At 56.8% G+C, this 111068-nt stretch overlaps 6 protein-coding genes and 1 pseudogene across 7 annotated transcripts; 2 read left to right on the forward strand and 5 right to left on the reverse strand.

Annotated features, from left to right (window-relative positions):
- Positions 1-14414: 14414 nt before the first annotated feature.
- On the forward strand, positions 14415-18706 carry LOC148127472 (uncharacterized). The gene is made up of 4 exons (XM_087923233.1): positions 14415-14423; positions 15249-16136; positions 16514-16721; positions 18437-18706. Exons 1-4 carry the CDS (start codon positions 14415-14417, stop codon positions 18607-18609), a joined length of 1278 nt encoding a protein of 425 aa, XP_087779359.1. The 3' UTR covers positions 18610-18706.
- Positions 18707-22330: 3624 nt separating this feature from the next.
- Positions 22331-49696, reverse strand: VCP (valosin containing protein). 2 transcript variants are annotated; one of them, XM_026720792.2, is made up of 17 exons: positions 49571-49696; positions 42298-42409; positions 41171-41343; positions 38859-39001; positions 36170-36300; positions 32711-32842; positions 32342-32444; positions 31064-31197; positions 29212-29347; positions 28325-28437; positions 26952-27116; positions 26737-26859; positions 25636-25848; positions 24524-24832; positions 23772-23927; positions 23515-23669; positions 22331-22795 (listed from the first exon to the last, which is right to left on the reverse strand). In XM_026720792.2, the coding sequence occupies exons 1-17, from the start codon at positions 49585-49587 to the stop codon at positions 22690-22692; spliced, it is 2421 nt and encodes an 806-aa protein (XP_026576577.1). In that variant the 5' UTR covers positions 49588-49696; the 3' UTR covers positions 22331-22689. The 2 variants fall into 2 exon arrangements, with proteins under 2 accessions (XP_026576577.1, XP_087783739.1); XM_087927613.1 differs by lacking the exon at positions 49571-49696 and adding an exon at positions 44717-45108.
- A 6411-nt stretch (positions 49697-56107) lies between these two features.
- Positions 56108-72228, reverse strand: FANCG (FA complementation group G). The gene is made up of 14 exons (XM_026720821.2): positions 72080-72228; positions 71916-71970; positions 71665-71796; positions 71380-71573; positions 70651-70804; positions 69334-69464; positions 64389-64535; positions 63799-63962; positions 63518-63584; positions 62048-62406; positions 61519-61559; positions 59092-59259; positions 58604-58727; positions 56108-57346 (listed from the first exon to the last, which is right to left on the reverse strand). Exons 1-14 carry the CDS (start codon positions 72146-72148, stop codon positions 57235-57237), a joined length of 1917 nt encoding a protein of 638 aa, XP_026576606.2. The 5' UTR covers positions 72149-72228; the 3' UTR covers positions 56108-57234.
- Positions 65609-66031, forward strand: LOC113449686 (small ribosomal subunit protein uS12 pseudogene; annotated as a pseudogene).
- A 1866-nt stretch (positions 72229-74094) lies between the features above and the next one.
- Positions 74095-83816, reverse strand: PIGO (phosphatidylinositol glycan anchor biosynthesis class O). Its single transcript, XM_026720820.2, has 10 exons — positions 83252-83816; positions 81489-81632; positions 80543-80666; positions 80143-80302; positions 79695-79868; positions 77839-79348; positions 77251-77454; positions 76724-76917; positions 75842-75912; positions 74095-74809 (listed from the first exon to the last, which is right to left on the reverse strand). The coding sequence occupies exons 1-10, from the start codon at positions 83769-83771 to the stop codon at positions 74680-74682; spliced, it is 3231 nt and encodes a 1076-aa protein (XP_026576605.2). The 5' UTR covers positions 83772-83816; the 3' UTR covers positions 74095-74679.
- Positions 83817-84037: 221 nt separating this feature from the next.
- On the reverse strand, positions 84038-91418 carry STOML2 (stomatin like 2). Its single transcript, XM_087927614.1, is given in 12 exon segments — positions 84038-84213; positions 84216-84311; positions 85061-85159; positions 85161-85190; positions 85945-86024; positions 86385-86529; positions 86801-86935; positions 87779-87880; positions 88121-88179; positions 89612-89711; positions 91063-91200; positions 91307-91418. Coding segments are annotated over 12 exon segments (1089 nt in total). The 5' UTR covers positions 91370-91418; the 3' UTR covers positions 84038-84171.
- A 1656-nt stretch (positions 91419-93074) lies between these two features.
- On the reverse strand, positions 93075-98093 carry ATOSB (atos homolog B). Its single transcript, XM_026720800.2, is given in 9 exon segments — positions 93075-94396; positions 94782-94972; positions 95152-95220; positions 95503-95661; positions 95876-95969; positions 96155-96213; positions 96509-97116; positions 97119-97614; positions 97955-98093. Coding segments are annotated over 8 exon segments (2175 nt in total). The 5' UTR covers positions 97525-97614; positions 97955-98093; the 3' UTR covers positions 93075-93807.
- Between the last annotated feature and the right edge of the window lie 12975 nt (positions 98094-111068).

A 111068-nucleotide genomic window follows, 5' to 3' on the forward strand; every position in this document is an offset into this window, starting at 1 on the left:
GAAGTAGATGCTGAGATAGATTTATCTTCCTGAGCCTTCTCAGGAAGTGCGGCCTCTTCTGTGCCTTCTTCACAAGCATGTTAGCATTCATAGTCCTCCGAGATAGAAGTGCCCAGAAATTTAAAACTACCAACCGTCTCCACCTCCTCGCTATTTATGTACAATGGTAAATGTACATCTCTCTTCCTCCTGAAGTCAGTTATAAGTTCTTTATTTTGGGGGGGTGTTAAGTGTAAGATTATTTCCTTTACACCACAGTGTCAGCCCTTGTACTTCCTTTCTATAAGCAAACTCAATGTTCTTATTAACGAGCCCCACAACTGTCGTGTCATCCACAAATTCAATAATTGCATTGGTGTTATACAGTGGGGTGCAGTTGGGTATACACAGAATATTTTACCAACAAAGTAGTAAAGGGAGACTAGAATATCCGTTTCAAGCTGTTTAGCTCCCATCCGCTAGCCACACCGTTTCTGGGATTCAGATCCAGGCTACTTGCTGTTAAGTTAGTTTTCTAATTCAGGCTGTTGTGTGAACGCAGTCGAAGCCACGTTTACACTGATTCTACTTTCTGTGCATTTGGGATGAGGCTGTTGTGTTATAATAAAACTCTTTTTGGTGTGTCTGACTTTAAATAAATGTTTGACCTCCTCAAAAAACAAAACCTGCCCCGTTTCACAGCTGCCTCCCCCATACCCCACACCCCAAAAGTGTGATGGCACTGATCACTCTTGACATGACAAGGTGTCCCCACCTCTCTTTCTCACGGGGCCAGCCGTGATCCACAGGGATCCGGGGTGAAAGTCACTTCCCCTCCTCCCTTTGTGGGCAGGTAGATTCTCTCAGGCTGGAGTGCACAGAAGGAGCCGAGAGCGCGTAGAGAGGGTGGCCTTATTGCTCTCCATCCGAGCGAGCTCGGCCCAAACTCCTTATCTGTGCCAAGGCCTCCCAAATCAACAGGAAGTCGGGGAGAGATAATTGCAGCTCCCAGCTGAGCACATGATTCAGAGGACCGGCTGGATGTGACGGCTCTCGCCACCCATTCCTGTCTCCCTAGGTGCCAATTTGGTGCCCGAAGCCACTGCTATTTCTGGAGGAAACGGACGCCTCCCCCACCCCCACGATCTTAAACCCCGCATGATGTAGAGCAGGGGGAGGGGGGGTTCAACCTTGGCAGCTTTTACCTCGTGGACTTCAACTCCCAGAATTCTTAGAGTCGAAGTCCAGACAAACGGCCCGGTTGAGAAACGCAGCTCTGGATGTTGCAACCCATTGCTGGAAATTGTCATCCACGAAGTTTCTTCCGTTCTGACTGGCCGGTGGGGAACGGAAGGATTTGGAAACCTTTCCTTTTCCTCCAGCCCGTCCCACCTGGAGAAGGGAAAAGCCGAGAAAGCATCTTGGGGACAACCGGGGCCTGGATCTCTAGGCCAGAAGGAACGTGGGGCCAGAATCGCCTCCATTCGATACAGGCCGTCTTCGAAGTATGACCATAACTGAGCTCAAAATTTCTGTTGTTAAGTGGGACATTTGTTTTGCCCCATTTTACGACCTTTCTTGACACGGTTGTTAAACGAATCAGCACGCTTAATAAGTAACCTGGTCGTTAAATGAACCTGGGTTCCCCATTGACTTTGCTTGTCAGAAGGATTCCAAAAGAGAAATTCATTGCATGGGAAGAAGAAAAAAAAAGGGTTGTAAAGAGGAAAACAGAGATTTAAAGTACATGACAGCCATCGTGCCATGAGGAAGAGCAGAAACCAGGACTACAAGCAGGATGGTGGGAAGGATGGTCATAATTTTTTGAGAGAATGCTAAAAAAAAAGTAAGGCTGCAGGTGTTGATGGTGTACAGTGCAAAAAATGTTAATGTATGGGTGTGGTTTGCCCGAGGAACAGCTGCGCAACTCGTTTAACATGGGTGAAGCCACATTTGGGCACGACAGCTGGAAAAACGCCAGTGTCGCTCCCCTAATCGGAGGGAAAAGCGACAACAACCGAGGCTGTGTTGGATGAAACAGGGTGGAGGGGCTGCTTGTCAGGCCTGAGGATGGCACAGAACGGGGCCACCTGGACAACGCCCAGCAGGCTGGGAAATCGAGGCCAAAAGAGAAAGGCCGTTTCCTAAGAAAAAGGGGTGGCATTTGGGGGTGGAAAGACAGACGCCTGTACGAGATGGGAGGGATCTGAAAATTAAAGAAAATTTTAAAAAAGCTAGGTATAATATTTACTAAACAGGTTTGCGCACTGCCCAGTTTTCAAAACTTCCATCCACCAGAGAAACAGAATGGAATGAGATTTATTTGTAGGAAACAGATTGATTTGCCTACTTTGGTATTAAAAAAGAAAGAAATAGAATTTTAATATGCCAATAGAAGAGACTATTTGTAGCCCAGGGTTGACGTGAGGGGTCCTTGGTGCTCTCCGAGCTTGGCTTATTTTCTTGCAGACGTTTCATGACCCAACTAGGTAACATCATCAGTGCTGGAAGGGAGTGGGGCTCGCTCTCTGTATGCAAGTGCTGGTCGGAGCATTCTTGGTTGTCAAACAATCCAACAGTCAATAGACTAATCGAGAAGAAGACCCACCACCATCACCCTGGCAGGGCAGGCTGGTCTATATAAACAAGGCGCCACCCCCACTTCCCTTCTAGCACTGATGATGTTACCAATTTGGGTCATGAAACGTCTCCAAAAAAAACCAACCAAGTTCAGGAAACACCAAGGACTTCACCATTTTAAAATGGGCAAATGCAAGTAGAAAGATAATTAGAATAGAACAGAACAGAATAGGAATAGAGCTGGCGGGCACCTTGGAGGTCTTCTAGTCCAGCCCACTGCTCAAGCAGGAGAACCTATACCATTTCAGACAAATCTCTGTCCAATCTCTTCTTAAAAACCTCCAGTGATTTCTGAAGGCAAGCTCTTCCACTGGTTAATATGTGCTCAGTTGCAAAGAATGGGGGGAGAAGTTTGTGAGAATGTGCACGTGTGTGTGTGTGTGTGTGTGGCGTGATGAAACAAGAAGAGTGAGGGACGGATGAATGTGGATCGAACAGGAAAGAGAGCGCCGAAATGGGGGATAAAAAATACACCGTGTGTCCGATGGTGCTCCGTTCAAAATCCAGGAAAGACACCCTTAGACTCCATTGTTATAGAGAGAAAAAACCTTTACTGGAAATCAAGTGGTAGCATCAAAAGGATTCTAGATCTGAGGATTTACGCGCAAAAAACACATATAAAGTGATGGCAACGTTCCCACCCACCAGAGTTCAAATGGTCCATCCAATCGAAGATGTGTATAAGGTCCTGTGGGGCATCTTCAGGTGGGGGATGCAGACATTTGGCCGCTGACTTTGGGCTGGTTTGATAAAGACTCGCAGTTGCGCAGTAAGCAAGCAGCAATAAAGTTTTCCCCAAGTTATACAGTTCATTCTCTAAAGCAGGGGTGTCCAAGCTTGGCCACTTTAAGACTTGTGGACTTCAACTCCCAGAATTCCTCAGCCAGCAAAGCTCTGAAATGGTCTAGGGCAGGTGTCCAACCCTGACCACTTTAAGATTTAGGATTTCAACTCCCAGAATTCAGCCAGCAAAGCTGGCTGAGGAATTCTGGGAGTTGAAGTCCACAAGTCTTAAAGTAGCCAAGGTTGGACACCCTGCTCTAAAGCCTCCAGCACACTTCCCACCCCACAAAGCCCAATTATTTCACCCTCCCCCCGTTACTATGGCAGCCAAAAGGATAGCGAAAGAAAGGAGTCTTGAAGGCTGACACGGTGGGTACCTTGGCCCTGTCAAGATAATGGCCACCCATTTCATTTTATGCTTTTTATATTGTTCTTCCACCAAAAAGAAAAGGCTGAGAGGAAGCACCGAGGGGGAAGGACGAAGGGCCCAAGGAGAAGGCCGCCGTGGCCGGCTGGAGGCAATGCAGTCCAGGAGAGGGAAAGGGCTGAGATCCTCTTGGGAGGGAGGGGAAGGCAGCGCCCCAACCTCCCCGGGGACCTTGAGGAAACAAGCAGGTTTTGCAAAGGCCCAGGGAAGGATTCCCAGGGCTAAACTAGTGTAAATTAGCTTTAGTTGTGTTTCTCGTGATTGTATCTTAATTAAAATGTAATTAGGGTAATAGATATAATTAATATAACTGATGGGGCTAATCTGCATTTTCAAAAGAATTCCCTTCCACCAGATTAAAAGTTTGCGGTTTGATGGCAGGTTTTGGAAGCCTCCTGGGCACGTCAGGGCCTCTGCCTGCAACCAAAGTGTGGGGCAGGTGGAGCCTGTTCCCCCCCCACCCCACCCCAACCGGGCTAAGCAGGGCCCTGGCAGAGTCTCTTCTCGGGGTGCCCAGAGCCTCCTCCCGGAGGGGCCCTGGCAGCCAAGTTCACACCAGGCCTTTCCCACGTCTGAGCAATTCTGGGTCTAGATGATCTCTGGGAAGCCCCTCCCTCCCACACGCAACAGCAGCCTCCTCCAACTACAGGTGGGCCTTGACTTACAGCAGTCCATTCAGCGACCGTTCAAAGTTACAGCATCACTGAAAAAAGGGACTTACGACCATGCGTCACATTTACGACCATTACAGTATCCCGGGGGTCATGTGATCCGAATTCAGACATTTGGCAAATGGGCTCAGACTTACGACGGTGGCAGCGTCCTTGAGAAGGGGGATCTCGTGATCCCCTTTTGAGACTTTCTGACTAAAGTCAACGGGGAAGCCGGATTCACTTAACAACCAGGTTATGAACTTATCAACTGCAGTGATTCACTTAACAACGGTGACAAGAAAGGTCATAGTACGGGGCAAAACTCACTTAACCAATGTTTCGCTTAGCAACAGAAACTTGGGGCTCCGTTGAGGTCGTAGGTTGAGGATTACCTGTGCAGTGGATCCTCCCAGGGCCCCCTGGATTCCCTGCCTCTGCAGCCATGGGAGTTGTAGTCCATCCCGGATGGAGAGCGGGGAGGGTCCTTCGGGGAAGAGATCCAGCCCTCCAGGCAGCCGCTCCCCTCTCGGGCAACCCCCACCACCTGGGATGGAGGAGGAGGAGGAGGAAGGGGAGGGGAGAGGGGAGAACCGATGGAGACGGAGCCTCTAACCAGCCCCCCCATCTGTCCCCCCAGGCCCCCGACCCAAGAGCAGCCCACCCCCACCAGCCCCTCATTGCACCTCAGTAGGAAAGTCTGTAGGGTGGGAACGGCCAAAGTTCCTTTCTAGCGCAAAGGTCACCTGTGAAAGGTTCGTCCACCAAGCAGAGGCCAAATACGGAGCGGTTGCAGGAACTGGCCTGGCTGGTCCAGCGAAGAGAAGGACCAGGGTGACAGGACAGCAGCCCTCCAATATTCGAGGGGCTGCCCCAAAGAAGAGGGGGGGGGTCAAGCTCTTCTCCAAAGCCCCAGAGAAGGCAGGTCAACCAGCAACGGATGGAAACTCACCAAGGAGAGAGGCAACCTGGAACTGAGGGGGAATTTCCTGACAGGGAGGACAATTAACCAGGGGAACGGCTGGCCTCCAGAAGATGTGGCTGCTCCAACGCTGGAGGTTTTTAAGAAGAGACTGGACAGCCACTTGTCTGAAATGGTACAGGGTCTCCTACTTGGACAGGGGGTTGGACTAGAAGACCTCCAAGGCCCCTTCCTACCCCGTGATTCTGTCCCAATTACAGATCACCAGAGGATCTCCAGTGGAAACAGAGTTAGAAGCCTGGGAATCGAACTGTTTACCTACAGCAATCACCAAATTTACACTCGGAAAATAAGGATAAAAGGGCACATCAACGTCGTACTTAGTAGAGAGGCATCAAAATCAAAGTGTGATATCAGGTTCCTTGTTAAATATTTCTCTATGTCTGAATGGGGTTTTTTTGTGTTTTTTGGACAACCTTAAAATTCAATTCCCCGGAACTTCCCAGCCAGGATGGTCTATTACAGGTAGTCCTCAGCTTATGACCACGATGGGGACCAGGGTTTCTGTCCCTAAGTAAGGTGGTTGCTATTGTTCAGCGAGCTGCCTGGTTTTGCCCTGGATATGCAAATCCGGCTCCCCCCAACGCCTGTCGGAAGCCAGCTGGGAAGGTCACAGATGAGGATCAGATGACCGTGGAATGCTGCAACCGTCATTAATGCAGGCCGGAGAGAGAGAGGAAGGGAGGGAGGATGAGAGAGAATAAGAGGGGGGGAGACTATCAGACACCCCCCCCAGATCTCTTACGGGATGCCTCTCTTTGGGGGAAAGGAAAGAGAGTGAAGAAGCTGCCAATTCTCTCTCTCTTGAAGACAGCCAGGATAACGGCCCCCCCACCCCAGTGGCCACCCTGCCTGCCGAAAGCAGCGGGGAGCCATTTTGACCCAGGAGGCTTCTCCGCCTGGCATTGCAAGGTCTGCCGTCCAAATCTCCCTCTCTCTCTCTCTTGCTCTCTCTCTCTCTCTCTCTCACATAAACACACAAACACACACACACCCTCCGCAGCCTTTTCTTTGCTGTATCTGTTCCCTTCAGGGCACAAAAGCCCTCTGGAAGCCTGGCAACCGGGCAAGTTTCTCTGAAAAGCCCCCTTGCCCTCCCCTCACTGAAAGGCACCCCCACAGAGTGTCCTTGGGTCCCCTCCCCCCCCCCTTTCCCCGGGGAAGCCTTTCATTTGCCCACAAAGAGGCCTGGCCAAAAGTGTGAGGACTAAAGGCCCCACTCCACACCCCCAGGAACAGCCCCCTGTCCCCCCCCAGCTCCCTCCCTCCCCGCATCCAGGAAGGGGCTGGAACAGAGCTGCTCAAAGCCCTTTCCAGGCCCCCCCAGCCCCCCAGGCCTATGATGGCATGTTTAGGGCTGCAAGATTAGACAGATAGGATGAGCACCAGGGGCCAAAGGAGAGTTTTCTGGGGGAAGACAAGGATGCAGATACGGATCACCACGATAAGCAGAAAATAGAAAGACTGGGGGTGACATGACAGCAGCTTTCAAATATTTGAGGGGCTGCCCCAAAGAAGAGGCAGTCCAGCTCTTCTCCAAAGAGCCCCCGAAGGCAGGACAAGCAGCAACGGGTGGAAACTCAATCGAGGAGAGAAGCAACCTGGAATTGAGGAGAAAATTTCTTGACCGGGAGGACAATTAACCCGTGGAACAGCTGGACTCCAGAAGTTGGGGGTGCTCTATCACTGGGGCAGGGGGGCTGGGGGGTTAAGAAGATATTGTCTAGAATGGTATAGGGTCTCTTGTTCAAGCAAGGGGGTGGGCTGGAAGACCTCAAGCTCCCTTCTAACTCTGTTACTGTGTTAGCCTGCGTGAAATACTAGGGGACACCCCATGGACCAAACTCTGCAGGAGAAAGGGAGCGCAGGAGGGCTGAAAATGACCCCCCTCCCCAGTGAGAAACCAAATGGGGGAGGGGCACTTGGGAAGCCCCTGCGGAACCTTTGACTGGTCCAAAGGAAGAAGCGGGGGAGGGGAGGCGGAGAAACTCTCACGGAGACCCTCCCTACGAGTAGTCCAGGGCTGCCCAAGGGAAGCTAGGCTGAAACCCGCAGGAGAAACCAGAACCAGCCAAGGGGTCCTTGGGGAGAGAAGGAAGGAAGAGAAGGAAGGGGAAGGAAGGAAGGAAGGAAGGAAGGAAGGAAGGAAGGAAGGAAGGAAGGAAGGAAGGAAGGAAGGAAGGGGTGAGGGTCCCGCTTGGAGACGAGGGTGAGGCGGCAAGGGAAGCCAAGCCATTCAAACAGCTGCAAGCAGAGCAACCGAGAGAAGGGAAGGCGGGCAGTGGGCCCCGGGGGGGGGGGCTGCCTTGGAAAGCCTCCCCTGCCCGCTTTCTCTGCTGAGAAATCCGGGAAGACGGGCATGGTGCCCGGGGGGGAGAGGGGGGGCTGGCCCTCATCCTGTCAGCGGGCAAGGGAGAGCCAGGGTAACCTCAGGCTGAGCAGCCTGACATCAACGTTGGTCCAGACTCTGCGGGAGAACAATCAGCGGTTGGCTCCTGCCCAGTTTGAAAAGAAAGACCGCCTGGCAGAAATGCCCCGGAATGCATCCGCCAGGCCAGCCCGCTCTTCCTTTCCTGGCAGAGGGACCGCTTTAACCGATCGATCGGGAGAGCGAGTGAACAAAGGCAGCCTCGTCTCCGGCAGAGAAGGTGGCAGGAGCCAGGCTGGCCTGCCCCACCAGCCGACGGAGCCGGAGCCGGCGAACAATTGCACGCCGTGGCTGCCCATCCCTGGCTCTGCATGTGGAGGGAAGAGAAGGAAGCCTGGCGGGGCTGTGCCCGAGGCCCTGTGCCACACAGCCTCTGTGTGTGTGTCTGTGTGTGCGTGCAAATGGACTCCAAGAGAAAATGCCGCTGTCCAGATCTGCCCGAGGCCGGGGCATAGCAAAGGGTGGGGTATCAGCATCCAAGAGGAAGCTGGCAGGCCGGATGATCCCTGGGCAGAAATGGGAAAGATGAATGGAATGGAATGAAGGGGGAGATGAGGGAGGGGGAAGAAGAGGAGAAGGAGAGAAGAGAACGGAAGGAATAGGAGGAGAGGAGAGGAGAGCGGAGCTGGGGGATTCTGGGAGTTGCTGTGTTTGACGAGCCCGGCCTGGTGCCCCAGACCCTCCCAGGCGGGGCCCACCTAGGCGCATCCCATGCTCGGGCCGGAGGAGGCCGGGCGGGTGGCAAGCGCTGCTCCGGGGCAAGCCTGGGGCCCCGGCCCAAGTGCCTGGAGGGCGAGGACGAGGGCGGCCTCCGGGGGCTTCTAAAGGCCGCCCAAGGCCGGCAGGGCTGCCTCGTCCGGGGTCCCTTCGGAGGGAGGGAGGGAGGGAGGGAGAGGCCCAGGGGGCGCCCAGGGGGACGAGGAGCGGCTGCCCCCGTCCCGAGACGCCGGCGGGGCCACCGGAGCAGCGCATCCTCGGCGCGGAGCCAGGGCGGGGCGGCGGCTGCCGGAAGCCGCTCCGCGCGTGGCGGGATTCTCGGCTGGGCGTCGTGACGGGGCGCCGCCCGGCGTTGTGTAACTTCCAGCGCCCCCGGAGAGGCTCTGCGGGGGGGGGGGGGGAGGGGGAGGCCGGGGCCCGGTTGCCAAGCGCCGCCGGTTACTACGGTTACGGTATCTAGGGCGGCAGATTGCCCCCCCGCGAACCTGCCGGCTCTCCACTCGGCGGGAGGAGCCGGCGGGCCTTGCAGCGGTGGCGCTCCGGGAGGGTCCCGGGAAGGGGGCTCTTTCCGCCCAGCCCGGAAGGCGGGGGCGGGATGCTCTCCAGGGGCGCGGAGGGGGAGCAAGGCGAGCTTCCCCTTCAGGCCTTCCAAGGGCGTCGCTTCCGCCGCTCAAGGGCTCTGCTGGATCCCATCCCATGAGGCGGGGGGGTGTTGGAGGGGGGGGGAGCACCTGGGCAGGTGGTCCCCCCTTCTTCAGCCTGGGACTGGCAGGCAACGGGCTCTCTGCAGGAACCCCACAGTTGGCCTGGTTTTGGCAGGCAGCGTCACTCCCGCTGGCCGGCTCTCCCACCTGAGCGGCAGCTGCCAGGTGAGTGGGAGGTGCTGTGATGCCACTCAGCATCTGCCCCACTCTGCAGCCACGTCTGACTTCGCACCTTCGTCCCACGTTTGCTTGATTCAGATGAAAGGCCTGTCAGCCCCCACACCGCCCTCTCCCCCAAGAGTCTCCATCCAGCTGGCCTCGCCCTGCAGGTATGGGCAGCGGTTCCCCCCCCCCCCACCAGAGCCCTTTGGGGGCTGTCCACCTGAAAAGAAGCCCTGGGGATGCCCCCCCTCCTCCTGGGACACCCAGGGCCCTTTCAAGGCAGGGACCCGAGGCAGCTCTTTCCTGCAGGCTCACCCAGGACGTCTCCTGCCCCTCCCTGGACAGGCCAGGTGCCGGAAGACCTAGTGATGGTCAAGCAGAGCCCATTTGGTCTAGGGGTGAAGGCACCAGGCTGGGGAACGGGAGAGCCTGTGTCCCTCTCCCACCTCAGGCACGAAAACCAGCCAGGTGTCTTTGGACCAGTCCCCCGCCCCCACTCAGCCCAACCCATCCCACAGGAGGGTGGTGGTGTTGTTGTTGTGGGGGAAACAGGCGGAGGGAGGCATGGGGGTTGACACGGTAATGTCTGTATGGAGATTCTCAGTCACTCGGGTCACGGCTGCCTTTCCCAGGAGGCGACTGGACTTCCTGGTTTTTCTCTGAAGATCTTTTGCTCCTCGTCCAAGAAGCTTCTTCAGCTCTGAAGTCCGGTTGGATGTCTTCATTGCGCTGAGTTATTTGTAGAAATAATAAAGGGACACAAATAATTAAATACATCGGGGAGGGAACTGGAGGCAGGACCAACAGCTGGCTTAAGGGTAAACCTGAGGGCATCATCAGTAGGAAAGAGAACCGGTGCGGACTTCAGATGCCCCCCCTGCCCCCCCCCCAGAAGTCCCTCCTGCAAGGAAGCATTGGAAGAAACATCCATCTGGGTTCAGTTCCAAGGGGGGAAGAAAGACCCTGGAAACATGGTGGCTGCTTGGAAAGGTGGTTTAATGGTGGACAGGATCGCGTGCCTTGGGGGGAGGAAGAAGGAAGGAGGTGCAGAGGGTCCCTGGGTTTTATAGCCTCTGTTGGGATTTGAATTTGAGCCTGCGTCCTGATTGGTTGTCAGACTCCCATGGGGCCATGCAGGGGCAACTCGGTGGGCTGTCCTGAGTCCCAGGCTTGGTTGAGCCTGGCTGGGTGATGATGTAATGAAAGGGCTTTGGGCAATTCCTATCATACCTCTACCTGGAGTAGGTCTTTGTTATGTAAAATAGGCTGACCCAGGCCAGAGTAATGGCCCATTAGCAAAGTGGCGGGGGGGCGCTGAGTTTCTGCCTCTTTGGTGAGTTTCTGCTTATGAGTTTCTTTTTAGGGAAATATTCTGCCTTTTTCATATTTCCTAGGCTATTTCATTTTTCTGGGAGAGGGGTGGGTGCGAACTTCCTACAGAAGCTTTGATGTTGGTGACAGCAAATTCGTGACAGCCAGAGGGTTCAGAGAAGCTCCCCATCAGCCGGTAGGACTGAGGACTCCCTGGGATCCCCGTTGGGATACTGCAACAGGGTGCATTTTGAAAAGAGGCCCAGAGGAGCTAAGCACCCCACGGCAAGACGTGGAGAGTGCGGCTGGAGGAAACTTCACCAGTAAGAAAGGGGCTTGAATCAGGCGATTTCAGCAATCCCTGAATTTGATTGGATGATCACCAAATTTCAAGTCACCAAATTTGATTTTCTAACAAGGTTAGAAAACTGCTAGAAGTGTATATAAATGGTTGGCAGATAAACGCCTGATAGGGGATGTGAAAACCTGTGGATTTCAACTCCCAGAATCGTCCTGCCAGCCAAGGTTGGAGATCCCCTGTGCTGGACGAAGGATTCAAGATCTGGATGGTCAGTCTGGCTTCCAGGCCTGAAGAAGAAGAGCTTAAGGCTGGTGGAAGAGGCATTTTACCACGTCGTCTGTGGGATTGAATTTATTCATTTATTTAAGAACATTTATATGGGTGCTGAACTCACTCTTGGTGACTTAAGCTCAAAACCTAATACAGAACAAGAAGCAATAAGCCCCATGGGTGCCCATATAAATATATTAAACAAACAATATTGGTCTATAGAACAAGCCAGAGCTTACAAGGCAGCGAAGTGATGGTTGAATGCATCGGTGCAACACGCCAAGATAACGGCTCCTCCAACCCACCTGAGCCCAGCCGCACATGGGGTGCAAACCCCGCAATTTCTTCATAATCTTGTGGCTTGAATGTTTGGGGGGCCTTTCAGCTGAGTCCATCCAAGGTGGGTGGCTTTCAATTGTCCTGCCTGGGCCGCTTTTCCTCCTCCCTCCCCCCCACAAGCCGGGTGCCCAAATGGGGCTTGGGGTCGAAACCAGGAGGAGGCGGAGGAAGCTGGGAACCTGGGATGGCAAAGGGGGCTTGAGGAGTGGTGAGTCTCTCTCCCTTCTGATCATCTTCGGCCTCAATGAGAGTGAAACTGTGAGGGGAGACCGTCCGGTTTGGGGTCTAGAGGGAGAAGCTTTGCCCTGAACTGAACTGGGCACCTTGGATTACAGATTAACAGAGTTGGAAGGGACCTTCCTGGCAGGTCATCCAGTCCACCCCCCACCCACCCACCCACCCACCCAGCAGGCCCTACACCGTTTCTGACAGATGGCAGGCAGTTCTTGAGAGGTTCCAGGGATGAAGCTCCTGTGGGCCCCCGGAGTTCCTTCAGCAAACAGCCGGTGGGAGAGGGGTTGAGAGGGGAGGGGGGGGCAGCCACCTCAGCTCCCCTCCTGCCCAGATCCCGAGGAGGGAGGGCAGGAAGCGGCTTCAGCTGGGGTGGGGGACGCTGGCTTTGGTCCCCAGCCTGCCTCCCTCCCTCCCTCCCCGGGCAGAGCCACCAGCTTGCGTCTCTCCCCCCGCGCCCCCCCGCCTTGGTTCCCTGCCACGCACGGCTTTCGTCAGCCGTGGGCAGAGCCGCGCGGGGGCAGCGCCTGCCGCGCTCTTGCTGCGCACAGAAGAGGCGTCTGGCGGGCTCGCTTTCCTTGCAAAGCCGGGGCTGAGCGACGGCAGCGGCGGGGGAAGGCAGGCAGCTCCCCGCCTGTCTGGGACCCAGATGGCCGAGCAGCTGGCTGCGAGCTGGTGTGACGTCCCGGAAGGCTTTCATCACTCCGCGGGGTCCCTAGGAAGGCCCCTCCCTCCCCCCCCCGAAAAAAGGAGAATGGGTTACGCGCTAGAGAAGGGCACTCTGCCCATGCTCAGAGGTCCTCTTGCCCGGAGGGATGCTGGGCAGGCATCCCGGGGAGAGATGCTGAGTGAAGGAAGCCCCGGAGCCAGCGCAGGAGCGGGACGGGGGCTTGTCCCCTCCCCACAAAGCAGCTTCCAATTGGGGAGGGGAAGCCCCTTTCCTGCAGGTGGGGGGGGTGTGCTCACTTGTGCCAGGGAGGAAATAGCAGGGGGGCACAGGGGAGCCCCAGAGTCAGGGGCGGGAGGGGGTCTCCGCTGTGACTCAGCCTCTCCTGGCTGACCTGGTTGGAGGCCGTGGGAGGTGCAAAGGAGGCGGTGCAATCCACACAATCGCAACTCCACACCGGCCCTGGCGGGGGAGGGAGGTGCCGAGGAAGGGGCTGGTGGTGCTGGAAGGAAAGGAGGGGGGGGTGTCAGAGGGGGCTCCGAGTGTCGGGGCAGCAATAGAACCCCATGGACCCAGACTGGGGGGGAGTCTGTGCCAATCCAAAATGAGGGGCGCCAAGGCGATGGGGTCGAAAATTAAAACCCACCCCTCTCCTAGAGAAATGGGATATAAGGCAGAATATTTCCCCTAAAAAGAAAAGTAGAAGCTCAGAGAGGCAGAAACTCAGGCCCTCCCCCTTTCCTAATGGACCATTACTCTGGCCTAGGCCAGTCTATTTTACATAACAAAGACCTACTGCAGGTAAAGCTATGATAGGAATTGCCCAAAGCCCTTTCATTACATCATCACCCAGCAAGGCTCAACCAAGCCTGGGACGACTCAGGACAGCCCACCGAGATGCCCCTGCAGGGTCCTATGGGAATCTGACAACCAATCAGAATACAAGCTCAAATTCAAATTCCAACAGGCTATAAAACCCAGGGACCCTCTGCACCTCCTTCCTTCCCCCAAGGCACGCGATCCTGTCCACCATTAAACCACCTTTCCAAATGGCCTCTATGTTTCCAGGGTCCTTTCCCCAGCTTGGAACTGAACCCAGGTGGACGTTTCTTCCAACATGGGAACAAGGCACAGCCCCCTCCTTGCAGGCCAGGAAGGGGGATTTGGTCCTGGGTGAGGGGCTCTCTTGGCCCCTGGGGTTGGAGCAAGGGAGGCTTCCCTGTGGGCACCAGAGCTGGGCAGCCTGCCAGTCGGGGATTTGCCCCTTCAGTCAGGGCCCCTCTGAGACTGACCGGATTCGGGGTCACCAAGGGGTCACTGTGCTGAGAGGCCCCATCAGACCGAAGAAGCCACCAGAACCACCTGGGGAGAGTCCCAGCAGGATGCATGCTGATCACCAGTCCACTCCCTTGCAAGAACCCCTGGGAATTCCGGGGGACATCAGGCCTCCCCACTTTCTGCACTGCAGAGATGCTAAGCTCGGCCCCCTCTTCACCCCTCCCTCCTGCGGGGCTTAAACTGGAGATTCCATTCCAAGAAGGGAGGGAGGGAGGGAGGAGGAATCTCCACTGGCCACTTTCTACAGTGCAAGGACTCTAAGCTGCAGCCCCACTTAACCCCTCCCTCCAGTCTAGCTGGAGATTCCATTACCACAGATCTCCCCTGCACAAAAAGGGGAGGGGGCATCATACCCAGCAGGCCTTCTCCCCCAGATGAGTGCGATTTCCCCCACCCTCCAACATGAGGGGGGACTGGGGGATTTGGGCTGGGGAAGAAATAGACGCATCACAACTGGAAACAGAAGGGGGCACCCTGGGCCGGCCATGGGGCAGGTGGGGCTCCCCCCCCCACGAGAGGGCCAGCCTGGGGTGCAGGATTGTGGCTCCAAACGTCTCTCAGCTAGAGCAATCACAGGGCTGCTTGTGCCAGGGTGATCTGGAGAGGGTGCTGTTTTTTGGGGTGGGGGGTGATGTTACATTGTTTTGGGGAAAGTTGGGGGTACAGCAGTATTTGGGGAGAATGTTTCTTGACGAACTCCACGGCTTTTAAAGGCCTCAAATGCACCGCTTCCCGTGGGCTGTTAATCATTTCATTTTAAAATGCTGAATTAATTAATTTTAATCAATGGTTCAGTGGCTCCCTCATTCAACATACTTAACAGGGTTCACACAACCTCTGCTGAACCCCAACACTATTTAATGGGTTAATTCGTTAAACAGTGCATCTCCATAAAGCATGCCCAATCTAATGCCAGGAAGAGGAATGGGTGCTGCCCAGTTGGCATCTGCTCTTAGCAAACACCCAAAGGTGCTTTTTCTTCCAAAAGGCAACTGGACTTCCTTGGCTTTTTTCTTTGAAAACATTTCCCTTCTCATCCCAGAAGCTTCTTCCGTTCTCTTCTTGGGTGTGAAGCGAAACATTTTCAGAGGAAAAGAAACAAGACAAGAAAGTCTTGTTGCCTTTTGGAAAATCACTTCTGGGACAACGCTGACCTGGATGGTTGAGAATCTCCAGAGCCTCTTAGCAAACACGTCATCCTGGCTAGAGACAACGTGTGAAGGCCTACCAGCCCGGCCCTTCCTGTGCCTTGGAATCATTCCCACCCCGCTTGCACCCAGCGCTGGACAAAGGCGCCTCGCTCTTCCCTCCCCCGCAAGCAAAGAAGTCCACAGGACCCCTCCTGCAAGGGGGAGAGGGGCTGCCCCTCCTGCCCCTCCTCGAGCGGCGAGGGGGCGTCGGGGGCGTCGGACCCCCATTGCTGCGAGGGCTTTGCTCCACCGCGGTGTCTTTTGCAGGGCAGCCGGCGAGGGGGTCCCTCTCCGGGGCTTCCGTCAGCTGCAAGGGAGCCGCTGGCGCCAAGGGGCTGGCGAGGCCGGAGAGTTTCGGGCGAAGCCAGCCTGCCCCCTCCCCAGCTGGGGGTCCGCGGGTGCCGCCCCCAGGCAGGGCCGGTCAAGCTCTCCCGGGAGCGAAGCGCTTCGCCTTTAAGCCCCGCGAGCGGCTCCCCGGCACCTGAATCCCATCTCCGGCCGTCGCAGCTGGGGTTCCTTAAGATCCGCCGGCCGGGCCGGCCCCGCTTCCGCCTCGGCCGCGATGGAGCCCCTGCGGGGTCTGGCGGGCCAGGTGTGGGCCCTGCGCCGCTCCCTCCGCCTGCTCCTGGGGCTGCTGGTGCCCTGCCTGCTCCTGCTGCTCCTGCTCAGCGCGCTGCTCCTCCTGCGCTGGCGCCTCTGCCGGAGGGTGGGGGCCGCCCCGGGTCCCTCCACGCCCCCCCGCGGCCTCCCGGGGACCCCCACGGCTGCCGGGCTCAGGGACGGTCCGGGCGGCGGGATGGCCCGGCGGCAGCTCGCGCAGACCAGGGGTGCAGCCCCGACGGGCCCCCGGGCGCCCTGTTGCGGGAGGAGGGCGGCCGCGACCTGCCCGCATCCAGTCCCCGTTTGCTCGGGCCGGAGAGGGGGGCGCCGTCCGCAGCCGGTTCCTCCTCCTCCGACTTGGAAAAGCACCCCGTCTTGGTGCCCCCCAACACTCTTGTCACCTCCTCCGGCACTGGGGTGAGTAGGGGGCGAATCCCGGGGACCCCCTTGCCTGCCTCTCCCTGCCAGCCGCAGCTTCCCAGCCAGTCTCAGGTCTGCTTTGCTGGGGGGGGGGGGCTCAAAGCTCCCACTTAAACGAGGGCTTTGCTTCCCCCCCAACATCGGGGTCGGAGCTCCCCGATGGGGCAATAAGCTAATTCAGCTGGAAGCATCAAGCCGGCCCCAAATGCTGCCCCCTCCCCCCTCCTTCAGGGCGGGGCAGCTCAGGATGGAAAAGGCTGGAAGGGGTGGAATTGGGTGCGTTTGCCCGGTCGGCCTGGCCAAAAGGATCCTGGTGAGAGTTGGGAACAGACCCCCGGAGACCCCCGGCAACCCCCTCCCTCCCCTCTCTGCAGCGAGTCCTCTCCAGCTGCCAGACCAGCACCCAGAGGAAGCCCCGTGGCGGCAGCCGCAGCAGGGGGGCACTGGGCGCCCATTCCAGCACGGGGCCCTTTGAGTTTGGCAGCAGCATCCGGCCCGGGGACAGGAGGACCCACCTCAACTCTGCCAACTTCACGGCCTCGCAAGGGCCTGGCCTCGACTCGGACTTTGGCGCCAGTGCTGGTGAGTGGGGGCCAAGAGGGGCCGAAATGATGAGTGGCTCCTGGTGGGTTGGAGCTCTTGCCCCCCCCCCGCATCAAAGGCAGCAGACGAGTTGGGAAGGAATCGGGGGGGGGGACACGGAGGGCTGCAAGGCCACAGGTCATGCCCAGAGGAGGCCCTCCCTGGAGGAGATGGCTGTGTTGCGCCAGAGGTGACCCGAGTGCCCCGTTTCCCAGGGATTTCAGGGAGCCTGGAGGGACAGGCGGAGGGAAAGGAGCCCCAGAGCAACGCAGCCCTGGGACAGGGAAAGGGGGGGCCACAAGGCAGAAGCCCCCCCAGCCTTGGTCTTCTCCTGTGCCCAGTGTATATGCTGGTAGGGCTTCAACAGCTAGTGGCTGAGCAACCTGGGGACCTGCCCCGTCCACCTTCCACCCTGCAGGTCATTCCCCTGTCGGGTGGGGAAAGGATCAGGTGGCCCCAATGAACAAGGCCACACATTCCACTTTGCAGCTACTAAGATTGTTGGATGAGCAGGCACAAAAATGGCCAGAGAAGGGATCGAAGCCTGGGAAACGGCCCCTCTTTGGTCAACAGGAACGTTGATTTACACACACACACACACACACACACACACACACACACACACACACACACACATCAAGTCCTCCTCCTCACCAAGCCCTTGTGCCAACTTATCCTCTGGGAAAAAGACCCACAAGGCACCTCGGCTTCATTGGCCTCTGCCAGGCCAGAGAGGCAGCAAGAGGCATGGCAGAGGTTGATCGTGCAACCGGTGTCCAGAAAGAGGTCCTGAGTGGCCGGGGTTGGCCGTGGCTGGTCGATTTGGTTCCTTTAAAGGCAAAATAGACCCATGGCTTACATACGCAACCCTTTTTGAACTAAGTTGAGCACATTGTGAAGACCAAGTCAATGTCTCAACCTCGTCGACTTTAAGATGGGTGGACATCAACCCCCAGAATTCTGTTCACCCAACTGAAAGTCAACGAGGTTGAGAAATACTAGCTTAGAAGGTTGGCTGGTGGTTTGATGGGGCTATCAGGCTGGAAGGATCTCCCTGACTTTCTTCCCCAAGACGGTTCCAAGGCCTTTGAGCTGCAATGACCGCAACCTCCTCTTCTGAGCCAGTAATTCTTCTGACATTTCGAAGGCAGCCGCCTTCCTCGGCTTCAGCTGAAGGACGTGATTGCTACTGACACCGAACCTCCTTAAGCTCCTGGCACATCTACCAACACTCAACCAGATCGTCTTCCGCTAAGTGGTGGTGGGGGGTGATTAATGAAGAGCGATGAGACATACGGAGGGTGGGATTTTTTAATAGCACTTCTGTAGTACTCAACTCTGCCAACAAATACGTAATCTGGGTATGAGACACCGAGTACAGAAAAGGCTCCTGGAGCAGCCTTGGATTCTTCTTCCAGCCCGCCAGCTGAGCGGGAAAGTGAGAGCTAAAACAAGAGAGACTCGGAGGGGCAACTAGTTTCCCCCCTTCTTTCCTCCTCGCACGTAATGCCCGGCCCTCGCCAAGGTCTCCCTTGGGCTCCTTTCTGTATCTCTCTCCACGTTGTAGTTCTGTACACCTCCCCCGCACATCGCTAGCATGGTTTGCCACATAAAGGTTTCCTATTTAGGGGATAACGTGGAATCACCCAGGTTGATCTATAACGAGAGTCCTGGCAGGATCTCTTGATAATGTGGCGGCTTTTCTCTCTCTCCAGGCGTTTCTGTCCGGATCCTGTCAACTGACAGCGAAGGGAGCCCCAACACACCCTTTGTGCATCACCAGCAAGCCGATCCCTTTGAGTGGGACTACTACGACCCCAGTTACAAGAGGAAAGCCCGGCTCCATTGTTCCCTGCCTCCCATCTGCAGCAAGCAGTACTGGCTGTAGCCCAGTTCTCTCGGCCGTGCTTCGCGTGCGGAAGAGAGGCGGCTTGTTGGGATTTTAACGTGAAGAATGATTTTAGTTCTGTCTTTCTCTCTCTCTCTCTGGCTTGCACTCGGCTTATTGGGAGAGAATTCCTGTCTCTCCCATGGAACATTTTGACGCCACCAAAAAGCTTCACTTACGCTTATCTGCACTTCGTACACCAGGGCTGTCCAACTTTGGCGACTTTAAGACTTGTAGTCTTATGCTGGCTGGGGAATTCTGGGAGTTGAAGTCCACAAGTCTTAAAGTCGCCAAGATTGGGCACCCCTGCTTTATACAGTACTTCTGTGCCCCAATGCAAACATTTTCAGCATCCCCACTTCACTCCTCAGTCCTTTCAAGCACCAGGCCCACACTGACACTCAGCTAGGTAGCAGTGGACAAAAAAAACTTCCACTAGAATGCCAGCCATCTAATCTCAATAAATGAAGTGACTAATACCCTCACCAGCGACGGACACACGCGGAACAGGACGGGTCAACCTCACGGGGGCTCATGCTGCACATCAGCACAAACCAGCTAAGCATCGGGTGTGGAGAGAGAGACCTGGTGGGATACAAACTCAGAGGGCAGCACGTGATGCCTGATTTTATACTGTGTTCATTAAAGAAACTGAACTTTTTCTCTCCGGTTTCTTTTTAAATGTGCGTGAAAGCAGAGCTACGTGTGCCTAAGGGTTCCTGGGCGTGCCTAAGACACCTGGCCACAAAATAGCCATGTTATGTTAATACAAAGGCGGATGCATTAAGGGGGAATGCAATAAGGATGCAAGAATGAAACTGGCAATGCGAGCATCCAACGATTGCTCAGAAAACAGGAGAGTGACCTGAACCTCCTAATTTCTTATACTGTCAAATTTATATGTTTTAGTGTGGGCTTCTCCCAATAGATTGGCTAAATTGATACCACCATTTTCAAAACTGGTGTCAATTTTAGGTTCAAAGGGAAGGAGCGTGATCTTTAAAAGCGGGCCATCAAATAATAAACGCTGAGCACATACGTCGCAGGTGGTTCAGATACTCGAAAGGTGAACGGCCGCTGAACACTTGAATGTTTGCAGAGAGCAACTTTGATGTCCCTCTGCGCTATAAATGTTTTCCAAGTGAACTGAATTAAAAGCCCAGGAAAGACTGACAGCATTTCGGCAAAATCTCTGCACTTCATTTGAATTTTGGCAAGCTTCCTTATTTCAAAAAAAAGGGATCCTATTCCTGGAAGCAGAGACACAGATCCTGTGAGCAGAAACACCGCACAACAAAAGAAAACAAATACAGCTTTGACAACGTGAGGCGAGACGGTGCACTAAATGGAGCTGCTCCCCCAAATGCCAAGATGCTCACATCAGCCTCTAAATTGCACCAATCATGTCATTCAACGACCTTCCACTCCTGAAGGACCACCCCCCCCCTCCCCCCATCCTGAGTTTTCTGGGAGGTTTCCAGAGGGAAGAGCTGGCTTTTTTTCGCTCACCAGGTCAAGCTATTGTTTGTTTATCCATGGCCTTTACAGCAAAAAATAGGACTTTACAGTGGGCCGAGCCCAGAACGAGCCATACGGCATCCGAGCAGGTGGTGTGAACTGAGCTGTAACTCATCTGCCCAGATCTCGTATGTACGACCCGTGGTGAGAGCCATCCCTCCTTCCTTCAGCTCCTTAGCCACCCCTGAACCTTTCGGGCAGGGGCCGCGCCCCCTTGATTACCGTTATTTTGGCCATCTGACATCGCTGTGTTTGGTTTGGAAAGATGTAAGAGCTCGGCCAGTATAGATCACGGGTGGCTTCGTTTCAGTGTGAAGTCAGCCTGCCTGGCACTGGGCCACACCCAGGACTCCCTTGGACCTCAGACGCATTTTCTACACAAGTTTTCCTCCAGGGGGTTTTCTAAGTGAAAGAGCAACGGGCTCAGGGGGGTGACCCTTCTTCGGTCAAGAGGTCTGCCAAAGGTCCCCTTTCCCGGAGACCCAGGCAGCCCCTCAGCACTGGAAGGCAAGGGGGGAGGGGAGGGAGGGAGGGGAACTGGGGTCCTTATTCCTGAACTTATTTCAATCTACACACAGTGCTGATTGCAACAAACGTCAAATCGGATTCAGCATCTGACTTGGATTGATGGTTTAGCCAACTGATAGCCAGAGAGGCGGTTGATTCAGAACATCCAGGGTTTTGCTGAAGAGGCCATGGCTGAATAGTGGTTTGGACAGGCCTCCCGGCTTAAGCCACGATACGGATGCCACCCAAGGCAACCTGACAGGAGCCCTGCTTTTGGGGGGTGGGGGGTGGCAGAAAGGTTGGCGATGAACCAAAGGCATGAAAAAATGAACCCAAACCCCACAACGGGCCTGCAAACTGGTGTTTAGTGCTTCTCCTTCCCAATTAATTTATGGTTCAAGCCATGGTTAAGCCAGGGAGAAGCCTGGTGCAGGCAAGCCGCCTTGGGGAGGGGATTAGAAGGCGACGCTCCCGGTGGGCTAGAGCTGAACCCCATTTTTCACGCGTTGCCTGTGTTGGTTAGAAAAGGGGGGGAAGAGGCAGGCCAGCTTCAGCCTTTCTTCAGGGTTAGAAAGCCGGAGTGCCAAACTTTCTGCCCTGCAGCCGTCGTCCTCCGTAGGGTACAAGGCTCCAAAGGAAAAGGGATATAAGAGCTCACGTCAACTTTAGATTGCTTCAAAAAAAATGATTATAAATACAAATAAAAACATGGAGCGCCATTAAGAGAGTTGCTGGAATTAGGATAATTGGCCTGTGGGTGGAAAGCATCCACTGACTGACAAAGGCTGAACCTAGAAAGAAGAATGGAAATCAGGAGATAATGAGAGGGGCAGCCCCTCCGCAGCGGCCCTAATTGCACCCGGCCTCCTGCTCCAGGGCTGTTCCGGGCAGCTCCAGCCTCTTCCAAGAACTCCAGCATCAAAAGGGGTTTTGTGTGAAGACTATTAAGCTCACTTAGTCACGTCTGCACGGAGTGTTTTGTGATTCTGGGCTTTGGAGGGAACACACCACTGGGAGCGTCTTCTATTCAAGCTCTCCCAGAACAACACATTTAATTTCTCCACAAGCGGCCCTGTGAATCACGCTTCGGGCCGGCCCCTGGCCGGCCCTGGGATGAAGGCTAGCGGACCTGAGTTCCGTTCCCGCTGGCCTCAATGGGTGGGGCTGCTGGGTCCACAGCGAAAGGAGGAGACCCGAGGGGGCCCCCGAGCTTCACAGAAATCCCCAAGCAGCAGGGACCCCTAAGGGGGGCAGCTGGATTGTGTCTGGTTGTCTTCCTCGAAGGCGTTTCACTCCCCATCCAAGGAGAGGAAAGTTCTTGCCTGAGGAGCGAAATGTCTTCAAAAGAAATAACAGAAGTTTCTGCAACTCTGGCTGGGAAGCCAAATGTTCTCCAGGGGGAAAAACCCCCCAAGAAAGTCCAGCTGCCTTTTGGGAAGGCGCCTTTGGGGCAACCTTGACCTGGAGGGCTGAGACGCTCCGGCAGGAGGAAGAGGCGGCTGGCCCAGCAGAGGAAGGCTTCTCCTCGGGGAGGGGGCTTGGAGCAAAAGCCCCCCCCGCCCCCATTTCCTCTGTGGAAGGCGCCACTAGGAGGCCATGGGAGGCCCCTGAGCCCCCTCCCCACTTTCCATCTTCCCCAGGGAGGCGAGAAACGCGGAACGAGCTGAACTGGGAACAAAGGCAAACTCAGGCCAGCTTGAAGTTATGGGACATTTTTTTATTATTTTTGTGGGGTTTTATTAATTTTTTTACAGGCTATTGTTGTACCCGTTGCTAAAGCTGCTGATTCTGCCATAAAACTAGAACAGAAAGTTCCCCAGAAGTCAATTCCCTCCTCCTCCTCCTCCTCCTCCTCCTCCACCACTGCTTGCCTACCTCCCAACCAAACCAGGCAACCCACCACCGCCTTACATGGACAGCAGGCTCAGCGGAGGGAGCCTGAGACGCAGCTACATGAGTCTGACCGAGGAATGGAGAAGCCAGGAGTCCACTGGCCGTTAGGACTGCCCTGTACAACGTGGCCTGTTCTGGAGTTTGGTCCACTCTGGCCGCAGCTTAACCATAGAGATCGTCATCGTTGTCTTCACTGTAAACGTTGCCTCCGCCGCTGCCTCCGGTGCCCTGGCTGGGTCCAGCGCCCCCCTGGTTACCTGATGGGAATCTGCCAGGAGAAGCACAGCAGGGGGGGGGGGAGCAGGTGAGGGGCCAGAAGAGCAATGGGGCCGCAGGAGGGGGCTGGGGAGCCACAACTCCTGCGCCGGGGCTTGGAGTTAACGGAAGCCGGGTGCCAACCCGGCTGGAAAGCCACAAGGGGACCCCACCCCACCCCACTAGGGGGCAGAATCTCCTCCCTCAGGGGAGGCAGCCGATGCGGGAACGGCCTTTCGGGCGTCTCTTTCCGTTCCTCCCTTCCAGCTTAGCTGTTCTCGCTTTGCTACAACCCCCCCCCCTCCTCCTGCCCAGACCACAAGGAGCCTCAGGGGCGTCTCCAGGTGCAGTCGGAGGTATGGAAAGACGCTGGGAGGTGGCAAGAGGCCAAGAGACCCAGGCGGGACTGGGACGAGCAAGGCTCAGCCCCCCACCCCCCCACCCCCAGGAGGGTTTGGTCAGGAAACCAGCTACCGCCACTCAACCCTTGTAGTAAAAACCGGGGGAGGGAGCCGCAGGGAGAATGCGCCAGGGAAACGTGGCTCTGCAGGCCCCTTGCCAGAAGGGAGCCTCACCTGACTGGCTCGGGGAGTCACGGGCGCCCAGGTGAGGAAGGAAGCAGAGGCTCCCGGCTCCGCCATCCACCAAGAGCAGCCCTCCCCGTTATTACCTGCCAAGTGAGGGTGCTGAAAGGAGGGGCCGGGGGGGGCAAAGGGCACACGGGCAGCGTACCTGAAGCTGCCAAAGCCACGGCTCTGCTGCAGAGTCTGTGCAAACATCTCGTATTTGCGGATGTCATTGTCGCTGACTGACCGGCGGGCAAAGCGCATGGCTTCCTCGAAGTGATCCCGGCGGATCTCGGGGACCGGGTCGTCCTCTTCCACCTCCTGAAGCAGAGCAAGGGTGGGTCTGTCAGCACAGCTGGAGGTCAGGCCTCCCCCACCCGCCCGCCCGCCCGCCCACCCCTCGCCCGCCCGCCCACTGCTCACCATGGCCGAGGGGTTGGTCTGCCTCTCCCGCTCCCGCCTGATCTCGCTCTCGATCGACTCGCGGATGGCCAGCTTGCACGCCCGCTGGCAAATCTCCGTGAGGTCAGCTCCCGAGAAGCCATTGGTCATTTTGGCCAGGAACTCCAGATCCACGTCCTGAGGAGCAAGGAAAACGCCCCGTCTCGCGTTTGCCCCTCCAGTCCCCTGCTGGCAGCTGCCTTTCGCCCACCCGCCTCACAAACAAGCCACCCAACTCGGGGGAAGCAGAAGGGGAGACAGAAGCAGGAATAGCTGCCCCTGTGGGAGACCCGGAACACGCTTGAACTGCCTCTTCTCCAAAGCGGGGAGCCCTGCGGGGGGGCGAAAGCCTCCCAGCACTGCTGGGCCTGGCTCGACTCTCCGGCTCTTCCCAGGGAGTTGCCAGGGCCTCGGGCACCCCCTCCTTCCCCTGAGCCCCCTCTGGCCAGCTGGCTGCCCCCCAGGAGTCCCTCCAGAGAGTTTGCCTTGAAAGGGGCTCCTGGGTTCCTCTTTGCCGACGGCCCCTAACCCCCAGCTGCCCCCGGGGTCCACGCTGGGCTTAAGCTCAGGGAAGGAAAACCCAGAAAGCACCTTCTGGATTCTCAAAGGATTGTCCTGTTCCCCTGAACAGGGACGGAAACCAACCCGGCTCTGAAATTAGGCCAGACAGACAGGAGTGGCAGCCTTCCCTCCCTCCCTCCCTCTCACACACACGCCCTCTGATGCCAACTTGCCTTGGCGACGGGCGACTTCCGCAGGTTGGCCTTGAGGATGGCCACGCGGGACTTCTCATCCGGCAGAGGAATGTAGATGAGCTGGTCCAGGCGCCCAGGGCGCAGGATGGCCGGATCAATGATGTCTGGCCGGTTGGTCGCGCCAATGATGAAGACGTTCTTCTTGGTCGACATGCCATCCATCTCCGTGAGGATCTGGTTGATCACCCGGTCGGCGGCACCACCACCATCGCCAATGTTCCCGCCTCGGGCCTTCGCAATGGAATCCAGCTCATCGAAGAACAGCACGCAGGGAGCGGCTTGGCGGGCCTGGCGAGGGGCAGGCAGCGCGTCAGTTGCCCAGGCGCCAGAGGCTGCCTCAGCCCTCAAGGGCTCCTGGCCCACTGCAGTCCCTCACGGGGAGCGTTCAGGGCCCGCAACCTCAAAAGGGTCCCGGAACTGGGCTCTGCCTATTGTGCCAGTCCTTGCACTCGTACCCCTAAAGCCTGCAGGGCTTGGAAACTGCTGCCCAGTTTCAGGATTTCCAGATTCCCTCCGACACAGCCCCCCATTCTTCAGATCGGCTGTGATGCCCGGAGAGGCAGCACTGCAGCCACACAGACGGGACCCTGGGCTCTTCAGTGTCCCAAAACAAAGCTAGAGCTCTTTACAATGAGGTCAACGGTTCCCAGAACTCCCGAGGATTTGGGAGGGGCGGCAGAGGCCTAATTCCTGGGCTGACTTAAGGAGAAAGTCCTTTGCCAGGAACAGCCCCCCTCTCCCCCACCCCAGCTTAACCAAAGACGCAGCCCTGGACTCTTGTTTCTGCCTGCGCCCTGTGGGCCCCGTGGGCCCTGCCCCTTCTCTCGGGACTCCCTCCCTGCCTTTGCAAGTTGGGCGTGGCTGTTCACTGGCTCGTGCTTGTGGGACAGAGGGTGGGCTGCCTTTGCAGGGAAGCGTGGGGCAGAGTCGTGCTGGCTGTTGCAGGGCCACCTGTTGGGGCAGCTAACAGGGCAATAAAGGACTCTTATCGAAGCTCCCCTCTGCCTGGGCAACCTGGGTCGTAACGCCAAGCCTCCCACCTAGGCCTCCAGGTGAGCGGAGGGGGTGGAGGAGAGAAAGCGGAGACTCACCTTATCGAAGATCTCGCGCACGTTGGCCTCCGACTCTCCAAACCACATGGTGAGCAGCTCTGGGCCCTTGATGGAGATGAAATTGGCCTGGCATTCATTGGCAATGGCTTTGGCTAGCAGGGTCTTTCCGCAGCCAGGGGGCCCATAAAAGAGGACCCCTTTAGATGGGGTCATGCCAAACTTGAGGAATTTATCCGGATGCTCCACGGGGTACTGGAAAAGGAAGGCACTCAACGTCAGCTCCAAAGAGAAAACCAGGAGAAAGAGAACGACCTGGGCACAAAACCTGCCCCCATCGGCTGCCACTTCAGAGAGGACGAACCAGGTCAGACCAGGGGCAGGAAGAAGGCTGCAACTAGTTCCCAGCTATCGTTCATTTCACCGTCAAATGGACACGGCCATCCCTCTCATGGGAGGGGACCCTGGAGGCTAAGCAACCTTTCTCCTCCCTCCCACCAGTGGGGAGATCTCACTTCTGCTAAGGTTGCAGCCATGCTTAGCCGAATCCGCTTGCAATTGTCCCCAACTCATGTTTACAACAAACGCACTGGAGGCAGGTAATTTAAAGGTGAAGCAGAAGGTAAACCGTATTATGATGAAGGTGCAAGCATCAAAGCAATTCTGCAGCTAAACGCATTAATTTACTCTTCTGGAATTTGGTTACTGCTGCCCCCAAATGCTGTTAAAACAAGCTTGATGGCTGCTTTTTGGCCCACCTAAAAGCTCCCCTCACAGGGCCTGGCTGTGTTCCAAAGGGCTCTGAACCCTGGCTCCCCACCCACCCACCCCCGGGCTTTGGGTCAGAGTGAGTGAGTGGGTCCTGTGTGTGTATAATTGACTTTTATTTTTTGCTCTTCTTCAAAACATTTGGGTTCTTAACTGCTTTTTCGGGTATATCACCAAGTGATGCAGTTGGGGGGGCCTTATAAGGTCAGCATAAATCACCAAACAGGGGAACCTTACATGTATACAAAGATTGCACAGGCCCTGGAAACAGGACCATTCGACACACAGACTTAGCCTCCGTTTTTAAACAGAGAACAGCCGGGAGAGGGAAGCCGGCCATGCCCCCTGCAGCCCCCGGGCCCCCCGCAGCCTCACCTGAACCAGCTCCTGGAGTTCCCGCTTGACGTCTTCCAGGCCCCCGATGTCTTGCCAGGTCACCTGGGGCACTTCCACCACGGTCTCGCGCAGGGCGGAGGGGTTGCTCTGGCTCAGGGCCCACTGGGGGAGAGAGAGGGGGGGGGGTGCTAAGTTCGACCGAGGCCGTTCCCCCGGAGGGAGGCAGGGGAGAGACGCGCCCTCGGCCGCCTTACCCGGAAGTCGTCCATGGTCACAGCCAGGGAGTTCATCACTTCAGCATCGATGGTCTCGTCTTCCAGGTCGATCAGGTCCATCTTCTTCCGGATGGCCTGCAGGGCCGCCTCGGAGCACAGCGCAGCCAGGTCAGCCCCCACGTGGCCGTGGGTCTCGTTGGCCACCTTGAAGCAGAGGGGGGGGGGGCACGAGTAAGGATCTGCCCCTGCTCCGAGAAAGGGCAGTCCGGCCTCTGCCCCCACCACCACCAGGAGGGGGAGGAGGTGGAGACCACAGGGATGCCCAGGCCCGCTGGGTCCTCCCTGAGCCCGGGCTACCCAGGCAGGCGGCTGGAGTCAGTCTCTGGTTTTGGGCCAGGGAACCCCCTGGATTTAGCCCTGTTTGGAGAAGGGGCTTTGAGAGAGAGAGAGAAATCCCCCGTGTAAAATGCCAGCCGTGACCCAGTTCTGAGGGTGCTCCGACTCCACGGGCCTGGGGATCCCCCTTCTGGCCGCTTCCTTCAGGTTGCCTAGGCCAGTTCCCGCCCTTAGCGCAGCTTTCCCACCCAAGTGGGGGCAGGTCTGTGGGTCTTGGGGCAGGAGAGAGAAAGGGGGGCTCATCGGGCCGGCCCTTCTCCTTCTGGTGGAGACGGCCCCTCCCTCCTCCCTGAAGAGCCTCCAGGCGCAGCCCAAACTATTCCCAGGCTAAAATAAAAGGCGCCCTCCGTCCTTGTGACCCCGAGGAAGTCCTCCACCAACACAGAGCAAGGGTGCCAGCACGGGATCTAAAGCTCCCAAGGGGGGCTGGGGGGAGAAGGGGATTTAAATAAGCAACCATCGCTTTTGGCATCAGTAGCAACCGCCGTGCATGTGGCAGTCTCCTCCTTTCACGTCGCTCTGAGAGAAGCGGAGCCCGAGCAGCGCCTGAAGCTGCCTGGGTGACTTGGCCAGTCGCTCTCATCAGCACAGCCCACCTCACAGGGTTGTTGTGGTGGGGAAAATATAAGGAGGAAGGAGTATCAGAGAAGTGGCAGGCGTGATTCCTGCCATGAGAGAGAGAGAGAGAGAGAGAGAGAGAGAGAGAGAGAGAGAGAGAGAGAGAGAGAAAGAAAGAAAGAAAGAAAGAAAGAAAGAAAGAAAGAAAGAAAGAAAGAAAGAAAGAAAGAAAGAAAGAAAGAAAGAAAAGAAGAAAAGAAAGAAAGAAAGAAAGAAAGAAAGAAAGAAAGAAAGAAAGAAAGAAAGAAAGAAAGAAAGAAAGAAAGAAAGGAAGGAAGGAAGGAAGGAAGGAAGGAAGATACCCACCTCACATTTGTTTTATCTCTGTCATCATAACTTGACTACTAAGTTTATATTACATCTCATAATTATGATTTTAGAGAACCAACCAAACCCACCTGCTCCAGATCAACATCATCGGCCAACTTCATGTTCTTGGTGTGGATCTGCAAGATCTCCAGGCGGCCAGTAGCGTCAGGGATGCCGATGTCCACCTCCCGGTCAAAGCGGCCTGCAGTGGACCAAGAGCAGCCCTCACCGTTCCGTCTCCTGAGGCAGACCCTAACCCTCCGCAGCACCCAAGAGCCGGCGGGGCTCAGGCTGGGGGGGGTTGGGGGGGCAGCTTCACACCCATCTTTTCCCAAGGAACCCACGGAAAGGGGTCCATCAGGGAGACCCTCCAACTGCCCTCCTTCCAGCTCAGAAGAGCCACCAAGTATGAACCATGGCTTGCTCCCAAATGCGGGGCGGTGGTGGTGGTGGTGGGGGGCGCGTAGCGAGCCCAGGCATTTTCTCAAGCACCACTGGCAACAACCAAGAAGCATATTCTGGAGTGGGGGAGTCCTGTCCCCCCACCCACCCCGCAATCCCCAGTTTGCAGTTGAAACAAGGAACAAGCGAGTGTTCAAAGCCACAATTTCTCTTCTGGCCCATCTGCATTTAGCAGAAGATTCTACACCGTATAATGACTGCAATGTGCTTATTCATGCAAGCAGATTTGCCCTTATAAACGTGAAAAAGTACACGGGACAAACAGAACCGCAACTGGTATCAGCCGAGTATTATTTCATTTTAAGGGAATGAACCCAACCGCAGAGTCCACCGGTCTGTAAGCACCGGAAGCCTGAAAGTTCCCCGGGGCTTTTGACTGCTGGCACAGCGGTGCTCCGCGGCCCGGCTGTGGCAAGAGGACACTTGGCAGGCCGTCAGCCGCACCCGTGTCGCTCGCCCGCATCTCCCAACGGGCAGCCCGCCCCCCCCTCCTGAAGGGAGCAAGCTCAGTTACCGAACCGCCGGAGGGCTGGATCGATGCTGTTCGGTCTGTTGGTGGCAGCCATGACAATGACGTGGGCTCGCTGCTTGAGGCCATCCATGAGGGTCAGCAACTGGGACACGATGCGCCGTTCAACTTCCCCGTGGGTCTGCGGAGAAACCAGTCAAGAGAGAGTCAGGCAGGGAAGGGAAGGGAAGAGCTCGGCCTCAAGGAAGGGACCCCCAAAGAGAACACCGGAAGGAAGGCTTAAAAGCAGATTAAAGTACTTTATTTTAAAATAAAGAGCCTGCTGACGCAGTGGTTAGAATGCGGTACTACAGGCTCCTTCTGCTGCCTGCTGGCTGCCTGCGATTTGGCAATTCGAGTCTCACCGGGCTGAGGGTTGACCCGGCCTTCCCTCCTTCCGAGGTGGGTCAAACGAGGACCCAGATTGTTGGGGGCAAAGAGGCTGACTCTGTAAGCCGCTTAGAGAGGGCCGGAAAGCACTGCCAAGCTGTATAGAAGTCTAAGGGCTATTGCTATTGCTAAAGTAAATATGGGGAAATAATAAATAAAAACCAAGAAACCAGCCCCTAAGGTTACGGCGAGAGAGAGAGAGACGGGATCAAAGGCAATTTTAGTTCACAAAATTAGAGACTTCCTCCTTTGGCAGTTTAGACTGGAAATGGGTTAATCCAAAGAACAAACATCTAAACATCCTGAATGCCGAGTTACAAGGCAACAATTCCAGGAAAATCCCACTTTCAAAGGCCCCGCCCTCCGAGGCACAAGGAGCCCCCACCCGCCCGCTCCAAGCCCACCTGTTCCAGGACGCTAACTCCCCGGCCTTTCCCATTTTCTCAGTGTTGTCCTTTCCTTATACCTGGCTTGCTTGCTATGCTGTCAATGGAGGCAGATCAGAAGAGGAAACACTTAAGTGGATAAACAAACACCCTGGGCGCGCTGGGGTAAATCAAGCCATAGGTGTGGCTCACTGGCAAATACAGGTACAGGTTAATTCCCCACTTAGTGACAGTAATTGAAGATCCCTTGCTAAGCGATCAAGCTGTCAAGCACAAGGGCAGGTGACCGTTATCGCTTGGCAAGGGCAGTTCCCCATGGCTGTGGCTAAAGAAGGCAGGGAAGTGGCTGTTGCTAGGCAGAGGGTGGTGGGTGGGAGGCCAGCGAGGCACGATGGATGCGGGCAGGGCAGGGCAGGGCTGGGGGCAGCTGCCCAGGGGCAGGGGAAAGGGCAAGCCACCTCCCAGAGAACTTGTCTTGGCCAGCCTCCCCAACGCCTTCGCTTCCAGGAGCCAGACGACCAGGTTACTGGCCACTGAGCGGTGGGGCCACAAGGCTTAGGACGCAGCATTGGAGGCCAACTCTGCCCACTGCCAGGAGGCTGATCCTGATGGGGCTCGAGGTTGACTCAGCCTTCCATCCTTCTGAGCTAAAACGAGGACCCGGGTTGTTTTGGGGAGGGGGGAGGGGGAGGCTGACACTGCAAGGTGCTCAGAGGGGCCCGTAAAGCGGTCTATAAGTCTAAGGGCTTTTGCTATCACAAACGTCGATCCTGTGACAGCTGCAACCGCCATGTGGGCTGGCTGTCAAGGGCCCAGGTGGTGATCACGTGACCCTCAGGGACAGCTGGACGTTTGAGGGATCCCATTACAACAGGCAGAAGATGAGCGGGGGGGGGGTGGGGTTTGGGGGGGGGTTGGAGAGGTTTTCCGGACTGACCTCAGGCAAACTCAGGAAAGAGAAACCACCTGTTTGGGAAACGGTTCTTCAGCCGGCCTTACGGCCGAGTCCCTTCCCTGCCTTCCCCTGGGGGGGGCTTGGGGCTCTTCCCCCCAGCAGTGCTGCCCCCTTCCCCCCTTCCCACCTTCTCCCTCTTTGGAGCAATGGCATCCAGCTCGTCAATGAAGATGATGGCCGGCGCGTTCTTCTCGGCTTCCTCGAAGGCCTTGCGCAGGTTGCTCTCCGACTCTCCTGCCAACTTGCTCATGATCTCGGGACCTGTGGAGACGCAGGGAGAGGGGCACAGCCTGAGGTCCCGGGGCCCCCAATGCCCGTGGCCAAAATCGGACCCTGCGGAAGGCTGGACGGCCATCCTGTCCTGTGGCATATTTCATGCAAATTCAACAGAAGTGGACGCCAAATGAAATCTAGCTTTGTTTTGGTTTAAATCCTCTCCCCTGCTTCGGAGAGCTTAACACTAGAGATAGTCCTCAACTTATGACAATAGAGCCCAAAATGTCTGTGGCTAGGCCAGACAGTTGTTCAGTGAGTTTTCCCCCCTTTTATGCCATTTCTCATCACCTGTTTAGTGAATCACCGCACTTGTTGGGTTAGTAACACGGTTGTTGCAATGGCTCTCCCCAACTTCGCCTATCAGAAGGTTGCAAAAGGTGATCGTGTGACCCTGAGACACTGTGACCGTCATAAGTATGAACCAGCTGCCAAGTGCCTGAATTCTGATCACGTGACCGGGGGGGAAGGGAGGCTGCAGCATTTGTAAGTGTGCAGAAACGGTCCTAAGCCACTTTTTCTAAAACACTGAACGTTGACTCAACGAACGGCTGTGAGTCAGGGGCTCCCTGTCCCAGCCAAGGGGCCGTGCCTTCCAGCCACAAAGCCCTTCCAGTTCAGCCCGGATAGAGATGTACCTTAACATCCCCACCCCCCCCAAAAAAAATAATAATAATGGGGAAGGGGGAGGAGCCTGCTTCTTTCTGGCTGCACTGTGAGGCCTAGGCCCTTCCCTCCGCTTCCCTGAGGCACCTGGAGGTTTCCAAGGACCCCGGCTTCAAAGGCGACTGCACGAGAGCGTCTCTTTCAAACTCCGGGATGAAACGCCCAGGAGGACAGAGAGGACAATTCGGATCTCGTCACTTAAAAAGGCCATTGTGTTCTACACTGAGTTTCCTGCTGTGTTTCTAAACTCTTCCTTTCCATCTCTCACCGCCTTGCTTAGTTTTTAATCGCACGATTAGCTTTAATTTTGCTTGGGGTTACTAACGAGCCAACCTTTGTAATGGCAACCAGAGGAATCAAGGGACTGCGTGTTGAAGGCCCCATACCTGCCAGGGGTGGCAACACGGCCTTTTCTTTCAGCCACCCAAGGCCTGCAGGCCGAGAAGGCCCAGGCAAGGCTACTCACCATTGATCAGGAAGAAAAATGCTCCGGTCTCGTTAGCCACAGCTCTGGCGATCAAGGTCTTCCCGGTGCCAGGCGGCCCGTACAGGAGGATCCCACGGGGAGGCTGGAGGGACAGAGACACGTGACGACCAAGGGCCGAAAGGCTCCTGGGAGTCCACGGGGTCTTTAAGTGGCTGAGGCTGGACACGCCTGACTTCAAGCTTAAGCTTGAAGAAGGTATTGCACGGGGTGGGGGTGGGGCCTCACACAGTTCCCCCCACCCACCCCCGATCCTGAATGTCTTCAAGCGAAGGAGCGGCTGGCCGTAGGGGAGGGGGAGAGCGCCTGCCTCAGGGCAGCTCAGCCTTCGGGGCCAGAGCAGAGCCTCACCTTCACCCCAATTGCCTTGAAGAGAGCCGGGTGTCGAAGAGGGAGCTCCACCATTTCCTTGATCTGAGCCAGCTGCTTTCGGCAGCCTCCGATGTCGTCATAACCCACTTCGTTCAGGGATTCCTCTTCATCCTGGAGGCAATAAACACAGAGGGGAAGGACTGTCAGGGAAAAGCAACGGGATCGTCTCCTTTGCATCTCACCAGCCAGGAGGAATTTAGTCGCGCCTGCTTTAGACCCAGGCGGCCCTCCTCAGGCGGGGGCGGGGACACGATGGGCCCTTGGCGACCTCTGGACTTCAACTCCCAGAATCCCTCAGGCAGGGGCCTTGCCAAAGCCCACAGGTCATAGAGGGACCATCGAGAGGCCAGTGATCGGTAGGAAGGGCGAGCCTGGGATCTCTCTGGAACAGGGGTGTCTATCTCACAGCCTATGGGCTGGAGGTCTCATGCGCTGGCCACACCCACGCCCCGTTTAGCAAAAGGAGGGAAAAGTCGTGATACGTCACGTGATGCTGCCGTAAGTTTGACACCCCTGATCCAGAACAATGGCATGTCGAGGTAGCCCAGGGTCAGGTTATCACATCCCACATTTCTGTCGTTTAAGACTGTTCTAATTTTCACTGATTTGAATGAATCCGATTCTTGTAACCCTTGTAACCCTGAGCATTTCCTGTGTTTCTTGGATGAGGAATCCACTGATCCCTGTGCAGTTAGTTCTCGACTTATGACCATTTGTTTAATGGGTCAAAGTTAAGTCAGCCTTGGAGAAACCAACTCACGACCTGCATTCACACTCACGACAGTTGCACGAGCCCTGCAGTCATGGAATCACAATTCAAGGGCTTGGGCAACCGACTCGCCACTGGTTTCAGCCTCTTGCGGTCAGGTGATCTTTTAGGGCAAAAAGTGCCCATCAGGGAAGCTGGATTTGCTTAATGTGTTATACGATTTGCTTAATGACTGTCATAAAAATGTCGTAAAATCAGCTTACAAGCACCATGACTTATGACAGAAATCCATCTACAAAACCGTTGTCATAAGTCGAAGACCACTTGTGGTTGTTTATCCAATAAAAAATCCTTTGTTGTGTTATTGCCAATTGTCTGGTTCCTAATTTAAGGGCACATTTTCCTACAACAGCTCTGGCAAAGTTCCCCATCAAACGTTGTTGGGAAAGCTTAACAATCTTGGGATCAGTGTAACTATGTTGGGTGGGCTGGTTGCTTAAACTATGTTGGGTGGGCTGGTTGCTTAAAAACGCAGAAGGTTCAGAAACGGCCATTTACTGACCTTTTCAGGGGGTCAAAACTGAGCATGATTGTGAAGGGAATCGGAAAGACCTCTCTAAAGTGGCTCAAGAGTCCAGTGGAAAATGCAATAGGATTCCAGGCGCTGCCATGTACTGAATGCTTCCCACACGGTGTGACGGACTCTTCACCCAGGAAAATAAAGACCGTGAGGTGAGACTGGTCATTCAGTCTAACAGCTTTAAAAAAGGGTTGGTTGCTTTCATGGAAGACACGTCTACGGATGGCTATTAGCCTAGGAAGCCCCATGTTACTTCCAGCTTCGGGGCAGCCAGAGGGCAAATCCTGGTTCCAAGGGAAGTGGGGCAAGAGAGAGAGAGAGAGAGACTGCTAAGCAGCCCCCAGCGTTAGCTCTTCCAAGGGTAGCTGGGTGCTACCACTGGCTGTTTGCCACGTCATTGCTTGGAAAAAGGAGACCGGCAAGACATGATGGCGATACTGGATAGAACGTTATGGATGGTATGGAGGAGATGAACGGGGACAGCCCCATGGGGGTGGGTCAGCCAATGGAGCTGGCTGAAAGGCCAAAAGAGAGCCACTCCTTCAGACGGTGCACCCTTATTAACCTGTGAAATCTGTTGTAACCACCTTGTAGCATGCGGCAGTGGCTTTAAAAGGGGATCATAGCACCAGCGCAGCACGTAGACTTGTACACCGCTTCAACATGCTTTACAGCCCTCCCGGAGTGGTTTTGCAGAGTCAGCATCCTGCCCCCAACAATTTGGGTCTCCTCATTTGATCAACCTGGGAAGGCTGGAAGGCGGAGTCAACCTTGAGCCCCCACAGGATCAAACACCAGGCTGTGGCAGAGTTAACCTGCAATACTGCATTCTAGCCAGCAGGGCTCGTCATAAAACTGAGGGCTCCAAACGGGGCTTTCAATTCTGAAGACTCGGCACCATCTCCAGATTGGGGGACCTTTCTCCAAACCCCAGGCACAGGGGAGCAACCACAGAAGGGGGGGGGATGTGTGTCTCGGGGTCCTGCCTGTGGGCACCTCTGAGGCCTCCAATGTTCCAACACGGGGGAAAAAGAAACAAAACCCAAAAGCTAAATTATCCTTGCTTGAGCTAGCAGTGTGGCTCTTACACTCTTATATTCAAAAAGCACAGTTTACAAACTCACAACGGCCGGATCGGCACGAAGCCAAATCTAAATCATCTTTATGAGGCTTAGTACCAAAGTTCGTGCAGGTCTATTTGCAACTATACTTCTGACTCCCAACTTACTTCCGGGTGAGCTGTTGTTTGGACAGTACCCACCAAAGCAGCCTTCTCGATATGCACTGGTATTAAGAGAATGCCAGAGATGGAAGGGGACCTTGGAGGTCTTCTAGTCCAGCCCCCTGCTCAAGCAGGAAACCCTCTACCCTTTCAGACAAATGGTTCAAAGCCTCCCGGGATGGAGGCCAGTCGTTCCACTGGTTAATGGTTCTCACTGTCAGGAAATTCCTCCTTAGTTCCGGGTTGGTTCCCTCATTCTTCAGAGGAACAATTGACCAAAGCCCCCTCCAGAAAGGCTGGGGGTGGGGGGTGTTAGGAATATGAGTCACCTAACAGCTATTTGGGTTAGAAATATATAAACCAGGATAGACATTTTAAAACTCTACCTTTAAGAAAATGCAAAACTGTAATTAGGTGTGGTTTCTCAAATGGCCATAAGATGGAGCCAGAAACCTGGGTTGTCTTAGTCTGAGTCTCAGAAGAGATTGTATCTCTGTTTCCTTCTGTTGGAAAGTATTGCTGTTCCTCCATTTTTCCTAACTGACTGATATTTTCTGGATTTGATGTAAGTCTGATACTGAACTGTTTTTGACACTGGACTTTGTTACTGAATTATCCCTGGATTGTAAAAACTGACTGATTTACCTGTGAATGACTTTGGACTGCTTGTTTGGACTTTGCTTAACGTTTCTGGAAGTAAAAACCTACATTTACTGTACAGTGTATCTTGTGTGCTATATGTGTGTTATTCAAACACTACTCTCACATACGTCTCCCTGTATGCGCTCATTCTCCTAACGGGGAATTACCTCAACAGGGGGGATATATCTACAAAGATCCCTCCACAGAAGCTCCCCCCTCTCTCGGTACCGAAGGGGGCTATCGGTCCCCTCTGGCAGTCCTGCCGGGTCTCTCTGCTGAACTCACCTCTCGCTTGATAGGTTCTCCCTCACAGTGAATCACCGTATCTGGAGCGACTATGCAGTAGGGGCTGGGGTCCGTCTCCACCACCTTGAATTCCACTGCGCGCATGCCTCCACGCACCAGGAAAATGTCCCCTGAAAGCATTAGCACATTCATGAGAGCCCACACACTACAGCCGCCCCTGAAACAAGTAAACTTGTCACCAATCCATTAATTAGTACTGATATGTTTAGAGTTTTGCAAGATCTGGCAATACAATTTACCTGTGAAACATATAATAATATCATCTACTATATTGTTTAGTCTGGTTACCATAGCAGCCTCTGAAATTTTGACAACTCAGAATGCACTGGGAAAGGTTTTTATAGAAGCAAAACAAACCAGCATTAATAATGGTACGATATCATAAGTGTGGAAAACAAGCAAGGCTAAGAATGAAGAGTATCATATATTAGAAAAGATTTAGGCAGCACCAGCTATATTTGTTTTTCAGGTTTACTGGATTGCCCGACGGAAGTTGAAAAAATGCTTCCCTGTTAGATAGTCAAGAAAGTGGAAGGCTGATCTATGGTTTGTTTGGATTCGTAGGCACCTTTTTTTAAGTTTACTATACTTTATTGTCATTGCACCTCGTACAACAACATTAAATGCCATCTTCAATGTACATTATCGCTATAAAAACGAAACACAAACACACATCCTTCACGTTCTATACAACTGAATTGAAAACCCCTGATATTTTTAGGAGGTTCTTGAAGGAAGCATGTTAACATATTATGAAATTATTTCCTCAGACCTGGAGTCTGAGGGAACGGGAAAGATCCAATTCATCTCTGTGAACTGGACCTTTATCAACAGAGGGAGCATATCAGACAGCATGAACCCATCGGATCTAGATTGAATTTGGAGATGTAATAATTGGAGACGTCGTAATGTCACGTAAAGGTATACAGTAACTGTGATTCCTGTATCATGGAAAAGTAAACTAATTCTATTTTTGTTTCCCTTTTCTTTCCAGTTCATTTTTCACATTTATTTTAATCATTAGCCTGCTTTATTTAATCTTTTTACATATAATCTTGCATGAAGTGTTTAAATTGTATTCACAAATTTTGTATTTTTTATCTTAATTTGTAGCTAATGGAAAAATCAATAAGAACGTTTTAAAAAGAAGCGTTCTCAGAGGCTGTCACAGTCATCCAGTTGTCCCTGAGGAAGCTCAGGTATCCCAATCCAAGGGGCACATTAGACTGGCACCACTGAAGAAGCCAGTACCTTGGTCTTTACTGGCACTTACATAGTGCCTGGTGAGTAATCAAAGCCTTTCAAATACAACCATTGAGCAAGAAAACCCCGGTATGGAGGAAGAGCCATTAACCAAGACCGCAAATGGGAAGGAAGGAAGATTTTGCTGGCCTGCGTTTAGTCTGGAGCTTCCTTCAGGGATAAAAGTAAACAGAACTCCGTGCTCATAAGCACAATCCATTCAATTGCTTTCTTTTTTTTTTAACAATGGATTTTTCCAAATTGGGGATAATGCACCTAAAGTCCCCTCATTTTGCAATCCTTCAAATGGTTGAGCTTTTCAGAATAATATGGAGAGAACGTCCCTCTGGGGCAGAATGACCAGCTCTCAAGCAAGGCAGACGGACACGCGTGGCCTGCCAGCTGAGGAGCGTGCTCTGCTAGGCCACTGGCTCTTCCGGCACTTCAACCTGCGAGACCCGGAAGGCGGCTCGCCTCCTCCTGCTGCCAGGAGCCCCCCGCTCAGAACTGCAGGCTTGTCGCTGTGTCAGAGGGGAAGGTTTCCCATCTCCAGGCGTGTCCAACTCTTAGGGGAACGGTACTCGCCTCTCTTTTCTAGCCGAGGGAGCCAGTATTATCCGAAGAGGCTTCCGTGGTCACGTGGCCAGCATGGCTGCAGGGCAAGGCACACAGAACGCTGTTGCCTTCCCACCTGAGCGGCCCCTATTGATTACCTACTTGCAATTGCAGGCTTTTGAACTGCTAGGTTGGCAGGTTACGGGGTTAGGATGCTGCGTAGAGGGGGGTCTTCTTCTATACTTGAGATGCTGTTGACTTGGAGGTGTAACAGAAACTATGCATGCATCTTTTAGCTCTCCTCGACTGTTGGAAAGAGACCAGTGACTACTACTGGTAGTAGAAGGAATCACAGAGGTGGTACTCAGGCACTGTAACCTTAAAGAAACTCACCAGCAACAGGGGAAAGAAATCTTACCGACACTCCCAAAACACAATGGTGAGAGTCGGATCCAAACCCAGCCAGAGAGGAACCCTTGCAAATAAAACCCTTTCCTGACCTGATCGAGCTTTCAATAGCACACACCCTTTGGACCACAAACCCCATAATCCCTGATTTTAAGAGGACCCAAGGGAGGTGTGGTTAACGCTTCCCCTCTGGATATTGCAGAGCAGGGGCAGGAAAGCCACGGCTGAAAAAAAAGGCAACGGGAGGCGGCCAGGGGTGAGGGATGCTGGACTTGGGGGCTCAGCCACCCCCAGGGGGGTCAAAGGCTCACCCAGCCCCCCTGCAGCCCCCCCACCCTGCAGGACAGGCAGCAGGAGCCTGCCAGAGCCTCCCTTCAGGGTAGAAGCGACGTCCCGAACGAACGAAGACCCACGGCTGGGCGCCAGGGTCCTTTCCTCCGCAGCCGGCGGCTCAGGCAGTTACCTTTTCTGATGGGCCTGTAGGCCTCCAGGAAGTATGGCTTGAGGTAGACCTCAAAGAGGTTCCCAGTGATCCCTTCCACGGTGTCATCGATGGGCAGCACGTGGATGCGCTTGCCGTACTTCACATCCGGACAAGGCTGGATGCTGGAAAGGGAGAAGGGCCCCCCGTTTATTCCCGGCTGTGGGCTAGTTCCTACCAGCCTCAATGAAAAACCCTCCCCCTTCCCAGCACTCGGTGGCCCCTCTGCTGAGCCTCCCAGGAGGGAGCCATCTCTCTCTCTCTTCCTTCCTTCCTCCCTCCCTCCCTCCCTTCCTTCCTTCCTTTCCTTCCTCCCTCCCCCTCCCTCCCTCTCCTGAAGCAGCAGCCTCCTTTCACTTCTTCAATACATAAATAAATATGTGGCTGACCCGCCTCCCTGGATGGGACTCCAGGCAGCCTACAACTAGCACTTAAAAACAATGTCACAGGTATGTTTTTTAAAAAAATCTTTAAAAATTCAGGTAGTCCTCGACCTACAACAGTTCATTTAGTGACCGTTCAAAGTTACAATGGCACAGAAAAAAGGGACTCCTGACCAGTTTTCACGCTTACGACCATTGCAGCATCCCCCGTGGTCACTTGATGCTTGGCCACTGACTCCTATTTATGACGGCTGCTGCATCCCTGGTCAGGTGGTTCCCTTTTGCGACCTTCCCACAAACCCAGTCAATGGGGAGGCCAGATTCCACTTAAGGACCATGTCAATAACTTAACAACTGCAGTGATTCGCTTAACTGCGGAATGAAAAAAAAACGCGAAATGGGGCAAAATTCACTTAACCGTTTCACTCCGCAGCAAAAATTGGGGGCTCAATTGTGGTTGTAAGTCGAGGACTGCCTGTCAAAGCAAGGCTGCAGGAGGAGAACGTCCACCTCAGCAGAGGGCAACCCCCCGTGCAGGCTCCCCAGGGCAGCCGGAAAACCCTTCCCAAAGGCTAAGAGGGGCCAGCCTCATCCCGGGGAGGGGGAGGATGTGCCCGAGAGCCTGTGGGGGGGGGGGCACAGCAGGAAAGGCTGGGCCCCACCAGACAGAACCCCTTAGCAGCAGCAGCAGCAGCAGCAGTTCTCTCCTACTCAGCCTGATGGGGTGGGGGGGCTGTGATTGGGGAGAGACTCGGATAGACTGCGCTGTGTATTTGCGTTGGGGGCCTTAAAGGTTAAAACCGGCATCTTGACTTGCATCCTGGAACAATCCGGCAGCCAGTGCCGCTCCTGGAGCAGAGGGGAGCGTGTCATTCTAGGGACCCAACCGCTCTCTCTCTCGGTGCAGGTCATAATCCGCTAAGCCAGGGCTTCTTGGCCACTTTAAACGGTGTGGACTTCCAACTCCCAGAATTCCCCAGGCAGCTGTGATGTGGGGGTCCACAGTGGCCAAGGCTGAGACGCCCTGCGCTAAGTTCTTCCACCGCAGATGTGGAGGCTATCCGTGAGAGAGAGGGGGGTGGGGGCTGGGAGGGAAATTCGGCCGTTGGAAAGAACGCGAGTGAGCAAAATATTAGCTTTCAGCTGCTCATCGGTTCAATAACTTTGCAGGGTAAAAATATAATCTATCGATTCCTGGCGACCTCGCGGTGCATCTTTGCGATCTTTTCCCTAAAAGCAGGAACTTCTCTGAACATCCCATTAGAGCAGAGCCACGAGGAACAGACGGATTTGCAAGCAAGGGGCACGTTTTGCAAAGTCCGGCTGCTACTGAAGGAGACTAAAGCCCCAGCAGACGCCTTTGTGTCCGTCGGCTTCAGAAACCCCGTTAAGCCAGGGGTGTCAAACTCCCTTTCATGGAGGGCTGCATCAGGGCTGTCTTTGACAATCTGGGGGCGGGGGAGCCCTGGCCACCTCCACACCACTCGTGTCGGGGGCACCTGTGGTGGCCAAGTGCTAAGGCAGGACTTCCCTCAGACCCTCACTCTCCCCCATTATAACCTCCTTCCTTCCCCTCTTTCTTCTTCCTTCCCCTCTTTCCTTATTTTTCCTTCCTTGCTCTCTCTCCCCCCATCTTTTTCTTTCCCTTCCTCAAATGCCAAGGGGGAAAGATTTCTCCTTTTTTATTCTGTTTTTATTCTGTTTGGCTAGCCCACTGCCAGCCAAAACGGAGCCCAGGGGAGCCACGTGCAACCCCACCTCCACCCCCCGGAGGCTCCGCTTTCGCTGGCAGAGGCACCGCAGCCCTTTGCTGTCCGCAGGGCAGCCCCCGTGGGCCGGATCCAGCCCTTGGGTCTTGACTCTGAGTCCCCTACTTGAAACCCTCCCAATATCCGGGTCTGGGCCCCTCACCTGATGACGTCTCCAAGCCGCACCCGCAGGTTGTTGCGAACCACCCGGTTCATGCGGATTTTCTCATCTGAGCAGGAGTCGTCGGAGAGCACGATGCAGACGGCCTCTCGCCTTTTCTTGCCTTTGAGCAGCACTGTGTCTCCCCGGAACAGCTGCAGTTCATCCATCTTGGCCTGCCAGGGAAAGACAAGCCCTCTTAAAACCGGGGAACCCGGGACTGAACGTCGCTCCCTTGAAACTGGCTGTTCCTTCAACTTAACTAGGGCCACCAGACAGGCAGGGCCTGCTCTCAAGCCGGGGCCTCCACCCTGGGCCACGTTAAGACTTGTGGACTTCAACTCCCAGAATTCCTCAGCCAGCTTTGACCTCTGGGAGTTGAAGTCCACAAGTCTTAACGTGGCCAAGGCTGGAGGCCCCTGCTTGAGAGGAGTGGGAGTTACGCCCGTCTTTGAGTATTCTGGGTGACAATTAGGGAATCTGTGATCCCAAGGACTCCTGAACAGGTTAATAAAGGTAGTCCTCAACTTACAACCACTATTGAACCTAAAATTTATAAGTGAGTCACTAAATGAACCGTTGTAAGTCAAGGACTACCGATACAGTTGAATAGTTGTATTAACTGAATAGAAGCGCCCAAAGAAAGATGAGCACTTTCATAGGATGGGGATTCATTCTGTTCCTGCCAGACTTTCGAAACAGGGATCCATGTTGTATTCTGGGTAAAACAGGACTTTGGCCATGGGAAACACCAGGAGCCCAGCCAGAGAGGCTGGTGGGAATCTTAAATTTTCCACGCTGGGGAGAAAAAACTAGCAGTTGGTCAAGGATCATTCCGTATTTTTTAGTCCTTTTTAACAATCGCATAGAGACACATCTGCCCTCCTCTGCAACAGGGAAGAACTGTAACCCTATGAAATGGGGGAGGTACTATTGGGTGGATCAATTGTGAGGAGCCCAATTTTTGTTGAGAAAGAAAAGGGTCAGACGAGAGCAGAGCAGCTTATAAATAAGTTCCTCCCCCATGAATAGCCTGAAGAAGCCGCTCCGCTTCCTTCTGGGAAAATTTCCATTCGTCTGCCAAACAGCTCCCTACTATTTATGTAGCGCGCACACACACACACACACACCTGCGACAGTGACACCACACTGTTGTCCTCATTGATTGCTTCATCAACGATTAACCGATTGGGCCGGTTCTTCTGCTTCAGAATCGCAGTTGATAAGTCATCAGCTTTGGAACTGTAACCGGAGAAAGGAGTTGCTGGTGGCTTTGGAAACAGAACCACACCCCGTTCTGGCTCCATTTCATCCACAGGCCGCTGCTTTTGCTCTTACCCAACCTGAAAACTCTGAAAACTCTGAAAAACCAGCCTGTCGTGTACCACATAATACAACGCAAGGGCTAAAAGTATTTTAAAAGGCTCAATTGGGTTTCTGCTAAGCGGTTATTGATCAAAAGTGTTCACAAACCACTTAATCGCTTACTACACCACTTAATATCCACTGCAAAAATGACTAGCAATTTTGCTCCAAGGGAAAAAAAAATGTTTGTAGCAGCAGCCCTTTGCGGCAAACTTTTATCTGACTCTCAATATGGGGGATTTCTGGCCAATTTCAAACAAGGATAGCACTTTTCTTTAAGCCTCTTGGTTCGCGGAAGCGTTAAGAAAGAAGTGACACCACTGGAAGAAACCGTTCCTAGAATTCCCAACGGGCCCCTCAGGTGCGCTTAAGCCGCCCCGTCTCTGTGGAGGAGCCCTTCCTGCCTCCCCTTGCTTGCCTTTCGCTCAGGGGTCACCAGACCAAGGAGAGAGAGGCTTTTATCTGCCTACGTGGGCACTTTTCAAACTCCTTAAAGGATGTGACTAATAGCAGGCTGACCTTTGCTCCGGAAGTGAAAGTGCCACTACCTCCTCTGGTGTGCAGGGCTCCCTAGCAAGTCGACTCCTGAGCGTGAGTCTGCACACAGCTACAATCTTTTTTCTCTCACAAAAAGAAATGACCCAGGGACACTTCCTCCAACTGTAGACACACAAAAAAGACCCAGAAACCATTTAAGGCTGGCAGCTTGAGGAGGGCATGTCCTTACGACCTCCTGGTCAGGTACGTGCCCCATCAAGCATTACTCAGCCTGCATTTCCCAAAGGTGCTTTTTCCAAAAGGGAAGTTTTTCTGGGTTTTTCCCTCCTTTGAAAATGTTTCACTTCTCGTCCTAAAAGCTCCTTGGATGAGAAGCAAAATGTCTTCAAAGGAAAACCAGAACGCCCAGTTGCCTCTTGAGGGAAAAAAAGGCACCTTTGGGGACACCCAGGACCTGGGTGATTCAGGCCGAGGATCTCCACGGACCTTGACTCCACCGGCGGATTCCGCGATGCTGAGTTTCAAACGGCTTCTGTGAGGTCCCCTTTAACTACCCCCCTAAGATCACAGGCTACAGACCCAGACAAGCTGGAGCCCAGAGGGAAGGTCCCAAGAGGAGGAAGGGCAGCCCCTCAGTCACTAGCTGCTCCAATGAGATTAGGTGGGGCGGGTGTGTGTGGGGGGTATGTGTGTGTGAGGGGGGGGAGTAAGGGTTTACTGAAAAGGGTCTCTTGCAACTCTTTCATTGCTACAAACAGAATATTATGAAAACCCACTAAATTCTTTACGCCACTTGTTACTTTATCTTTAAGCAGAAGTTGACAGACTTCAGTACAGCCCGTTACTCTTAACCTATTATTTCTTCTGAAATATCCGATCTGAGCTGATTTCTAGTAACACCAGTGATAAGGATAAACAGGAGGCAAAACTGTATTTCAGTCCACTAAGGTGACGGGCGAAAAGCTCCTGACACTGAGCACATCCAAACTGACTGGGCATCATGGTTTTAGACTCCCCGTCTCCAGGGCCAGGAGGGGTCAGAAGGTAGAAATGCTGAGGACAGAATTCCCGCCCCCCCATCCGGCCAGCTGAGCCAAGCGAGGCTGCTTGGGAGTCTAAGGGAAGAGATGTTGACAGCATCAAAACCTCAGCCAAATGGAGGTAATAAAACGAAGAGAGCAGACGCAGGAAGGACTCCCTGAGAATCCATACAGCCCCTTTCCGACTTAGCCAGAGGCCACTTCGATTTCCCCATCGTTTCAGGGCCTGATTCAAGCCCTGATGACACAGCACTAACCAGCTCAGGTTTGGGGGGGATGTTGTTGACTTGAAGCTGCTCAGAAAACTGTCCCTGGAGCCCCCAGGGCAGCTGCGACCTGAGGAGAGGAGGAGGAGGAGGCAGGAGCCCAGGGGGGGGGCAGAAAGCGCCCAACTGAAGGGGCCGCCTGCCCTTTCTCGGCTAACGTGGCAAGAAAGCTGCCCCCCCCACCCCGGAGTTGGGCTTTTCTCCAAGGCAGGGGAAGCTGACACAGGCGGAGCCTCTGGGTTGCCTGCTCACTATTAAATCACAGGCAGAAAACTCTTTGGGGCATTTATGGCGGGGCTCTGAGAACACAAACACCGTGAGCGAAGAGCTACCTTTTGTCAAGGATGAGCCATCCACCCACCCATAATAACGCTAAGTACCTGCTGACAGCTCCCTTCCTCCTCCGGGATCCTGGGTGCTCGCTGAGACTGACCTTGAGCCATCCTCGCCCATCCGTACCTGCCCTCCCTAATTTCACGTTATTCCATTTTAAAACAGTGATGGAACTTGGGAAGCAGGCTCTCAAGACTTTTTACGTGATGCCACTCTGCCAGATTACAGCTCCTCTGCCAAATGACCATCTGGAGTGCCCGGCGGCACAGAGGCACTGACAGTGTGGATTAGCCAAGCCGTTTCAGGGGCACAGACCCTCCGCTTGGGCCAGCAAGCCGGCCTCTAAACAGATCTGGGTTTAGGCAGCCGTGGAGAAAGAGAGAGCTAAGATTTTCTACAGAAACCAGAAATGAAAGTCAGGTGTGAGGTGATACTGCGTAAAGTTGGCTTGGGAAAGGCTCCCTTTCTCCTCCCCGCCTGTCTCCACCCACAGCTGGGAAAGCTTAAGGCTGACTCCCTACTGGTAGTCAGGGCGGGCTCAGAGGAGAACACCTGCCTGGGCTCTTCCCCAGTGCAGCACCTGCTCCGACGGGGCGATTTCAAAGTGGTGAGAGTCTTCCAACTACACAAGCAGCCAAGGGTGGCCCCTGATAGGATTAAGTGGCCTGTCCCTCTCCACCAACCCAGGGAGCTCTGGGAGCCGTGGGGGTCCGAGTGCGGCACTGCAGGCAAATTCTGCACACAGCCCGGAGTTTGATCCTGACTGGCTCAAGGTGGACTTTCACCGTTCCGAGTGATCAGCAACATGAGGATTCTTGGGAGGCCATATGATGAGACTTTGGAAACAGCTTTAGAGAGGGGGGTAAAGCACTGTGAAGCCGTATATAAACCTAAGCGCTTTTGCTATAAAATAGTCTTCAATCTTGGCAGCTTTTTAAGACTGGTGGACTTCAACTCCCAGCCAGCCAATTGAATTGGAGTTTAAGTGCCCCAGCCTTAAAGTTGCCAGGGTTGGAGACCTCTGGCCTAAAACTAAGAATGAACGCAAACTACCACCGATAAGATCTCAAGGCTGAATTTGCACCAGGGCAGTAAGAATGACGAAGCAAAGTCTCTGGCTGTGGCTATCTGGCCGCTTTAAAAACTCAAGACCAAAAGCCCTGCTACGGGGCAGCTGTGAAGTATGGGGGGATCAAATTGCTTGCCTCTGCTCACAGCTGGAGAATAGCTGGCCGTACATTGCTGAGAGGAGGAGGCATCCATCTTGCCTAGATATCCAAGATCAGTTTGAGCCAGGGGACCCTGAGGAACTGGAGAGGGCAGTCCAAGCTATTAGTGCAGCCACCTATGAACCGGATACCTGGCCAGTAAAAGTTGCAGGGGAGGCCACAGGAAGCTGATTTGCATAGTTCCTGGGGGGGGGGTGCTCCCTCCTCCAGAAGTCATCCCCCAGCCTACCTCTTTCAGGCAATTATTGCTTGCACCCAATCTTCCCTTCTAAGCGAAGCTATTTGCAAGGTGCTTGACCAATAGCCAGGGAATCCTGAAAGGTCTGATCTAAACCCAGCTGGGATTCAGACACGGGCACCAGACAGAAAATGTCAGAAAAGGCACCCTAGGAGATCACCTGTGGTGGGGTAAGAATAGATACAAGAGTCTTGTTTTTGCAGTATGTCTTGGTAGCTTGTCCCAAAGGTGCTTTCCCAAAAGGCAACTGGACCTTCCAGTTTCTTTTCCTTGAAAATGTCTGGTTTCTCATCTGAGAAGCTCCTTCAGTTCTGAAGTTGAAACATTTTTAAGGAAAAAAACCCAGAAAGCCCAGTTGTCTTTTGGAAAAGCACCTTTGAGACAACCATGACCTGGACACGGACACGGACACCTTGGGGCCTCCTCTGGATTCCGCTGACCACACCATCCTTCTGGACTGGCTCTGTTGGCTGGGATTGGAGGGGGAGGCACCATTTTACAAGGGTTCTCCTCTGAGTGGGCTTCAGGCAGTGAGGGGAAAGAGCCAGGTCTGTGGGAACTTCCAATATGGAATTGCACAATCCCCACCCGTTAATATCTCAATGAAACTTTGGAGATATTAGCGGGCATCCAACAAGGTATGTCCACTAATGCACAGGTGCCCCCTTGTTATAAACTCTGCCTGGACCGGAGATGCATTTAGGAGTCCTGATTCAATGTCTGGATGGGAAAGATCGGACACAGGCCAAACCACAGTAAGACGGAGCAGCTGCAGATTCAAAATCCTACAGCATCTGCCCTGATTTGACGGTAGATGAGGCCACACTGCGTCCCGTGGAGTTTGCTGGCAGTTTAAGAGGGTTGCACCTGCCATAGTGCAATGGGAGGTCATGGCCAGGATGGTTTTTGCACAAATACATCTTGTGTGCCATCTGTGGCTCAGAAAACTTTGTAGTCATTCACCCCCTCATCACTGAATGGCTGGACTACTGCAATTCACTTTACATGGGGCTGCTCTTGAAGATCCTAAGGGTGACTTTTAAAACAAGCAGCGTTTTGAGAAATATGTCTCCACATTTAGACTGATGTGTGAAGGAGGCAACGCCTTCACATGCCCAAATTCCAAACCATTTAGAGCTGTAAATGTGTTGTGTGCTCCAGTCCATAATGGAATGCGCCCTATGACCAGCTTCTGTTATCAAATTCCCTCCTCCAAGTGATTCCACGTTAGTTTTGAATCGTCTTCAGCAGCAGCTCGGTGAAGAATTCCCCGCCCTCATTGAGACATGGGCCATTTTAGCCCAGTTCTCAAGATGGAGCTGGCCCACCACAGACGGCCAGAAGCCACCGGGTGTCGGAGTCCAGGTCGATGAAGGGGGCCTTTCAAAGGGAAAGCCCCTCACTCCAGAGCAGTCAGGCCTCAACTCCTCAGCTGTACTGATCAAGCCAGGTCAGGATTCCACTTCAATTACTTAGCTGGTGCCCATCTCACTCTCTCTCACTCTCTCTGTTTTTCAACTTTGGCAACTTTATGAATCCCCCAACATGCTTGCTGCCAAATTCTGAGAACTGAAGTCCCTGCATTTTAAAAGTACAGGGGTTGAGAAACACTGCTCTGGCCCATGGCTCAGAACTTTACCAGCTTCCACGGGATGCAACTGAGAAGAACTACAGAAATGAGTAACAGATGCTGACTGATGAAAATCCACCGATATTGAATCATCTTCCCCAGCTGTTTCAAAAGAAAACTGATCAGCCTGTCACAGAAATAATTCTGCAGCTTTTCACAGGCTACTGGCCACAGGCTAGGTGGGCATCCCTTAGTCTGATCTAATGGTCTTAATCTCATGCAGACACAGATGACCAGAGCTACTTTAAAAAAGTAGTTATTACATAATATTCAGAGATCTAGAAAGAGAAGGAATCATTCTGCCAATAGATTAAAAAGCAACAAAAGGGAAAGATTTCCTGCCTATTTTTTTTTAACTAGTGATTTACCTAAGCAGCTAGGAATATTTCTAAAAACTGAAATAAGACCGAGAGAGATCTAGGCTTACCAAGGTGACAAGCAGACAACTTTTCTAACAAATGCCTTATGCCACTTACCTTACATAGAAGAGAACCTGTCCAAATGTGGCATTTACAAGTTCCACTGTATGCTTGGCTAGTCCTTTTCTAGCAACTTCCACAAGCCGAGATGGACAGGAATCCAAGCAGCTTGCAACTGACCACCTTCCTTTAATCACCCACATTTTGACCTCCCACCCTCTGCCAATTCAATCAAGAAAACCCACTTCAGCAGAAGAGGATGCAGGCAGCAGCTCAGGGTCCGGCTGCTCTCCGAGGAAGCTCCGTGGCCCAAAGGCCAGAGAGAGGGAGGGAGGGAGAGAGCACCGAGGGCTCCGAAGAAGGCACCCCTGACCCCCTAAGTCGGCAGAGGCAAAACAGAACCCCGTTTCTAGCGGAGCATCATCTTCTCTTCCTCCCAATCACACCCGCCAGCCACACACCCGAGGGGGCCGGGAAGGCGAAGCCGGGAGCCTCATCCACCTCTTGCTCACTCATCTATTCACCTGCCGCCCTGAGCCTATCCTGCCCCCCCTCGCCCCCCCCTCCCTGCCGTGATGGTGCAGCTCGTGGGATTCTGGGAGTTGAAGTCCCTTCTCGGACGGGGGGGAGGGACCTTTTCCAACAGGCACCCGGACTCCTTCCGCTTCCCCGCTTCAAGAGGCTCCCGGCTTGGCGGAGAAGGGGAGGGAGCTCCAGGGGCCTCTGGGAAGAAAGCCCCGCCATAGATCCCGGCCGCCGTCCGAGGGATGCCTGGGGCACAAGGCCCGGCTCTCCTCGCCCGGGAAGCCCGCGGGGTGCGGCGGGGCTCCGTCCATCCCCTTTAAGGGCCTCCCGCGTTCACACGACCGACTCAAAGCGGCCCCACAATAAACCCGGGGGGGGGGTCGGGGTTCGCCCTGCGCGGCTCCTAAGGGAGGCTGAACCTGCCCCGCCAGGCGGGCGAGGCCTCCCGAAGGCCACCCGGGCCGGGCCGGCAGGCCGAGAGGCAGCCTCGCCCGAGCCCTGCGGACCCCCAAAGGCCTTTTGCCGGAGGGGGGCCACCCCAGCGCCCCCCCCTCCGCTCCCCCCCCGGCGGGGCGTGTCTCTCGGCCACCAGGCCCCGCCGAGCCGTTCCGGAGGAGCCCCGCGGGCGGCAGACAAAGGCCGAGCGGCGCCCTCGCCCGGCCGGGCCCCCCCGCCGCCCCCCTCGCTCCCTAGGACGGCCAGGGGGATCCGCGCGGCCTCCGGGGGGGGACCAGGGCCGCGGGGCCAACGTCGCCGCCCGCCGGGACGTGGCTGTCCTCCTGCTGCCGGCGCGGGGAGGAAGGCCGGCCGGTCGAACGGGGGAAGCGAGCCCGGCGGCGGGCTCGGGGCAGGGCACTCACTCGGGTCCCGAGGCCATGGCGGCGGTGTGGACTGGCGCGGCGGCGGCGGCGGCGAGGGTCGCTTCGGCTCTGCCTGCTCCGCACTGGGTTTTTCCCCTCAGCGATCAGCGCCGACTCATCGGGGGTGACGCTCCGCCCGGCGCGCTAGGCCACACTCTGCCTAGCAACAGGTGGCGCGACGACCAATCCGAAAAATACAGGCGGCTGCGCGCGACCAATCGCAGCCCCGAGTCGGAACAGCTTCCCGCCCTCCCTTAATGAGGAAGCTAGCTCCTCCGGGAAGGCAGAGCCACCCGGCGACTGGGCGGGCCAATCAGAAAAATCGGCTGACGTCCGAGGCGGAGCCTGCGAGATTTCAGGCGAAAGACCAAATCGAAGGCCCTTTCCGCCTGGCGACGCAACGCCGATGGGGATTACGTCAAAAGAACTCGCGGCCAATCGAAAAGCGGAGATATGGATTGGCACCACGACACTCCTATGGAAATAAGCCTCGGAGCCTTGAGTGGGTTGAGCCCGGCTGTAGACGACCTCGGAAGTAATCCGCCGGCGTGGTCGCCCTGGGCTGCATGACGTTAGGGATTTGGGAACCCGTTTCTGAGCATATGGCGTTGGGCGGATGGGCCTTGTAGGGCCGCGGCAGCAGACCCGGTGATGGGGCCAGGCTGCCTGGGGAGGGGCCGCCGTTGCGGTTGGCCCGGGGAACGGAGGCTGGTAGGGCGGCGGCCTCGCGCTCCTTCACCCACCTGGAGCCAGGCGGACGTTTTTGCCCACGCTGTGGCTTCCTGATCTGAATGAAAGTTCCTCTGAGGACAATGACGTATTAACGGGCCCCCACGTCAAGGTTTCTCATCCGGGGCCATTTTAAGATGGGTGGATTTCAACCCCCAGAACTCCCCAGCCAGCCTTAGGGTTACGGGAATTGAAGTCCACCCATCTTAGAAAGGCCCAGGCTGAGAAACACTGCAAGATCCTTATGATCTTGGAGCAGCCAAGACTAAATACATATATAGGGCAGGTTCTCCTGCTTGAGAAGGGGGCTGGACTAGAAGACCTCCAAGGTTCCCTCCAGCTTATTCTAAAAAAAAAAAGTTAATTTATAATCCTTGTCAGCTTGCGTTGAGAATTTCTCTCTCAAGGGAGTTCTGAAGGCACAAGGGACATAGGCCTGTTTTCAGACACAAAAGTTATGCTAACTCGAAATAGCTAAAGGGACTATTGTCCCCCAGGAAGAGACCCGGATTTCATGTTCCTAGGGTATATCCTTGGAGGAGCTCAGCAGGGAGATGCGGAGCAGTATACAAAGCAGACCTGACTCAGTCATCGCCAGAATTTTAAGTTGCAAGGGATGAGGGTTATAAGTTGAAGCCAGACCTCATCTTATTACCATTTTTAAATGGTAGTCATCACCTGAAACCATTCTCAGTCACTAATCAGGGTCATGGGGCCAAGGACACTAAAACTGCTGTAAATGTGAGCTGATTACCAAGCAACAAAAATGCAGTTGTGACCAGAGGGGGAGGGGCAACATTTTACAACAGCTGGAAATGCTTTATAGGCCATCAAGCCCCCTTGAGGCTCAATCTGAATGTTCTCCCTGCAAACTATTCAGTTGAAGGAACATGCTGCACTCTAGTAAATTACATTTATGTTGCATCTCTTCAAATAATAAAGAACATTGCTTATTATTGTTACTATTTATTAGGTTTGGTCACCCAGTCAGCAACCAAAATTTTTTATCCATGTATAGAATTCTTCCAAAGAACTTGGAATAGGCAAATATTACTAAATGTATTGGCCACTCAACCCCAGCTGATTTGGATTGTAAATAACAATACAGTAATTTATTAAATTTATATGCCACCCAATCCTCAGTCTCTGGGCAATTTAACAATGGCTATAAACAGTTTTAAAAACCCAAGAACAATGCAGAAAACAAAAAGCACAAGACTCGGGGATAATGAGGCACAGGGGAACAGAAAAGAGCATCAGACAGATCTTTAAGGCCCATGTTTTCAGAAAATAAGGGCTTCTGGTATCTAATGGGGAAGGGTTTAAGGTACAGAAAGGGAAGAACCCCTGCTCTAAGTCATCCATTAACTTTTTCAAAAGGACAAGTGAAACTGAAGCTTCACTCCACCTACCATTTCTGAGAGTCATTTGTGAAACGACTGCAATTCCTCCAGGGTCTCTGCCTGGAAAAAAGATTTAATTGCTCCCACAGGTAAAGGTGTGATCACCAGACAAGTGACTAAAATTTGGCTGTGTTCACACTACACACTTCTGATTAGTGAAGGTATTTTCTGATTTTTGCTCAGTATAAAGGCTGATATGTGGCTTTGAAAGCTCCCATTGAGTCTATCCCAAGGAAAACATTTTAGATTTTATTTAATACTTACATGGATAAAGGATTCATCTAATTCAGCATCTCTATCTGGACACTAATAACAGTGATGAGTAAGACAGAGAAATAGGCAGTTTGAAGTTCCATTCTTCCCAGGAAAGAGGCTGAACTGAGTTGTAGTTTTTCTCCCAAATTTGCTTCTTGTATTAAAATACAGGCGAACTTATTCTTCTGTTTGCATTCTCCAGAAACAGCAACATACAGCCTGCCTGTGTTCCTGTATCACTCTGAGTCCCTATGCAACATTTAGCCGGGAGACGCTGGATGACCTGAGACCAAATTCTTTCTTCCTTTATTTTCCTTTAACAAATGTAGGCCTGAAACATCTTTTGTATGCCTTGTTCAACAATTCTTGAGGGTTAAAGTCCATCCAGAAGGATGTTCGACAAAACAAATGTGCTTTTGTGCAAAGAGAGCCAATAACACAAAATCTAGCAAACTTGGATTTGGGGGAATTACTGTAATTTGCCAGTCCTCTTTCCTGGTTGACTAGAGTGATTTTTCCCTGCTGTTTTGCAGGTACTCCTCAACTTATAATCACAATGGAGTTCAAAATTTCTGTCCGTAAGAGAGTTGTTAAATGATTTTGGCCCATTTTGCAGTCTTTCTTGCCACGGTTAAGGGAATCACTGCAGTTGTTAAGTTAGTAACATGGTTGTTAAGTGAATCTGGCTTCCCCGTTGACGTTGCTTGTCAGAAGGTGGTTGTCAGAATGGCGACCACATGGCCCCACGACACTGCAACCATCACAAATACATACCGGTTGCTAAGCACCTGAAGTTTGATCACCATGCTTCATTGGTTGTAAGTGTGAAAAATGATCACCGCTCCCTTTTTTCAATGCCTTTGCAACTTCCAAGTGATCGCTAAACAAAAAGTCAAGGACCAGCTGCGTTAATGCCAACTTATCCCCACCCCCATCGCTGCATGCAATTCCATAACACCTTTGCTGCCCTTCACCCAAGCTGTCCTTTTCCTTCCGTTGACCGGAGTCGCTTGAGCTACTGCAGCTTTTCTCAGTCCCAGCAATTTAAAGAGGCGTGGATGTCAATTCCACAGCCAGCACCTTTCCTGGGCTCGGTTTAAGCTGCCCGCTTCCTTTTGCTCTTCACAGGGCAGTTGCCAAGCCAGGCCCTGGATCACCTTTGCCCTGGGCTTCGGATTCCCACTATTACTATTTGGCCATCGAGAAAGCCTGCTCTCCACTCCATGAAGCGCCTTAGGAAGACGAAGGCGGCCTCCAAACTACATCCTTCAGGGTTTTCTTTTCTGTGTGTCCCTGGCTTGGTCTTTTTATCACTACTGTATTGCTTGGCTTTTGCTATTTCAGTTTGCACTAGGGGGCTCTTAACCAGGGCTGTCTAGCCGTGGCAACTTTTAAGACCCATGGAGTTCAATTCCCAGAATTCCCCAACCAGCATAGCATGTTGAAGAGTTGGAAGTCTAGGCTCTTAAAGCTGCCAAGTTTGGACTCCACGTCCTAAACTCTCTCTGTTGCCTCTAATTTAAATGCCAAGCCACAGAAATTAAAGAGAAAGGCAGAAAGAGCAGCGGCCTCTGGATGCAGGAAAAGTAAAGGGATGTTTGCTTTGCGGCTGCTGCTGCTGCCTGGAATTCCCCTGCAAATCACTTCACCAGCCAGGACGTCAACCGAATCCTTTCAGTTTCTACTCTCTGCCTTCTGTGGGGCTTTTGCTCAAGCAGAAGTCAGACTGCATGAAACGGAAGCGGACAGATAGCAAGAGCACTCAGGCTTAAATACCACTTTAGTGTTTACAGCCAGCCTCTTGCCCCCCAACAATCTGGGCCCTCATTTAACCGACCTTGAGCCTGGGGAGAATTGAACTGTCAAACTGCTGGCAGTCGGCAGCGGAGTTCGCCTGCAGTCCTGCATTCTAACCACTGCACCACCACGGCTCTTTGGCCAACCCAAGATGGTTTGGGCCAAGCACGAAAGAATGGAGTGGGGGGGCCCTTCCCCCATTTCTGTGCCCCCAGGAGCCTCATCAGTGTGGCAGCAAATGGTGAGAGCGCAGGGGGAAGGGTCTGCCCCCCCTCTGCCCCTCCCCTGGCCTGCTGTGGGTTCCCTCTCGTCTCTCCACCCGGTAAGAGCGGCCGAGACCGACCTGGGGCAGCCTCAGGCACCTCTTCCGTCTTTTCTCCTTCAAACATGATGGACGTCAGCGCCGAGAACCAGCTCCTGCCTGCAAGGCCGCTTTTCAGGATGCCAAGTGTTGCTTAATCAAGAAACACAGGCGGTCCTCGACTTACGACCCCAATTGAGCCCAATATTTCTGGTGTTAAGTGAGACGTTTGTTAAGTGAATTTTGCCCCGTTTTACGACTTTTCTTGCCACTTAAGTGAATCCCTGAAGTTGTTAACGTCAGTGACAGAGTCACCAAATGAATCCGGCTTCCCCACTGATTTTGCTCTTCAGAAGGTCACGAAGTTATCGCAGGACCCCAGGACACTGCAGCGCCCATCATAAATACGAGTCAGTTGCCAAGGCTCTGAATTCTAATCACGTGACCTTGGGGAGGCAGCAACGGTTGTGTGAAAGATGACACTGTCGCTTTTTTCAGTGTTGTGGTAACTTCAAATGGTTACTAATCAAACTTTTGTAAGTTGTCGCATCTCTAGGTCTCTGGGGATTCTCAGCCACGTCCAGGTCCTGGTGGTCCCCAAGGTGCCTTTTTTCCAAGTTTCTGGGGTTTCTTTGAAGACGTTTCGCTTCCCATCCGAGAAGCTTCTCTATCTATAATGGCCATCTTTCTTTTTCAACAGGACAAGAAAAAGAGCCTTAAGCGGAACCTTCCAGAGGGGGGTCAGCATGGACTCCTGCTTCCTCAGCCTTTGGGAACCGGCCCTTGGACGGCTCTCCCCACCAAAGTCTTGGAATAAGGCTTGCTGTGGCTTCTGGCCAGCGGCCTGTGTAATAAAGACGACTAAACCAAGGGCAACGGGGGGAACCAACAGCCTTAGAATCGACCATGGGTGGCTCTCAGCAAACACTAAGGAACCAGCAGCCAAGGAAGAGGTTGCACATCAGCTCTCGACAGAAAAGCCCCGAAGGCCCTTGGAACCCGGTTCAGATCGGTGATGTGTCTCCCCTCTGAAAAAGACCAGAATTGCGCCAAGCCTTGCTAACGCCCTGGGATCCTGGATGGAGCAGAAACTGGATTTTGAAGGAGATGGAAATACTGGTGGTTCTGGACGCTGATGCCGGAGAAGACTCGGGAGAACAATGGTGACACAAACCAAGCCAAACTTCACATCCACGATGCAAGTGTTTGACAAAGACCCACCTTCCCTAAAGGTCCAAAAGGCTGGGCGAGATAGGAGGAGAAAAAGCAGGTGATCATCACGGCAAGGGCTACACTACCGGAAGGCAGCCTCCCGGCTGGGAGCTGTAGATCTGGACGTTTGTTAATTGAAATAAATAAACAAAATGGCTATTAAACGTGAACATTGACTTGAAGCGCATCATCAATCAGCCAAGAGCCCGGAGGGTTCTGAGGGTGTTGCAGAAATTGACAAAAAAACCAATACAGGTAGTCCTTGATTTACGACTATTCCTTTAGTGTCCGTTTTTGAAGTTACAACTGCAAAGAAAAAAGTGACTTATGTTCGGTCCTCACTTATGACCATTGCAGGATCCCCACGATCCTAATTCGGGCACTTGGCAACCACCGTCTATTCAGAAGAGTTGCTGTATCCCAATCATCACTCGCAACCTTCAGACAACTGGCTTCTGACAAGCAAAGTCAATTTGGGGTGGGATGGGGAGCCGGATTCACTTAATGACGCAATTCACTTACTGCAGTGATTTGTTTAAACAACCTTTTATGACAAAAAGTGCCATAAATTGGATGAGGCTCCCTTAACAGCCGTCTTGCCTCGCGGCGGAAACTCCGGTCACATGTCATACGTTTTCCTTCTTGCTGCCTGGCCCTTCCGGGCCACCCAGTTTTCTTTTCCTTACTTCACAGTTTACTTCGTAACCGTGGGCACGCTGGCCATGCTCCCATCCAAGCATCTATTCAGGCGCAATCCTCAGCGTTTCCAAGGTTGGTTAGTTGCTGCCACCTGCCGTTTGCCAGTCACCGCTCAGAAAAAAGGAGGAGGAGGCGGCGGGATCCAATTGTAGGCAGAGAAAATCGTGTATTGTGTAGAGAAAGCGGGCAGGGAGAAGGAACAAGGGAGGCCACCCAGCGGAGCTGAAAGAAAGGGATTTAGGAAAGGTCAAAGGACGCCCTTCTATGCGCATCACTCCCGTAGGGTGTGGTGGCCACTGACTGCCCATTCATCAGGGAGGCCCCTCCAGACCAGGATTTGAGGACTTCCGTGTCCCCCAGGGAGGGGAAGCCACCGGGAGAAAAAAATACCGGTCAGGTGGGCCTTGGCTTGATGCAACGAGAGGGCTACACTATTTACTTTGCATTCCTTGCAGAGAGAGGAGAACTTTACTCTTCATTTCCCACCCAGTGTTGGCGTAACTGGAGCCTCCCGTCACTCCTAGAACCTGCCATCGTGAAACCCGGTTGAGGAAAGATTCACCTGCAACCTCTGCCCGGGTGAAGAGGGCTACGGCCGGGGCTCCAAGGCGGCGTGATTTGCTTTTCAACTCCTTTTAACCTTAACCAAACCATCCCCACAGGGCTTCCGTATTGAGGGACAGTCGTTCTCGGAGGTGGGGGGGCATCCCAAAGCCTTGTCTACTGTTTTAGAACCGGCTGGGGAATCCTGGGAGCTGAAGTCCCCAAGTTTTACGGTGGCCAAATCTTTGGAGGGTCATTTTGGTTGAGCTCCACATTCCAGTGGGTCTCACCCCACCGGGATGCCTTTTGGGATCCAGGCTCTCTGGCCACGGAGGCCCTGGAAGCCAAGGCTGGTCGCCTCTGAACGGCTGCGGGTGTTGAGGACCCGTCCCCCCCGTCCCCCATACTACGAAGGGGGGGGGCGCCTACTCTGCCTCTTCCCCCCGAGCACGAAGCCCTCCTGAGTCACACCAGCCGGCTCCATGAGCCAGAGCACCCTGGCAGATATTCATGCGGGGGCAAGAACGCTCTTTGATGCCGTTAAGAAAGGTCACCCCTCCCACTCCCCTGCACCCCCCCCCCGCCCCAAACCTGGGAACTCAAAACAGAAAGCGTGGCCGCCTTCCCACGGGCTCCAGCGAACTCTGGAGAAGCCCCTTTCGGGAGGGGGAGCTGCAGCTGAGCGCAAAGCCGGGGCGGGAGGAGAGAAGCCACGGCCGCAGCCTTCAAAGCGCCTGGCCGTTCTCCCCGAGGTAGCTTTTTATATCCTTGGCAAAGGATTCCTTCCAGGGAACCTCCATCTGTTTCAGGCACGATCGTAGGTAGAGTGGGGAAGATCTGGAAGACAAAGGGACGGGGGGCGGGAGGAGCATCAAAGTTAGCCGGAGGCTGTGATGACCAAGGGTGGAAGCGCAGCCCGCCCCACCCCACCCCAAAAACCCCCCACCTTCTGCTACCCAAGCCACAAGGCCAAAGCCCGAGAGAGGAGGGGAGGAAGCCCCACACCCGTTCACTGGGAGGGGGGGGGAGGGCTCTTCCTTTCAGGTGGAGGCCGCAGCTCTACAGCTGCTCATGCCCAGAATGACGCAAGCAGCCACCGGCAGTCGGACGGCTTGACAAAAGCGCCTTCCTTTCACAAGACACAGACAGGCCCAACCACAGTTTCAACTGGGAAGCTCTTACTGCCTCAGATCAAGCCAGATTCCACAAGGGGGGTGCTTGAAGCTTGGCCTCTCAACACATCCCCCCACTGACAGAGAACCCGGGGTAAATCTGGTTCCTATACCGCTTAACGTCTAGGAAGCAAATCAAGAGCTCAGCAGACAGGCTCTCCAACCGCTGTCACTCAGGCGCACAGGGAACAGGCAATAGATCCGTATCAAGGAACCAACCACTCCCAAACCTGGCAGGGGAAGCGACTCTATATAAACAGCCAGCAAACCCTCCTCCTCCCCCTCGCACTGATGATGTTACCAGGCCTGGTCATGAAACGTCTGTGGCAAAACAAGCTCAAAGGACGTCAAGAACCCAACACTTCAACCGTTTTCCATTTTCTATTAGCTTGGGGGAGGCAGCACCGGGAATTTCCAGAGAGGGTTAGGGGTTTGGTGGGGTGGAGAAAGTGCTGGCTTAGGAACTAGGAGACGGGGACTTCTGTCTTCGGCATGAAAGCCAGCTGGGTGACGTTGGACCAATCGGCCAGGAGACAGTGAGTTCTAGTCCCGCTTTAGGCATCAAAGTTGACTCGGTGACTGGGCCAGTAACGCTCCTTTAGCCCAACCTACCTCACAGGGTTATGGGGAAAATACAAGGATGATGTACGGTTGCTGCCTCAAGTTGCCTATATATACACAGGCAAGGTGAAATACCTAACAATAAATTATTATTTTTTCATTGCGTCCTTGTCCGGCTCACCGGAGCAGCAGGAAGGAAGGGTTTGTTTTGCAGGTTGGTGGCCAGGAAGCAGAACCAGACCCAAACTGGGCGCCGTTTAGATGAGGCCCGTGAGAGAGCGCCTGGACGGAACCTCCCTAGGCGGAGTTTCCCTAGAGGGGCTTCAGGGACACACCCTTAGCCCGAAGGACACACACACACCTGCCCGTGTTTCCCTCCATCAAGCCAGGCTCCGGCGGGAGCTTCGGCCAGTGGGCAGCCACCTCCTGCTTCCGGTCAAGTTTCCAGAGGGTGTGCAGTAAGTATAAGGTAGACGTGCCGCTGCCTGTAAGACAAAAATTGGAGAGGCTGGAGGAGAAGGGATGCCGGAACCTGCGGGTGGAGTGGAGAGACGGGTCGGCCTGGACCCCTCCTGCGCAGGGGCAGAATTCGCCACAGCTGCCCCTCCGCCTGGGGCCTTTTCATCGCTGACAGAGACCCCTCACCCTCATGCTCCCCTTGCCCGGGGCTCCTGGGAGAAAGGGCCGCATCCCGCCTCGCTTAGACTAACCCAGATTCTGGGGGCTTCCCAGCGCCCCCCGTCCCCCCCCCCGGGCACACACACACACAGGGAGAGGTGCCTTGTTGTGTAGTACCTCCTCCCAGAGACTCTCTAACCTTTCAGGGCGGGGCTTCCGCACGGAAAGTACCTGGAGAGACCTGCAGGCTGTACTGAAAATCCCTCAGGGCTTCTTTCAACCTCCCCAGCTCCAGAAACCGGATCCCTCTTCCTGTCAAGGCCAGGAGTCTGATTTGGGGGAGCAGCTCCGCTTCCGGCACGGCCGCCTGCCCTCCCTCTGGTTCACTTCTGCCGCTGCCTGGCAAGGGAAAGAACACAGCGGCCTTTGACCGTGAAGTGTCCCGTCCCCCATCCCCCCCCCAAAAAACCGAGGCCAATTCTCCCGTTTTGCAAGGGCAGCCAGCCCTCCAACGAGGCCACGCCAGGGCAGAGCTAGCAAAAAGGAGCCCCCTGGCCAAGAGAAAAGCACTGGAAGCCGAGACCTCTCAACCGTCCAGCAGGCCCCCTTTTTCTCCTTTGGAGGAGTGAAGTACAGTCCTAAATTGCACCCGACCCCTTGTGTGAAGGAAACAGCGGGTGGCCAGTCTCCGATCCTGAAGAGCCGACGGCCCCCACTGAAGTGAAGAGTCCGGGCACGAGATTGTTTGCTTGAGACTGTTTGCCGGCCGGGGTCGTAACAGGGGGACTTATACAAGGGGAGATGTAAATGCATGACCCACAGACGGACCAACCCGATGGGATCCTGGGGAGATCGCAAAGGGATCCCATCACGGAAACAGTGGTAACTTTCAGAAGTCAGCATAGATTGGCTAGGAATACAGTTTGCTAGATTTAACCTCAGCTCAGTTTTGGTTGTGCACTTCTCAGGTAGATTGTGCAGGCCTAACGGAGCTTGACTTTTTGTTGGAGAAAGTCTGTCCATCAAGAGCTCCTCAATTTGAAGAGATGCAGTTCACCCTGTGAGGGGCCACAGGAACTGCTGCTGCCCCTTCTGGGCTTCAATCAGTTAACAACTGAGATGAAAAGTAGAGATTTGTCCAACTTGCGGTTAACTAAAAATTGAGTCAGGATAGCTAATGTCTATTGAATGACAAATAAAATTCAAAACCATCTTACCAGATTAGAGGAAGATTTCCCCAAACTTTATAAATTAGGGATTGTCTTTACCACTACCTTTTTTGTGGCCTATTTCTCTGCTACTTTACCCATGTACAAAGAGGACAAATGGATTAAAAAAAAAACATTTTAAGGATTTAGACAACTAGCTTGGTTGGAGACTCCAGAGCAGCTTTCTTCTTCCTCTCTGACAAGAAAGCTAGTGAAATTGTGGCTGTGGGGGTTTCTGTTTGCTAAATTTTTTATTTATACAATGATTTACAGAGGACCCAGTTCTCAAAGGACTCCAAGCAGCACCCTATGTTACAAATACAGCAATTAAAAAACATGGACAGTCTAACTAGTTAATACAGCCCAATGCTATCAGCACCCAAACCCATTGCAAAATAAAAAAGGTTTGAAGGTCTTGCAAAAAAGCATTTGAGCGTGTTCATTGTCTGGGGAGGCAGGACCCCAAAGGCAAAGTCAGCCTCTCAGGAGGGGAAAGGGGGAGAACTGGTTTCTGCTTTGGTCACATCACATCTTGGGCACCACACCCGAATTACATTTAAGAAGGTTCCAGAGAAATTGGAAAAAGGTCCAGAGAAAGGCAACCACATTCACGGGAGCCGAAATAAACCCATGAAGAGAGACTGAAGGAAGTGGACCCACTTAGCCTTGAGAAGACAGGGAAGGGACCTGCCAATTCCCTTCAAAGACAAGTGGTCTTCATTTAACAACCACCTGTTCAATGACTATTCAAACTCATGAGTGGTCATTATGACCAGTCCTGAGAGTTCCAGCTGTCACCGTGTCCCTGGTGATATGATTACAATTCGGTTTGTGAATACAAGTTTGCAGTGAAGCATGGTCACACACGATTGGGATTTCTGACATTCCCTGCTGGCTTCCCACAAAAACCGTCACCGAGGAAGCCGGCAGGAGGTTCGAAGTCAATCATGCGAAATCCTCACTCAATGAAGGCAACTGGAAGTTATTCCTAAGCAGTGTGATCACATTAAATCGCACTGGCAAGTCCGGTCTCATTTGTCACCATAAACTAAGAATTACCTGTACGTGACCAAGTATCAGGAAGGAAGGCTGAGCTATTTCCTGGGTCTTCCCAGAGCAACACAGAGGACGGGTTTAAGTGGCAGGAAGGCAGACTCCAAATCACTGGTGAGGAAAAAAACCCTCTAACAGCAGTTCAGTAACAGAACCAGAAATGGAAGGCTATCCATTGTGGGAGGGCCCAAATTTGGACTCTTGCACTGAGTGGTGTGTGTGTGTGGGTGTGTGGGTAGGGGGGTGCGCGTGCACACGTTCACTCATGGTCTGGACCGCCTAAAGTGATCCTTCCAATCCTGTGGTTCAAGTGAAGAGAAGCCGTTTCCCCTGGAAAGAGCCCAAGAACCAAGTCAAGAGGGAGGCAGAAGCAGCCAATGAAGACCTCTGTCCGTACCTGTGCTGACCAGATGGACTCTCAGGAGATCATTAAGACACCTGTCGGAGAAGGGTTGAAGTGCCATCATTTCCGTGCTGCCAGAGAAGGATCCAGCCCCAAAGGAGAGAAACCCTACTTTGCTGACGAAGCCCCTGGAAGAGGGCGATGCGCTTCCTTTTGCTACGGAGAGCAAACAGGTGGATTTCTCACCTCTCCTTTTGAAAACAGGGGTTTTTACCTTTCAGGAATTCCAAAGGAGGCTACAGGTTGGGGTGAAACCTTCACTGTTTCTCTGGCTCTCGGCCACAATCAATGCATGCCGGGCAAGTAGAAACAAAGGGAGGAAATCCTATTCAGAATAGGGAGGAACAGGCGATCTATTCTACACAGCTCTCTTCCTCTGAAGGCTGAGCCGGGACGCTCGGGGGACGGTCCCTGACTCCACAGAACGAGGCTCCTCTGCCCCATCAGCCTCTACCGGCCGTCCCAGTGCAAGAGGGAGAGAGGCAACCCATCAATGGCCGGGGCTGCACCGGATGCCGGTTACCTGCTAAAGCTGCTTATGGCTTCCTTGGTCTCTCCCAGCCGGGCTCTTGCCCAGCCCTGGATCAAGTGGGCGGCCGCGTGCCAGAGGACACAGCGCAGGCTCTCTCTCTGCTCTTCCAGGGCGGCGGCGGCAGCAGCAGGGGATTTTGCCAAGGGCCCCTCTGCCCCTGCGGCCTTCTCTGCAGAACTCGGGTCCAGCACGATGCGCAGCTTGGCCGGGATCAGCCTGCTTGTGTGGGAGACCACCTCTTCGCACACCACGATGGCTTCCTGGTGCCTGGCTGCCTCCTCCAGAGCAGAGGCCGCTTCCAGGAAGACCTCTGAAATTCTGGGCACGGCCGGCTCGCTGCACTGGGACACCTGGGAGGAGGAAAAAGGGCCCCCCACCACCACTCAAAAATGAACCCTGCTCCGGGAAGCAGCCTTCACAGATGGGGGGGGGGGGATAATCGCCTCCTCCCGAATTCAGTGAGCCCGGCCCAACACCCTGACTGGGGGACCTTTTGGGGTGACACCAAGTAAAGTGAAGATCCAGTACCCGTTTGCACCCAAAGCTCAGCAGCAGGATTCGTTTCCACAGCCACATTCCTCTGCCCACACAACCGTAGGCGGGTTTTCTTGCTCTTTTGAACACACAACTCACACAACTTCAGGACCTGACAGGCCAGGCAGGGGTTGTGTTTAAGGGCACCAGAATCCCCGGGAAAGGGAGTGGGCATTCCCAGCCAGCCCCCACCCCTTCAATGGGCAACTTACAGTCCTGGGAAGCAACCTGTGTTCATAAAACTGACTACACTTATCTTTCTGGAGAGTTCAGAGGTCATAGGGACGTTTTTAAAATCTCCCCTACATGTGGGGAAAAATATTAAGGTAGCCCTTTTCTGATGTACGACTGATCGCTTAGTGACGGGGGTGGTGGTGCCTGTGACCGAGAGTCAAAGCACACACACACCCCCATGGTCACCTGACTGCACCTCAGGTGCTCGGCAGCCAGGGCTCATTTATGGCCACTCCAGCATCACATGGCTGCATAACTGCATTTTGTGATGAGTTTGCCGAGAACGGGCATTTAGTCCTGGTTGTCGGCAAAACTGTGCCCAGGGCGAACCGCTGGTTTGCTTAACTCCCATGGTATTCGCTTAAAGACCACTTTAAATCATTCCACTTTACAACTGTCACAAGTTGCAACCATGATGCTCTATTACAGTCGTAACTTGAGGGTGATCCGCAGCACGCTTTATTAAAAGGCACCGACTGCAGCTGGTGAGACCCTCGGGCTCCCCTCCTGCAACCCCCTCCCTCTGGAAGAGGCGCTGGGGGTCATCCATGGGGAGGGAGGGAGGGAGGGAGCAGGGGGGGCTGTTTCCCTGCAGCTGCCTTAACCCTTTCCGGCTCTCTGACCCCGCGAGGCCTTCAAACAAATAACGCAGGTGAGTCAGAGTCTGTGGAGGAAACAGCTGCAGCTCCTCACCTGGGGAAGAGGCCCCTCCTGAAAGAGAGCCAGGAGGTCCAGGTAATGTTCTGCAGCCTCTGTTGCCCTGCAGGGGAGACACACACCCCCATCAGCAGACCTCACTTCCGTGGCCCCTTCTCGGACCCGGCGTGTGGGCCAGGGTCAGCTTCCCTCCGTCAGCCTCTGGCTGGGGTTTCTCCAGGCCTCTGAGCCTTGGAAAGAGGAGGAGGAGGAGGAGGCCTCCCTTGAGAGGAACTGCCAGCCCAGCCCCAGGAGCCTGGGAGGAAGGAGGCCCTCACCTCTCCGCCTGCAAACACCTCTTGGCCAGCAGGTACTTCACCCCCGACGGGCAGCTCGGGGCAAGGAAAGCCGCTGGACGGCATCCGCTGGTGAGCAGCTCCGTTCGGATGAGGACATGGGGGTCGTGGGACTCTGGGGTTACTGGTGGAGGACTCTCCAGGGCCTGGGGGAAGAAGAGAGAGGGTGAAGGGGAAATGCCGGACTCTGCAGCTGCAGCCAAGACGATGCTTGCAGAGCCCAGCAGGTGCCCCCACTTTATCTGGTTATAGAACAGCCCCCCCTTTCCCAACCTTGGTCCCTTGAACCCCTGTGAACTTCCACTCCTGGAGAGGCTGGCTGGGGAATTCTGGGAGTTGAAGTCCATGCACCTTCAAGGGACCAAGGTTGGGAGACGCCGTACTAGAAGAAAGCAACACAGGTCGTGGATCCTGGCAGATGCCGGGCAGCAGCTTCATAAAACGCCCTGCGAACCCTTGCCGTAGCCATTTTACCCCCTTCCCAGCCGGACGGAAAAGAGAGCGGTGCAAGCAGCTCCCTCCCTGGGGAGGGAAGGCGGAGGGAGGGGCCGGACCGTCCTCTGGAGCCCCACCTGACAAAGCAGCAGCAGAGCTTCCAGTTCCGCCTCCAGGAGCCCCAGTCGGTGGTACAGGAGGGCTGCCTGGAACAGGGCCGGCAGGAAGGTGGGGTCCGTCTGCAGGGCCCGCCTCAGGTGCTCCAGCGCTGTGTGCGGCTTGCCCTGGGGGTACAAGAGGGGCGGCACGTCGGTCTCTCCTCAGAGAGGGCAGAGCCAGTCTGAGGACTGAGGATCCGCGGAGCATCAACACAAGGCCTGAAGCTGGGGTAAAAGGAGGCTCGGCGGGGGGGAGCCTCAAAGGCCACTCAGGGGACCGTTGGGGGCCGAAAAGGTTTCTGGGGAGCTCATGACTAGCTGCCTTGGGCTCAGTCAGGCCAGCCTTGCTTGGAGGGTCCGCAGGCTCTTCCACTACCGTAAAGAACACCCAGCAACGGGGACCCTCCTCTCGTTACTGGGATATTCAGCAGATGCCGCCCCCTCCTTCCCCTCCACTCGTAACCCAAAGACCGGAGAGAGAAGCTGGCCAGGAAAAGAAAGAAAGAAAGAAAGAAAGAAAGAAAGAGAGAGAGAGAGAGAGAGAGAGAGAGAGAGAGAGAGAGAGAGAGAGAAACAGGCCAGGCTACGTAACCAAGGATTCCCAGGTCTCTGCAGAAACACTCCAAGGACAAGGAGGAAGAACTGGAGGTTAGGATGGGGGGGGGAGGCCAATACAGGCAGTCCTCGACTTACAACAGTTTGTTTAGTGACCATTTGAAGTTACAACGGCACTGAAAAAAGCAACTTTAAAAAGTGAATTTTGGTCACGGGATCAAAATTCCAACGCTTGGCAGCTGACTCCTATTTATGACGGTCGCAGCGTGCCCTTTTGCGGCCTTCGGACAAATTCAACAGGGGAAGCCAGATTCACTTAGCATCTGTTTACTAACCATTTACTTTAAGTGCAGTGATTCACTTAACGACTGCAGCAAGGAATGTTGGAAAATGGAACCGAGGGTTGTCTCACTCAGCCACAGAAATTCCGGGATCGATTGTGGCCATAAGCCGAGGACTCCCTGCAGAGTCCAGTGATTCGTCTTGTGGGGCTGGGAGACACGGATCGAAGGGGCTCCCCTATTCAGAAAGGAGGCCAGGGGAGGCCGCTGGACATCAGGAAAGGCCACCGGTTGTGTCAAGGAACGGGAGCAGGAGATCCCGGCAAGGCGGCTTTTTCCTCCCAGGGATCCGCAGACGACAGGATGGGCAACTGTCCCGCCCTTTGCCCTTCGCCCTTTGCCCTTCGCCCAGCCGGGAAGCTGCCCGGTCACCGTAGTGAAGAGGAGGGGCGTGAAGAGGAGGCATCGCAAGAAGGCCCACTGGGGTGCTGCTTTGAAAGCCAATCCTTTCGGGGGAGCTTCTCGTGCCAAGGGGGTTTTTCCTGGAAAAAGCGGGCGAGGGAGACTAAGCAGCCAAATTCTGCTACCGGAAAGAGCGCCAGAGTCCAGCTCGCCAAGAACGGGAAGAAAATAGCGGCTTTTGTTTGAACTTCACTGAGGAGAACGAGGAGGTTCTAGTTGCTGGCTTTGGTCGAAAAGGACCGGCTTCGTTTCAGGGTTCTCAAAGTGGCAAACGTTCCCTTGTTAGCCTTGTACGAAGGCAACGTGGAGAGACCCAGATCGTAAATTTTATTTCGCTGCTAAGATAGCAAACAAACGTTGCTCCTAAAAAAACAGAGAGCACGAAAGGCAGGAGGACAAGACTGCGGTGGAGGCACGATAAACCCCCAGGCCCAGGAAAGGGTCAGGAAAACGGCCTCCTGAATTAGGTCAGGCAGAACTGAGGTGCAGCAACAAGGAAGGGAGAGCTCAACCGTCCAGGCTGTCGCACCGTCCCAGTCATTCCTCTCTGGCCTTGTTAGCTGTTTCGATTGGCAGAGAGAGGCCGAAAAGACCCCGGGGACCAGCCTTCCTTGGTCTCTCCTCCTCGAGTGACGGGGGGGGGGGAATCTGGGGGAAAAGCTAAGCGCAACGGGAACCCTCCATCTTATTAGGATTCAGGATTCTAGAGAAAGAAACACACACGGCTACAGTATACACTAGACTAGGGGTCCCCCCACTTCCGGTCCATGGGCCACGGCACGCCAGCAACCGGGCCGCGCAAAGAAGCCAAGCTCCATCCGCGGGATGCAGGCAGCGTGCAAAACCACACACACATACAACCCCAGTCGGCAGAAACCGGTCCCCGGTGCCCAAAAGGTTGGGGTCCTCCTGCACTAGATCAATAAAGTTCTGCACTGTGAATTTCTCAAATATATGACACTGGAAGTACGAAGGCATACAGCTCTGATTAGAACCCAAAGGAGCTGCTCGGGGAACTTCTACCATGTCTCCCCGAAAACAAGACCCTGCCTTATATTTTCTGCCACCAAAAAAGGCACCAGGTCTTATTTTGGGGGGGATGACTAATCTCAATTGTGAGTGTCACCCCCACCCCCACCCCGGCCTCCTTTTCACTGTCAGAGGACTTCAGGAACTTCCTCTTCTGCACCCAGCAAGGCTTTCCTGAAGGCCTCTGCAGCCGATAACAGAGCTCTGGATCGATCTGGGGCTCTGTTATCGGCTCCAGAGGCCTTTAGGAAAGTCTTGCTGGCTGCAGAAAAAATGGGCTGGCAAGGCAGGTGTTGGGGTGTGCGAAGGCTGGCTACAACTGCCCAAAGGTAAGCAGTAGGGCAACTCCACCCCCTCATCCCCCACCCTAGCTTAATGTTTACCTGTGCACTCTGGAGTGGTTGGGGTCTTAATTAGGGCTTATTTTGGGGGTAGTGCTTATCTTGGGCACAAGTGTAAAAATCAAGCTAGGGCTTACTTTCAGGGTAGGTTGTATTTTCAGGAAAACGGTAGATATGCATAGCCAGCCTCCAAAAGAGCCAAGAAGTGACCTGTATGAAGTCACCAAACAACTGCATTGGCAAGAAGCGGCTAGTTGCAGAAAGCAGGCCAGCAAGAAGGCTAAAGCACAGAGGGAACTGAAGGGTGTCGGGGAAGCTAAAAGCAACTGAAAAGACTTACGGGCATGACAATAAAAAGAAGAAAAAAAGAGAGAGAGAGAGAGAGAGAGAGAAGGCTGGTGGAAGATTGGCAGGGAGGGGAGAGTTTTTTTCCAGCCTCCTTGCTTGGATCTTCTCCCCAAAGGGAGCTGTGTTCAGACGAACCCAACAACTGCCACAATGAGGGACTGGCAACCCAAGGACAGAAAGAGGCGGTTAGAGGAGCAGGCGACCTTGAATTAAACTCATTATATTCATTCAAGAGCCCTGAGGAAGCCTGCGACTGATGGGCTGTGAGAAAGACCTTGGGGGACAGGAGGAAGAACTGATAAGAGGCACCTCAGTCCACAAGTGGGAGAGAACCAGAGAAGCAGCTCAAACTGCTAGCTTCTCTAGACACTAAAAAGAGGAAGCAGATGCTTTCAGAGTCTTGCAAGATTCTCTTTAACCCTACAGTAAAGGCAGCGCTGATTGTGCTTCTTGTCCGGATTACTTCAAAGGCCAAACACCCTGGATATAAACCTGGAGCCCCAGTTGTGGTATACAGCACAATTCAGGGAAAATGCTGCCCCTTTCTTCAAAAAGGAAGACAAGATCTGTGGGTATTCGCTTCAACCATCCTAACCAAAACGCTGGAGCAGTTTAATGAGCAGTTTGAGAGCATTTAGAGAAACCAAAGCATCCCCCGACAAGCGCCATCAAAACATTCATCATGCCAAAGCTAGTTGATCTCCTTTTTTCACCAGGGGTCAACGGTAGACGTGGCACAACTTCAGCAAAGTGTTTACAAAACTCTTCCCAGAACAAGGGCAAAATGCGATACCGTTAAATGCAGAATCAATGGGGACAGTTACACCCAGAAGGCATTCCGTTCCGTAATAGTAAACAGTTATAACAGTAGCAGAAAAAATCAAGTACCACATTTACACGGTTTGATTCCAAGCCCTGTACAGGTAATCCTTGACTTACAGCAGTTCATTTAATGACCATTCAAAGCTACAATGGCACTGAAAAAAAGGGGCTTGTGAGACGTTTTTCTGTATACTACAGGAACGCTGGTTGTGGTTTGCAGTTCAGGGGAAATGCTGCCCCCGTTTTCAAAAGGGAAGAAAAGACCCCGTATGACCATTCAGCACCCCCATGGTCACATGGTCAACATTCAGATGCTTGGCAATTGACCTAGATTTATGACAGTTGCAATGTGTGGGGGTGTTCACGTGATCCCTTTTGCAACCTTCTGACAAGCAAATGGGGAAGCCAGATTCACTTAACAACCATGTGAGTAACTTAACAACTGCAGCGATTCACTTAACAGTGGCAAGAAAGGTGATAAAATGGGGGAAAATTCACTTAACTGCCTCGCTTAGCAACAGAAGTTTGGGCTCAGTTATGGTCATCAAGTCAAGGACTATCTGTCCTTTTTCAAATATTTACGCATTACTTGGAAAAATGGGGAGATCTTTAGCTAGTAATGATGGTAAAAGCTGGCAAGGCGAACTTCACGGTAGACAAAGTCCTCGACAGCGATGGGATAAATGAAGGTCATGATCCAGGCAGATTAGGGGCCATGAAGTCACCGCGATCACACAGTTTTTCCTCCTGACAAACTGCCTCCCACTTGGCCTTTCCGTAGTTCACCCATCGCTGTAGTAACTGAATGCATCCCTCCGAGGGCTGCTTCTCTTTCCTTCCGTTTTTCCTAGCAATGGAGCAGGGATCTTACATTACGAGGAAGGGAGAATATCCTGACTCCAACAGCTATTCAGCATTGTCACAAGTTGCTTTTACTGCTCCTCTGTCAGGGACACGGTGCAACACATTTTTGCACTGGTTAGTTTCCAAAATCCCTTCCCGTCACTATATTTGATGGTTCTCTGGTCTGGATAGTTTCTTTTTTCATTTTACCCACATTCCTTAGAACACGTGATATACCCTTACTATTTTCCAGTAGCAGCTTCCCATCAAGGTGAAGATCTGGGCGAGGATCCGCTTAGAACAGAGCCCGGACACAGCCGCTTGGAGGAGGGTAAGGGCGCCATGGGGGTTGTCAGCTTCCAGCTGCTGAACACCTGGAATAGGCAAAGGACGCATCAGGAAGTCTAACTGGATTCAATTTAATGTGTGGCTGCACACTGAGATCTCTGTGCCGCTTGTCTAAAGAGGACTAACAGATCCTTCCTTGACTTAAAAGCATCATTTAGTGACCTCTCGAAATTGCAGCACAACTGAAAAAAGTGACTTATGACCATTTTTCACAGCATCCCCATGATCAAAATTCAGACACTTTGTTGGGTATATGAATACACCAACTGGTTTGGGTGAATGAATATATAAAACCTAGATTTAAGTGTTTGCAGCTTTAAGCTCAAAACTGCAATGTCATCGCATAATTATGGGTGCGGTTGCAGGCTGCAATATTAGGCAGTGAGAGAGACGTAACACTTCCTGGTTTCTGATCCTGGTTTCGAGTTCCTGGTTCCTGGTGTTACTGATCTCTGGTCTGTCTGCTGTCTGTCTGCCTACTACTGTTTACTCCTGTATGAGATGTCTACTGTGCAAGATACTTCTCTCTACTGAACACAAGGACTGTTTGCTTGGTGAGCTGTTTCATACTCAGCATTGTCTATGAGAGAGAGGTATCAGAAGAAGAAGATTTACAAGCAGATAAAGACATTGTATTTACTGTTTAAAAGACTAGGTAACTGGATAGATATACTGGATACTGACATATGGACTGAATGACTCTTCTTAATCTCTGTGTGAATTAAATACCTATTTAAAAACCACAAACAGTGTTTTTGTCTCAAGTGTGTGTATACTCTTGGGCCCAGCCTCTCTCTCATTTGGCTGCCTGGCTTGACTGCTGCTGTGCACTCAGCTCGGGGGTTTATCCTCAAACACTAACACACTTGGCAACGGACTCATATTTATGACGGCTGCAGTGTTCCAGATCACATGACCCCTTTTTGCAACCTTCTGACAGGCAAAGTCAATGGGAAAGCCACATTCACTTAAGCGCGTTACTAACTTAATATCTGCAGTAATTCACTTTACAATTGTGACAAGCAAGGTTGTAAAATGAGGCACAGGTCCTTTTGCTTAGAAACAGAAATTTTGGGCTCAACTGTGGTCGCAACGGGAGGCCTACCTGTGTCTCAGACCTACGGCCGTGTTACTGGCAAAAGGAACAGCAGGGCAAAGGTGAAGGTTCAAAGGGCCCTAAAGCCTCCAGGGAAAGGAGAATCGCACATTCACCTTGCAGGAAGGCGGCTGAGGCCCACAGAATGTCTTTCAAGTCGGAGATGTTTTGCACCACCAGGGGGTCAGACTCCCCCATTTCATGGGGGCGCCATGTCTGCAGCAGGGAAAGGAGCTCACTGTCCCAGCCAATGCAAGGAGAGTCCGGGATCTGAAAAGAACCAAGAATCCCCAAAGAACCAGAATAGAGGAAGGCGAACCAGCCACGCCACTCCGAACGGTGAAGATGGTCAGAGAGAGCGAGCAACACATATCAGAAGGTATAATCAATTCACTGGATGTAGCGGGTGGAACTAGGGAAGGGGGCTGCACCGCACAGCCCAAAGACAGACGGGGGGGGGGGGTCCCCATTATTTGGGTTGTCCTTCTTGGCACCCCCTTCTGCCTGCCATTCAGTCTCCTCCTATCTGGGCTGCTGGGGGGGAAGCTTTTACCAGAGGTCTGAGCTGACTGCTTGCAGAATAATAATACTTTATTAAAGGGATCCATGCCCTTCCCTAGCACAGAGGCGGCCATTTGGCATTTGGACTCGACCTGCGGGCACCTTTTCAGGCTGGATTTAACTGCTAGCAAAGCGTTTTCCTCAGGGATTAATTGGGCAGGTTCTGATTAGCTGCTCCTCCAGTGTAAAGCTCCCCCCCTCCATCTGGGCTTCCCTCAGGTGGGAAGAGGCAACCCAAGCCAGGGGTCGCAGCCCCACAGCCGCCGCCCCCTCCTCCTCCTCACCTGGGCACCGCTGAGGAGCCGCAGGAGCTCCCGGGCTCTCTCCAGCTGGTGGTCGGCCAGCCACGAGGCCGCCTGCAGAGCAGCCAGGTGGTGCAGGGGGCCCCGGAGCTCCTCGGGCGAGGCCTGGCGGAGGACCCTCGGCCACAGATCCCTGGAGTCGAGGCTCTCCTCGGTCGGCGCACAAGCCTCGAGCGCTGGCGGGGGAGAGCGGGGGGGTGGGATTAGGGTTGGCCGGCTCTCCCTTCCAGGCCCGGACGGCCCCCACCCCCGACCCCCGCTTCTTACCCCGCCGGAGGCCCCGCTCGATCCAGGCCGAGGCGCGCTGGGGCCAGCCGCCGGGCGGGCACATCTCGGCGGCCAGGGCGTTGCAGAGGACGGCCAGCTCCAAGGGGAGGCTCGGCAGGGCGGCGGGGAGCCCTGCGGGGAAGCCACGGGGGCAGCCATGAGCGGGGGCGGGGGGGAGGAAGAGGACGAGGGTCCCGGGGAGAAAACCCCTCCCGTCCGCCTCCCCCCACCCTCCCTCCCGCCGCTTCTACCTTGAATCTTCCTCAGCAGCTCCGCGAACGGAGCCGGGCCGGGAAGGCGCGCCGCCTGCAAGGGAAGCACCAGAGCGGGCCTGAGTCCCTCCGGGCCTCGCACAGCTCTCCACTCCACCCTCCCCGCCCGCCGGCCGTCCTCCCGCCCTCCCTCGGCCGCGCACCCTCCGCCAGCGCCGGGCCAGCTGGTCGTTCTCCGCCCGCCACAAGGCCAAGCAGCCGTCGCCCGCCATCTCTCACGCTCACGCTACGGCGCACGCTCCAGCCGCGCCACCCGATTGGCCGGGACGCTTCCGTTGCCCAGGCAACGCCGACCGGCGGCAAACTCGAGTCCCTCGGGGAAGCCAATGGGCTGGCCGGTGCCCGAGGCCTCAGCCAATGAACAGCGCGCGACGGCCACGTGTATTTCCTCCTCGCGGAACAAGTTAAAAAAGAACTGGGTGGGGCTCAGCTTTGCCCGGTGAAGGCATCGGCCCCGCCTCCTCTTTTCCCCAAGGTTGCCGGGACGGTCCTAAAGCCGACCTTGACTGCTTTTATCTAAATCAGGGGTGGCTTTTGTGGACTTCAGAATTCCCCAGCCAGCATTATATACAAGGCAGATCTGCCTGGGGAATTCTGGGAGCTGAAGTCTACAAACCTTCAAAAGTTCCCAAGTGTGGAGAGCCCTGTCCTAAGTTTATCTTTCAAGAGGATACTAGAGATCTCCTTTGATTTCTTTTGCGCTCCTCAAGGAGCAACAGCTTTTTTAATTCTTCCAGCTGTTGAAGAAAGCAGCAAAAAAATAAAAAAATGCTGGTCGACGCCTTATTGGGGGGATGAAAACGCACTTTTGCAGAGTCCAGCTGCCCAGGGAGGCTCCAGGCTCTGCCCAAGCAGCCTGTGTGGCTTAAAGCACCCAGCAATTGGGGGGGGCCCTGGTGACACCGGGTTCTTACGGCCTTCTCTGCAGGGCTGCTCATTTGATTAGCCATCAAATGAGCAACTCGAGAGAAATGTGTCAACTGCAAAAAACAATGTATGCTTTCTGAACCATTCGGCTTTTGTCTCCGGCTCATACATTCCCTAATCACATCCCCCCACCCTTAAGAAATGGTATTTAGACTTGGAATGGACCTGACCATTAGAGTGCACAACGTCACGCAGAGGCAGCTTCTGGGCTCTGCAGTCCACTTACTTCCTTGTACTCATCAGTTCAGTTTCGAAATTCCAAATCCCCTCTTGCGACTTCTAGCATCCTTTTTGTGGCAGCCGTCCCAGATAGCGGTCCAAGCAATGGTGCTGTTCTTCCGGTTCTGGTGTACCGGTAGCAGGGAAGATCAGCCGAGACAGAACCAGCTCTCTCTGGGGAGCTGCTGTTGGGCCCACCTGGGCTCCCATACGGACCTTTATTCCCTGCTTTTCAGGTGCAGCACAGCCGATTGCCACGCGTCGGCCGTTGAAGTGACAGCGATTGCAGACGAGTAGGAAAGCCTCTGTGCGTGTGCAAAGTGTATGCGCCGGCGCAAACCATGCCCAAGCCACACCCACTGAACCAGTGGTAAACCTCTTTGAGACCCACCACCGGGTCAAAGCCTCTGGTGAGCTGCCCTGGGCTGGGTGGGAGAAGCTGCAGCAGCAGCCACCCCAAAGGGATCTCAGCCACCGCCACAGCTCAGAGCCCCTGCAGGTCCCTCCCCATGAAATTCCCATTAAATGCATAACGTCATGAAATAATATAATCAACACCCCGCATCTTCCAAAGAGCCACCCGTCTTTTTGTTGTATGTATAGGTACGATGACAATAAAGAATTCAATAGGGAATTCAACTTCTATCCCAGGACAGTAGCTCTTTTGAATTCTGCTGTATAGTGCGGTGTTGGCGTGGTGTTGGGGGTTTCTGGTTCAATGTGTGGAGGGTGAAGGATGTGTGCTTGTGTTTATTTCCATGGTCACGATGTGCAGTGAAGACAGTGTTTGATTTCGTTGTAGGAGGTGCAGTGACAATCGAGTAAATTAAACTAAACCAACAGGAAGGCCAGGGGGGCCAGGAGTGACACTTGGGGGGCACAGGGAAGCCTCCGAGGTTTCTTCACTGGGCCCCAAAACAGGCAAGGCGGCCTCAGGGTCTCCGGTGACCCAGCCGGGGCAGAGACGGGGGGCCCCTCTTAGCCCTCCAAAGCCCAAGCTACTGCTCCAGGCTCAAAAATCCGTACTTTTATTTCAAAAAGCCGAACGCAGAACCCGGACCCAGAATCTAGCACCCCAACACAACAGCAGCAACGATCTCCGGATCCCTGGCCATTCAGCCTCGGAAGCCCTGAGTCAGAGCAGCCGCCAGGCGCCTTGCCCACCGCCTGGCCCTGCAGGAGAATCCTGTTCCGTACCATCCGGGCCTGCGATGAATTGCCCAGGGCCGCCAAACCTCCACCCGGCCGCTCTGCTGCACAGTCCCCTCCGGAGGCAGTTGCTGGATCCTCCAGAGTTACCGAGAGGGGAAGAAGAGCCACCTGGCTGCTCCCCAAAAGATGCCTGCACCCAGCAAGCGGGCGCGCAGGGGCCTGGAGTTCTCTTGGGTTTCCTCCGGAACCTCCTTCCGCTCCTTGGCAAATCTGGGCCGCTCCATTGCAGCTCCCCGCCATTCATGGGCCGCAAACGAGGCTGCCCCCTATCTGCCCCCGGGCAGCGGGAGGAAGCAGGGCGCATCTCTGGAGGGCAGGCCGGGACCCCTCCTCATTCCTCCTCCTCCTCAGGAGGAAGCTTGACCGGCTCCTTTGTGCTGCTGCGCTATCTGGGCTGCGCCAGGATGACCTGCTTGAACCACTTGCTGACCGCACAATCCACCCGCATGACCAGGCCCAGGCCCAGGAGGAGGGAGACGCAGCTGACCACAAAGCCCACAGCTTCGAAGATGAACCTGTCGGGGGGAGAGAAGCCGAACAGGGTGAGCTCCGGGAGCCTCAGGCAGCCCTCCCCCCTCCCTCCCTCCCTCCCCCCCAGGGGAGCATCTCAGCCGAAGAGGACAGAACCTGCGGAGGGACTTCGGCGGTTGGGGGGAGGGGGGCTTGTGTTTGACAGGTGGGGGGGCCTCATCAGCAATGGACGAAGTCGGCCCCACCCCCCAGGGTATCCCAGTGCCAGGCCCACCTGAAACCAAGGACCGAGGGTGGCCCAACGAGGGCCCATTTAATCTGTGCTGCCTCTACACAAGGATCTGAAGCGAGGAGGGAGCTTCGTTCTCCGAGCTTCTGGGTTGGTTTCCCAACGTTTCGTTACCGGGCTGGGTAGCACCTCGAGCCGAGTTTAGGGGATGCCGGTGTCTCACAAGGGCTTCGTGTGGGTCAGGAAGCACCCCCTAAACTCCGCCGGAGAGGCTCACCTAGCCAGGTAACCAAGCTTTGGGAAACCAGCCCAGAAGCTTGGAGAATGAGCCTCCGCCCTCATCCCCCACCCACCCACTACAGACATTCACCCACCATCGTGAAGAATCTGGACTACTGGCGGTCAAGACAAACTGGCGGCAGATAAAGAGTCAAAGGAACTCAAGGAGGGCTGGGCTTAGATCCCTTGTGGGCGCGCAGGGATGCCAAACTGATGGTGTGCTTGACCCCTTCCCCCCTCGGGCTCAGCCTGGTCCTCTCCTTCATCCTGAGCAACACCCGCCAGCGTCCCAGGAGACCAGGCAGCCTATGTGGGAGAGTTGAACCCCCATGTTCTTCATTAGCCCCCCCACCCGTTTCGTCTGCTTTTAGCTGCCTGAAGCTAACGAAGTTGAGCATGCAGTAAAAGGAGGAAACTGGCCAAGCCCAATCCTGGCTTCTGCTCAGCCCCACTGCAGTCCAGGCTCAGGAGCCCTGCCCAGACTCTTCCCGTGCAGGTTTTGGGGCTGTGGGGGAAGTGAGAGAAAGAGCTGCTTCCCACGAGGCACTGACTTATCGGCGGGACTTACTTTGGGGCAAAGACCTTCCACACCATCAGATGCCTCCGGAGAATCATGGCTGCCAGAACAGAAGCCAGAAGCTGTTCGGGAGAGACAAGGAGAGGGACGCGGCTCAGTCCGGCCAGAGGAGAGAGCTGGGTCACCAGGGGCAGCGGCGGCAAAACCGGCTGAGGGTGGGGAGGGGGCCTTCAGCAAGGCCTCCTGCAGCCAGCAAGGGGCAAATGCCTGCAGCCAACAGGTGCCCCGTCCCTGGCTAGAAGCCTGGCGGCCTTCGCGCACCTGAGCTGTGACCTCGGGACCCACAGGCCGGGGGCGGCTTCTCGGGGTCAAAGGGACGCCTCTCCCCCATTCCACCTCCTCGGCCCCCAGGGGGGGAAGGGCGGGGCCACGCTTTACGAGCCCCGTCAATTGTGGACCGTCGTCCCCAGGTGGGGCCATGAAAAAGGGTCCCTGTGGAGCCTGCCCCCCCCAGCCCAGGTTCAGTTGCTCCCCCGGCTGCGTTTCCAAAGGGCCCTAAAAACGGGGCTTTGTGGGCGGATGGGGGACCCCAAATGGAGAGGGAGCCGACCAAGGGGCTGATCTGATTGCGTGGCAAGAAAGGTCATCAAATGGGGCTAAATTAGCCACAGAAATTGGGGGCTCAGCTGTTTTCGTAACTCAAGGATCACCTGCCTGTGGTAGATTTCTAAAACCTGGCAAGGTGCTCAGAATCACCTGGGCGTAAGCCGGGCATAAGCTGCACAAGTGGCTTAATACATCAATGATAAACGCTCCCAATCCCCACCGGAGGATCCAGCGGTCGCAGAGGAGCCAGGTGAGACTCTCTGGGGCCACCTATTAGCCCCCAATGTCCGCCAGGCCCTCCCCTCCCAGGGGCTCCCGCAGACCTACCTGAAGCCCCAAAACGAGCAGGTAGCGGAGGCCCAGCTGCAGCAGCGCTGCTGAAAATCGCTCTGGCGCCTCCCGGAGCCTCATCTCCATCATCGGTTCCTCTCCCCTGTCCTGGAGCCGCGCATTGGGCCTCCTGGCGCCGGAGGTGCTGGCCTCGCACACAAAGGGCCACAGCAGAAGCAACGGGCAGCCGGCTGCCTCGGGAGGAAAAGGGGATCACCAAGGGACACCAAGGCCAAAACGCGGGACACACGCCTCCCCCTCCCCGCTTGTGGGTCCAAAGAGCTTGGAGAGAGCAGGCAGGCAGACACACGCACGCACTCTCTCCTGAAGGAGGGCCAAAGGGCAGCGCTGACCTGCCACGGATGCCGGACCCTTCGCAAAGGCAGGGAAGGCCCCAGAGGGGCCCCACTCTCCCATACAGGCCCCCCTCTGCCAGGGGGCACTTCTTCGGCTCCCACCCTCGGTTGCCCTTCACTCAGACCCCAAGACCCTCCCCCTTTGCCCCCTACGGGCACGCCACTAACCTGCCAGGAGGATCTGAGAGGCGAAGGTGTTGGCGCCCACGAGCAGCGCAGGCAGCAGGTTGGTGGTGTGTCCCTGCTGGAAGCCCACGAAGGCCGCGTTCCAGTGGATGGCTGGGAAGACGGGCTGATGGCCGGTGGCGTAGAAGAACTGGGCGGCGGCAAGGACCCAAGCGACCAGGGCTTCCCACGGCACCTCGAAAGGATCTGAGGAGGAGGAGGAGGAGGAGCATTCAAGAGCCCCGCCCAAAGCAGGGCTCTCCTTGCAACGCAGCCCAGCCCCAAGGCCCCTTCCTGGCTCTGACCTCAGCAGGGGAACCAGCAGACCTCCAACAGCCGCTCGCAGCCCAGCGGCTGTGACACTGTTTGACCCTCTATGGGCCTGCCCAGAGGGTAGGTCAGGCAAGTGGCCACCTTTTGCTCCGCCTCTTTTGCAGGCCGGGCCCCCAGCCCTGCGGCCCTGCTCCTTGTCCCTTCGCAGCTGAGGCTCCAACTGCCCTGCCCTGACGTTAGCTAGCTGCCTTCCAGGGCCCTGCTTTGCGCCTCTTGCCAATTCCTCCCAGAGCCTCTGGCCTGGACTCCCAGACTCACCCGAGTGAGCGGAGGAGGAGGAGGAGGAGGAGGAGGAGAGGGCCCTGGCGCAGGCCTGCATCCACAGCAGGGCGAAGGCCTCCACGAAGAGGAGGAGGAAGGCCAGGCTGAGCCTCTCCGTGTGCAGCGTCATCAGCAGGAAGGCCAGCAGCGCCAGGGCAATGAGTAAGGCGGCCGAGTAGACGCTGCCCAGACCGTAGGCTGCCACCGTGGCCCTGCAGCCGCCCGGGGCCTCCTCCAGCCGGCTCTTCAGGGACGCCTGCATCCGGCGGTACAGTTGCGGGATCAAGGCCTCGGAGCTGGAGGACACCAGGGGGACCTCCTGGCTGCTCTCCAGGAAGACAGTCAAGGGGTCCCACCACACCAGGAGGAGGCCAGCCACCACCAAGGCGTAGATCCCGCGGGGGAAGGCCTCCAGAGCCAGCCGGGCCCAGGCGTGGCGCTTGACCAGGGCCTCCTCGGTGCCAGAGGTGATGGCCCAGAAGCCGGCCAGGGCCAGGGCCAGGAGCGGGAACCCCCACCGCACAAAGAGCACCAGGGCGCAGGGGCTGTTCAGGTTGCCGTAATGGCGCAGCCAGCAGCGGGTACCCCAGACCAGGCTGGCCAGGGCCCCCAGGCACAGGCCGTAGTAGAGGTTTTTGGCCCGCGGCTCCTGCACGCTGGAGAGGGGCCCCAAGATGGAGGCCGTCTGGCACACTGGGGTCTCCTCGCGGCACTTCCAGAAGAGCCCTGACAGCCGGGCACACAGCACCACCCCGCCCAGGGCGGCCAGCAGCTGCCAGCAGAGCAGGGAGCCGTCCAGCCGGCCCTTCCACTGCAGCTTCAGGGCCTCCAGCAGCACCAGGGAGGTGAGCAGGAAGGGCACCACCCGGCCCTCCGCCACCACGAAGCTGTCCGAGAGCATGGCAGCGCAACGCAGGAACAGGACGCCCAGGGAGAGCCCCGGCCCCGCCCACAGCCTGGGCCTCAGGCGGAGCCCCTCAAATGGGGGGCACAGGCCCGCTGCCTGCAGGGCTGGGGGGCGCCTGGCCCAGCAGTGCCAGAAGAAGCCCAGCTGGGAGGCCGCTGCCCCCCAGGCGCACAGCAGGAGGAGGTCGGCTGGGCCCCCCCGGAGGAGGTGAGCCAGTCCCAGCAGGGCCGCCCCCGCCAGCCCCCAGAGCAAGGGGTAGAGGAAGACGTGGCGGTAGGAGAAGTCCAGGCGGGGGGCCAGCCGGGAGGCCACGTAGCACAGCAGGCAGGAGGAGGTCAGGAGAGCGCAGCCGGCCACCATGCAGCCGGGGTGGAAGCGGGCCCAGGACTCGGCACACACCGCCCGGGCCTCCCGCAGGTACTGCTGGAAACGCCTCCGTAGCCCCTCCATCCGCGGCAGCAGCACCACCAGGGAGGACTCCTGGGCCAAGAGGCGCTCGTGCTCCTCCACGGCGGAGTGGAAGAGTCCCCGAAGGTGCCGCAGCTTCTCCGCTGGGAGGTCCTGGGCGGCCTCTGCGTAGGAGTGCAGGAAGCGGTCCACCTGCCCGGGCCAAGAGATCGGCTGCTCAGAGCCCCCAAGAGGCTGCCTCAGCCGGGCGGGGAGGGGGCGCTCCCCTAAGGGCCTCCCAGCCCCACCCAAAGCCTCGTGTCAGCCTGGTGGCTGCCAGCGCTCTCGGTCTCAGCCACAGCTTCGGTGCGGTGAGGGCAGCTGGAGCACAAATCCCCTGCTGAACTCTCCCCGGGGGGGAGCGGGGGGCCTTTGGGCTGCATTCATGGCACTTAGCAAGAGCGCTGAAGACTTCAGGGGCCTCTCTGGTTGGGACCGAACTCCCAGCCTGCCCCCCCTTTGCCTTCTGGCCCCCCCACAGGAGGGGAGCCACTCTTACCTGCCTGGCATTGATGTCATAGGCTGCCAGCTGGGCACGGAGCGAGGTGGCCACGTCTCCCTCGGTTGCAAAGAGGTCGGCCATCACTTCCCCAATGTTGCTATAGGGCACCGGCACCCCCAGCAACAGCGCCAGGGTGGGCACCAGGTTCACCTGTGGGACCGTCTGGGGCTCCTGAAGAGGGAAGGGGAAGAAGTGACGGGGCAAAGACGGGAAGGTGCCCACTCCTCCATCCCGCCTCTCGCCAGGGACCGGCCACCTGGCGCTGCCAACCGGAGGTGCAGCCGCTGACCTCCATGACTGCACTGGGACCACAGAGGCAAGGAATTCTGGGGGCACCTGGAAGGCTGCAGGTAGCCTGACCCAGGAGACACCCGAGGGCAGCTCAGGGCTCGTCCTTCCTCCCAAAGACGTCACCTAGCTGGGAACGCCAGCCCTTCCGGCTCACCTCGGGGGGAGGCTCCTGGAAGAGCGGAGCCTTGCTGTACACAAAGAGAGCCGCATCCAGCTCCTCGTCGCTGTCTCCCCCGTGGTCCCCGGTGGCGGTCATGCCGTGGTCCCCTGCCACCAGGAGGAGCGTGTCATTTCCCAGGTGGTCAACCAGTGAACTGTCCATCAACAACACAGAACTTAAAACTACAGACTCTTGGCCTGCCCCAGCGCAGCGCAGGCTGGTGGAAACAGCCAGGCTGTCCTTTTGGAAGCAGCCACGCCGCAACAAGCCCTGGCTGGACGGGGGCGCCCTGGGCAGCTGCTCTGCCCAGCACTGGGCGAAAAGCTGCCTGCTGGATCTGGGGGAGGAGGGGCAGCCATACTGGGGGAGGACTTCCACTCCTGTTCCAACTCACCTGAGCATCTCATCCATCTGGGAGAGCTTCTTGGCCATTTCGGGGTGATCCGGTCCATGTTTGTGACCACAGTGATCCACACCCAAGAAATGGGCGATAAGTAGATCCCATTCGCCACCGTCCACTGCGCCACAGGAAAGAAAGAAGGGAGGAAGAGGTCAAAGGTGAAAAGGGGGGCTGGAAGGAAGGACAGAGGCGCTCGGGGGCTTCTCCCCACTGCAGGGCAAAAGCAGCGGCTGGATTCAAGCAGGCCAGGAGGAGGAGGAGGAGGAGGAGGAGGAGGAGGAGGAGGAGGAGGAGGAGGAGGGCAAAAGACGAGGGAGGGGAAAAAGCTACCCAGGGGTCCCCAGCCGCAGACCGTGGCCCACTCACCAGGCCTGGACCTTTCAGAACCGGGCTGTGAATGTGACATGTGGGACGAGTGAACTTTGTGCGGGCCCAGAACAGCTCCATTTATGCAGGTGGCAGGTGAGTGTGTGCCTGCTGCTTGTGCAAACGGAGCTGTGCGTGCCTGGAACCCCGCCCTCTCTTCCCCACCCCCCACAGGTCCACAAAGCCGGACAGACTGGAGACCGCTGAGCTCCATGGACAGAGGGTCAAGGGCAGCTGAGGCTGGGACTCCCTTCCGCTGAACAGGCCCTCACGCGAGGGCGGACTCCTCCCTTCAGCGGGCAGGTGGAGCAAGGGCAGCCAAGCGGGGAGGGCCTGGCCTCGTTGGGGAAACCCAACAGAAAGCGGATTGTGGGCTTTGAGGCTTTGTGTTAAACGGGCTGCTTGGCCACCGTCTCCGACATTACAAAAACCATTGAAAAGGGTTTTTTCTTTGCAAAAGCCGGATCGCTTCCTCACCGGAGAGATGCCGGTCCCCCCGAGTGGTCCTTCCCGCCTGACTGGGGCCTCCCTCACCCCCCGCAACCCCCTAGGCAGGACCAGGGCCGCGGCTCACCTGTCTGGTACAAATGCTGCAAGATCCCGTTGTCCACCGTGTGCAGGTCTTTCACGTTGAAGGAAGGGAAGAAGTGGGCCCGGTGGAAGGCCTGGGGGAAGAGGCCCTCCCAGGTGTCGTCCCCCATGAAGACCACTTTTCTCCCTGAAAGGGGGGGGGGGGAAATGTTGGCAGAGGGACGGAAGAGGGGGGCTCCCAGAAATGGCGGCCAGCAGGTGGCAACACAGCCCAGGTGGCATGAGACCGGCTGCTGCTCCGCCAGCCCCGCCTCCTCCAACTCCAGGAAGCCCCATTTCCTGCTCTTTCTCCAAGGGCCTCTCTCTCCAGAATAGAAGGACAGCGTTGGAGGGAACCTAAGAGGTCTTCTAGTCCAACCCCCTGCTCAGGCAGGAAACCCTACGCCATTCCAGACAACGCTTGTCCAATCCCCAGTGTTTTAAGAAGCGATTGGACCCCCGTGTGTCTGGAATGGTAGAGGGCGTTGGGTCTGCTCACACCCTGGGTCCAAATCTGGGGTGAGGGATCAACAGCTACATTTCCCAGCCAGGATGAAGACCGTTGATGTCCCCCCACAGGCTTTGGGGATCGATACGACGGCCTCAACCACTGAGCCACGGGGCCAATTTCCAAGATTTCTGAGAAAGTGACCTCTTTCCACTCGTGATAAGTGCAGGGGGGAGCCTAGGGACACACTCCATTCTCCTTGGGGTCGTGGGACACCAACCCCCCCGTTCCTGACTGTGCATCCAACATCCACCTGCTCAAGGGCCCTCAAAGCCAGTGGCTTTCAACCTGTGGTCCGTGGACCCTCAGAGGGGGGGCACGATGCCATCACAGGGGGTCCACGGAGGCTTGAAGAAATGTTAGGGTTTGAATCTCCAGCCTTCGGGGGGTCTGTGGCCACAAAGTGGCCCCATGTTGAAGAAAAGGTAGAGAACCACTGACCTAGAACCAACTTTTGGGGGGTGGGGGGACCACTCCCAAGTCAAAACCACCGAAACCGACCAAGAAACTGCAGTAACCAGAATGCTTCCATGGGCCCCGGAAGGAGGCAGAAGGCACCAGCGGCTCTTTCAGGTTCTGCCCAGGGAGGCCGAGGTGTCTCAGGGCAGGGAGGAAGGTTGCTCGAGCCGGCCGGTGCAGGAAGGGCTTTTTCTCGGCTGGGAACCAACAGCCAAGGTGACAACCAAGGTGCAACCCAGCAAGAAAACCACATAAGCCATAGCAGGGCAAACGAAGGCTCGGTTGTCTAGGCCAGGGCAGGCGCCTCCAACCTGGGCCACCTTCAGACTTGTGGACTTCAACTCCCAGAATTCCTCACCCAGCTTTGACCTCTGGGAGTTGAAGTCCACAAGTCTGAAGGTGGCTCAGGTTGGAGGCGCCTGCTTTATGGGGATTCTCCCTCCGATGGTCCCAAGGGTGCCTTTTTTTTTGTTTTCTCAAGAGGCCCCTGGACTTTCCTTGGAGACGTTTTGCTTCCCATCCCAGAAGCTTCTCCAGGTCTGACCTTGGAGGAGAAGAGAAGAAGCCTCTCCGAAGAAAGGCCAGGAAGTCCGGGGACCTCTTGGAAAAAGCCCCTTTGGGGAGACGCCCGGTTGCTCCTCCAGGGCGGAGAGGGGCTTCCAGGCGGAGTGGGGGGGCGAAGGAAGGGGAAGGGAGAGGGGGCTTCCAGGCTACCCGGCCGCCCAGGACGGTTTGCAGAGCCCCAGGCCGCGCAGCCCCCAGCCAGGATCCTTCACGAGGACTAGCGCCCCAACACCCACCGTTGCTGGCCAGCTGCCAGAGCAGGTTGTCCTCCCGGACGGCGTAGGAGGCGAAGTTGCTGCCGGCGTCCACGAAGGTGGGCAGGGAGCCCGTGGTGAGCGCCTTCAGCCGCTGCATGGTGGTGCTGGGCGGGTCCGCGCGGAACCGGTAGAGGCGGCCGTGGCGGGGCTGCCGGAGGGCCAGGCGCCGCAGGGACCCCAGCCGCCCCTCGAAGGGCCGCGGCGGCCGAGCCCCGGGGCGGCGGTCGGGACGGGGCCAGGCGGCGAAGTCGAAGCGCAGCGCGTCGATCAGCACCAGCGCCGCCCGCGAGAAGCGCGCCGCCGCCGCCGGCAGCCAGCAGGACGAGGAGGACGCGGCGCCCCCCGGGGAGGTCGGGGCCCGGCCCGGCGGGAGGTGGCAGGCGCTGCGCTGGCCCAGCTCCAGCCGCATCAGCAGGAAGCCGCCCGCGAAGAGCGCCAGCGCCGCGCACGGGAGCAGCGCCGCCCAGGCCAGGCCCGCCGCCGCCGCCCGCCGCCCCATCCCGCGCCCTTGGGCCCGGAGCCGCCCCTCTCGCCGGAAGCGGCCGCGGCGGCCGGAAGGGGCGGGCGGATGGGCGAGGGAGCGGGACGAGCGGCCGTACGGGCGCCCCCTCCCGGCTGGAGGACCCAGCCGCGGCGGCTCCCGGCTGCTTCCCTCCCAGGCAGAGGCCGCTTCCCTGGGAAGAGCCCCCCGTCCCTGTCCCCCCCCGACACACACACACACACACACACACCAACCAACCCACCGCCATCACAGCCGACACGGGCTCTGCCGTCTCCTTTTAATACAACATGATTCAATCCAATCGGAAAATAAACGGGGAGAAGGGGGTGTCCTGACGAGCAGTCCTGGGGGTGGGGGCGGCTGGGCACTTCTCCGGCGCCCTGGCCGTGGGCTCTGGCTAGCTGGTGCTTGACTCCTCCAGGTCCAAGTAGCTGGGGCTGCTGGGGGCTGCTGGGCCGAGTGGGGAGAGGCAGCAGGGTCCTCCAGGCCTTCAGGGGGCGCCTGACTCTTGTTCAGGGAGGAGTAGATGGACATGGCCTGCGGAGGGAGAAAGCAGGGGGCATCACCAAGGGGTGGGAGGCGGGGCTGCCCCACCACAGCTGCCCAGGAGGCGAGTCCTTCCTGCCCCCCAGAAGAAAGCCGGGGGAGGTGCTCTGTGAGCCCTTCAAAGTGTTCCAGCCCACCTAGCCCCACCCGGCCCTGGGGTCTTGCTCGGCCCCCGGGGCCCCTTTTCCCATCTGTTGGTGTCCCCATCCCAGGCAAGCACGCCCAGAGAGAGCATCCTGCATGTTGCAACTGCCAAGTAGCCGTGTCCCCCCCAGCCTCTGCAGCCGGGCCAACCCCCCCGCCCCCAATAGCCCTCCTCCAACCAGAGAAGCAAGGCTGCCACTGCTGCTCCAAGACCCCCGAGGTTGCCAGGGACGCCATCTGCAGGGGTTGGGAAAGTGACAGGGGGGGAGCAGCAGCTCTTCCCTTCCTCACCCCCCCCCAAGACTGGGGTGCCAAAATCAGACAGACTGGCTGCAGCAGATGCACCCCAAACTCCAGCTGCCTCCCTGCTGGGGTTGCCTTGATTTCCAGACACCCTCAGCCGAAGCAAACCCCCTGCCCTGGAGGAGCCAGGCGGGCTCCCTCCCCACGCCACCCCACCCCACCCCTGGCTCTGCTGTTCTGCGGAGGGGGCTTCAGCTGGGCTTCTCTCACGCAGAGCCCTCCACCGGCCCAGAGGTGGGGCCTGGGCGGCGGCCAGCAACCCCCAGGGGTGCCCTCCCGTGTGCCAGGCTGACCTGGGCAACCATGCTGGTGACGTCTCCGGTGCTGGTGGGCAGGAGGATGGTGTTGGACTCCTTGGCCAGGTGGGAGAAGGCCTGCACGTACTGCTCGGCCCACCGACAGAGAAGCCGCCATGTTGCCATTCTGAGAAGAGAGCGGGGACCACCGTGAGCCAAAGGCAGCTGGGAGGAAGGGGGAGGGGGCTTCCTGGCCTCTTCCCACCTTGAAGCCCCCCGTTGGGCTCCCGTAACAGAAACCCTCCCTCCCTCCCTCCCTCGCCCACAGCAGGAGGAAGGGGCCACTCCGGACGCAACCCACCAGCCTCATTCACCCCCCACCCCATCTTCCTTCTGCCCAGAGGACGGTCAAGGCTGCTCTGCTGGGGCCCCAGGAAGGGGGGAGGGCCCCCAACCCAGCAATAGCCAGGCCTCCCCTCCCCTCTCCTCTCCTCCAAGGGTGGGCTGCTCCCTCACCCTGGACCCCAGCCGAGCACGGCCTCCTCCCCAGCCAGGACCCTTCATCCCAGCCCCCCCCTTCAGAGGAAACCTTTTGGGGGGGGAGGCGGGGGGGCGGCAGCAGCAGGAGATCCATTCCATTCAATCGTATTCTACAAATAAGGCAGCTAACCTATCAACGCGGATTCCTATTTTCCACACAACAACCCCGTGAACGAACTCCCGGTCTGCATTTTCGAGCCTGGTGCCCCAACCCCTCGACCAAACTGCCTCTTTAGAACCCAGGACGGCCCCCACCACCTCCTTTGCCTCTCGTGAACCCAGAGCCCCTCCAGCCCCACCCAAGGGCTGGCTTGGAGCCCCCTCCTCCTCCTCCTCCAGGTGCCAAGAGGGGCAGCCCTGGCCTGGCCAGCCCCTCCTCCCTCCCTCTTCCCTCCGATCACCTGCTGGGTCAGGGCCATGCTCAGGAGTCCAATGGCCTCGGCCTTGGCTTGGGCCTTCACCAGGATGGCGCTGGCATCCCCTGAAAGAGAGAAGCCCAGGGGCGTCTGGGGTGGCCCTCCTCCCAGGTGCCTGGCCCCACGGGGCCCCTTCTTGCAGGGGGAGGGGGGAGGTAAGTCGCAGTGGGGGCAGAGAAGGGGAGGGGGCAGGCCTGGGCCTCCCATGAACCGAGCCAAGTGCCCGCTTGGCCCAGGTGGCCTGGAAGGAGCCTTTAGCGGAAGGGCCAGGCTTCCCTGGAAAGAGGCCGGGACCTCCAGCGTCTCAGCTTGCCCTCCTGGGCTCCCCAGGGCCTCTGTCCGTCCGTCCCCCGTGCCAGATACGGGCCCCGCACAGGGCAGAAGGAAGGAGCTGCTCTTTGGGGCCGTTCCTGCGCTCTGCGTACCAGAAGCCTGGTTGATGCGCTCTGTTTTCTCGGCCTCCGAGGCCAGGATCTGGGCCTGCTTCTTCCCCTCGGCCACGTTGATGGCCGACTCTCGGATCCCTTCAGACTCCAGGACGGTGGCCCTCTTGCGCCGCTCGGCCTCCACCTGAAAGCAACGGGGCCTTTGAGCGGGGACCTTCCCGCCTCCTGACGAAAGGACCCATTCGGGCCTGCAGGAGTTCGGCTCTCGCTCCGGCTACAAACCCTGAGCCCCAAATCCTAGCCTCCTTTTGCCCCCGGCGACCCCCCCACCTCGCCCTCATGCCAGCAGCAGCCCGGCCACTGGCGAAAGGAGACACCCTAGAAGGAAGGAAGCCAAGCGCCAGGGCGGGGCCGCCGGCCAAGGCTCCCTTTGCGCCCAGGAATGGCCGCCTGACCTGCATCTGCATGGACTCTTTCACTCGGGGAGGCACGTGGATGTCCTTGATCTCGTAGCGCAGGCACCGGATGCCCCAATAGTCCGAGGCCTGGTTGATGGCGTACACAATGCTGGCATTGAGGGACTCACGCTCCTGGGGCGGGAGGAGGGTGGAGTCAGAGAGCCCAGCCAGGGCGGGGCACAGAGGCTGCCCTGGAGCCCATCCTGACCCCCGGCCGGTCAGCTAGCGCCTTCCTTGGCCCAGCTCTGCTCAGGCCCCACTCATCTGAAGGAGCCGGGGCAGCCAGAGGGCCGCTGGGCAGATGGAGTATCTCTGTGGGCCCCACCAGGTCCCTCCACTTTCTTCAGAAGTTGCTGACTGCTCTGGCCTCAACGGGCTCTTTGGGAGAGGAAAAGGCCACGCAGCTCTCTTCAACCAACACCCCACTGCCCCCTGTGCGCTGACAGCCAGGGGTTTAATCTGGATTATTGACGTAAAATCCTGGGGGGGGCAGCCTAGGGGTCAGGTCCGCCATCTTCAGGATACCTCGCTTAGCTGGCATGCTGCCATAAAATGCGGAGGGAGGGAGAGACGGGGGAGGTCAGCGGTGGGTAATGACAGGGTGGCAGGAACCAGAGGTGTCAACCGGCTGACCAAGGACGGCCGTGAGAACAGACTGGAGAAACGCCGCCAAAGAGGCGCCCAACCTCAAAGCCGTACCCAAAGCGTTTAATGCGAACATCGTTGGGCACCGATGGGCTGGCCGAGGGCCAGGGAAGAGGGAAAAGCCCAGGCTTTGCGCGGGAATATTCAGGTTGGGCTTTGCTTACGCTGTAACCGCTCAACTTTAGAAAAGCAAACCTTTCCCTTCACAAACGGAGTCGAGGGTCTCTCTCTCCTCAATGTCCAGGCCGGGAGAAGCCTGACACCCGGCTCTTCTCTCGCCCAGCGCAAAGGGGGGGGGAGGGGGCTTCCTCCTTCTCTCCTGCTGCTTACCCGGAAGACTTTATCCAGGGAGAGCTTGCCCAACTCAGATCGCATGGTGGTCTGGGCCAGCTGAGTGACGGCATACTCGGGATCCTCCACCCCGTAACTAGCCTGGAGGAGGAAGCGGACAGGGAAGAAGAGAGGAACCGGGAAATAAGCGAACCTCTTCCAGCCCGGTCAGAGTCCTGGCGCTTGAAAAGGTCAACTCAAGAGAGATCCTTCTGCTTTCATCGGCCAAGCCTCCAAAATCCGTGCCGGTTACAACCACGGAGGAAAAGCAGCTCGGGGAGCCCCACCACCCCACTGACTTGAACAGTCCCCATTACCCTGTTTGGAGCGTCCGCCTGGTACCTTGTAGGGATCCATGATGCGCAGGTAGAGAACCCCGTCGATCTGGAGGGTCACGTTATCTGCAAGGACACCGGAGTTCTTTCAGCGGAAGCCAAGGGCGGAGCTTTAGGGAAGGCCCAGAGGCCAGGGGTCAGTCCAGCACTTGGACCGCTCAGCCAAGGCCCTTGTCTTCTCCACCAAGGGCAAAAGCCCCCACAGGCACCAAACGCCCAAGGAAGTGGGCTAAAGAGCCAGGCTAGGTGGAGTCCAGGTTGCCATCCAAGAGGAGGGGCCTGGCTGCTTTCTGCTCTTATGCTCAGTCCGAGCACATCTCTGGACCCCATTTTTAGGGATAACAAGGTTACCTAACGCAGTTTGGGTAAAATATATATAAACTATGATAGTAAGTTTAAGTGTGTGTCACTTTAAACTGCAAAGCATGTAATTTTGGGTGCGGTTGTGAACCGCCATAAGAGGGAGCAAGAGAACCTGAGGACTGCTGGTTTAATGGATTGATGGTTTGCTAACTGCGTGTTCCCTGCTGCTGAAGGAAGAAAGGAGGTTTGACTTCATCTCTCTATTGCGAGGAGATATATTACTGGACTGATATTTGGAAGTTTAGTGACCTCTTTTTCGACACTGGACTTTGCAACTGAATAATCCCCGGACGGACTGAACTAGTGAATGATATATTTCCTTTGAAGCCACTTTGCTTCTCATCCAAGAAGCTTCTTCAGCTCTGACTGGACCGTGGGGGAGGATTGATACCCCTTGCAGACAGCTGGTCATTTGCATCCGTTTTAGAGCTCTTGAGGCCACCTGGAAGCTCTTGTCATTCCGAAAGGGGTTTTTAAAGTCACAGCAGGCTGCCTTGAATCATTCCAATGAGGCAGCCCAGCCCTATTAGCATGGCCCACACATTTTGTCAGAGTTTGGGCGGCTCGCCCTCAAACGCTTCAGGGATTAGGCTCCAGCAGGGACCATGAAAACCAAACCGCTAATATCCGACTGGCAACTACAGGCAGTCCTTGACTTATGACTACAATTGAGCCTCAAATTTCTGCCGGTAAACAGGGCAGCTGCTAAAATGAGTTTTGCCACCATTGTTAAGTCAATCACTGCAGCCGTCAAACAAATCCGGCCTCCCCCATTGACTTTGGTGGTTAAAAGCCAGCTGGGGGTGGTCAGAAAATCCTGGGATCGTACAGCCGTCGTGAAGACACACCAGTCGCCAAGCATCCGAATTCTGGTCACAGGACCCTGGGGATGCCACAACAGCCATCAATGCGAACAACTGTCCTAAGCCACATTTTTCAGTGCGTTGGTTAACTTTGAACCGTCACTAAATGAGCTGTTGTAAGTCGAGGACTCCCTGTACTGAGTGGGATCCCTTCCGTGGTGCAGCCCTTCCCGGCAGGAATGAATGGGGCCAGCCACCCCACCCGACCAAGGCCCCCTCAACTCAGTTGGGCTCATCTCTGAATGGTCAAGGGGGCCCCCAGGGCTCCTCACCGTGAGTAATCGCCGACTGCTCTGGCACGTTGATGACTATTTCCTTGAGGCTCTGGACGTAGCGTATGCGGTCTAGGAGTGGGATGAGGAAATTCAGTCCCTGGCAAGGATCAGCAAAGGGCAAGAATCATCCTTTTCTCTCCGGCTGTCTGGCAATCCGAGCATCACCAGCTTGGTTGGGACCAAGACAAATGGCCGTCCAAGCGCTAGTGGAAAACCTCCCGGTGAAACAGCCCCCACCAAGGTCATCTAGTCCGTCCTTAAAGAGGGAGTCGTCCGGCCTCTTCTTTCAAAACAGAGCAGCTGCAGCCAGGCCAGAGGTGCTTCCCACCCTCTTCCCCAAAGCTGGGCTCATCCTCCCCCCCACAGTGGACAATCTCCAAGGAAGCTGAGATTTAGACGGGCTCATTCCTTCCCCACACAACTCACAAGCATGCTAGCATCCGGTTCTATAGCTAATTGAGCCATATAGCCTGGCAGTTTTGGGGAACTCAGGTCCTCAGGCGGCCCATCGCCACCACCCTTAACTGACAAAAATGCAAAGCCAGCTCCAAGTTTGTCTGGGCACGTGGCAGGAAAGGTAACACAGGTAGTCCTCGACTTACAGCAGTTTGTTTAGTGATCAAAGTTGCAACAGCAGTGAAAAAAAAATCAACTTATGACCATTTTTCTCACTTAGGACTGCTGAAGCATGTCCTGGGGACACGCGATCCCCTTTTGCAACCTTCTGACAAGTAAAGTCAACGGGGAAGCCAGATTCGCTTAACAACCATGTAACTAGCTGAACTACGGTGATTCACTTAACGACTGTGGCCAGAAAGGTCATAAAATGGGGCAAAACTCACTTAACATAAAGTTTGACCTCAGTTGTGGTTGTAAGTCGAGGGCTACCCGTAAGAAGAGCGCAAGCGGGTGAGGAAGGGCTTGCAACCTCTGAGCAAGTAAGGAGGAGGGCCAGGCCGGAGCCCAAGCTCTGCTGAGCAGCCGCTCCTGCCTGGAGGGCTCAGCTGACCAGAGCTTGGCAGCCACCCGGCCGAGGCAGCCCCCAGTCCCAACCACGGCAAGAAGCTTCGGGGGAGGCAAAGGCTGGACACACACACACACCCCTCGACAGGCCTGCTGGCTTTAAGGACCAAAACGGCGCTTTCGTGGCTGCCTCAACTTGCAGGGCTCAGCAGCGGGCAGGCGGCCCGCAGCAGCGGCTCACCGTTGGGGATGGGGCGCCCCCCCCCCCGCAAGCCGTGCATCTAAAAGGGATCCGGGCGGCTGAGAAGCGCTCCCCCAACCCACCCACCGGGAAGGGGGAGGACTCAGCAAAGGATGGCGGGGGGGGGGGCTCGGAAGGGACGGAGATCCTCGGGCGGGGGCCGGACGCCGCTTGGCCGGAGCGGCCGTGGCGACGCAGCCCGACTAGATGCCCTCCTGGGTGTCCCCCCTCCCGCGGCTCTTACCGGCTCGAGGATGCGGTGGAAGCGGCCCATGCGCTCCACCACCCAGGCCTCCTGCTGCGGCACGAAGAGCACCACCGTGTTCATGGGCAGCCCCGAGGCGCTCCTCCGCGCCGGCCCGGGACCCGCCCGCCGGGCGCCCTGCAAGACCACCAGGGAGAGGCTGAGGGGCGCTGGCGGGCAGGGACCGACCCCGGCCACGCCCCCTCAGCGCGCCCCCGCCCAGCGCCCCCGCAGCGCCCCGCACCAGCAGCAACGGCCGCCACGGCCGCCTCCCGGAGACCCCGCACGCCGCCCGCAGTGCCAACATCGTGCCGCCCGCCCAGCGCCGGTCCGCCGCTCCGAAGCCTCCGCCGCGCTTCCGCTTCCGGGAAGAAAGCCTGCCCTTTCCTGTTTCCCAGCCAATGGGGCGCCGGCCGGCCGTTTCCTCGTCGTCACGCTCCGGGGAGGAAACCGTTCCGCGAGGCCGCTGGTTCCGCCCCCTCAAAGGGGCCCAGCCATCCTCTGGACGAAAGTCCCGGAAGGTTCCGTCGGGTCACCGTCCCAGGGATCTCCGGCCCTTCCGTATCCGAGGCTCGCCCCTCACGTGCCTGCGCCCGTTAGAGCGCCGAGAGGGAGCAAAGGAGCCTCCCGAGAGGGAGGGATGCAGCCTGGGGGGGCAATAAGGGGGCGGGGTCGTTTCCCGATTTCCATGCAAGAGAAAACCAGAACTCTCTCGTGGCGGGGAAGGACTCTTGCCTTGCAGGGTCTCTCCTGCAGGGAAAATGCGGCTTCCAAGCACCGGGTGTACAGGCCGGAGCCCTTTAGGCTCGCTTTTCTCCCATTCAATAAAGCCTACGTGTGATGCGTTCGCCTTCCTTCCCATTAAAGTGTCCCCTTTTGCCCTTTTGGCAGATGCTGGCAAGGATTCACACAGCCACCCTTTAAACCCACATTGATCGCTCAGAAGAAAAGTCTCCCAAGAATGCAAGAGTGAAGCAACTGCCCTTGGACTTACATGCCGCTTTGCAGCCAGACTCTCTTAAGCTGTTTATAGAGCCAACATGTTGCCTCCCAAAATCCGGACACTCATTTTACTGACTTTGGAAGGCAGGCTGAGCTGACCTTGAGCCGGTCAGGATCGAACGTCTGGCAGTGCAGTGAGTTACCTTGCAATACTGCATGCCAACCACTGTGCCACCAGGGCTCCTGTAAATTGCCCAGACTGCTGCTAAGTTTTAATTAAGTTAATTAGCTTAGGCTTTCATCACATCAGCAACTTCCTGATGGGTCCAGGGGAATAGCAGTAGCACTTAGACCAGGGGTGTCCAGCTGGCAGTCCACAGGCTGGATGCTTCCCACGCAGGCCACACCCACCCTGGTTCCCCAAAGGCAAAAAAAGTCATGTCACATCATGTGACATGATCCAAGTGTGACACCCGTGACTTAAGACTTATACACCACTTCACAGTGCTTCACAGCCCCCTCTGAAAGGTTTAGAGTCCCCCTGTTGCCTCCTACAATTTGGGTCCTCCTTTTACCAACCTTGGAAGGATGGAAGGCCGAGTCAACCTTGAGCCGCTCAGGATTGAACTGCTGGCAGTAGGAATGCAGTTATCCTGCAACACTGCATTCTAACCACTAGGCCACAACAAAATGTCTCTCTCTCTCTAGCTGTTTCTCACCTGGGGAATTTCAAACTTCGATGCAGCATAGCCAGAAACCTCCAGGGATGGCGGGGCAGACAAATCATCCAGCTGCAAAACTTACTGCATGGCACTTTTGTTCCCTCACTAGCCAGTCTGGCCCAACTCCCGCTGTTGTAGAGAATGAGGCTTCCTTATAGCCAACAAGTGTTAATTGTTCGGTAAATGTGTCAATTGCATCTGTCCTCCAACTGTAATGGGCTGATTCCCTTCCCCTCCACCCAAAATCAGGTCATCCAACAGCCCCAACCTCCTCAACAGTCTCATTCCAGGCCCCCTCCCCTATTCAGTGGGAGTAGACCCTCTTGAAAACATCAAGGTAGACAGACACTTTTTCCAAACACACATTTATAGATTTTTTTGTTCCAAAAAAAAAAAGGAAAGAGAAGGGAGAAAGTATCCCATACATTTCTGCCTGACTCTCTTTCTTTCCTTTTAAATATAAATATTTTCAAGTCTCTGTAATTGTAGCCCCTTTCATCACACCTGCTCCCTTTTGAGCGAGAACGTAGGAGGTGCAACCCAACCCAAACCGATACCAGGGGAACCTAATGCTTGGGGCCACAGGGAGCAGGCCTGGGCTTCACAGCAAGGCTTCCTTCCTTCTAAACTGGTCCAACTCAAACGGTAACAGATTCAAAGCTATCCACGGGCCCCTCAAACAGCCCCTCCTGCCTTACCATCCCCAGCTTGGTCGGTGCCCTCGGCAGAAGCACCCACAGGGGTGGTGATAGTTCAGGTCACAGGCAAAGCAAACACTTACACTGATTCACAAGCCCTGCCTCATGCATCCAGAGATCAATTCTCTTTTGGTCACACACGCACACTGTGTGGACCAGGGCTGGGGGCTGACAGGCCAGCATGAGCCTCCCTGGGCAACCCTGGGGCCTGGTTCTGTACGGCTGGTCCAGGGGTGGAGGCAGCCTGAAGCAGCAGCCGGGAGGAAAGACCCCCCCCCTCACCTGTCCTTGGAATCAAGTTACAGCTTTCGTGGCCTCCTGGGAAAGGGGATCATTTACGCTTGACCTGTTCCCCCCGCAGCGCCCTCGTCAGCTCCCTTCTCTCAGCTAGCTTGGATGGGCTCCGAAGTCTCTCCTGCCTGGTGATCCAACTCGGTCCCTAAAAAGAGCTCCTCCCCCCCCCAAAGTCCCCCGAGGAAAAGGCCACCTCCCACTTCTGCCCATGCTTCCGAGTGGCCCAAGTGCCCAGGCCCCCTCCCCACCCACCTACCAAAGCCAGCAGGAGCCCATCCCCCTCGGGCAACCCCCGCCCCCTTCTCCTTCCCCTCCCCCCCAGCCTCCTGCACCCTGCACAGAATTGTACCAGCCACCAGATGTGCTGCGTTTGTGATCCCGGCTGGGCTGGATCCAATGAGTGAAAGGCAGCTCTGGGCCAGGCGAGGGTCTCCCTGCTCCAGAGTCTGCAGCCCCCTGCCCCCTTCCCCACCGCTGGCTCGGGCGAAGTGCTGCTGCTGCGGCGGCGGCTCTGCCGCTCCCTCCTTCAAGCCCGGGGAGTAGCAGGGGTTGCGCGGCAGTTCCGTGAAGGACTTCAGCTCGTAAGGGATCCCAGAGTCCATCTCGATCGACTTGCGCGAGAAGAGCAGCCGGATGTTGTCGTGCAGGTAGATCTTCCCCGACTTGGAACTGTGGAACCTGGGGAGGGAAGCGTGAGGCTCTGCAGAGGGGCCTGCAAGGGGGCAGATCAGAGCCCGCTGCACCGGGAGGAAAGGGGGGTCCGTCTGGGAAGCAAGGGACCTTTGCCTGCAATGGGCGGGGGCGGTGGGGAAGAGGGGAGCAGCCAGCACAATTCTCCACACAGTCCTCAACTTACAACAGTTCATTTAGTGACCCTCCAAAGTTACAACAGCACTGAGAAAAAGGGACTCTTTTTCCACACTTATGATGACCGTGGGGGCATCCCAAGGGGCAGCATTTCGGACAGCAGCGTGGCCCCGAGGAAGAGCCCAGAAGGCCCAGGGAAGCCCAGACCCAGCCCCCCCCCCCAACCTCTCCCCTTGCCCGGCTCCCCTGCCCTCACCTCAGGTGCATCAGATAGCAAAGGACCCGCCTGGGCTGCCCTGCGAGATCCGAGCCAGGGGCCTCCCCCTCACCCACCGGCACCAGGAAGATGCGATGGCGCAGGAAGGTGACGTGGTTGGCAGGCATGTCGTGGAAGTCGTAGGTCACCAGGAACATCTTGACCACCGTCTTATTGGGGTTGAATAAGGTCTGAAGCGGGGGGGAGGGGGGGGAGTCAGTGGGGAGGGGCAGAGGAAGGCCAGGCGAGGGGCCATTCGCCCTCTGTCCGCACCCCACCCCCTCTGCTCTGGGGGGGGGGGAGGGGAGCGCCAGGCTGTCTCCAGCCCCCCACAAGCCAGCCCCCCTCCCTTCCTCCACCTGCCACTCACCACTTGGATGGTGCCCGTTCTGGGGATGCTGTACCCCTTCTTTCCCAAGGCTTCCAAGTCAATGACTCCCTGCGGCACAAAGGCGGCACCAGAACCACGTCAGAAAAGGAGGGGCGCGGCCGGTGGCCAGGTGAAGTTCACTTGCTGGGGGTGGCCGGGGGGGGGCAGGAAGAAGCCCCTCTTGAGCTAGGTGCTCCTACAGCCGAGGGGCCTCCCTGGGGCAGCCCTCAGCATGGCCCCCTCTCCTACGGGATCTCGAAGGAGGGCAGGAGAAGCCACTGCCAGCTGCCTGCCTGCTCACCTCCGCCCTCCCCCCCACTACACCCCCCCCTCCCCCCCGCAGCCCCTCACCAGAAACGGGGAGGGGGCGTTGTGCTCGGCTATGTCAAAGTAGGTGACCTCCACAGGCAGGGTGGCGTGCTGAGGGCAGTAGGAGCCACTGGCCCCGATCTCTGCAGTGAAGCCCTCGATCCGGCCGGACGGTGGGAAACGCCCCTTCAGCATCGACTCCTGCCAGGAGGGAGGGAGTGAGGGGGGCATTTTCAGGAGATGGGGGGGCCTGACCAGGACACAGCCCCCCATGTCCCCCCAGCAAGAACCGAGCCTTCCTCAGCTCAGCCCCCTCGGTGGGAAGGAGGCAGCCACCCCACAGCTTCGCGTTCACGGGGCACATGAGCGGCCCCACAGGCGGTGGCAGGCCAGGCCTCCCCAGCCGCACGGTTACCTCAAAATTCCCCAGAAGGGCGTGGCTGGTGGAGGTGCTGGGGGGCCGCCTGCCCACAAGGGCCCTTCCGGGGCTGCTGCGCAGCTGCCTCCTCCTGCTTGGGGCAGAAGGGAAGTTTCACTCCGGGGCGGCCTCCACCAGCCCCTCTTGGCCCCTGCAGGGTGTGGGGTGCTGGGGGGGAGAGGGCCTGGGGCTCGGCCACATGTGTAGCCGTGGCTGCCCCACCTGGCTGCGTGGTTCAGAGGGTGCCGTGGGCTTCAAAAGGGGGGAGGGACTCACGGTTTGAGGTGCAGCCCCGGTCTCAACTGGGAAGCGCCCGTCCTGCCGCTTGCTGAGCCCTGGGAGGCCGAAAGACTCAGAGGTCAGACCCCGCAGCTCCACCCCAGGGCCCCCTTCGGAGCAGCCGGGCCCTTACGACTCCATTGCCCGCTTCAGAAGCCAAGGAGAGGGAGAGAGCGCCAGCCCACACAGCATCCGACATGGGCTGCCCCTTGGAAGCCAGTCCAGCACTCGGGAGGAGTGCAGCTCTCCTCCTCCAGCCAGCGGGCAACCTTGGGCGCCACAGAAAGGCGGCCCTTTGCCCAGAGCCCAGCTCCTCACCCCCAGCCCTCTTTGACGGGCGGAGTTCCTCACCTTGGCTGCGGGAAGGAGGTGGTTCCAGAAGGGGGCGCCCTTGGCATCGGTACTGCGGCAGGAGGCTGGCATGGCGGGGGAGTGCAGGGCCCTCTTTTTGCGTGCTGGTAGAAGGCTCTCTTCCTCCAGGCCGGTGGCGGTTGCCCTCCCTTCAACCGAGGGCAGCAGCTTCCTCTTGGCCGGGCAGCTGGCTGGGCCGCCTCCTGAGAGCTGGCCGCTGGAGCAGGGCGTCTTCTCGGCCGAGCAGAGCCCATTGGCGCTGCTGAGGCTGGGGGCCTTGGGTGGAGTGTTGGGGGCCTGGGCCTCCGGGGACGGCGGCCCTGGCGGGGGGGACGGGGACGGCGGGCTGTGCAAATCGTGGTCGTGTGTGAAACGGGGCCCTCCGTTCTTTTCTGGCCTGGAGTCCATGGCGGGCTGCTCCCCCCACAAGGCGGGGGCTGAGTCTCTCGTGTGCAAAGTGGCGCAAAGCCTGCCGGGTGCCAGCAGGGCTGCCCCCCGGTCCTCAGCAGCTCCAGGCTCCTGGCCTCCGCGCTGGCCGGGACCGACCTCCTGCCGGTGCTCTACGACTCGCAGGCCACTGTGGGAGAAGTGCTGGGCGGCGCCCCCAGGGCCAGCCCGTCCACCAGAAGCCCATCCTCGATGGCCGCCTCCTCCTCCTCCTCCTCCGCCGCCGTCCCCCAGTGGCCCCTCTTGGCATCCCACTCGCCGCCCTCAGCCACCCACCGGGGCTCCGGGCAGGCCCGCTTGATGGGCTGCCGTCGGGGGCCCCTGTGCTGCGGGAGGGCAGAGCCGCTGCCCCGGGGAGAAAAGATGGAGACCTGGTAGACCTTCTGGCTGCCCAGCTCTGGCGGACTGCAGCCCATCCGGAGGCCATGGTGCTTCCAGGGCTGCTGCGGCGGCTGCTGCTCCTCCTCCTCCTCCTCCTCTTCCTCCTCCTGCTGCTGCTGTTGCTGCTCCTGGCTCAGGCCTGTGCTCTGCTTGCAGGGAAGTCCAGGCTCAGCACTCAGGTGCCTCATGGGGCCGAGGGGGAGGACAGGCGCTAAAGTGCTGCGTGGTCAGGGCGTCCGGCCGAATCCCCTGCTAGGAAGTGGGCTGCAGAGCCGCATCTGGAAGGAGAGGGGGGGCGGGGTTGAGCAACAGCCCCCGAGGATGCCTCTCCAGGCCTGAAGCAGGAGGCCCCAACTGCCCTCCGAGGGGCAGCCCCAGACCCACGGAGTTCTCCTCCAGGCGGCCTCTCCCAGATGCAGGCGGCTGCGCCCCCTGGAGCCAATTCTGGGGGGTCCTGCCCCTCCCCAGTGAGCCGTGTGTGTGCGTGCGTGCGCATGCGTGTCCCCTCCTTCTCTAAGTGCTCCAAAGCCAAGGGGCCAAGGCCTTCCCGACCCTCCAGCCCCACTTGCAAAGTCTACAGCCCCACCCAACAGTTTGCCCCCGGAGCTGCCCACTCACCCCACTGCACGGGGTCCCGTCCCCTGGCCGGCGTGTCCTCCTGCTGCAGCGGCCGACGGTGACTGGTGAAGCTGGCTGGGGACACCTGCCACCCGGCCACTCCCCAGAAGCGGCGCGGCTGCCGGGGGATGGCTCCCACCATCACGGGCTCCGGCTCGGTTCTGTGCACAGCCCACCCCCAGGTGCCCCCAGGCCAACGAAGCAACTGGACAGCAGCAGCCCTGGGGAGAGAGGAGAGGGTCTGTAGCCTCCTCAGGAGGAAGGGAAGGGGGGGTCCAGGAAGGGGGGGTCAGGGAACCCTCCTGGCACATGGGGGGAGGAGCACGGGGGAGGGTCTCTGGAGCGCCTTAAGGAGGGGGCGACCAGGGAACTTTCAAAGGGGAGGAGGATTCTCTGGTCAGTCTGCAAACGATGCGTCCAGGTAAATCCACCTGCGGCTTCAGCCCACCTCTCCCCCCCCACCCCCCGGCCTCATGATCCCTGCAAGACCAGAGTCCAAGCGAGAGGAAGGAGGAGCAGCATGGATGGACAGAGGGTCCTCTTCTCCTCTGGGTGGACTCTCTCCTCTAATTGCACACACACACACCCAATCCCACCCCCTGCACACACAGGGTTTGTCCCGACAGCCCCACGAGACCTCAAGGCCCCAAGGGCTCAGACTGGCAGACGCTGCACCAGCTACAAGAGAGGTTGGCGGAGGCCTGTGGGGGGGGCGGGGAGTGTGGAAGAACCCCACCCCCACCCCACCCCACCCCAGGCCGTCTCCTCCCGGCTCCGACTCCAGCATTACTCCTAGTCTCAAAGGGGGTCAGAGCAGCAGCTACGAAGGAGCCCCAGCAGGAATGGTCTGCTGAAGGAACCCTCCCCCCCCCCACACCATGGAGGAGGAGGGGGCACACTTGGGGCAAACTGCCCTGGAGCACGGAAGGCAAGCTACAGCCAGCCTCGGCCCCACGGGGCACCCCAGGACAGGAGGGCCCCCTTGGAGCGCAGTCCTCCAGGGGCCTCCAGCCTCCTCCCCCTGCAGAGGCTCATGCCAGGCGCAACTGGGCAGGGGGACGCAGGGGACACCAGGGGCCGGCTGGTGGGGGGGTGGGGCAGCAGGAAACAAAGAGGGGAGCCGCAGGGACGGGGGAGGGGCAGCTCGTTGCAGAGCAGAGGAAGGCAGGCGCCCTGCAAGGGGACCCGGCCGGCAGACCCCAGCCCAGCCTCAAGCCCCCCCAGCCCCAGGGCCATGGCAGGCCTCCTGGCCCGATTCAAGCAGGCACCTGAGCTCCTCTGGCCACTATTAGACACGGCAAGCAGCCTTCGTGGGTTTTGCTGCAAAGTTTGCTCAGGACCCCTCCCCCCTCACTTTGGGGGGGGGAGATGGAATGGCGGGTCCAACCCCCACCCCCGTTCCCCCCCAACAGGGGAAAGGAAGCCAGGAGGAGAAGAGCTAAGGACTCCCTGGAAGGGGCTCTTCAGCTGGGGGGCTGGGGCCGTCTGGGCAGAACAAAGCAAGACCCCAAAGGTGGAAAAAAAAAACCCACTTTCAAACGTAGGACGGGAGCAAGAGAGGAGGGGGCTCTTACAAAAGCCCTGGGTGCGCCTGAACTCCAGAAGCCCCCCCTCCCTATTACCCAGACAAAGAGCCCAGAGCTGCAAAGCTCCAGAGACCCCCAGAAAGAGGCCCAAGGTGAGGGGGCGACAGGTGCCAGGGCAGAATTTCCCAGGAAGAGGGGCTCAGGCAGGAATAAAGGCTCTCAGATGAAGGTGTGTGTGTGTGTGTGTGTGTGTGTGTGTGTGTGTGTGTGTGTGTGTCCAACAATGAAGCTGAAAAGACCCAGGTGCCTCTTAGACGGAAGGCAGACCAACGAGGCCCGTGGCTGGGCACAACCCCAAAGGGGTCATCGGGCCACCTGGCCAGAGGCTGGCCCTCTCGGGTCCCAGAGACCTGAGAGCAACTGGGCTGCAAAATGACAAGGTGCCCACCTCTTGCAAGCCTCTCCCTCCCCGCCCCGCAGAGGGTGCCCTCCTCAAGCTGCTGCCCTTCGATAACAGCAGGATGAGCCAGTCCCCCCCCCGCAGCCACCGACTTCCACGCCCTTCTTGGCCCCACAGAGGAAAGAGAGGCAGGGCACACACCCCCAGCCCCTCCCTCCAGGAAGCTCCTGCGGCCTCCCCTCAGACCTGCCGTTGCCAGGAATTGGGCAAGGCTGCCCAAATGGAAAGTAAAACCCAGGAGGGGCATGACAACAATCTTCCAATATTTGGGGGCTGCCCCAGGCAGGGGGGGCTCAACCTCTTCTCCTCAAGGCAGGACAAGAAGCAAACAATCAAGGAGAGAAGCAACCTACAAGGAAGGAGAAACTCCCCGACAGCAAGAAGGTGTGGGTGCTCCATCCCTGGAGAGACGGGACAGCCACGTGTCTCAAATTGTATAGGGTCCCCTGCTTGAGCAAGGGGTTGGGCTAGAAGATGAATTGGGTGCCATTTTTCTGGGTCAGGGCTGCCCAAAACATTAAGGGGCACACAGCAATCCGAGGGGAGCTCCAGGCCATTGAAAGGTGTAAAATGGACATGAACCCGGCCCCTCTGAAGCCCCCCAGGAGAAGCAACCTGAAGGAGATAACTAGGGACCAGCGAGGTCGGCATTCCCAGAGAGGTTTCCAAGCCTCCTTAAAAGGCCAAAAGACGTAGCAGACTCCCCTCCTCACCTCTTGGCTCCTCTGCACCTGCCCAGCCCTCTGGCCCTCCCCTCCAGCCAGGTAGGGAGGGGCTCTGCCAGGGCTCGGTCAGCAGCGCCCAGGAGAGCCCAGAGCCCCGGGGAGGAGGAGGAGCCGTCCTCCAGACCAGAGAGACCAAACTAGAGCGGCTTCTCCAGTGGGGGTGCAGCACTCATGCCGGCCTCTTTGGGGTGGGTCTGCACGTGAGGAAGAAGAAAGCCCAGCATTTCCCTGGGCTGGAAGGGAACAGAGAGCCTGGTGGAGCAGCTGGGGGGCTTCTTCCGGTTGGCAGGGAGGAAGCTGCCTGGTGTGGCCTTCCCTTCCCAGGGGCCCCCCCAGGGATGGCGGGGTACAGTTCCCATAATCCCCAGTCACAGCCGGGGCAGCTGAGGCACAACCGGCAAAGGGAGGCAAGGAAAGAGCCAACATCCCCCACTTGGGCGATTTTAACGGTTCAGTTAAACAATTGGGTAAATTAATGCTGCTTCAAGAAAACATCTGCACCCCCCCCCAGCCTTTCCTTCCACCGCTCCTGTCCTCCCTTGGGGGAGGGGGGCGCTAAAAAGGGCAGGAAGGCAGCTGGGTGGGCTTCCCCCTCCCTTCGGCGTTTCCCTCCCCCCTTCCAAGCCTTGGATCGGGGCCTCCTCCTCCTCCACAAGCAGCCAGGCTCTGCTGCTCACCGGCCAGCCGGGTCTGCAAACTACACCTCCCAGCCTGCTCCTCTCCCAGGGAAGCAGAGCAGTGCATGCTGGGACTTCTGGTCCTCCCCATTCTCCCAGGATGAGAGCGTGTCCTCGCTTAACCCCAGCAGTGCTCAGCTGGCCCCGAGCGCATTAAGGGCGAGAGGAAGGCTGAACACGCTTCTCCTCCCCACAGCTGCCCCCACATCCCGGGCCCTCCAGGCGGGGCCAGCGATTCCCAGGAGGGGAGGCGGCGCCAGCTCCCTCCTCGGCAGAGGCCCAGAGCCCCAGGAAGCAGTTGCTCAACCGGGGTGGGGGGGACCCAGCAACAGCCCAGGGTGGCCAGAGCCAAAGATCCAGACGATCTGGATCTCCCCCCACCGAACGGCCGAGACTTAACCGGCCATCTAAGCCACGTAGCCCCCTCCCCCAATTCAAAAGGTCCTCCATGGCACAAGAGGCGGCAAAGCAGAGGAGGCAGAAATCAGAGGGGTTTGGGGTGCAGGACCGGAAAAGCAGCTCCAGCCCCCCCCCCCGCCAAGCGCCCATGGACCCCGGGCTGCGCCCTCTGCAGCAGCACCGCGTGGCCATTGTCCCCGCTGGGCGCTCGGTCCTCACGTGGCCCTGCAGCAGCCACGGAGGGCAGAGGGGCCTCCTGGGAGTCTCACAAGATTTGCAGGGTGGGTGGGGGGCAGAGAGAGCCCCCTCTGAAGCAGCCAAGGCCTCCTGGGAGAAGACGGGGGAGCCAGCCACCCAAGCCAAGGAGGAGCAGCGGGATGCGGGGGGAGCAATCCTCCCTCCCTCGGGGAGGGAAGCCCAGCCTTTATCTGCCCTGAGGGACGGGTGGGGTCACCCTGGCTTCCACGCAGATTAGGGCAGAGTTCGGGTTTGTTCTGTCAAAGGTTACAGAGAACAAACTCCGGGATAGAGCCAATAGGATGATTCTCTACCTTTCTAAGGGGCTGCCCCAAAGAAGGGGGAGGGGGGTCCACCCCTTCTCCAAAACACCGGAGGGCAGGAGAAGCAGCGGCCCTGGGTGGAAACTCATCAAGGAGGGAGAAGCAACGGGGGGGAGAGCAGCTTCCCTCCAGGGGTCGTGGCTGCTCCAACACTGGAGGTCTTGATGGAAGAAGAGCCCGGACAACTACGGAATTTCTCTCAAACGGTATAGGGTTTCCTGCCTGGGCAGGGGAGGGGGGTGGACTTTAAGACCTCAAAGGTCCCTTCCAATTCTGTTATTTTTTTCCCATTTAATGGTTGCCTCCTTCTGGCCCAATGAAAAAGCAATAATTCCAGGTTTTGATTATGTTCGTCTGCTTTTCCTGAGAGGAACGGGGACGTCCATCACGCCCTCCAGGGCCTGTGAGATCCTTCGCCAACGATCCAAGCAGACGCTGCAAGCTCTGACAGCCGCGATGGCCGCCTAGTGAAATGAAGCCCACCAGGTCATGGAGAGCCAGAAGCCAGGGGGCAGCTGGAAAGCCAGGACTTCTGGGAGCGCCGGGGCCACGCCCGGGTTCTTCAGGGCCTCCACGCTTGCTTGCTTGCCTTGGTCTGCAGGCAGTCCCACCCCACGGGAGCCCGAAGGGGCCACTGTGAATCGGCTGCTCCAGCCTTCTCACTCTGCTCAAGATGGGAGACGCTTCCATGATTTGTTTGCACCAGAAACAAGTAATACAAACCTGGAATTCTCCCTTGTCTCCCTTTTAACAAGCCAGCCAGGAGCTATGTTTGTTTTCACCTTCCAGTTCTCAGCTTCTCTGGAAAATTAATCTGAAATCCTGGCTTCATGGCACAATAAAGAGACCAGAGAAATCCAACCCTGAGCTATCGGTGCAGAAATAACCCAAGTGTTGCTGCCCACAAGACGTATTTGGAGCTTATTCATACCGACTGATGTGCTAAGAAGTAGATTCCACTCTTAGCGACCAGACAGACAGATTTTCTCCATGGCGATCGATCAATCGATCGATCCCCAACCTGGCCCTTCCTGCTGGTGGCCACTTCCTCCTCTCTCCTTCCACCATTCCCAGGAGGCACCAGTGGCCTCCTGCAGGTCTTTGTGGACACCCTGTGTGGCCTTGGCCACACAGACAGATCTGATCCAGAAGGGAGGCCGGGAATCCCACCTCCAGGAGCCCCAGCTATAGGACCACGCAATTCCTTTGGCGAGGAAAGCCTTTGGAATCTGCTCCCAGGCCCAGCGCCCGGCTGCAAAAAGCTCCCCCGGGGAGTTTGGTGAGAGGGATTCTGTCTTCCAAGACCCCCCCTCCTCTTCCAGGGAGGCTCCCCGGCAGGCAACTGGGCCTTGGAAGAGCCAAACTGGCAGAGGACACTCCAGAGGCTGGGCAGTCCGGCCTTCCCCAAGAGGAACCAATTCCCTGACAAACATTAGCCGGATTCATCAGGGCCCAGCCTGAAGTCAAGCAAGGAGACAAAACATTCCCTCTCTGGCCATGATGGAAGCCCCCCCAGACCAGGGAGGGAAGGAAGGTCTCCTCCAAGGCAAATGCAAAGAGAGTCACCTTGTGAAGAGATGGGTGGCAGGCAAATTTAATAAATAAATGAAATAAAATACAGAAAAATAAGAAATTGCAGCCCCTTTCATTTCCTTCTGCCAAAGAAACAAAACAAGGAACTGGCTACCTCTGGGTGAGGTATCCGCCCCCCCAACCAGGAAACATACCACAAGATCAGCGGTCCAGCAGCTGCCCTATTAGGCAGGGAACAAGCGCCCCAAAAAAAGATCAGCCTAACTAACCCCTTGGAAACACAAAAAAGCACCTGAAAGGGCAGTGGAAGCAGCCCCTTCCTGCCCACCTCCAGCATCCAAGGCTTAGAAAGCAGGGAAGGGCACCCCCAGCCCCATTTCCAATTACAGAGGGGGGGGGAAACCCCAGCCCCTTCCCCGCCACTGAGTTTGCCAGCTGCCCAGTCCATGCCAGGAGCAGCAGCCAGGCTGGGTGCCAGGGTCTGCCCAGGGAGCAGCCCCCTCCCCTGTTCCCTGTCCCAGCCCAGCAGGGCCCCACCCAGATCCCAGTGCTGGGCTTGGCCTGGCTCGGACAGGGGCACCACCGCCAGAGCCGCTGCCAACCGAGGGCAAGGCTTCCGCCCGGGGCCTCTCTGCCCAGCCCGGCGTCGGGGGGCAGGGCTGGCGGTTCCTGCTTGCCTGCTGACGCAAGGCTTCTGTACCAGCCAGGCCTTCTCCCTGCCTGCCTGCCTGCCGGCCAGCTGACTCACCTACAGCTGGGCTGCCACCAGGAATGCCACGGGCGGAAAGGGTGGGCCAAGCGCTTCCAGAACAAGCCGGGAGCTGCTGGGGCCTCAACTCCCGGCATCAGCAGATGCCGGGGGGGGGCTTTCTGGGAGCCAGACTGAGGGGCTCGAGGCGTGACAAGTGCCCCCACCCGGGCACCAAGGGGCAGAAAGCACGTATGGGGAGACAGGCACAGAGGAAGGGGGTTCAGGCACCCACCCCCAAGAACAGATGATGGTGGTCAAAGTTCCTTGGGGAGCCGGAGGAAGTGGCAGCTCAGCTAAGCCTGGCCAAGGAGGAGGGGGCAAGGGGGCTCTAGACTGTCCCTGAAGGAGCAGCAAGAAAATTGCTGGGGGGAGAGAACTAGTACGCTTAGAGGGGGCCCCTCCCACCTGGCTATCATCTCAGGGGCAGCTATTCAAAGGAATTTGGGGGGTGTTGGGGGCAAAGGGGATAGGGCATGACCCCTTCTCTTGGGCTGAGGGGAGGGGAAGGCCCCTGCAGACCCTGCCCGGGAAAGCAGTTACCAAGCCAACCCCACCCCCCACCCCCAGCGTGGCACTGGCAGCTCTGGGACTGCCCCCCAAGCAGGTGCCAAGGGTTGGGCTGCCATCCAGCGAATGGTTACTTAAGACAAGCGGGGGGAAGCGTCCTGCAACCCGGGCCGGCCCGTCCCCTCCCCCAGGGCAGGAGGGCCCAAAGTCCAGACTGCAGAAGGGAAGGAGGAAGCAGCCCTCCCCACCTCCTCCTTCTGCCGTCCCAGCCGACGCTGCTCGGGGTTAGGGCTCTCCGGAGGCCGGAGGCGGGGGCAACAATTCCGGGCTATTGAAGAGGAGGGGAGAAGATGGCAGTCTGAAGCCCCCCCGCGAGCCCCCTCCCTCTTGCACTGCATGGCGACTTCGGGCCTTGCGAGGAGGGGCCTTCCAACGAGCTCCCCAGCCCGCGCAGACCCCGGCCACGTCAGGCGGCCCGCAAAGAGGGAGGGGCCCCTGCCCCCTCCCCGCGGCCCTCTCCGCGGAAGCCCTTCCCGGGCCGCTCGGCCGCCGCCGCCCCCTCCCCTCCCCGCTTGCCCGCCCGCCCGCCTGCGAAGGCCAAGAAGCGCCCCTCCCGCCGCCCCCCCCCCCCGGCCGCTCACCTCGCTCGCATGGCGACGCAGCCGCCCCGCCGGCCGCCACCGCTAACCGAGTTGGGGGGCTGCCGGCCCCGCCCCGCCCGCCGGACCGCCCCTGGCCCCGCCCCCCTCGCCCGGCCGGGCTGGCAGCCGCGGCGGAGGGAGCCCGGCGCCCCCTGCGCGAGTCCGTCTCTGGGCGGCCCTCCCCTCCGTCCCCGGGGGCCGGGCAGGGCCGCCGGGGCTTGGCCGGAGGAGCGAGATAGGCGCGAGCCGAAGGGTTCAGCCCCCTCCCTGGTTTGGACTCCAGAGCCCATGCGCCCCAGCCCAGGAGAGCGAGCAGACCCGCTTCGGGGCTTTTGTCACTGAAACACCCGCCGTCCCTCTGCAAAATCGCACGGGGGGCAGAATAGGGGAGCTGCTGCCTCCTCCCAGCCGCTCTTGCGCATGAGCCAAGGGGGGAGAGCGGGGGGCACAGGAGACAATCCACCGGGCCGAAGCCCATTTGGGCCCCAGGGAAGGAGGGGCCGCCCGGTTGGGGGCAGCTGAGGGGTGTGTCTCATATGGTCACAACCCTTCGACCTCGGGGGAGGGCTGCCCCCCAGCCACCCTGCCAGGCTTTTGTCCTTGCAAGCTAGCAGGGTTGCCATAGTGACTCCCCCAAGCCTCCCTGCGCTGCCCTCCTGCCTTTGTTTGGGCAGCTGCAGGCAGCCGCTCGGCCCTCCCCCGCCCAAGGAGGGGAGGCATCCACAGCTGGCTCCTTGGGGGGGCACGCCCAGCGCTCGGAAGGGGGGAAATGCCCTGAAATCTGAGCACCCCCCCCAGCCGCCTCCAGGCTCCCCGTTTGGGACCCTTAAGACCCCCCCCAGGCGCAGGGCCAGGATGGGAGTTGGGGTTCAAGGCAGAGCTCGGAAGGAGACCAATGCTGAAGGAGGACTGCAGGAAGGTTGGGGGTGGGGGCGCTTGCACACCCACTGCTCCTGGCTTCCCCGAATTCACCTGGTTGCCACAAACTGGCCAACCACATTTTCAAGGGCTGGGGGGGAAATTGTGCAAATTCAGCCGGGAAGAAAGAGAGTGCAAAGTTTCGTCAGCTGCACTTCCTCCACACCAGGCCAAGCCAACTGCCCTGCGCGTCTGCCCTGCCCACCAGGGTCCAAAAGGCAAAACCCCCCCACTTGCCTTCTTGTCCCTTCCACCCCTTGGGGGAAAATTGCCCAAACTCTGAGTTAACCCTACGAGGAAGACTCCGCCAGTCCCCCCCCCACCTTCTGTGGCCAAGGCTGAAAGACACCGGACTCCGGCAATCAAGGTGCCAAGGCCACATGAACTCTTCAGTGACAAAGAACCACGTCGGGCAGGCGGTAAAGTTGCACTGGGTTTAATTTTTGCTCTTCCCTGTTCGCCCTCCGGGTTCACCGGCAGCTTTCGGAGGGGCTCCAAGGCCACGTGGCAAGGGGATATAGTAACCCAGCCATCTCTCTTCCTTGTAAAGATGTACGTGGGGGAGGTTACAGCTCTGCCTGCCGGAGCTAATTATACCCCACTTGGCTGAAGGACAAGCCGTACCCGGAGCTGCCGCCTGTGTGCCACACCTCTGGTCCCCTTCCTACCCTTCTGCAGAAACGCAAGTTCCTCTGGGTGTGCGTGTGTGTGTGTGTGCAAATCCAGACTTCCCCTAACAGAAGCCTGCAAAAGTTGCACAAAGGCGGTTTTAGTGCCTGGCATTTCAGAGAGGTGGGGAGCCCCTTCTCTGGGCAGCAGCTGCCACTCAGCATAGAAGCCCCCCCTCTCCTCTTCCGGATCCCCGGGAGCTTCAGTTCCCACTTTCTTATGGCCTGCTGCCAACTGAGGCTGGGAGGCCAGCCCAGTTAAGCCCTCTGGGCAACCTGACAAACTGCCCTCTTCTATCACTGCTTTCTCCAGGCTGCTGCAGGCAAATCTGCCCACCCAGTGGGTCAGCGGCCTGCCAGGTAATGGGTAGGGGGGAGAAGTCCAGGCTCCAGAGAGGGTAGCCTTGTCTAGAAAAACTGCAGCAACCTTTTCCTCCACAGGGAATGAGGACTCGGGTGGGGGGTGGATAGGAACAGGCTCTTTGGAACATCCAGAACCCCCAGGGAAAGGGGCTTCCTAGCCCTTCTGCACACGCACACACACACACAATGCCAGTGCTTGCTTTGTGCCACAGGGCCAATGCCTCTCCCCGCTCCCAAAAGGCCTGCAATTCAGGCCAGGCCCCTCCCCTCCCCCTCCTGCTCATCTGGAAGGATGATCAAAGGGCCGGCAAGGGGGGGAGCTAGAGGGCAGCTGTGCTGGGGGAGGGGGGAAGCTTCTGTTTCGGGGAGGAGAGGCTGGCTGCCCAACCACCTTGGACAAGCAAGCTCCCTCCCGCACTGTGGCCTTCTTTCAGGAGCCTCGCGAGTGCCGGTCCTGCACCAGGTGTTCCAACATGGGTGGTTCTAGCATCCCACCATCCTGCTGACCACCATGGCAAAGATGGCGTGTCTCCCTGGAAGCTGACTCCCCCCTGCTCCCTTGGCACCTCTTCTGTCCAGCCAGGGAATGCTATGGCCCCGCAGACACACCCTGGAAAGCCTGGCAGCCCAAACTGAGTGCCCAAGGGCCACCGACACCCCCTGCCCCACCCCACCCACGCTGACTCATCCAAAGGCCTAATTCTCAGGCTTCCCCCTCCCTGCCTGGCACTCCTGAAACTCCAGGGGAAGCGGAACATCCGTGGCCCCACCTAGGGCAGGCACGTCCTGGCAGGGCAGCGCCTGGCACTCTGAGCGGCTCCAGCAGACCTCCAGCTGAAGGACAGGAGACAGGCAGCTCTCCCCCCACGCCCACTTCTTTGTACCTGAGGGGCCTCCGTGGAAGCCCAGACAAACGGCCCCCAATTCCCCAAAGCCGGAACCGAGAAGGAGAAAGCAGCTGGGGAGGGGGGGCTGCTGGGCTGCTTCGTGGGCCCAGGCAAGCCTCGCTCGGGGACGGGGGAGGGTAAGGCGAAGGGAAGGGGGAGGACTCCTCCCTCCCTCCCTCCCTGAATTCGCCCCCCGCCCGACCTTTGCCCGCCTCGTGCGGGCACTCGGGGCAGCCCCTCCTCCCTGGGGGTCGTGACCCCCCTTCCTTTGCTCCCGCCTCACTGACACCCCCTCCCCGTGGCGCCTCTAGCCCCCTCCCCCGCGCAACCCTCCAGGCGCCCCGGAGGGCCCGGGAAGCAGCGGCGGCGGCGGCGGCACCTCCCACCGGGGAATGAGCGGGGCGGAAAGCGGGGGAAGGCCGGACGGAGGCGCCCCGTCCTCCAGAGCCGCGGGGGACCCGCGGCGCCCACGCCTTACCTGCAGGCCGGGCCTTGCTCCTCCGCCGCCCGCGCCCCCCTCCGCGCCGCCCTCCCGGCAGAGGCTCCGTCCGGGGCGCTTCCCGCGGGAGGAAGGGAGGCTGCGGGATCCGGCAGGCGCGGCGCCCCCTTTCCCCGAAGCAGCTTCCGGGCCCCGCGAGGCCCCGCCCTCCCCCTCACGCATTGGCTCTCCGGGCGAGCCCCGGAGCCCCAGGTGGCCAATGGGCGGCCGCGGCAGCCGTGGCCACGCCTCCTCCACGTGCAGGTCCGTGATGACAGAGGGGCGAGGGAGAGGGGCGTGGCCGGGCTGTTCCGCCAGGGATCCTGGGAATTGTAGTGCACGCCCCCCCTCCCCGTCCTGGCGTGGTGGGGGAAGCCGTCCGCCCTCTGGCCACCCTCCTCCCGGCCCTGGTTTCGGGGAGGCGCCGACGCTGGAAGATGCAGGGAAAACCTCCCTGCGACCAAGGGACGCAGCGGGTTGTCTCTCCAGGAGGGCTTTTTTGTTCATTGCCCCAGCCTTGGGATTTCCTGGTGGTCTCCCATCCAATGGAGTGGGCCCTGTTTAGCTTCCCAAGGGTGGGAGCGGAGGTTCCCCCGGGAGCCAGAAGGAGACGGGCAAGCTGGAAGCCAGAGCAGGGCAGGAAGGACCCTGGGCCGTGCTCTGAGGATCTCAGTCCCAGTGGCTGGCAGAGGGTCTGAATGCACCCCAGGCAAGATGTGGCAATGACCCCAGCAGCCAAGGGGCAGCACACACACACACACACTTCCAACAAATGAGTCCCCCCCCCCTTTGCTTTGCTTCTCCCATTATCTTTTCCCTCCTGGGCTCTCCAACAGAGCCCAGTGGTGGCCCCAAGCAGAAGGAACTGGGCACCTAGTGGCCCCGTCCAAAGCTGATGGGGGGGGGGGGCTTTTCCAGCTGTATGCCTGCAGAAAATAGTCCCACCCCCACGCGCAAGTCTTTGAGGCTGTTGCCATGAAGCAACTTCATGACAGGCAGAGGATCCAAGCCGAGGCGCATCCTTTGTAAAAAATAATAATTAGATGGCATCTCCTACGCCGCCATCAAAGCTCCATGGTTTTTCTGGTATGCCTTCCGCATAAAACCCAGGCAGAGCATCAAAGGTGTTGTCATGGCTTTGATGTTTTGGCCCATCCTGTGGACACATCTGGACAAAGTCCTGTTTTCCCCCCCAATTCAGCTTGCCAAGGGCACCTTCCTCAGATGGGGAGAAATGTTCAGGGCACATCAAGCACAATGAACAAGACAAATCTAAGTTACCCTTAAATACAGGGCTCTCCAACTTTGGCCCCTTTAAGCCTGGTGGACTTCAACTCCCAGAATTCCCCAGCAGCTGGCCAGGCTTAAAGTAGCCAAGGTTGGAGACCCCCTGCTTTAGTGAGCAATTCCCTACCCATCAGGCACAAAAGGCCAGGTACACACACACACACACACAGGTCCAATTAAACTGGTTTATTGCTGATTAGGGCCACGCCCAGGAATCTCATCTCATCTGCTAGGAGTTAGATAAGGTTTAAGGGAATCCAAGGGAGGTTGCATTTACTTCCCTTCTCGGCTGGGATTCTCGGATTCTTTTCATTCCAGCGCCAGGCTCTGACACTCCTTTCCCTATACGGCTATAACCTTTGGAGATTATATGGAGAGCCCCTGGTTCCTTAAAGGAGGGATTCGTTGCATCAGACCCACGGAAATATCTGGAGATTGTCTTTATTTTATAAGAACCTCTGGCTGGATCAATAAAAGAACTAACCCTAACCTGCCTTAACCAAGAAGAATTCCCTGATCAAATTTGAAAATTCCGGAAGCGGGCTGCTGCTCTCTTGCGGCCAATCACCAGAACTGGCTTCAAACGAAGTTTCCAAGCAGAGTCATACAATAAATATTGAGCAGGTCTGTGACTCAGCTGGTTTAATCACGATTTCCTGAATAAATCATAAGCGCCTGAATTAACAGAAAACTGTAACCGTAAGTTACATACAGTTTAGCAACATCCCAACGGC

The sequence above is a fragment of the Pseudonaja textilis genome, chromosome 2 (genome assembly GCF_049901715.1).
Source record: "Pseudonaja textilis isolate UNSWEBS1 chromosome 2, rPseTex1.2, whole genome shotgun sequence".
Taxonomy (NCBI): Eukaryota; Metazoa; Chordata; class Lepidosauria; order Squamata; family Elapidae; genus Pseudonaja; species Pseudonaja textilis.

What these genes read in the sequence shown, in the direction of transcription:
- LOC148127472 (XM_087923233.1), top strand. An exon ending in TCACCTCCTCCGGCACTGGG is followed by an intron (nt 16,137 to 16,513) that starts GTGAGTAGGGGG and finishes CCCTCTCTGCAG; the next exon opens with CGAGTCCTCTCCAGCTGCCA. An exon ending in GGACTTTGGCGCCAGTGCTG is followed by an intron (nt 16,722 to 18,436) that starts GTGAGTGGGGGC and finishes CTCTCTCTCCAG; the next exon opens with GCGTTTCTGTCCGGATCCTG.
- VCP (XM_026720792.2), bottom strand. An exon ending in TTGCTCCAAAGAGGGAGAAG is followed by an intron (nt 29,348 to 31,063) that starts GTGGGAAGGGGG and finishes GTTTCTCCGCAG; the next exon opens with ACCCACGGGGAAGTTGAACG. An exon ending in GGAAGTCGCCCGTCGCCAAG is followed by an intron (nt 23,928 to 24,523) that starts GCAAGTTGGCAT and finishes CTTGCTCCTCAG; the next exon opens with GACGTGGATCTGGAGTTCCT.
- FANCG (XM_026720821.2), bottom strand. Translation starts at nt 72,148, where the DNA reads ATGGCGGGCGACGGCTGCTTGGCCTTGTGGCGGGCGGAGAACGACCAG. An exon ending in GAAGCTGCTACTGGAAAATA is followed by an intron (nt 64,536 to 69,333) that starts GTAAGGGTATAT and finishes TTGTACCCCCAG; the next exon opens with GGCAAGCCGCACACAGCGCT. An exon ending in AGTCCATCTGGTCAGCACAG is followed by an intron (nt 59,260 to 61,518) that starts GTACGGACAGAG and finishes TTCCCTTGCCAG; the next exon opens with GCAGCGGCAGAAGTGAACCA.
- PIGO (XM_026720820.2), bottom strand. Translation starts at nt 83,771, where the DNA reads ATGGGGCGGCGGGCGGCGGCGGCGGGCCTGGCCTGGGCGGCGCTGCTC. An exon ending in ATGACATCAATGCCAGGCAG is followed by an intron (nt 79,349 to 79,694) that starts GTAAGAGTGGCT and finishes TGGCCCGGGCAG; the next exon opens with GTGGACCGCTTCCTGCACTC. An exon ending in CTCTCAGATCCTCCTGGCAG is followed by an intron (nt 76,918 to 77,250) that starts GTTAGTGGCGTG and finishes CTCCCGAGGCAG; the next exon opens with CCGGCTGCCCGTTGCTTCTG.